General features: G+C 42.9%; 6 protein-coding genes and 2 long non-coding RNA genes across 13 annotated transcripts; 6 read left to right on the top strand and 2 right to left on the bottom strand.

Moving 5' to 3' along the window:
- Positions 1–1,370: 1,370 nt before the first annotated feature.
- Positions 1,371–3,542, bottom strand: vcpkmt (valosin containing protein lysine (K) methyltransferase). Its single transcript, XM_018689960.2, has 5 exons — positions 3,266–3,542; positions 2,967–3,080; positions 2,778–2,850; positions 2,509–2,628; positions 1,371–2,373 (listed from the first exon to the last, which is right to left on the bottom strand). Exons 1-5 carry the CDS (start codon positions 3,520–3,522, stop codon positions 2,269–2,271), a joined length of 669 nt encoding a protein of 222 aa, XP_018545476.1. The 5' UTR covers positions 3,523–3,542; the 3' UTR covers positions 1,371–2,268.
- Positions 3,543–4,339: 797 nt separating this feature from the next.
- msh4 (mutS homolog 4) lies at positions 4,340–10,804 on the top strand. The gene is made up of 20 exons (XM_018689951.2): positions 4,340–4,714; positions 4,989–5,162; positions 5,254–5,417; positions 5,520–5,630; positions 5,854–5,969; positions 6,062–6,235; positions 6,335–6,507; positions 6,614–6,681; positions 6,855–6,929; positions 7,057–7,121; positions 7,209–7,378; positions 7,476–7,612; positions 7,770–7,873; positions 8,146–8,270; positions 9,004–9,204; positions 9,316–9,434; positions 9,539–9,667; positions 9,884–10,058; positions 10,142–10,230; positions 10,481–10,804. The coding sequence occupies exons 1-20, from the start codon at positions 4,504–4,506 to the stop codon at positions 10,676–10,678; spliced, it is 2,778 nt and encodes a 925-aa protein (XP_018545467.1). The 5' UTR covers positions 4,340–4,503; the 3' UTR covers positions 10,679–10,804.
- A 419-nt stretch (positions 10,805–11,223) lies between these two features.
- On the top strand, positions 11,224–30,348 carry ktn1 (kinectin 1). 5 transcript variants are annotated; one of them, XM_018690154.2, is made up of 36 exons: positions 11,224–11,390; positions 16,298–17,028; positions 17,307–17,465; positions 17,594–17,707; positions 17,822–17,952; positions 18,081–18,185; positions 18,322–18,462; positions 18,597–18,703; positions 19,023–19,167; positions 19,953–20,049; positions 20,158–20,342; positions 20,597–20,686; positions 20,770–20,807; positions 20,896–20,986; positions 21,307–21,375; positions 21,496–21,533; positions 21,647–21,737; positions 21,931–21,999; positions 22,097–22,134; positions 22,552–22,642; positions 22,778–22,890; positions 22,977–23,073; positions 23,279–23,319; positions 23,443–23,533; positions 24,341–24,427; positions 25,996–26,085; positions 26,208–26,294; positions 26,374–26,463; positions 26,556–26,648; positions 26,763–26,831; positions 26,957–27,040; positions 27,521–27,604; positions 28,733–28,816; positions 28,911–29,006; positions 29,093–29,203; positions 29,315–30,348. In XM_018690154.2, exons 2-36 carry the CDS (start codon positions 16,299–16,301, stop codon positions 29,342–29,344), a joined length of 3,876 nt encoding a protein of 1,291 aa, XP_018545670.1. In that variant the 5' UTR covers positions 11,224–11,390; position 16,298; the 3' UTR covers positions 29,345–30,348. The 5 variants fall into 5 exon arrangements, with proteins under 5 accessions (XP_018545670.1, XP_018545671.1, XP_018545669.1 ...); XM_018690155.2 differs by having other exon boundaries at positions 17,591–17,707; positions 23,282–23,319; XM_018690153.2 differs by having other exon boundaries at positions 17,591–17,707.
- Positions 30,349–33,683: 3,335 nt separating this feature from the next.
- Positions 33,684–46,444, top strand: peli2 (pellino E3 ubiquitin protein ligase family member 2). Its single transcript, XM_018690249.2, has 6 exons — positions 33,684–34,006; positions 39,201–39,330; positions 41,726–41,827; positions 42,754–42,951; positions 43,119–43,307; positions 43,472–46,444. The coding sequence occupies exons 1-6, from the start codon at positions 33,930–33,932 to the stop codon at positions 44,048–44,050; spliced, it is 1,275 nt and encodes a 424-aa protein (XP_018545765.1). The 5' UTR covers positions 33,684–33,929; the 3' UTR covers positions 44,051–46,444.
- Positions 46,445–53,311: 6,867 nt separating this feature from the next.
- On the top strand, positions 53,312–78,127 carry tmem260 (transmembrane protein 260). The gene is made up of 16 exons (XM_018690253.2): positions 53,312–53,919; positions 57,171–57,202; positions 58,784–58,935; positions 67,480–67,657; positions 67,736–67,849; positions 68,010–68,189; positions 68,285–68,325; positions 69,535–69,621; positions 70,761–70,869; positions 71,194–71,366; positions 72,681–72,852; positions 73,587–73,726; positions 74,351–74,527; positions 75,765–75,818; positions 76,096–76,180; positions 76,347–78,127. Exons 1-16 carry the CDS (start codon positions 53,856–53,858, stop codon positions 76,605–76,607), a joined length of 2,019 nt encoding a protein of 672 aa, XP_018545769.1. The 5' UTR covers positions 53,312–53,855; the 3' UTR covers positions 76,608–78,127.
- A 2,256-nt stretch (positions 78,128–80,383) lies between these two features.
- Positions 80,384–83,994, top strand: LOC108892599 (uncharacterized). The gene is made up of 2 exons (XR_001962491.1): positions 80,384–82,961; positions 83,202–83,994. It is a non-coding gene; the product is annotated as an uncharacterized LOC108892599 (long non-coding RNA).
- A 12,460-nt stretch (positions 83,995–96,454) lies between these two features.
- otx2b (orthodenticle homeobox 2b) lies at positions 96,455–103,219 on the bottom strand. The gene is given in 5 exon segments (XM_018690277.2): positions 96,455–98,638; positions 98,640–98,765; positions 99,511–99,662; positions 100,245–100,452; positions 102,831–103,219. Coding segments are annotated over 4 exon segments (873 nt in total). The 5' UTR covers positions 100,342–100,452; positions 102,831–103,219; the 3' UTR covers positions 96,455–98,140.
- On the top strand, positions 98,306–108,381 carry LOC127143630 (uncharacterized). Of its 2 annotated transcripts, none has more exons than XR_007815203.1 (3): positions 98,306–98,398; positions 104,965–105,093; positions 107,529–108,381. It is a non-coding gene; the product is annotated as an uncharacterized LOC127143630 (long non-coding RNA). The 2 variants fall into 2 exon arrangements; XR_007815202.1 differs by lacking the exon at positions 98,306–98,398 and adding an exon at positions 103,778–104,277.
- The last annotated feature ends 34,180 nt before the right edge of the window (positions 108,382–142,561 follow it).

Genomic DNA, 142,561 nt, shown 5'->3' with positions numbered 1-142,561 from the left:
AACACCAGAGAGACAGGAAAATAGATTCTAAAAGATTTCACTGGGAGAGCTATAGGGCAGGCAGGGGGATAAAATGTTGACATAGAATGGTGGAGCTCCCCTCTAATCTTGCCCATAACCCCTCTGGGTCCTGTCCCCACCACACTGGGGGACATGAACTTAATACCAACTGTGAATCAAATTAACTGGCTGAACATATCCTGGTCAGAGCCAAAGGAGACCTCAATAGACGACTGATTCTGAGTGTAGCTGTCCAGCTGCCCCAGGCAGAAGTAAAAGGGCAAGGGAGGGCCACAGGGAGTGATTATCTTAAATGATCCGCTGTAGCTATTTATAGTATCTGTTTTTAAAAAAAAAAAAAAAAAGGGGGGGGGGGGGGTAATTAATCTCATTCTGTTCCTCTTGTGATAGGCATTATCATCAACCAAGGCCTACAGGGATTTGAGGGTCAGAACTGTGATTCAACCCAGCCACACCTCAGTCTTTCTCCATCCAATGTTTCACAATCACTGTTGGGATATTGGTTAATAATGAATCTATTAGCTGGGGCGGTGTGTGAATGTGCATTTTCAGTGGAGAAAAATATTTGATACAAGATCAGATGTGTTATATGATCAACTATTTAGTGTTAATTAACTCTAAGCACAATACTAAAGCATCTGCTGAAAACTGGATTTTGAAGTGATACTTGTTTCTGTTTAAATAAAAAATCTAACCATTAAATTCAGCAGTATTTATGGGTGTGGCACTATGCCATCACAGATGTTCCTGCCTTACAGCATCAGCAGATTTCATGCATGCAAGTTAGTGTTGCACTCCTGGATCCCTATAGAGAAATACAAGGATGAGCATCTTTGTTAATATTTAAGCATAATTAAACTTGGTTCCCATTGTATTCTTTTATCAAGTGATCTGAATATTTAATGGTATCTTAAGTGCTGGCCCCACCCGGTCAACATCAGCATTAACATTTTTATTTGGCCTGAGCATTGGAGGCCACCCTGCTCATTACACTCCAGCTCCACTGTGTAAACAGAGAGCAGCATGAAAGGCTACGAGGGGCCCCTGCATGCCTGTGGGAGTGTGGGGCGTACTTCATGGTTTATACTTGTAAAAGAGCCATAATCTTCCAGCTAATCTGGGGCTTGGGGTGGAATTCCCCTTGCATGGAGGGCAAAAGCCGGCATATGCAACATTGGCACCAATTTTAAAAAGCGAGTATGCAACATAAACATATAGCATGAGAATGTTAGTCATGATTTATTTTCCAATCTCTCTTAGAATAGTATGTTTTAATAGTTGTAATGATAACACTGACTACACAATTTAAGTCAATATTTGGTTGTAAAATAATCAGTGTGACCCTCAGATTAATAATCTGATTACAGTTTTATTGCACAGACTAAACATTTAGACACAGTAAAATACTTTTTTGGGGGGGATTTTAAGCAACTGTTGCCCCCTAGTGGTCTGAATGGGCAATTTACATATCTTATTCACAATTAGAGGAAATCCTGTAGGTTACAGTGAAAACCACTGACAGCAACTTATGACTGTCAGTAGTTATTGGAGTACGTGGGTCTAAAGGAGAAAATGTGGCCTTATGTTCAAAATTTCTTAATAAACACATAACTGTGCATATCATCTTAATGTAATAACCCACTAAGCAATGCGTGTTGTATCATGCATGGCAGAAAAAATTGCAGTGCTCAAGAACAGAGGCATAGTTTCATGTCTCATATCTGCAGGTCTCTTGCAGAGGTGCAAACTCTAGATGTTCTCATCTCACTGTGTTTTGCATAAATACAAAAAAATCACAAACATTTGCAAGGCTAATCCTCAAGCTCGACACAAAGAACACAAAGAAACTATGGTTCAGTCCCTGTCTGGTCTCTGTTTGTGATGACTGTAGCTTTAACGATTCATTTCTACCAAACATAATCACATTCTATTGTCTGTGCCTGCACATGGGCTACATGGCTGCCATCTACTGCACCTTCACAGTCCTGCAATTACACAGACCAGTCAAACTGCTGATATGATTTACAGTGGATTTAGTACATTAAAAAATACTTCTTACAATGGGTTCATTATTAATTTTTTTTTACTGAAGTTTTTATTGCAAAATAGTTTACTTTAAAAATGTTTAAGAATAATACAGACATGAAGATACACTGAATATTTTACACACTATTTCACAATCTGATTTTCATGTGATATTACCATAGAGGACTAATTTAGTGTATGCATGATTTTCACTAGACAAACTTAGACTTTCCTCCGGATGTGCAGGATGTGGATGTCTGGACTGCTGAACTCTGGGTCCTGTCTGTCTGTAGGGATCTCCTCACAGCTGAAGTGTTCTCTCAGCAACTAGAAGATGACACAAAAGACCACAATGACTCACTAAATGATCATGCTAAATATGTCAACTTCTTGAAATGTATTTATTTGCTAGTATTTACAAATCCCCCAAAAAACTAAGCAAACAAACAGTTGGGCTCTCACCTCAAAAAACTGCCTTTCCACTTTTGGGTTGACGCCCTCAGTTCGCTGTTCATAGCAGCAAATAATGCAGGTTTCTGGTCCAGAGAGCAGCTTCAGGCTCTCCACCAGTGGAACAATTGACTGTGTGGAAATAAGAGATGAGTCACAATGAGAAATACAGCACAGCACTCTTGGTTTGATCTTGTTTTAGAATGATGATAGTGATAGTATAATCTTGCAAAGGGTCATGTTTGACTGAAAAGTTCAAGTAGAGAACTACAGTAAAATACCTGCTCATAATAAATGCAGTCTGCCATAAGGACATAATGTGGGGGAGGCAAGAACTCAGACACATCTTCACCCCTTTGAGGAGAGTAGAAATCAAGCAATTAGCATTTGAATATGTCTCACAATATATTAAACATGCACCTTAGATATATGACTGAAACAGTATTTTAATAGTAAATTTAAGTACAAACCATTTCAGTACCTTGGCAGTTATGGATCCACTACTGATAAGTGCCTGGTTTTCCTGGATGTTCACCCTGAGGAGGGTCTGCAAATCCTCCAGGTCTGTCACAGTGACTTGAGCTCTATGGGAATTAAGACACAACAATGAAAACTATCGTATGGCTTTCTATCTGTCATTAGTTTTAATCAAAGCGTCAAAACTAAGTGCAACAAAGTACAAGCAACTAACTAAGTGTTGAACTGTAACCTGTTGGTGATGCAAGTGTATTAATATGTATTGTTCCACACAAATTGAAAGTCGTCTTACCCCAGTGTTGCTGCCATCAGACCGACTACTCCTGTTCCAGCTCCCAACTCCACCACACTCCTGCCGGCCCACACGTTCACTCCTCTGGACGGATCATAAAATTGTTTCGTCTCTAAATATTTCGCAAGAACGATGGCTGCATCCCAAACCACACAACCAACATCCCCTAAGTAGCACTGTTTCAGTTTCAAGGCACAACCGTTGTTTTTCTCAATTTCTCTCACAAAATATTTACTACCGTCTGCATCCGCCGCCATGTTGGTCGCGACAGGAACAAAAACGCGCTTCCGGTTTGATTTTTCCAGAATAAAAGCGTGACGTCTATCAGGGCACTGATTAAACAGTAATTAAAATGACTAGAAACAAGTTCATATTTACACAAGAAGAAATTCTTAAGCAGCAAAGTGCACCTATTAACTTTGTAGAATACAGTCTGTGGTGTTTAATAATAAAAGTAATTGTGTTTTGAGATATACAGTGATTACATTCATAGAACGTTAATTCAACAGTTCTTCAGGCCTCCACTTTCTCAAGGCCCTTATAGCTATATATAGCTAAGAATAGCTATATCTTGAGAAAAAAAATCTATTGCTTACATCTCTAAAGATATCCCATTTTTCAAAGCACTCATACAAGCATGCTCTCATGTTTTTCCTATCTACTTCCTCTTCCTCATCTTTCCTTTCAGCCTTGTGGTTCCTCCTCACTCTTCTCAGTTCCTCCTCTTGACAAAACGACCTCAGGGTTAAATTTCAGCTTTTTCCTTGACATGAAAGTGAAGGAGCAAAGCAACTAATGAGCCAAGTCATGCCTTGTTTATGCCCTTGGAGAGCTGTTTCATTTAATTTTAAACACCCTACTTTCTAACATTATGGTCAACTGGCAACTGGCCTTTGGTCAATTGTCATTTGTTTAAAAATGTATTTCTGTGTAACATTAAGGAAAGAAAAATAGAAGAGATTTCTAAGACCTGAATAAAGTCAAACAGGGACATTACTCTAAAGAAAGAGAATTGACATGCGCAGATACTCGCTGTTGACGTAATGAAGATATGACCGCGCGCCCATTTGACCATTACATTCATCATATTCGTGTTAGCAGTTTTTGCTAGCTACCTGTGGGACTTCTTTATATCTCACAGAGGCCTCTTTTTTATTGTTTTTTGCATAACCTCCGACAGCCTCTATACAGTTGTATAAATGAGTTGAGTGATATAGATTCATTAACCTGCCTTTAAAATGTACTGTAGCAGCACAGAGGAGGTGAAAACCGGCAGTGACATCTCAAAATGTGGACAAACCTGGCGGGCGTCCCCAGTGGACGGAAGTAGACTGAACGAAACTACCTCGTACGGTCCCTTATCAGCTTCCTCCGGTTCATCCCGCCAGAGTTTAGATGAAGGCAGTACGAGCTCCGGCCATGGCCCAACACAGGCCCGAATGGCCTCAGGTGATCTTATGGATAACTAGAGAAGTTGCAGCTAATATTAGCATATTGTGTTACTGTCTCGTGGAGGCTAACTAATTGAGGTTAGAGGCAGTAAAATGCAATTACAAAAATTTTTTCAAACATTACACTTCTCAAATATCTGAATTTGATTTGATAGTAGATCATAGAATGACACTGGAGAGACATTTGTTATACTACAAACCTTGTGTCTGGGCACGGCACAGTGGTAATAATATCTGACAGAAGACCCTCCTCATATTTTACTTTGACATAGGTCAGTTTCATCGCAGCTTGACGTTAGGGAGGACAAATCCATCACTCCTTGCATCTACTTCAGACAGCTCCTCCTTCCGCAGCCGTGGAGGAACACCCAGACTCGGAAGGACCCCGGGATCTGCTGGGGCCGCAGGTTCACATCCTGCACGGACACCACTGACTGATCACACCGGTACTTTAACCCTAGATGAATAATGTGTCGAGTAAGTTGTCAAAACCGTTTGAGGGAAAGTTTCTCATTCACATTTCTTCTTTTTTTGTAGCAACAAGTTGCTCCTCAGCAACTGCAACCTCGGTTGCCTCTGTGATTGTAGCTGTGGTTGAAGGCCGTGGTTTGGCCAGGGGAGAGATTGGCATGGCCAGTCTCAACTTGAAATGTCCAGAGCTTGTACTCTCTCAGTTTGCAGACACTGGGACATATGCCAAGGTAACCCACCCATGCTATTCGCTAACAAGAATCACTCAGCACTCAGAGGAGACTCTGAAATACAGCAAACTCATGTTACAGTCGTATATTACTCTTCTGAAGGTCATAACCAAGATTCACATCTTGGTGCCACTGGAAATACTGATGCCAGACACAGCTAGTGAGAAGGGGAAAGGGACCAAGCTGTTCAACCTCATCACTGAGAACTTCCCGGTACCAACCCAGAATATGTGTTATGAGTAAAATGCACCATAATTTCAGATACCATCTTAAAGCAGAGAGTAGCTCACTAATGCCCAGTTATTCACTCATTGATTCATTCTTGGTTAGATTTACTGTTAACTGGTTAGGGTGTATCCCAGCTGTTGACATAATGGGCTTTTGTTAAATGTTAGTATGAGGTAATATTTGCTTGTCTTATTCATTTTTTTCTCAGGGTGTAGCTTTCACTGCAATACAAAGGAAGTATTTTAATGAGAGGAAAGGACTGGAGTACATTCAGCAGCTGTGTGCTCCAGAATTTGGCACCGTCCTCATGGAAGTGCAAGCTAAGTATGCCACAGAGGACGATAATGTATAGTAATAGATATACTGTAGCACTATATTGTTTTTTTTTTTATTGTCTTATGTCATGATTTGTCCAGGTATTATTGCCTAGCAGCTGCAGCTGCTTTGCTGAAATACTTAGAGTTCATCCAGAACTCTGTTTATGCTGCCAAGTCTCTTAAAGTCACCTTTAAAGGGAGTGAACAGACAGCCATGATTGACTCAGCATCTGCCACTAACTTGGAGCTGGTGGTCAATAACAGAGACCACAGGTCAGTAATGGCTAAACCATGAGAACACCATCCTTGTATGTAGTGCTCGTGTAATAACAGATATGCTCAGTTTGCCTATCTTTGTTTGTCTGTGTATAGGAGTGAACATACTCTTTTAGGGGTACTTAACCACACAAAAACACCGGGTGGTGCTAGAAGATTGCGCTCCAATATTCTGGAGCCACTGTTTGATGTGGACACCATCAACATACGACTGGATGCCGTCCAAGAGCTGCTACAGGATGAGGAGCTCTTCTTTGGCCTGAAGAATGGTCAGGAACAAGCACAAACAGTTTTCAGTCACACTTTAAATATTGTGCATACTGATGATGAGAGCGTGACGCAGAATTTGAGTATCTGTTCTTTTGCTCCCCTTAGCCATAGGTCATTTCCTTGACATTGACCAGCTGCTCTCTGTTCTTGTCCAAATCCCAAAGCAGGAAACAGTACGTACAGTACTTTCATTACTCATGGTTGTTCATTGCCATGGAATGTCTTGACATTAAGTGAATTCATGTGTGTATTTTAAAATGCTAGACTAAGTAAATGCCAAAACGTGAAATATTGTTCTGCCTTTCTCTTTTTGAGCTATTTCAGTGCTGTTTCTGTATTTCTATAGGTTCAGGTTGCTGAAACAAAGATTACACATGTCATTCAGCTGAAACACACATTGGATATGGTGCCAAGGTTAAGGGTTTGTGTCTTGATATATATGTCATAAGTTCAAAATCATAAAATTACTCCACAAAAATAATTTTACTACTTGTTACTTAGTTATAATGGAGGTGGTCAAGCCTTTAATCATTACACTGTATGGACAGATGGTGTTGAAGAACTGCAACACAGCTCTACTCAAAGCTTACAGCACCTCACTGGAAGACGCCAGGTACTAAGCCTTGTGCCTATGAAGTAAATTGCCTGTTTTTGACTGTCTGCACACTTGTTCTGCTTTGTTTATTTGCATCCACCTCAGGTTTGACTTGATCCTAGAGCAGATCAAGACAGTGATTAATGATGACACAACATACCTGAAGGGGAGTCTGAACATGCGCACCCAGAAGTGTTATGCTGTGCGCCCTAACATCAACGAGTTCCTCGACATTGCCCGGAGAGCTTACACCGAGATAGTGGATGACATTGCAGGTGTTTATTCCGGCTGTTTAGTAAATATCTTTGCCTTGAAGTCTTTGGATAAAGTGCTCATAACTGAAGGCTTATTAGATGACATTGTGTTGCACAGGGCTAGTGAACCAGATGGGGGAGAAGTATGGCTTGCCAATGCGTACCAGCTTCAGCACAGCTCGAGGGTTCTTTATCCAGATGAAGCTTGAAGGAGTGGTTTTGCCTGAAGGAAATCTCCCCTCAGAGTTCATCAAGGTAATGTCTACCAAAGACTTGGATAAACAGAACACTGAGAGTGTTTAAGAATAAAAATGGTAACTCAGCATCAGCTTGAAATGATTGAAGCTAAAATGCCTTCAAGGGGATAATACAGTTTTTATCATCAAATAAACAGTTTCACCTGCTACTTCAGGTGACCAAGCACAAGAACAACTACGGCTTCACCACTGCAGACCTGATGAAGATGAATGACCGCTGCGATGAGGCCCTGAGGGAGATCTTCCACATGTCCTATGTGTGAGATCATGATAGATTACACACATGCACAGTAATCATATGATTAATCACAGTATTTCTTTAACTAATTGATCAGTTGGGTTAGAATGATTAATTAATTGTGTGAGAGAGAAAACCTGCAAAACTGCTTTGTTTAGTAAGTTTTCATCTCAGAAAGTTTATCTAGATTAATTTAGTTTTTGCTCTACTTTTTGTCCACTAGAGGGTGCTGTACCAGCTATAATTTCCCTCAAGTGATTTTCCCCTGCAGCATCTAACCTGTCTCCATACAGGGTGATATGTCAACTGCTGTGCACCATCCACGAGCACATCCACTGCCTTTACAAGCTCTCTGATGCTGTATCCATGCTGGATATGTTGCTTTCACTTGCAAATACATGCACCATCTCAGACTATGGTAAGTACGACACTTCCTCGCGCTCCATCCACAAATCACACTGTCATATTAACCTCAGTGACGCATGCTCTGCTGTCTTGAGGGCGTGCTGCGTGTACATAAGGCAGCACCCAGGCCAACATCACACACGACAGCCAGAGAGGGCTCGACTGAGCTGGCAGCTTTTGCCAGCCTCAGTTCTTTTTTGTGTGGGTTGTGGGCAGCACCAGCCCCGATCAGCCACGTGGGTGGTGAGCGCTGGCCCTCAGCTGTCTGAAAGTGTCTCTTCATAGACACGTGCTGCCTGCCTGCCCCCTTCCATCCCAGCCAGCTTGTACTCAGATTACCCTTGTTACATAAGTGTGCACTGGTGCGCTGCATTTACAGAGACAACTCTCCCTAGCAGTGGAGCTAACTGCCTTTAAACACTGCACACTCATCTCTCAGGAATCAGTTTGTATTATATTGTGACACACCTTTCAGTTAATTATATACTAATTTTATTTTATAGATGAAATCATATACTGTACTTTTGATATGCACTGTTCACAGCAGTGATAATCACTTTGCCACAGTTTACTAGCTATACAGGTTTGTAACAAAATTTGCCAAATGCCAACTCGTACAATGTATCTGTATTTTAATGCTTTTTGATCATCCTGTGGAAATGCATTATATAAACAAAATACCAACAAATACCAACAAATCAAGGTGTTTCTGGTTGTTGTTGCTTTATTTCTGCTGTGTCTGCCAGTGCGTCCAGAGTTCACAGACACGCTGGCGATCAAGCAGGGTCGTCACCCCATTCTGGAGCGAATCGCTGGACAGCAGCCTGTGTCGAACAATAGCTACATCTCCGAGGGCAGCAACTTTGTCATCATCACTGGGCCCAACATGAGTGGCAAATCCACCTATCTCAAACAGGTGGCGATGTGTCAGATCATGGCTCAGATAGGTCAGCAGCCAAACCTGCCAGTGTCATGTGACTTAGAAAATCAGAGCTGCAAAGTGCTGTGAATTGATTTGACTTGATTTTTGAGTAAAGCCCCCTGCGTCATTATTCCAGGCTCTTTTGTCCCTGCTGAGTACGCCTCCTTTCGTGTTGCTGATCAGATTTTCACCAGAATTGGTGTGGATGATGATTTTGAAACTAACTGTTCCACCTTCATGTTGGAAATGAAGGAGGTGTGTGTTTTTGGTTTGTTTTCTTTGTTGCACACATTCTTATTTGCATTTATTAGGGAGAAAAGCATTGAATTGTCATTGACTTGTGCTCTTTATCTGCAAAGATCTCTTACATAATCCACAATGTAAGTGACAGATCCCTGATCATCATAGATGAGCTGGGACGTGGTACCAGTGCTGAGGAGGGCATTGGCATCTGTCACTCAGTGTGTGAGTTCCTCCTTAGCCTCAAGGTAGAGTACAAGCTAGTGCTGTCAGGTGCTGCCACTCCTCTCTCTAAAATGAAAACCAGATAAATCAGATTCCTACAGGGTGTATTAATCAATGTTATTATCTGATGTGGTACACTTCTTAGGTCAACAGTAAAGTAGTAAAATAAATACAGGAATAGCACATGTCGTCCAGTGTTTTAATATTCAAGGTGTGTGCTGTTTCTCTGCCGTTCGCAGGCGTTCACCCTGTTTGCCACGCACTTTCTTGAGCTGTGCCAACTGGAGTCTCTTTATCCCAATGTGGAGAACCAGCACATGGAGGTTCAGCACACACGCAGTGGCGACACTGGTGCTGAGAGCGTGTTGTACACATACTTGCTGTATCGTGGATGCTCTGAGGAAAGACACTATGGTACAGAGTGGGTGAAATACAAATCCAATTCTGTTAAAACTGGTTAGGAAAAATTCATACAGAGCTTGTTTTTGCTCCTCTAGGTCTGCGAGCAGCAGAAATGACTGCCCTTCCCTCAGGATTAATCCAAGAGGCAAAGATAATTGCCTCCAATGTTAGCCAGCAGCTCCTGGTATGGCTCATAAAGATCAGATTTTGCCTCTGTTGTCTTTTGTGCCTCAGTCTGTCCTGTGTACCTTTATATACATACATTGTGTGCAACAGAAAAAACAAGCTTTAATTGACAAGAAACTAATATTAGACCTTAAGAGAGTCAAATGTTGTGCTGTAGCATCTCATGACAGCACAAATATTTGGTTTATGATAGAGAAGTGCTGGATAAATAGACGAGAACCCAGGGTGTGTTTCATTATTACTTTCAGGCCAAACATCACAGTGATCCGGAAACACAGAGGCAGAGAGCTGTGTACCACCTGGCCACCCGCCTCCTGCAGGCTGCCAGGAACTCCAGACTGGACCCTGACAGCCTGCGAATGTATCTGAAAGGCCTGAGGAAGCAGTATGAGGCAGAGCTGCAGGCCGTGTGGCAGCCAGCATCTGTAGATACAGAGGAAGAATGACTGACTCAGCCTTAGGATGGGGAGGGGCAATGAGACACTTAAAAAAATGAAAGATCAGTGTCTGATGACCATTACTGGGCATATTGTGTTCATAGATAGGCTTATTTGACATTAAATAGATTTGTTTGAGAGTCATTGGTCCTGTGGGTTTTTTTTATTATTATTATTGTTTTTGCTATTCATACATATAATACCACATGTTCATTTTAGAAATTAAATGTATATAAATTGTGGCAAGATATACGTTTAATTGATTAAGAAAAACTGTCCTAATACTATGGTCGATAAAAAAGAGAAGTTGTGCGGTTAGGTCACAATACACCCCGGATACACTGGAAGTCCCCATAGAAATATTAAAGTTTCTTGTACTCATGTGTCTACGGACTTTGGGGAAGTGCAATGACCACTCCCCTGACTGCTCTTGTCAATTGTAAGATTTTTTAACCAAGGATGTCTCGAAAGGGCGGGGCTATCTCTTGTCGTGTCTTGTGCAAATACGGCTTCGCTCGGTGCGCCTCGAGTTACAAATCAAGCGTTCCCCAGCAGCCTGCCTATGACCCGCCCCCGCAAACCAGAAACAGCAGATAGTCTGACGGATAGCGCAGAAGAAAGCCAGGCTGGAGCTGCCCTGGGAAGTCAGGAGTCTGCTGGAGTCAACGCAGAACAACGCCATTTCACCACTAGCTAAGGGAACAGCACACTGAAGCTACAGGTATGCTGCGAGAAGCTTTCAACACCGACATTGTGTTTATTTCTTGTCAAAAAGCCGCTCACCCCAGTCTTAGCGTTGCTAAGCTCTTTACCCAGGCCTGGGAGCGGCCCTCAGGACTTTAACGGAAGAATGGAGCAGCAGACCGGGTCAGAGATTTCAGGAGACAGGGAGGCTGGGTCACCAGCGAGACGAGGCCCGCTGGGGCAAACGTCCACGCCTCCAGACGGGCTGAGAGCTTGTGAAAGAGAAACAAACTTGGGCGGCCCTGTTAACATTTTTGCGGGTCACTTTTATCGCTGAAGACTTCCTCTATACTAATAATTGGATTGGCCGGCTCACGTTAGTTGGCTAGCGTTTATGTTAGCTAGCTCATTCATAGTGCTGAGTAGTAGCCACTCAGAGATACGAACTTGAGTGGCAACCAAGCCTTTTACTGTATGAATTGAGCTATTGTAACAATTATATCCATGTCCACGCCGTTGGTTAGCCCCCACTGTTAAACATGTTTTTGTTAGTCATGTTGGTGAAGTGAGCTTCCCGTCGGCGTGTGTGTCGGTTTCATGGTTGCTCTGATCATAACGTGTGACTTCAGAGCTAGCTGGGCTATCTTAGCTAGGAAGATCAGATCAGATCAGCTCTGATTTCTCTGTGGTTACGGTCTGTATCCACAAGCAGCCTTTTCTTGGTGTAAGAACAGCTGCCGTTACGTATCTTGGTTCAGTAGTCTGTACAAGGCCCACGAGTAGACATGACCTAGCATGCTGGGACATTCAGTTCTCAACCTTAGTGGTCTACCCTCGTTGACTGGTGAAGTGACTTGCTGGACAGCACCCTATCTCAAAGACACGTAGAGGTGGTATTTATTTTTTCTGTTACTTGAAATGAGGCGATGACTTAAGATATGACTATATAACTGTCACACTGTGTCCCTATGACTTGTTTAACCGAGCTTATTGCTAAGTTAACTCTGAACGGAAGTACTTTTCTATCTCTCAAAGACTCATCAGCCATTCCTTGAAGAAACTTTGGCTTAGAGTATACAAAGGTATTCCTGAGCTCCTTCTCTCTCGGCATGGTGTCAGATCCGTCTGGCATTGCCCATTTCCTTGAGATCTGTCTATAGATAAGGTCTTATCTAGGGTGTCTTGGTTTTACTTGATGCGCCATGCTCTCCAATTTCCTTGTCACAGTCTCACCAGAAAGACCAGAGCATGTCAGACTACTAATACCCATTTGTTAATGTTCACCACTACAATCAGATGCTCTACTGTGTACTTTGCTACTTTCTGTTTAGTTTATTACCTGAATCCTGATAAAGGTGTAGTGTCAGTTTGTTAGTCTGACAGTTAAACTACTCAGACAGAGCCAACTCCCAGCTGTTCTACCACTTAGGAAGATGAAAGATCAGTGTCTGATGATCATCACTGGGCATATTATATTTATAGATTGGCTTGACTTGACATTAAATTTCTTTGAAACCCAGTGGCTATACGTTTTTATTTTGTCATTCTTCTATTAATTAAAACAATGTAAGACCATGCAATAATTTTAGAAATATAAAGTATGTATTAAGTTGTAGCAAAATATACAATTAATCATTGAGGAAATACTGTCCAGATAGTATAGAAGATAAAAAACTTAAATGAGATGTGTGGTTAGGTCATTAAACACCATAGATATACTCACTCTAAACTAGATTATTTTTAGTAACCTGTGATCGCTGAAACATTTTGGATAAAAGCTGTTGCCTTTAGACAGTAACAGTTGTTCCACATTCTGAAAGTGGTTACAGTATTACTACAAGGGGATAAAGTGACTGCCAGTGTAGCTTTTTATAACCTTTATTTTTCACAATTTGGGTGTTAAACTCTGCCATAAATTCATTTGGTACAGAAGCTATATGCTTAGTTTTAAACAAATGTTATCATCATTTGATATGAAAGTTTGTATCGTGATAACATTTTCAGCCATTTTGCCAAGCACAAGCACCATCTTAGTCTAATTCTGAGCCAGGAAAACGCTGGTGACACATACTGTAGACACTGTGCATTAGAGTAACTCTGTTCTTCCCTGGATAATTAGTGTGCTTTTTAGTGTCCTGTTGCCATCTTCAAGATGTTAAGTGTAGAATGCTGCATGACCTGGTTTTCAAGCACTGTCTACACTGCTTTTTGGGCCTGATAATTATGAGGAGTTCCCTCTGTGTCCATGCCTGCCAAATCAGGAGGCCTGGCCAGCCAAGTGGCTAGATTCCGGGGAGCCAACAGCCCGAGAGGGCTTTGTCCTCCGGGCTCATTTTGATGCTGGGACAAGGCTCAGGCTGCACAAGGAAACTCACACACCTTCCACTCTGAGGCTTGCTACTGAAAGAAAATGAGCAGGCTTTGCATTTTTACACTACCTACTCCACCCATACTTTATATGCCAAGAGGCTATGTTGCTTTAAGAGTGGTTTCGCAGCTTCATTTGACATGGTAGTTTCCTGGAACATACAGTCAATGTAACATAAAAAAGAATTTCCTGATTTGTTAGCCACTGAAAGTTTGCCATCAATCCATATTACCTTACCTCATTCATGGTGTGTCTGTAGTACATTTTGTTCTATAGCTTCTTTATGTCTTTGGTCCTAAATTCTAAAACTTGTGGCCTAGCTTGTTTATGTTCAGGTTTTAAACAATCAAGGACACTGAAAGTTTTTTCAATCTGTGCTTGCTGTTTATTAACCTTAGTGAGTGGTTTCTGTACTGACATTGGGCACTCTGTGCTGAGTTTGCACCATGAAACCAACAGCTAGCACTCTGCTCACAATCAACATATTTTTATGTGTTTGCCCCCAGATGTAGCCTATGGAGTGTATAGGAATGTACAGAAACACCCCAGAAGAATAGGTGTTAAATGTAAAAGGCAAATAGACTGTACATATTCAACTAGTTAAGAACAGCCAATCTGATCTATTTGTCAGAGTCAATACTCTTCAAAAAAATGTTATATAATGAAAATTTGTAAAAGAATAGTTTCAAAAATGTTATATAACAAGGACCTTTTAGTTCATGCTCAGAGGAAAAGGTTGGTGCTTGAAAGGTAGAATCATTTTTCACTATAAGATAATTTAAATATTAAACATATTAACAAGTCTGGTACATTTTTTGTGTGTTGTGGAAGACGTAATGAGAGGTTATCGAGGTGGGAGTGAAACCAAGTCAACATTATACTATAGCCTAAGCCTGTCAGTCCACAGGAAGCCCTGCAGTGGAAAGTTATTCTTAAATGTATTATCATGGGTAATCTCCTTAATCCAAATTACTGAAGAGGTCTGCTCTACGACACTGACTCCTACACTATATTGCTGGCACAGATCTTGGGTATAGGATGGGATTGTGCAGCACTTCACGTCACTTGCTGTTGCTGCCACTCTGTATTGTTGACAGCACAATGCTGCTGTCGTCACCCAGGGCTTAACTTGTCACCGTTTTCAAACACTGGTTTTATTTTCGTAATAAGTGACTAAGTTTGCTCAAGGTAGATACTCTTCAGGTACACCATTATCGATTCTGCCTCACAACCAACTCAGTGCTTGTCATGTAAAACGTGGTGTCTAAGATGTTTAATCAAAAAATAAAGTAAGAAAAAAAGGAAATGCTGCAAGATCCCTGTGTATTCTAACACCTACCATAGAAATTATTTCTATTTTTTTATTGAAATTCTCAGCAGTGTTGGAACATTTCTTTGACTAATCAGATTGGTCAGCTGAGAAAGTGCATTAAGTGATTATACATATGATATACATAGGCTGCAGTTGCTATGACAAATAATCTTTAACAGCCATCATGCAGGCATTTCCTCAGTATTGTTTATGCCACGGCAAAGGCAAATCGTTAGAGATTGATAATGCTTACAGTTGGTTTGGTTTTATAGTTTCTTCTAATGAGATAAAAAAAAACACATTGTGTATTAAATTATTACTGCTTTATCTGCATTGATTCCACCTCAGTTCATTCTTACTCTGTAGCCTTGAGGAGACAACACATAGTTCCTAAGAATATCTTTGGCAGCTGCTAAACTGACAAAATCTCAGGACCTCTTGACTCTGTAAACTTTGCCTGCAGTGGAAGAAGAGCCTCTTCTCCTTTGGCTTGAAGCAGGCAGGGGCCAAACTGCAGCTGCAGCAGACTTCAGCGGGTGACACTTGCATGTGGGTGTATTTTTGCCTCTTGCAAATTCATTCTGATATGAGTCTAGAATACCACCATGTCACCCTTGTGGGGGCTGAAGGAGGGAAGTGACTAAATGAGGCAGTGAGCCATCTTCTTCCTAGCCTAGTTGTCTCTCTGACGTTCTTGACCTATTTTGTACCCTTTTAAGCCAATGTGACTGAAGTATATGGCTTTTATTATTCTTTTGTCTGTCTGGCTCTTACAAGCCATGTTTCACGTAGATGCGCTTTACTATACTATACTATATAAAGGTAAAGAGGATGTTAAGCTGTGTAGCAGGGGTGGTGTTGTCTAATTGGATCATATCACTAAGAGAGGACAGGGTGTCAGCAAGAGTCCTCTCACTCACACCCTCTCAGCGCTATTGATGTACAAACACCTCCACCCCTCATATCTCATACTCTCACCAGTTCACACATCACAGAGTAGCCCTCATGGCCAGTAGCAGTGGTTGACCTGCAACTAATATTCTCTCAGGAGCTCAGGCAAGTGCAGCAGGATTTTACTTTGGATAGACTGTGAGCAGCAAGCTGAATGTACATGACATGTACATTGTGGTCTCTGGATTTGAGTAGCCTTTGCCAGTTACCTTTGCTGGTAGGAATCTATTACCATAATGTCACACACAGTATTGGTATTGATTGTATGGCCTAAACTAATTTTCTTCCTTTCTTTCTCCTTTTTTAAATTCAGAATGGCAGTGGATATCTACGACTCTCAGTACCTGCTCATCCTGGCCCCTTCCCTGGTCATTGCCCTCATGTTCCTCTTCTTCTGGCTCTTCATGAAGGAAACCTCTTATGATGAGGTGCTGGCCAGGCAGAAACGTGACCTCAAGCTACCACCATCCAAGCCAGACACCCGCAAGAAGAATGAAAAGAAGAAGAGCAAGAAAAAGGAGAGTGCCAGTGGGGGAGGCGGTGGAGGTGGCGGAGGTGGAGGAGAGTCAGAAGAGGACCTTCGGGACTTTGATATGGCTGACGGTGCCAACAGTTCAACTCAAGAGGTAGAGGAGGAACCCGTACCTGTGGTTACGCCAGATCCGGCTCCACCAGCACCCACTCCTTATGTGCCTGTTCCATTGTTAGCCGAGGCTCCTGCCGGTCTGAGGGAGAGAAAGAAGAAGGAGAAAAAGGCTGCCAGGGCTGCTGCAGCTGCTGCAGCAGCGGCTACAGCTACAGCTACAGCTACAGCTACAGCTACAGCTCCTCCCCCTGAGGAACCAGAAGTGAACGGCTCCAAGCCGGTCAGCCGCAAGGCAGAGCCACCTCTAGCTGCGAGCAAACAGTCCAGCCCTCCCTCTCCCCAACTTGAGGTTCAGGTCCAGGTCCAGGTCCAAGCTGCCCAGGCTCCTGTTCAGGCTCAGACCCCTCCCCAGATCTCTGGGAAGAAGAAGGAGAAGAAGAAACAAAAAGCAGAGCCTGGTGAGTCACCAAGAGTACAGTTTCTCGTTGATGTGATGCTGTGTTTATTTGGAAAACATGAAAATTGCTAACTGGCTGTTTCATTCAATAAATACTTTAAGTTATAGTGAGTTTTGCTAGAAAAGTGTGAGGAGCTAAATAAGCTGTAGCAGCTGATTCATCAAGTTAATAGCTTTAGCCCAGTCGCTTCAGTGGTGATTGAATATATTCTTTTCACCAGTCTCAAGGCAGACTGCCTGACACTGACAGAACTCTCCCCTTGCTTGACCCTTTTCTAGTGGATGACCAGCAAACAGAGGTTAAAGCAGAGCAGGCTCCAGCACCAGTCAAGAAGGAGGCTCCCATTGTGGCTGAAACCAAAGTTATGGATGGTGCAGCACCAAGTGTTACCTCTGGCAAGAAGAAGAACTCTGCAAAGAAACAAAAGACAGAGCCTGGTAATGATGATGATACAGTGGTCCTACCTGCTAAATTATGTCTGTTTCTTTAACATATCAGGACATGTGCTGAAACTGGTGCGTGACCTTTTGACTTGGTAATCAACTATTTTTCTCACGTCCAGTAGATGAAGCCCACGTTCTGGCTGACTCGGCAGCTTCTGCCAACCACCAGGCAGCTCATAACAACGATGTACCATCCAAAGGGTCTGGCAAGAAACAGAAGAATGAGACTGACAAAGGTAAAAGAAAAAAAAAAAAAAGTCTGTTCCTGTTTTTGGTTCGTCTCGCTATCCTACTGTCCAGCCATATATTAACCTGCTCAACTCCATCTCCTATCTGCTGTGTTTTAACAGAGAACTCAGAGGTGAAGCTGAAGGAGCTCCTGTCTGGTCTGTCCAGCCTGGCTCTGTCAGAGGCCGAGGCTATCAGTGTGATGGCCCTGCTCCGAGAAAAGAGTCCTAATGCCTTGGATGCCTGGCACAAAGTGAGAGATTAATAAGTGAAACATTTGCATTAGGTGTTTTTGACAAGTGACACTATATGGCAGTAGAGCTGGTATTTGTAGTTGGATGTACTATGCCCACTTTTTAAAATTCTATCTCTCACTACCAGACTGCAGCCAGGCCTGACCCAGCTGCCCAGGAACGAGAACGACTCCTGACAACTCTTCAGGAAGAGGCCTCCATTGCCAAGGACAAAGTGAAACAGCTCAGCCAGGTCTAGATTCCTATGTTCTACGTAATGAAGTACACAATATGATTAGTAATTTATTTAAAGCTTATTCTTCATACCTCAGGAATCTCTTCCTTTCTTACAGCAAAATGCTAACATGCCCTGTTTCCTTGTGTTGCAGGAACTTCAGGTGGAGAAGCAAAAGACAGGGCGGGTGGAGGCCATGATGAGGGAGCAACGTGCAGCCATGGAGAAAGACTTAGGTAGCATGCAGGCCAAAGCACAGGGCAGTTACCAGGAGCTCCAGACCATGCAGATAAAGGTGAGGGCTTTGATTTCTAGCATACATACTGAGAGGAATTCGGATGTGTTTAAAAAAAAAATGTGAAGGAACCCATACCTTATGGCGTTCTTTTCAGGACTATACTGAGACTGAGTCCTGTTGTTTATGTGTAGTTCCAGCAGGTGAGGGAGCAGCTGGAAAGCCAGATCACTCGACTGCAGCAGGAGAACGGCATCCTGAGGGATGCAGTCAGCTCTGCCACCAACCAGATGGAGAGCAAGTCAGTGCAACACCACAATAGATAACAATCTACTGGCCATCCTATCTAGAGCTTCATACATGTCTCATATGTTCAGCTTTGTGAAACATTCAGTGATCCAATTCATATTAGAATTTCAGTTCTTTGTCTTTGCCTTTTAGTTCAGATTTCCTATTATAAACATTATTTCCATCTGCATACACAGTATGCAGAATATGAGTATAAAATGCCCTGTACAGACTATTTGTAACTTAATTCATCAACAACCTCTGCTCTGATAAAGCCCTATCAACAGTTCTCACAACACTCATTTGTGTTTGGTGTGTATGTTACTTGATAGGAATTCAGCAGAGCTTAACAAGCTACGTTCTGAGTATGCTGGTCTGATGAAAGAGCTGGCAGACAACAACAGCAAGCTGCAGCAGGAGGAGCACCAGAGGAAGTCACTGGAGGTCAGCTACAAGCAGAATGTGTCCCAGCTGGAGGTACGCTAATCCAGATGCACAATGTGTTTATTTAGCCTCTGCTTCAGTTTCCACAGCCGAGACAAAAAATGAACTGAGCTGGACAAAACCTGAGCATACCGCGCAGCTTCAAATCTGGTTCATGGGTGTGGTAGAGTTACCAGGGAAATGGGAGGAGGTTGTAGTGGAAGTCCTGTGGAGGGTTGTGGGAAATAGAACCTAGGCTGGGAGGATTGTGTTGGCTTTGGAAGCTGGAATGCTTGAGGCTTTGTGCTGTGTATAAACAACACTTTCCTGCTAGACACCCAGGTCAGGCTTTCCTGTCTTTTCATTGACCACGATCAAAGATGGAAATCTAAGTTTCTGGCTCGACACAGACGAGTCTCAGCAAAGAACTTGAGCAGGATGCCAAGAGCTTAGAGTTGCACTGTCTTGAAAAATCAATGAAACAAAGCCCACAAGATGTTTTGCAGTTTAGATTTAGCATTAATTTAGTTAGACAGATATAGAACTCTATTTGAATTCTTAGGGAAAACGCTGACTAGAGGTTCATAGGCTTTTTGTAAGTCTGGAGGCCTTTTTCAAATCAAACTCCATCAGTGACCCAACAGTACTGGTATTGACGTTGAGAGGAAGATGGAAGGATATTATTTATTAACACAGTGGTACAAGTCCAGGGAGAGTCTAACACTACCAGGTTTAGGGTTTAAATTCCCCTTTAAGCCGCCCCGGCTAAAAATGTTGTGTGCTAGTGTAATGTGGGGAAGAAAAGTGTTCATTAATTGAATATATCTCTCGATCCAAAGGCTCAACTGCAGGACGCTAAGCGACGCTGGGAAGAACTGCAGAACTTCCTCCACAATGTCAATGCTGAGAGAGAGAAGCTTCAAGCCTCTAAGCAAGGTGTTAAAACATAACCTTACACTAAAACGTTACATTGTGAATTCTAACAAATTTGAAGAGTAGAGAGTTTTATTCAGCATCTTAATGCCTCTCTGTGTGTGGGTGCAGAGCTCCACAGCCAGCTGCTGGCGGTCGAGACAGAGATGAACAGCAAGAACAAGGAGATCCAGACCCTTCACAGCAGCCTGACCGAGGCCATAGTCTCCAAGGAGCGGCTGGAACAGAGAGTGATCGAGCTCATGGAGATGTCCCAGCACAGTATGCCTGATGACTCACTGCAGGCTCGGGTCCAGGTGAGTCACCATCAACATCACGTACTCAAAATCATCAGCAAAATTTCCATCACTAGTCTGTCTTATTTGTACATCTTATTTGGAATTTTATCAAATAGAGTTGAATTGAGAGTCACATTGCTTTACACTAATGGATTCTTAAAATGCATTTTAGTGCTCTAAGGTGTTTATTCCATATTGGGATGCAGAGTGAATTTCTCTCTTAAGCAGACACTCACTTCTTGTATTTGCTAATACAGTCCTGTTTTTAACAGGAACTTATGAATGAAAACAAAGGTTTTCAGGTCCAGAATGAAACACTGCAAGTCCAGAATGAGAGTCTACAAGCCCAGATCTCTTCACAGGTATATGGGTCAACCTCATAGAATAAGATTTCCACCTGCGTAACTGCGTGTAGGCTAATGAGATCTCTTTCCATCTCATTTAGGCCACCCATGTCTCCCACATTGAGGAGCTACAGAAGCTGTAAGAATAAAATGCTCCCCTTTTAATTTTAGTGATTGTGTTTATTGCATTGTGCTGTTTTTTAATGTGTTCTCCCTGCTTTGTCCAGATTGGCTGAAAAGGAGTTGCAGAGGAAGAGTCTGGAGGATTCTCTCAATGCTGAGAGGAGCAGTGGAGCCAGTAGAGAAACTAACATGCAGGTATAGCCATGAGCGCCTCATCTACAGCTTCTTATACTAACATTGCATTGGTTCATTAGTTGGCAGGAATTTGGTAAACATGTTCTAAGCCTCTCATGCTGAGCAGGAATATGGATTGGAAACCATCTATACCACCCTACCAGAAAGATGGCATGATGGTGCACATTTACGGAGGCCAAAGCAGTATAATCTTTCTCCTGGTTTTATAAACGCAAAAATGAATTATGTCATTGTTGAAACTGTTGCACGGCCTGTCAGATCCTGTCTTGGCAAAATAAATGTTGACTCTCACTCCTGCCTCTGTCTTCTCCCCTGCGCAGGCCTTGCACAATGAGAACATGTCACTGAAGGCAGAGATTCAGAATCTGCAGGCACAGATTTCTGATCAGGTTAGATATATACACTGACTATTTTTTCCCTTTCAAATTTAAAAGGTCTCCCATGTGTTTGTGTGTTTTTCTGTTTGACACACCCTGTCTTTCTACCTGCCTTTGCCTCTCCCCATGCAGACTGCCTCCCAGCTGGCTTTGGACCAGTTCCAGAAGAGGTGTGTGTGGAAACTAGCATATTTTGAATACAGTAGCTGGTTAAGCTTGTTACTCCAATCACGGCTAATTAAAGATAATAATGACCTTTTGTAAAACATTGCTTCCTATGCAGTGTCCGGGAGAAGGAGGAGAACATGAAAACAGTAGAGGACCTGCTGGAGAAGGGGCTGATTGAAGTGGCCAACAAGGAGGAAGAGCTAAAGGTATCTGTTTTCTCTGGGTTAAAAAAAGGGGGGTGGCTAACAGTAGCAAATCCTGAAAACGTGCTGTGTCACACACAGACCTGCATTTGACTGACATCAGCATCCTTAAAGTGACTCTGCATTTCACTGGCTGCCTTGTAATCACAATCCCTAATGGGCCAGAGTCTTTAAGTCATTTATTTCCCTGATGTAGGCTGTAAGAGAAGAGAACGAGGCACTGAAAGAAGAAGTAGAGGGCCTTAAGAGAAAGACGGCAGAACAGGCGAGTTGGTCTAAAACCTGTATAAAAATAGATTTCCTGAGTTTTGCATCTTTTTCTGTATATACTTGTTTTACATTTCCATTTCCCCTGTTCACAGGCGTCATCAGAGTCAATAGTGGAGGAACTACAGAGCAAGTAAGATCAGTCGAGTTGTCTTTGGTATTTAGAGATCATGATAATGTAGTAGTACAAAGTCTTATGTTCACCCACCCTGTCTGCACACAGATAAAAATATCTAAGTTGAGTCTCAGTAAGTCTAATCACTCAGTGGTGGCAGCTTTGCCAACTGATGCAAGTCATGATTACATATTTTGTAACTAAAGGTTACAACGTATTGTACTGTGGGCATATCAAATCTAATTCCTTCAGGACACTCCCTATGCACACTCTGGATAGTAATTCTTTTAACACTAGATTTTGGCTGACACCAGTGGCTGTGCTTTGTTAAATGTGCTCTTGTACTGGGTATCATTATATATGGTGATATCAGCAGATTCTGTGTGACTTTAAAAGGTTCTGTATAATGAATCCTTGTCTCACTGTGTTTTGTAGGATCCAAGAGAAAGAAGTGAAGCTAAAATCAATGGAGAAGAGTCTCCAGGCAGCACAAGACAGCAGCTCCACCAGAGAGAAGACGGTTGAGGTGTGGGCTTTTCTTTATCGATGAAATACTGGTTTTGTGCGTGTTTCAAGAGACCACAAATGCTACTCTTCATGTTGTTTCTGTCATTTTGTCCTAGTTTGAACTCTTGTGTCTGAAGCAGCTTTTGTCTCACAGTCTCTGGAGCAGCAGTTGGCCGCCCTGCAGGCAGAAATGGAGCAGCTGAGACAGAAGGAGATGCCAGAAGAGCTGACCAGCTCTGGTACCCAGCTCCAAGAACTCCAGGCACAGTGAGTTAACCCAACAAAATCACCTTGCAGTCCTCCCAGCGCAGCTCTCACAAATCAGACTTATGATGAGCAAATCTGACCCGCAGGCTAGCAGCGAAGGACCAGGAGATCCAGATGCTGCAGGCTGAGCTGGAGTCACGGACTAAGGAGATGAGTGAGAAGATGGAGCAGGTACACCAACAGGTGAGGAAGGGTTTCCAAAAACTGCTGACACATTTTATGGTTTCAATTGAGAAGATTTGCTGAAGCGTAAAAGAACAAATTTAGTTGGAGGAAATTGACTCTTTTGATGAAGAATATGTGATTTCACAGATATTGATGTTAAATTCTCATTCAGTCCTAGATTTAATTGAGTGTTGTTTTTTTTTAACTTCCTCAAATCAAATAGCAGTCAAACACAGCAGTGCCAAGCCCAGAGCTTCTTATAGCGTGAGTAATGTAGGATGCTATATCATGACACATGATCATTTTTACACACCTTTATTTTCATTTTAAAGGACCCTTAACTACATAATTATGTTCATAACAAGTTGTTATGTTGTTGTTTATCAGGTTGTCAGAGAAGGACAAGCAGGTCTCAGATCTGCAGGCTGAGCTGGCTGAGCTGAGGGACTCACTGGAGCTTCATAGGAAGAAGAACAATGTAGGTTTCCTACAGTGATGACTTGAGCTGTATAACACCAGTAACTGCTCTGGTCTAGCCCTGCGAGACATCACCCCTCTCCCCTTGTGTGGTATCCCAAAACACTCCCGTCACACTCGAGTTATACACTGCATACATCCATACTCCCTGTTGTCCACTGCCACTTAGTCTCACTTGTTTTGCTTTTTGTTCTTTTTAGAAAAATATTTTAAAACAAAACAGAAAGATTTAGCTAAGGTTGTGTTTGCGACATGATTTTACACATCAGTACAGATGTCTATTTTGATTTGGATTGCTTAAGCTGAGTGTTGCATAACAGGGCTTCCAACCTACTCTTGTTATGCTCGCCGTTGGCCATGATGTTTCAGCAAGCTTGTCTGTGCTTGTGGGTGATTCAGAGCATTAGAAACTCGCCTACCTTTTATTTTTGAGAGAGGCTCATTTGATTTGAAAAACATACTTATGTGGACTTTGTTTTTTCATTTTTGCATCTGATATATGTCTGTAGACAGCATTTCCTTAATTTGAATAGAGAGTACTCACAGAACATTGTTACTATACATATCTTGCGTACTGTGCATGTTGATTTTACCAATACGAGGTGTGAGACTGAGACTCTCGAGGCGATTTGCTCATACTTATTTTTAGCGGTTGGAGTATGGGTGAAAAGCAGAGTGTAGTCATTTTGATATAAGAAATGCGTTCGGTTTGTTCTGTTACTCTTCCAGTCTGTATTTGAGGGTCACTGAATGCATTTTCCCTGAGGCTAAACTGAAAGTAGTATCTCTCTGGAACTGACCAAAACAGGAGCTTCGGGAGAAAAACTGGAGTGCAATGGAAGCTCTGTCAGCCACCGAGTCCATGCTTCAAGGGAAACTCAGCAAAGCTGTCAAGGTTCGACACCCCACCTCAGTCTTCACTCTAGTTCCAATCTGATGCATCCTCCCCTCCCAAAAAAATGCTGTTTTTTGCCATAATTGACCCAGTGAGATTTATTTTCCACCATCATCCATAACAAAGCTGCATACTCATTTACCTCACTCTCCCCCCTCCCCTTTGTGTTTTGGCCTCAAGTTCTCAATTGGCTGTGTGCTGAGCTGTTGAACTATGCTACTCCCCTTGGGAATCTCAGACTTTATTAACTTAACAAATATTGTTTTTTTTTCTTTTTTTTTTTCTTTTTTTTTTTAGCAGATATATTTTTGCTTTAAGCTCTGAAATATAAAAGATTTCTCTTTGCCCAAAGCTCAGGCTGATGCTTGGAAATGAGTGTGCAGTGACCTAGAAATGATTTCACTAGATATCATTAGATTGAGATTCATGGTAATCATTTTGCAGCTTCTTGTCTTTCTGTCATGTGACTCATTTCTAGCATGTTTTCCCCCATTCTGCTTTGTGACATCCATACTGTCAATATCACCAGTCAATCAGTCAATGAAAATCTGTTAAATTTACTTCAATTTTAAGGATGTATGATCACTCAAAATTTGTAATGGATATGTAGCAGTGTACTTATGTTTCTCAATGCTCTGTATTCACAACTGAAATGTCTTTGTTCCAAGTGTAAGTAAATGTGAAACAGAATCTACAGTATACTTCATGTACTTGTAGGTCTCTTCCTGTAGACAGAGTGGGCTACCAGATAGTGGTTCTATTAACAGTTGCAGTGACGTGTATATTTTTGCCATCTTCCCCCTCTCCATCAGGGGAAGGGTACATGCTGAACTATTAGCAGCTGCTGTTCTGTCATCTGAGTACAGTAGGAAGCACCTTCTCAGAGCTGAGCCAGGGAGTTCCTTGGCAGCTGTTGTGTACTGTCAGTGCATGCTGGTTGGTTGCATTCAACTCCACACTCATCTCAGAGCTGCCTTGTGACACAGTGTGTTAATGTGAATAGCGGTTAGAGTGCCAGCTGGCTAGTGCCTGGCATGCGTTCTCCCTTCAGGCCCCAGAATGACAGTGCATGATGCTGGCCTATTGTGGGAGGACTGATAGCTACCTTTTTATTTATTGAAGAGTTTCAAGGTACTTTGTACAGTTTCATGAAAAGCAGATTGATGTACTTGTGGTTCAAGAGGGATTGTAGCATGTGATGTGCTCTGAATCTGAGGTTGCAGACATTTGGTGTAGGTGTGGCCTGTTGAAAGATGCTGATTTTTGCTCAGGCTAATTGGATGTGGGAGTGAGACAGCATTTATCCTAGTGCCCTACAGTTGTAATTTAAAATGCTAAATGAATCATTCCTGTGACATTGATTGCAGCAGCATGATGGATGAATTGATGATGACTGGTTTAAAATAGGATTATTTAGATTATAGTGAGGAAAAAGGAAAGGTTGTGGTCATATCTGCTCATATGACCACTGGACCTTGTCTTCGAAGTGACCACATTATTTGAACTGTCATTTGAATAGTCCCATCTTTTTTTCCCCCCCCACTTTACCCCCTCCCATCACCTTGTAGGAGAACCAGACTGCACTGGCAATGTCTCAGGCCGAGTGTCGAGATGTTCTGCACAGACTTCTGCCCCATGTGCCTCTGCCTACTGAACAGGTATGGGTAGTAATGGATTTTTACCTCCGCCAGTTGAATTTGAATACTCCTTTTTTACGCCGTGCCCTTCTCCTCCTGTGTGGTGATGTTTCTCTTTACTTTAAATCTCCTCTTTCTACTAGAATCATCAGGAATGGCTCCACAGATTTGAGAGGGCAGCAGCTGAACACTCAGTTGAACAGTCCACCCCTGCATCAGGGGACTCTGAGGTAAAAAAGATAGAAATATAAATTCAATGGGATTATTTTTTGTAACTGAGGGTATTAATAAATAAGTTTCTCTCACCAGGGACTGGCTGAGAAGCTGAAAGAAGCTGAAGAAACCCAAAGGATCCTACAGAAAGACTGTGAGACGTACAAGAAGGTTTTGGCAGAGACGGTGAGATGATGTGTTTTGTGTTGCGTTCATGGGTGCACAGTGATACTGTCATCTCTTGCCAAACTGAGCTGTCATTCTTGCTGCATCCACAGGAGGGCATCCTGCAGCGTCTTCAGAGCAGTGTGGAGCAGGAGGAGTCTCGCTGGAGGGTGAAGCTGGAAGTATCGCAGGGAGAGCTCAGAGAGGTATGTATTCAAGTTTAGCAAGAAACAACTCCCAGGTCGAATATCAAATCACTGAGGTGATATATTGCAGTGTTTGCTCTTTTTATTGCATCATTCTTATTTCTTGTTCATTAGATGAGCCAGAAAGTCACAGCCCTGGAGCAGGAGATCGAGAGACTAACTGATGGAGCAGAGTTGGAAAATGTTCGTCTCACTCACTCAGATTTCCTCTAAGACTCATTGTTCTTAAAACTCAAAACATTCTGCCATTTTAACTTGTATTTGTCTCAGTTGTTTGTATCTCTGAACCTCTTGTTTTTGCTCTGTAGCTGAGAAGAGAAAAGCAGCATTTGGAGTCCGAGTTGGAGAGGGCAGAGCGTGAGAGTGCCACCTATGTGACGGAGGTCAGAGAGGTGAGCAGAAACTGGCCTTGTTGACCCTTTTTTGTTTGTGATCCTCAGTCTTGTCACAGCATTCATCCTCCTGCAGCAAAAGGACGAGCTTTGTTGTGTGTTAGTTACACTTTTATGTGTGTTTCAGTTTTTATTTTTTTTTGTGACATCTTGTATACTGTTTACTTGAGGTACATTCAATTCACAGAACACACACTTTAAGTATTGTTAAACTAGAAGTACACATGCCTCACTTAATCAGCTCTAGAAATAACACAGTCACACCACCAACCAGACTAACTTAATTTGGTGATTTAGCGTGACGCACAATTGGACTTTATTTCTCACTACATGGCTCTGCTGAATAGTGAGAGGATTCACTTTTTATAGATGCCTCAGACGATCAGCTCATATCACTACGTAGACTGTGTGCTAGTGGTGCTGTCCTGGACTGACTCCTGCAGGCTCCCATTAAACACATCATCTCAAACTTAATTTCAGCTCAAAGATCTGTTGACTGAATTGCAGACCAGACTTGATGGCTCATATACAGAGGCTATCAGACAGAATGAGGAGCTGAATTTGGTAAGAGTTGCTCACCCTCTAGAAATAGAGCTCCTTTTTAAACCTATCCCTATCGCACTCAGCAGTGGCTCTGCACTGACTGCCACAGGACCGGGGTTCTCCATCTTCGGACAAACTGTGGGTCATCGTCCATAACCTCTGTAAATGTGGAGTCATGTGGAGGTGCTGGGAATGTGATGTTGTGAAGTAGCAAATATCAGAGGTTGTGAATGATGACTCATCTTAACACTCGGTGATACTTACAAGACTAACCCTTTCCTCTCTCTGCACTGGCATTCCACTTCATCTCAATGCCATCTAACAAATGGCTTACTAGTCAACTTTTGCTCCTTTTGCAGGGGCCAGAAAATGCTCCATTTGTCCTTTTCAGCTGTAACTTTACTCCACACCTTGAACGTCACACTGTTGTTCCCTCTTCAGCTGTCAAACGAGCCTTGTCTGTCTGTTTTGTCTCATAGTCTTTGTGTTGCCATAATGTCACTGAAGATCTTTCAGGGGTCTTCACTGGCTGCATTCAGACCCACAATAGCACTGTCAAAAAAATGCAACATCCTCATTCAGTCTGGCAAGGGTTCCAAAAAAAACAATCATATGTATTGCTACATTGTTCAGCCATGATGCATTGGCCAATTGGGTACACACACAAGTGTATAATTCCTGGTAGGTTACTTTGAAAGGTGAGTGATGACTCAGTCATATTGTTTATCTTGCCATCATGGAGACACAGGAAAATATGACTGCAGCGGTGATAACTTATGACTGTGCAGCATCATGATGTCTGATAAGCCTCACACATGTATTACTCAAACTGGACTTCCTGTGTCATGATTCATCCTCTCACCAGTACCTGTAGCAACATGCCCACAGTAGCGCAGCCCCTCACACTCTTTTACATGGTGCTATTTTTGGTTTTGATCATGGCCTAAGTAGGACAAGCAAAAACTGTTTTATCTTTGCAAATACTGAGCACTTGAATGTAGGAATTGAGTGTAGATTGTGCTGGCTTGAGGTTTTGAATAAGAGCTCTTTGTGTACATGCAGTGATTAAGTCAAAATGGGATCCACTGGTGTCATTAGGAAGCTATAATGTGCTGTACAAATTGTGCTGAGTGTCTGTTGTGATTCCAGCTGAAAACCCAGCTCACTGAGACTCTGTCCAAGCTGGAGACAGAAGAGAACGAGAGGCAAAAAGTGGCTGGCGATTTGTATAAGGTAATTGAGATTTGTATATTTTGTTCCACTTCTGATATGGGTCTAACTCGAAGCTGTATCAATAACAAGTGGAACTTTCTGGTTCTTCGCACAGGCCCAGCAGTCTCTTGATCTGATTCAGGGGGAGCTCTCAAAAGTGACGGACAACGCTGATGACCTGATAGAGAACAGCAGTCTTTCATCACAGAGAGTGAGTCTGGGGCAGTTTGGGTCTTTGCATGTGTATCTGTTAGGTGCATACATTGAGCTCTAAACCACTCATTGTGTCTCTGGCAGGAGGAGATTGACAGAAAGGAGAAGATGACTGCTGGACTGAACCAAACAGTCAGAGAACTGCAGCAGCTGCTACACGCCGTCAGCCGGCAACTCGCCAAGGGACAGGAAGGGGTAAGGCCCATTAGTATGCTTTTCTTACTGATCAATAAAGCAACATGATAGTAACAAAACAGTGTATTTAAATATGGAGTCTGAACATTTTACATTTGTGATTTCTTCCAGGAGGCTGATAAAGATCTGCCCAAGGTATAGTGAGAGGACGACAGACCACCACGCAGCCACCCTGACTGCACTACAGAGACCGCCTTTGACCTTTGGTCTCATCACTATCACCATTTACACCATATGGTCACACCCAGCCACCTCCTCCCTCCCAACCTCCGTCACCTCACCTGTACTGTAAGCAGCCTCCGACTGACTCTGGCCGAGGCGCTGGCAAACCACTCCCAGACTCACTGTTGGCCACAAAGGAGCAGGCAGAGGTTACTGTTAATTCCAAACACTCCAGCCACTGTACCAAAACAGACACTACTCCACTCCCACCACATTCCTCTTCTTCAGCAACATCACCGGTTAATTTTATTCTAAACTTAAAAATGACATACAGCATAATTTAAACTGCGTGGCAACCATTCCTGTTTAAAACACCTGTATTTTTTCAATGAAATCCTTTTTGAATTCTGCAGTAGTTTTTGTTGTTATTTGTCTCAAGAGGGCAGTGATACAAATTTCCAACTTGACTAAACAAACTTTGGATTTTCAGTCCTTTTTTCTTAACTTAAAGATATGTATTGTTTAAATGTACCAGTTAGTACCTGCTGAAATACACTATGTTGTTGATCTGTTTGCCTCCTGATCAGAAAACTATCACAACCTGTGCATCATTGTGCATTCATGAATTCATAGCTCCATGCATACCTTGGCTCAGTATTGGGTGGGAGAAGGGAGATCAGTAGGGGTCTCAGCATATCAGATGGGTCACTACGTGACTGTAACTATGGAGATGCATGGACAAATTGTAGTCAAGTCTGTGCTGCAGCTCCAGAGAGAAGGGAGTCTATGACCCTGGCTGTGGAAGGAGAAGTCCAGGTCAACAGTGTAGAGGTTTTGAAATCCTACTGCAACTACTCTAGGAATAAGCGTCCCATATCATCTGTAATCAACACTCGCTATATTATTGCTAAGTTCATTAACACTGAAGATTTTGTTCTTTTTGTAACAGGTGATGTTAATAAAAGGGATGCTTGATAAATCTGCCCAGGGTCCTGTGGTGATTCTTTTTCTTCCACTGCACTTCTTTCTCCCTGCCACTGTGGGGCAGCACACAGCCTTAGTTGAAATTTCCTGAATTACATAAATGTGCACAGGGAAATTACAAAGTTTCCGTTCATGTAGCTTTTACCGGCAGGTATATTCTGCTTGGCAAAATATTCACCTGACTTCTCTGTACACTTCTCATAAACTTGTTTGTCTTGCGGTGGTGTTATTTCAGTTAAGTGTTTTGTCCGACAATAGCTGACACCTCTGCGCAGCCTCAGTTATGGAACATTTGGGGTGTGACCAGTTTCCTGTGATGGTAACGTGTTGTATAATCCCTCAGGATTCTGTTAGCTCCTGTATGAGGTTTTACAAAATATTTCCCATCAGTGAAGGAAGTGAAAATGCAACTGGTATCTGAAATAATCCAAAGTTTACCAAGGGCAACTCCTGCCTTGGTGTTGAAAAACATTACTCTGTTGTGGCCACTTGACATTGAGTGGATGAGTATGAAAATACACCGTAAGCCCATAAAGTACATGAGGAGATGTACAAAGATGCATGGATGTGCTAGGAGTAGAGATTTTCTTATGTTATTAAGATTGATCTTTACTATTACTGGCTCATTATACTGAAAGGATAAATACAGGTTCTGTGTCACTGGACTCGACTTTGGGTGTCTGGACAGAAAGCTCTTGCTCTCATCTTTTGCATGTTAAAAGGCCTTTAAAACAACAGGACTGTTGTGCTGGCTGTGTGTCTGTGTGTGTGTGTCGGGCAGGGGGGGGGTCAGGTCAGGGGCGCGAGCAACATGGGATCAGCACATTCCTCGCATTCTACCACACTGTCATGCTGCAGTCAGCTGATTCGAGATCTGGTTTTTACCTTCATGGAAACCTCGCGACGAAACAGGCGGCACTTCATCTTCAACATACTCGTCGTTAACCAGCTCACACAGGGAGCGCCTTTCACAGCCTGCTGCTGGAGGCTGTTGCACCATATGTACACAGTCCCATTTGAGTGGCTGATCCTTCATATACAGTCATGAGTTTAAATGTGATCGCTCTTAATAAAAGTAACAAGCTGTTTGTAAAAAATTTCATTGTATGATCATCTCAAAAACTGACAAATTTATGATGGGGAACATTTTCTTTTTTTATTCCATGTAATTGCCTCAGTTCTTGGAAAAACCTGAAATGTCATCCTATGCCAGTAAATGACAAACTTGTGGGGGAAATCAGAGAGATATTGTAAATCTATATGAGGTTACACTTTGTCAGACACTTACAGTCTCATGACTACCATAGAACGTCTGATGTGTTAAGTCTGCCAAAGAGCAGTGAGGAAATTAATGGGGGCTTTGTCTCCTATGTCACCATTGCTCACGCTATTAGTCTCAATTGCACAACTCAATTTTTTGCAGTAGGCCTCTGCTCTGTATGCTTCTTGCCTGGTAACATTTGACTCCTCCTAAACATAGATTTGTGCTTGCACTAGGCCAGCGCAACTTCAGCAAAGCAGCCCACTCCCTGCATCTGCTCTCCATCAGTGTGGTATGTGCTAGAGAGTCTTTGATCCCCACCCCCCAACTCTACTGTGTGTGTGTGTGTGTGTGTGTGTGTGTCTGCATACAGGAGGGTGAGTCAAACAGACAGAGAAAAGACTGTAGTGCTCTTTTACACAGACAATACCCAGTGGATGAAAGCAAAGCGGAAAGAGACAGTGACACAAAAGAGCAGTAAACATTCATTAAACCCGTGGCTTTAAGGCCAGCCCCTAGGCCTAGTAGTTGAAGGCCTAATGCAGCTTGATCCCCGTGCACAACTGCTGAAGAAGCTGGAGTTCACTCCTCTGTACTATTAATGGACAAGTATGTGCAGCTATGAACAGAACCAACAAATGCCATGGATTAATCTTAGATGTATTGCTTATAAATGGAAAAATACATCAAAGTTGTATCTTATTGTACTGCAGAATTTAAGGTGTGGTACAGAAGAGTGGGGGAGGCAAGTACCTCCCTGGGCCCCCAGTGACACCCTACTACCTTTTGTTTTTATGTCAGGTGTTATTGCACTTTGAAACTGAACACCAGTTCAAACATAATTGCAGAGGCCATAGGACCACTGAGGGGGGCTGAAGCAGTCAGGGCACCTCTAGCCACATAGGTTCTTGTGAAAACAAGACAGAGGCAGTAAAGTGTTGATGAGACGCCTTCCTGATGAAGTGGCACATTCATCAGAAAGGCGTGAGAACAACTGGACATGTGGGATATTGGAGGTTGAGGAGCTCTTGACATCCTCACACAAGGTGTGGACATTTGGTTACATTAGAAAGTCTGTGAGTCATTCTCAGAAGAAGCAATTTAAGCTAGCAGTAACGTAATTACTAGACATTAGTGTTATTATTAGATTGATTTGCATCTTCTCACATGGCCATGCAGCTATGTGACTAATAAGATACACAGAAAAAATAAGCCTATGTCTGTAGGCTTGCAACCAACTTCATCCAAAAGGAAAGATGAAAACAAGAAGCTTGACAACAGCATGAAATTGTCAAAATCAGCAATGGTAATGTGAAAATTTACAACTTCCAGGCATGCAGATAAATGGTGATGTCATTAGGTTGCATAATCAATCACATGCATTAGTCAACTGCAGTGAAGTCATAATCAAATAAAGCCATTGAAAAGGCCTGGGGTGGGGTGGAGGTTGGGGGGCCACCAACAAAGTAAGCAAATTTAATTTCACCACCCTTTTACTCTGCAAATGATCTCAGTCAGGAAATGTACTAGGATGATTATTTTCACCATGTGTTTCTCACTATTACTGCTCCACCTTCAGTGGGCTCACTTAGGCCTGTGAAACTTTATACAGAGTACTCATTTCTCATAAAATTATGTGATCCTTAGAACCGTTTGCTGAAACAGAGGTGTGTCCTGGAATGTGCATATGAGGAGAATGTCGGGACGAAAAAGTGCGTAAAAACTTTTCCTTGTTAGATATAGGAAGCTGGAAACTTTGCAAACATATCAGGAAAAGTATGATCCCTTTAAGAATTCCCAGATTGTACTCTTTGTTTACATAACACAAGGTACGATCCATGGACCATGTGAGGTGGTACAAGATGAGAGTTGTACTCTAAGTTCGATTATTTTGTTGACTGAAGAATAAATTAAACGCAATATATTTTTCCAGTTCTTGTGCTGAATAACTTTAAATAATTCTATACAATATAGTTTGGTCAGAAGCACTCATTTAAATTTAGAGTTGGTAAGGAGTCCCCCTACAGAAAGTAAAGAAGCAGAGAATGGTACGTTCCGGCCCTGCTCCTCGCTGTTTTTGTATCTGCTTCAGAGCGGATTCGACCGCCAAGTAAGTTACATTTTGCTATGTCACGGTAAAGAAGTTTGAGACCAGTTCATTTATAGAAAACTGGATTCGTTGGGGGCACACAGACATATGCCGCTGGATCTACTACCTGAAATGAGAGCGTGTCGTGTTTTTTGAAGGGAATTCCTGGTGGTGTTTGGGCCGCTGTTATTACTGTATAGCTAACGTTACACAGTGAAGCCAGAAGCCTCATGTTTTCGTCAAGCCAAGAGGAGCACTGCGCCCCGTCCAAAGACCCAGTGAAATACGGGGAGCTAGTGGTGCTGGGGTAAGTTTAGCCGTTGTGGTATTTATTTTGGTATAATTTTACTTGGTAGTCACTTTTACGTGACGTGAAAGTGAGTATTTATCTTTAGGAAGTTTCTCAAGGGGGCACTTACATAGCCAACTTAGCTACGCGACTGTAAGTTCTTAAAAATAAAGTGTGAATCTGCAGTCATTTGATTCTATTTTAGCCGAGGATGGATTTTATTAAAACACAAACAAACCTAAAGCTATTCTTGAGAAAATACATCAAGCCCCGATGAGAAATTCACGCAGCTCACGTTACTCCACAAATCAGACACGTGCGCAATCAGAAATGTACATTTTCGTTTTACCGAGTCTGTGGCGACGTTTAATTCCCTCATAACCGGGAATGAGTAAAACAGCAGGCTCGTTACATCTGACTATACCGATGTCCAGGAAATAGATACGTTCAGGGCGACTTTAGTAACTCGGGTGAAATGGATCTCACACTCAGCAACTCTGACCGGGGTGCTCCTGCCTACCTTAAAGCTGGATTCATGGGGTTTAAGGAATTCGGAAGTGGTAATGGTCCCCTCCCCCAGCCCCCAGGGTTCTTCCCTTTTTAAAATACTATCTGTAGCTCAGACCATACAACTGTACATCTGCATAACACTCAACTCCTGTAGTCTGGCTTACATGTACTACCAGGCCATGGTTTGTATTCTTTTCAACAGGCCAGATTTGTCTCACAGATTGTTGCTACATTGAATGGTTTTAAATCACGTACTTTGCTTATCCCAACAAAAAGATGTTTCCTCTACTTTCTCTAATGTCTGCTGGTCAGGTAGGAGGCCTTAACTGTTGCCAGGCCTTTGCAGTATCAGCCCAAGGAGTGGGGGATATAGATAATATCCTCTATAATAGTATATGTATATTGTGATATAATTAGTTGAGAAACTGTTTATGGATAAAATTATCAAAGTTATAAATGTTCTTGGCTAATCCAGCAAACCAAACACTTCCTAAATCAAGTTCTTTATCACATTCAAAATCATATCAAAAATATTGACATAAAACAGTGCTGTGCATTGATTTGCAATATTGCCCTCAATGGCCTGATATAACCCCAGATGATAAAGGGTAGGCTACCCCAGGATAAATGGTATGGTAAAGTCTCTGTGGAGATATTTTCTCATAGTATGTATTGTCACATCAGAGATGTGAGAGCAGTTTTCTTCTTTTTAGTCACGGTACCTGTTCTGCAAGGTAGTGATAACGAGTACTTATGAATAATTTAGTAGTTTTCATCTCTGTATGTTTTTGTTTATATCAGTAAACCTGACAGTACTTTTTGTCTCAGAGTTTAGTACTTTATGTTAACGCCAGAATCTTGGTGCTTAAAGTTTTGCTACTAATCTTATGTAGGACTGGATATCGAACCTCAATACTTTTTTTTTTTCTTCAAATAAAATGAGTCCATAACAGAGTAACATAACAGAGTATGGTAAAATGTCAAATAGGACTACACCTAACAATTGATGTTATTATCAACAAGTCTGTTGATTACTATCTTGATTAGTTGTCTGGTCCCAGATATGTCTGAAACACAACAGTTACAGTTTCCAAACATATTAAGTTTACAGTAAAACTAAGAGAAGTGGAAAACCGTAACAACTAAGAAGCTGGAACCAATTCTTAGCCAGATCTTGTTTACTTTTTCTTTTATTAGATAGATAAAAGGTCCTGGGCAATATTTTGCCAACCACTTTATTAAGGCAAAGGTTTTGCTTTGTGTTTAGACTACATTTGATGTGTGGGTACTTTTGCTTCCTTTGTTAAGTAAAAAAAAGCCTTTTCTAGAAAAATCACTGTTATTGTTTTCAATAAAGTTTCACTAGTTTTGGCACTGGTCCTGAAACTATGTTGGCATTTGTCTTACAAAATTTTAAACAATACACAGCCTTAATCTGTTAAAGTTAAATAAAGAAACAAGGCAGTTATAGTGGTATTAGTATACGTGTCTCATCCTGCCACAGAGTAAATACTGGTGTGGCCTTTCTTTGTTTACGTCAGAATTATTTCAAAACCTCTACTGTGTTCTCTCTGGACTTGTTCAGGAAAAACTGCAGCCAGTTATCATTATAAACAAGCATGTTTATGTTGATAAACTGTCATGGGTAGCAGCTGCAGCAGATGATGGAAAACACCTGCTGTTTCATCAGTGATTGGAGTTTGGCCTTTTAAAGTTATTGAAACTTAAAGTGAACATTGTTTTAGGTGTCTTTTCTGGGGGATATTGCATTTAGATAGTGTTTGTTAAAGCATTTGAAAGGAGATGCTTATGTAGATTATACACAGCCATGCTAGAGTGTGGTTTTGTCCCTTGCCCTCCACCCATACACTCACAGTCATACTGCTTATTACAAGGGACACAAAGTGCTGACTGCTTATTACCCCAGGCTGAACATGTGGCGTGTTTGAAGCTGATGCTTTTGTTCTCTCTCCTGACATAAAGACACATATTTGAATCAGATGTGATGGGTGTATAATCACTGCCATGTCATCACATCCCATTGATAAAACTGATGGTAGACAAGATAGCTGACAGCACGGAACAAAGCTTGTTTGAGCAGCAGTTCCCTCAGTGGTTTGTTGCCATGACCGAGGTGGCTCTTATTACTTGCATGGCTGCCCCCCATCTCTGCCTGGGTGGATTGGCTTGGTGCTGGTCAGTGAAGGGGGGGTGGTGGCTGTGTGGGTATCCTGGAAATGAAAGGATGGATTGATCCAGACCCAGCCTTTGCCTCTCCTCACTCAGCTTCCTCTGTCCATTGTGACTGAGAGACTGGGCCTATTGATTGAACTTTGTATATTTCTCCCTAAAGAAACGCTCGGTAAAGGAAGTGTACAAATCAACTTGGGGACATCTTTGGTACAAACTGGCACTGGGTTTTGAGACGTGGTGAGGCCTCTTTTATTCATCCAAGGAGAGACGTTATCCTTTTGCCCTCCACAACTCAAGGCCAGAGTTTAGGTGGAGCTGGTGTGGTGTCAGTGTCTTATGCAAGGTCATATCAGTCAGATGGATACTTGAGGCCTTGGCAACTTGAATCTGAGTCAGTTGACTGATGCTCTCCTTACTCACTCTGCTAATCTGGCTGCCTCCATGTAATGAGGGTGTACTGGAGATGAATTTGTAAAGTTTAGATTGACCTATATGGAACACTAATGACCTGTAGTCTTACTTTGCAGCATCATCTGACCCCTGTGCCATCTTCTGTGACCCTTTAAGGCAGCCCTGCCTCTGTGTCATGCTAATGAGTATTATAACAACTCAGCATATCTCTTCCTCATTCTGCAAACACTAGCCTTTCATGTCAGCATAAGAGGTAGGAGGTGCTGTTGGCTCCTTAGTGCAGCCCTGGAGGATAGGTGATACGCCAGAGTCTTCTAATCCCTGCTCCTAAGTATTGGAAGGTAAATCCGCTGTCTGTCTGGCACAGGTCAAAAGGGAAAGCGATCACAATTATTTGGAGCACAGCTTTAAAGAGCCTGTCCTAGCTAATGTGACGGTGGCGGTTCCTGGATGACAGAATACTGTTGCTCAGTGTAATGATGAATAATAGAAGGCATGTGTGCCTTTTCTCAGAGAGCCACGGTTATATTCTGCAGTTTGAATTCATCATGGCGAAAATGCTAAGCTGCATATCATCTGATTGTGTGCTGTGTGTGAGACATTCAGGCACAGGTATCCAGCAGATAGGCCCCCTCAACTAAATAGAAATCTGAACAATATGTAGGCCTACTGTGGCTGCTCTTTATTTAGGTGGGGAGTTTCTAGGACAAGCTTAATGACACTGGAGTATCGAGTTGGCACACTGTTAAATTAGATTTAAAGTGTACTTATTAATGAATGATCATCAATATTTCTGTCCTTTATGGCTCTTCTTTACGATCAAGATCATTAATATGTTTACAAGCTTTGGTTAAGAAACAGCACAGGAGCAAATTTAACATTAACAACAACCAACAGTAGACATAAAGCCTGAAGTCTACAGGAGATAATTTAAACATTTTAAACACTAAAACAGTAAATCCATCCACTATTATTTTCTTATTTTCCTCCTTCTGTCAGTGTATTAGATGTAGTTCTGTCCACAGTGTCATCCAGTGCCTCCATATCTCTCTGTGGGTGGCTTGTCCTACAGGCCAGCATTGTGCACTGTGCTGACTGGGACCATGTGTTTCCATGCCTGGCCAGCCGTGTGGAGACATGGGACAGGTGGACAAGCTTGGGAGGGAGGTAGGGGGAGCAGAAGGAGGCTCTTGTTGCTACCGTCGCATTTGTGTTGCGACAAAGAGTAGAAATGTCAGATTATGTGGCGGTTGGTAGAGTTCATTCCCTTGTGAAATGCACTGCTATGCAAACTTGAGGCTTTCAATAGAGATATTTCAGTTGAGTAGAAGTGTCTGTTCAGCACACTGTGGTTACATGTAAACGTGTGACAGAAGGTCTGTGTGTTGGATGGGAGTAGTGCATGGGGTGTCCCAGCTGTAGGAACCAGCTGGTGGATGGGGAGAGAACCAGTCCTACCGGAAGGTGGTTTCTTCATTCACAAGGAGCAGCCGAGGCTAGGTGGCTCCCAGCAGACAGAAGGGCAAAACTAGAATCTAGTATTGAGAGGTGAAAACAGAGAAGGCTCTTAGGTGCTTCACTGGATATGCTGAGGCTTTAAAATCAAGTATTTAAAGCTTTAAGTATCAGTGTATAAAATTCAGCTTTGAGAGAATGTGTTTCAGTCATGTGAGCCAGTTCTCCACCCAGACCGTGTGTGTACCCAAAGTGATAGCAAACCTGACGTGCATCTTAAAACCTGTTCCTGCCTGGGTCACAGAGCAAAAGAACAGCTGCAGTTTACACAGAGCTAGCTCGCTCAAAATCACAAGCACCAGAGTGCATTATGTAATAAGAGACATTATCCAAGGTAGCTTGCTAATAGGGTGCATTAGATTGCCAGTGATGTAATGCGTGGCAAAGCTCCTTTTCAAAATGCACAAATGTTTCTAATTCTCCATGTTTACTTGTTATATGATTACAAGAATTTTTGCCTGTAAATCTCATTGGACACATCGTTTTTACAGCTACAGAAACTGTTTGCATTTTCATAAACAATTTAACAGTGAATTTGCTGTCCTTTCCCTCCATCCCCCCTCCCCCCTTCTTTCTGTGACAGGTACAATGGCTCTCTGCCCAATGGAGATCGGGGTAGACGGAAAAGCAGATTTGCGCTATACAGGAGGACCAAAGCCAATGGTGTTAAGCCGAGCACTGTGCACATCCTCAACACACCACAGGCCAGCAAGGTACAGAACAGATCAGAAGATGAATGAGTGATTTAATGGAGAGACGCTCAGTGGGAATGAACAAATGCCTGCTTGTCTTTTGATGTATATTTTAGACAGAAATTTACACAAGCATGCAAATGAATAATTGAAACTGAAAGTGATGAGTAATTTTGTCACTGCACCCAAGTAGCTCTGAATTCCTATTGCTGTTAAACTCAGCAGGTTTTAGATCTTGAAAAACCAAACAGAGTCTTTCATAGCAGCACTGTGGTGTTTTTAAAAAATAATTTTAGTAGCTTAACGGAACATACAGTAAGCCTCTTTACATTATTGTTGGCAGACCTTAATGTTGACATTTCCAGTACAATAACTGCAGTTCCTAGCGGGGCCTCATAGCTCTTTTACTATTGCAGCAGAGTGTGCCTGCCAGAAACTGCCACATCCAGTATAACATGTTGGCCTTCCTGCATTCCTGCCTTTGGTTCCCATGCAAAACTGCTAAACAAGCTGGAGGACCTGCTTACCTCTGCACCTCTTGGAGGCCAATATTTCAGACATTTGTTGAGAGTTTAGCTCGCTGGCCACAGGCCCTCTGGTTCAGGTTACTCTCACCTTGTGGAACTTGATTCCTGATATCTGCTTAGAGGTTTTTTTTTCTCTGGGACTGAGGCTTTTTCATGGCAGAGATTGTGCATCGTACCATTCATATTTGAGCTGAGTTTTCTTGCTGCTTCACAACTACAAGTTGTTTTTCAGACTGCTCAGAAAACCACGTTGCTCTGGACCTTTTTTTCCTACTGCGCAGCTCAGCTGAGCAGTGCACGCCATTTACACAGTTAGTCACAGACTGTTTCAAGGATGGGAACTGCTGTGACCTCCTTCCCCTTTTACCACTGTTCTTCTCTGCCACTCTGCTACCAGGTCTGAGATTAGGAGGGTAAACTGAGGAGGAAGTTGTTGCTGTAGGCTGGCCCTCCGCTCCCAGCTGTACACACGATCAAAAATAGCCATTCCTCATGAGACAAGCAGGGTGGTGTGCCTGATGTGAGGAGAGCCTCCTTTTAATATTATATTATATTCCATAGCAACCCCCCTCACCTTCTCCAGCCTCACCCCTGCTCCCTTGCAGTGTAGCAGTCTCATACAAATGAACTGCGAATGCTCTGCAGCTGAGAAGCTGATAGGGGAAGCTCACGTGTCTGTGCACACTCTGGTGTTCATGACAGATAATGAAGAGCTCCCATGATGCCACTGCCAGCCTCCTATTCAAATCCTGTCCCTGCTTTCTCATCTCCCCACTTGATCTCAATTACTCCATTTGTGCATGTGATTGTTTGCACTGGCTTCTTCTTTTAGAAGGGGGGGGGGCTGTGTTTTTATTTTTACTCCTTCAAGTCAGGGAGGGTGTGTGTGTGACATTTTGGGGGTTGTGGCATTGCGCTTGCAAAAGTATATCTTTCTGTTTGGAGCGCGTATCAACTTCTTTTAGCTGTTGAACAGGTGGAGCGCCATTTGTTTGTAGCAGTGGAGTCGAGACAAGACTGCATGTGATGATGACATTTGTCCCCGTCTGTCTCTGATGTTACAGCAGAGTGTGGCACTGCTGATGACCCACTTTCCTCTCTCACTCTTTCCCTCCTGCATGTGACAAAGGAGGGGTAGGGGGGTGGGGTGTTTGGAAAATGGAATTCGCAGATTAGAGTGGGATGATAGTGGCATGTGGTAAAGTGTTGATGGGAGCTGGGCCTGAGTGGCTTTAACCCATCCTTCCTCACTACACTGACTGAGGCAGCTCAGCTGGTGGAAGAGCTTGTGTTAACTGAGGCCAGCGGGCAGTTTATGGTCAGTGTCATGGGAGTGTGACTTTGCACGCTCCTCTCTGTTCCTCTTCCAGAAATTCCTGCCATAGCTCTTTGGTTTTAGGTAATATGATGAAGAAATAACGGCAGTAAGTCACAAGAGGCCTTACTTTAGCTTATGTTGTGAAAGCACAGTAACATAATTCATCATCGTAAAAAAGCCTGGGGAATTGTTAGTTCTAAGTAACAGGATTGTTGTCGACTCTTAGGATCTGACTCATCAACTGAGTGCTATGCATTTTAATAGTCAGGTTGGAACCCCCCCCCCCCCAATCTTTGATTTAACCTCAGCAACAATGTAATGATTGCATAAAGCATTTGACAGAGCAGTTCCTGTTTGTGAACCTCCGGCACCCTCACATCCGTTGTTAAAGCCACAAACCGAGACATCAAAGGTTTTCTCCTGGCTTCACCATGACACAGAACAATAGAACGCTCCTTTGTCGGTGGTGTGCTTACACTTCAGTCATTAAGATTACATGTATTTGATGTGTTTAATATGGTATAACAGAAATATACTGTGTGTAATATGTTGTCCATTTGCTATATTTCAGGCTGTGAACTGTAAAGGCCAACACAGCATCTCCTACACATTGTCCAGGAACCAGACGGTAGTGGTGGAGTACAGCCATGATAAAGACACAGACATGTTTCAGGTAACAGCCAGTTCAATTTTACCATTGCATGAAAGGACAGTATGTGTTATTGTTTTCTAATAGCTCACCAGATCCTCTACATTTGATCTATTTTAACTGCTATGTGGTTGTGTGGTCCAAATATATGCACAGTTTGCTATCTGTCCTCTTCTTGAAGCTCATCCTCCACCAGTTATGCAGTTATGGTGTGTGTGTGTGTGGTGTGTGTGTGTGTGTGTGGTGTGTGTGTGTGTGTGTGTGTGTGTGTACACGTACTGTCAGCTGTTCTGTCTGTAGCATTAATCTGAATGTACAGCAAAGAGATGATGACCAGAGGGAAGTTAGCGCTGCAGACACGTGCTTCACGTTGAGGCCTGTTTTGTGTCCGTGTGTCTTTTAAACAACACTGAATAAACAAAGACACAGCACAGAAGGGAAACCATTCAAAAATAGGACTTGAGGGCTGTCTGTGATTTTTATAAAAAATGAGGAAATGAAAGGAGGAAATGTTCATTTTTACCTTTGTTTGTTCAGCTTTAGCAATGTTTGGACATTTTCAGTGTTGAACTCTGTGGTCTGCGTAAAATAGGCCTGAAATATTCTTTTTGAAACAAAAAATGGAACTTGGATTCTCTTCAGAGAATTACTGATACAACAAATGCTGCTGTACAGAACTTTGTGTACCAAAGTGCATCGTGTCTCAGCATTTTTTACCACATGCACACACACACACACACACACAGCAACATCTTGTGCGACATCATTCAAATGTCAAACCGCCACAAGCTGGCAAAAGGCTGAAGTGCCAGGAAGCAGAACAATTCAGAGTGCAAATGTCTGCAGGGGATGAAAAAGAAACCCCTGCCAGTGTTCGTGTCCATGTCAGTGTATTGATGAGACATTGCAAGAAACCATATAACAATATAGCATGATGTTGTGTTTTGTAGATTGGGCGTTCCACAGAGAGTCCCATAGACTTCGTGGTGACTGACACAATAGCGGGAGGCCAGGAGGGAGAAGAGACTCCCATCACACAGAGCACCATCTCCCGTTTTGCCTGCCGAGTTGTCTGTGAGCGCAACCCCCCCTACACCGCTCGCATCTATGCAGCCGGGTTTGACTCCTCCAAAAACATCTTCCTTGGGGTAATCACTAGTTACATGTACAATAGATATACAGTATCTTTATTTACATGTCTGTCTTCGTAACCAGATAAACAGATGCAATGTCTTTGGTAGCATTATGCAAAAATGTGGAATGACATAGAGCACAGCGGTTTGCATCATCATCCATGCTTTGTCTTACCCTACAGGAAAAAGCAGCAAAATGGAAAAACCCTGACGGTCACATGGACGGTCTAACAACCAATGGCGTGCTGGTAATGCACCCCAAGGGTGGATTCACAGAAGAGTCCAAACCCGGCGTATGGAGAGAGATCTCCGTTTGTGGGGATGTTTACACACTGAGAGAAACCCGCTCAGCACAGACCCCAGGCAAACTGGTCAGTATCTAACATTCAGTTTTCATATACAGTGTAAGTGTCACTGTGACACAACTGAAGCATCAGGGTATTAAACAGATGTTTCTGAAGTCACACGTACTGTTATGATGATTACATAAGCACAAGCTGAACTAAATGTGTGTCTGCTACATCACCCTCTGCAGGTGGAGAATGAGAGTAATATACTGCAGGATGGCTCCCTGGTGGATCTATGTGGAGCTACTTTGCTGTGGCGTACAGCAGAAGGCCTCTTTCACACTCCCACCCAAAAACACCTGGAGGCTCTCAGGCAAGAGATCAATGCAGCGCGTCCACAGTGTCCCGTAGGTCTCAATACCCTCGCCTTCCCAAGCATGCAACGCAGCCGCGCCCTCTCCTCTCTGGAGGACAAGCAGCCTTGGGTCTACTTGGCGTGTGGCCACGTGCACGGTTACCACAACTGGGGCCACCGTTCAGAGCAGGAGCCCAACACCCAGCGGGAGTGTCCCATGTGCCGGGTGGTGGGGCCCTACGTACCGCTGTGGCTGGGCTGTGAGCCGGCCTTCTACGTGGACACAGGTGCGCCCACTCATGCCTTCGTGCCATGCGGACACGTGTGTTCAGAGAAGTCGGTCAAGTACTGGGCGGAGATCCCCCTTCCCCACGGCACCCATGCCTTCCATGCCGCCTGCCCCTTCTGTGCCACCCAGCTCAGCCTCACTCAGGGCTGTTCCAAGCTAATCTTCCAGGGCCCGGTGGACTGAGCTGAAGGGTCCTGCTCTGGCAGAGGAGATTTAGACAGGAATGCCAACATGCTGTGAAACTGTTCAGATTATTTTGTGCTTTCTTTTGTTCATGTAAGCCAGCTGCAGAAAGGAGTATGTCTTTTCAAACTTCTGGTCATATACTGTGGATTCTGCACAACAGAGAGCCATTACAGATTGTTCAGGGCCTCTTGTGGCTGTTTGGATAGCCACTGTGGGATACAGAGATGTGGAGCACACTGGACCACAGATCCCTGGCTCTGCAAGACTGAAATACTGTTTCAGCTGTCCTGCCAACCAACCGCTTTAAACAAAGCTCCAGCACCGGGCTGTTTCAACTACAATGCCTGCTGGTTTTCCATCAGAGGGCCGTAGGATTAAGGTTGTAGAAGGAATGAATTGTTTTTACTCATGAATCCGACTGACGCAGAACAGAGAGCAGGTGTCGTTGGGCCTTTTGAGAAAGTAAAAGGGGGAAAGGGTTTATAGTTCCTGGAAGGTGTGAGACGAAGATTTTACAGAGCCAGACAGCTGGACTGTTGGCTGGGAGAAAACCCAGGAGAAACTTGGGGTCTAAGTGCTAACTAGTTAAGTGCTCCCCATTGGCTTTTTGGCCTTAACCCCTGATGGCATCAAGATCATGTAGCTCTCCAGAGGTGGCTTTCATTTGCTGAACAAACTTTAAGGGGTGGGACTTTTTGTGTACAGGGATATAATCCAGTGCCTCAAATCCCATTAAACAGTGGGAATATTTTTCATAAATGAGAAAAGATATTTTGTTGAAGGCAAATGGAGAGGTAGTTTTGCATACAGTAGACATAAGGAAATGACAACCCACATGGATCCTTCTCCACGTTTTTATCTGACAGAAGAGGTATTTTACTACACTGAGGCCCTTGTACTGTTTTGTAATGCAAATGTTAATATATTTTTCTCCTGCATAAATAATGTTTGTGAGAATGTTTGTGAGTGTGTGTGTGTGTGTGCGTGCATGTGTGATTGTGTGTGTGGGTTGGACTGTGTGGGTGCCCTTGGGCTTTTGTTTAAATCGCCCTGCATCATTTCACCCCAATCCCCTCTCTATGATCTCGCCCACCACCCAAAACGCTACCAGAGAGAACACAGGAATTAAACCAAGCTCGCAGGGTTTGACAATGAATGTACTGAAATACATTGACTCTCCCCAGTGGTGGTGCTTCAGTTACACAACTCGCTCTCTCAATGGCTGCGCTGTTAAAGGTATAGGTGAGGCCTATTTGCAGAGAAAGACAACATAGGAACTGTACAACCATATGCATTAACCACACCTGCTTGCTAGCCTGCTAGCTTGCTACGTCCCTACCCCACACACATACTGTATTCAGTCTGCACTGTTGTTAGCTTTATCCCATGCTGGGTCTGATCCAATGATTTATACGCTCTCAAACCTGGGCACAGTCTCAGCAGCATCCAGAGATTATACCAAATATAAGGAAGAGCTGTTTTCTCTCCACATGCAAGATGTAAACCCAAACTGCTGCTATGGTGGAGTGTTGACAGCTCTGGATTACAGTTAGGGCTGTTCAGTTGCATGCACCAGCTCCATGGGAATAATGATATTATCACACACAATGCCAAATTTGGTAAGTTCCATTGTGTGTGGATGAGTCATGTTGTCCAAAACAAAGTAGCAGATGAATTCAAACTAAAGAATCTGGGACAAATCTGTGCATTCTTCTGTGATGTTAGCTTACCAGACTGTGCCCATATGTCAGATGTGGTCAAAGGCATTCATTAAGCCGCTAGTTTATTAAATACATTCGTGAGCATTAAAATTATGAGATGTTGACAGGCAACGTTTCTATTATAGCATTCAGAGTTGCGGTATGATGAATTAAATTCAGAGGTATTGCTGAGAGGCAGAATCCACCCTGATTAAGGGCTCCCAGACTTCACTAAAAAGATAATATCTCAACAGGAGTGGTGGACTGCTGGAATATTTTTCTTTTTGGTTCCTTCCTAAGAGAAACATACTGTACTTGGCAGTCTTTAAAAGTATCAACAGCATTACACGTTTTACGCTCATACCATAGAGCATTTCTGAATCGCTTGATTTTTCCAGTTTTTATGTAACTGCCGTGCAGGGTCAAGTACTAAGCCACATACTGTACAGTAGCATTCCTTTCTAACACTTTCAGCTCAAACACTGTGCCCGTTGCTTAAGACCGTGTTCTGTAACAGCTGCGGAGTAGCTGCCTCAAACATTCCTCCTTGGTAAACATGGGTGGGGCCCTCAGTTCACCCAAGGGCTTGTTCTATGATTTTGTCTCCTACAGGAACTCTGTACACAAGCCATAGAACGCACTGATGCTCCCAATGCCTCCTTTGCAAAGAATAAAATATTTTTTAAAAACATGTTAGAGTGAGTTGGTTGTCTTTCTGATTTTAGGCCTGACAGTCAACATGCAACATTTTCTACTTGTAAATAATGTTCTGGGGACACTGAGGCAATTTTAAAACGATCCACTGATTTTAAAAAGGTATTTGTGGTTGATGAGAATTTACTCCTTTTTATTTATCTACTGCCTTTGAACTCCAGATGTCTCTGCTGTATTCACACAACACAGCAGTAATGTTTAATCACAGTTACATATGTGTTTCATCATTCCTCTGAGTGAGTATTGCCTTGCTATCTTGGTTGTCACAATGGCTCTGAATGTTGATAGCTCTATCAAACGGAGTATATTTTTTAGATAAGGGGAAGAATTTTCTTGAAGTCTATTTTATTCACATTTCATGTTCTATCTTCAGCCCCATCTTAATATTTACCACAGGAAATGATTGCATGAGTAACATTCCCTGGTGTTCTGTTCAGGTTGTAGTTTCCCTCTGAAGCCACAGGAGGGCACTATTTCCTCAACAATAGAGATGTTGGCACCGTGACCACCAAACCACTGAGCCTGCGGCATCCAATAGCCAAAAACACAGAGCAAAGAAATGGAAGTTTGATGTTTTTATGAAAAAGACTAAAGTACAAATACATCTGAAATAAGATAAATTGAATTAACTAAATTGGCATGCCTATATACAGTATGTGCCTGAAAATCCTCTATATGTGCAATTAGGCTGCTGCATAAGATGTATGCAGGCTATAATTTTAAAGTTGGACATTTACTGATTAATCTTCCACATTCCATATGTCTTTGCTTTTCCTTTTTTTCAAATTAATTATACTTTTCTAAGATTTATTTCAGATTTAAATCCAGGCAAGACATGACTGAAAAATACGCACAGTTGTGAGCAATTTTCAGCTTTTATTTTTCTGTGCATGCAAAAATATTATACGACGATGATGATGACATTTTCCATCACTTGCGTGTGACTTCATCTCCTCTATAATAAGGGCACATGAAAGGGATTTAAATACATAACATGTCAGTTAGGCGTTTGGAGAGGAATGGAGCTGTGGGATGCCATGCTTCCTAATTAACATTTCTGCAGTAGATGTGAGATGGGTTCATATGTCTGCACACTTGCCTGTTTTTCTGAATGACAGAAGAGACACTGAAGGTGACAGCATGCTAATTTTGAGATCGCTCGGTGGCTCCCCTGCCTTAAGCGGGGCAGGGTTATGCAAATAAACTGCAATGATACAATTTTTTTTTCTTGAACCAGCTTCCTGGATGAGAAAGTAAGGTTCATGTGCTATACTGATGCTGGGCTTTGTAATAGATTGACATGAACCATAGTCTTCTATTATCACCTTTCTGATCCTAATTAACTTCTCACAGACGACACTTTTCACAGCCACAGAACTTAATTTCATAGGATCACATTTCAGCTGCATTTATATTTGTACTAAAAATTTGTGTTTGGATAAATTACGTGATTTAGTTGAGGCTAACCTATATGTAGTACTTTTAAGGTTATACTACAAAACAGAGGGAAAGAGGGAGATGATGTTCTCAGGCTCCAGCCAGCCTCAGAGTGGCTGCTCAACCCAAGACACATCCTGCAGAATTAAAGCAGTGTAGGGGAAACACAACCACTGTCCATCCCATGAAAACTCTCTTGTTCATTTAATGTAGACAGACCAGGGAAATGGCACCCCAAGACGTGTAGCTACAACATCTTGATACTAAAGGGCTACTCCAGCATGTAGTGCTGCACCTCTATAAAGTTGAGGGATTCACAAGTGACACAAAAAGAATACTCAAAATTGAAGACAGATGCCCTGAAATACCCTGACTTTTATATATATATATATATATATGATAATTATTAATAATTATTTGCACAGCAGCATAATGATGTAGGACCAGTATTTATGTTTTAAGCTCAGTTTGAGGACTCCATTTAAAATTAGAGATATAGTGTAAAATGTAAAAGAGTGATCACGTCATTTCCATAGCTAGACATGTTTTAGATGAGAGTTTTCACCTGACAACAATACACCTAATTTTGGAATATAATGTGCAACAGTTGACTGTCACCCAGTTGCCACATAGCAAAAGTTCAACTTCAACTTCAACTAGCTGCATTTACAAGGTTCATCCTTAGTTATACGTGTGTCTTTGCCTCCTGTCTGCCCTGAGACCTAACATGTGAAATGCCACAGGTGGCTGCGGGCTGTGTGCCAAGCTTTCAGCAGGAAACCTTAGCTGGCAAGTTGAAGGCTGTGATATTTACCTCAATTACCCAGCGTGCAACTGAGGCAAATTATATGCAGATCATCATCTGTAAATGGCAGATAGTGCTCTTCTGCTCGTGTAAATTAAGCGAAGGCACAGTCAACCCTCAGAAGCAAACACAAGACGCATTTGTCTCCCTGGTTTTTAATATAGTAAACTTGGCAGTTGTTTTTTTTTTTTTTTTTTTTTTATCTCCCGGCAAATTGGACTGCCATGGCACGGTGGCACATATTGGACGCAGCTGTTAATTCCTCACTATTTCTGTCTTGCGTGGTTAGTCACTATTTGTTAAGGAGACTGTCTCCATCACTTTACCCACACTGCACTGATATTTTGCTTGAAGTTGGGTATACCTTTCTTTATTCAGGCCCAAGGTCAAACGCCTCACACTTTTTAAGTCATGCGGTTTGATCTCGTCAAACAAAATCATCACACTTCCTTTTGTATTTTTCTGCTTTAGCTCTGAGCAAGGTTTGTAGCAGTAACATTACACAATTCAAAGCTGTATGCAGTGCAGTTTGAAGAGGATTATGATTATATCAGGCCTATTTACTATTTCATGTGGCTCTTGATGATACTTTGTACTCAGCCTACTCAGCTTATTACTTTCTCAATGAATAACAAATGAGTTGTCAAATAAAAGGCAAATAAACACAGGGCTAAAGAGAAACTGATACAAATATTTTTATTAGAACATATGAGGGGAAAATAGGTCTGGAAAATCAAGCATTAAATTCAAACATTAAAGTGGGGCAGAGTCTACCTCTTTGAGCCCCTCATGCCCTCTTTCTCTCATCTGCTCTTACAGAGGCACATGTGGCGTCTTGCCTACTCATCCAAACAAGGGGACAAATTACTTTAATTATGGAGTAATTGCAGTCTTGTGTTAATTAAATCTTTATCAGTTCAAGTAAGTGGATTGCTCCCACATGGAAACCATGCAGCGACGTGCTGTCTTGCCCCCCATCCCACCGCCACCATCACCACCAACCCCACCAATCCCACCACCCCTCTCCTGCTCTGTGTCTAAATTTCCAGCCTGAGACCGTCTTTTATTCACAGCCTCACCCGAATCTCCCTTTCCCTCACCTCTAGGTCTTGTGCCGAAATGATTGGGATTAGCGTCATTCTGGGGGTGGGGGCGGGTGGGGGCGGGGGTTTGTTTTACCCAACTCTGTTGGTAGCCATGCTGTTTCTTAAAAATACCATAACAAACATGATAGCACTGGTGCGAGGGAGTGTCCTCCACTGGAAGATGAGATACAAGATTTATCTGAGGTTCCTGGTGTTTGACAAAATTGAATCCTCTCATTTTAATTGCTCTCGACTAGGTGCGCTGCTCCAGGCGGTGGAAACAGGAGCTCTGTATGTTGTCCCTTGTTCTCCACAGACTATTATGTTCCATTGTGCAAAATGCCGATTATGATTTGCTTTATCCTTGTCATCTATCTTATTTAGGATCATTTAGGTAGCCACATGTTACAAAGGAACAGCAGTCAACCTTGTTATTACGTGTGTTTGAGTCCCCTGCTTCTTGTAATGAGAACAGGATCACAGAGGAGAATTAATCTCTCTGAAGACTTATTCACTGGTTCAAGGCCTCACTACATGTACATTTTATAGAAAATGCAAGAAAATTGGCTTGTTTTGTTGAATTGTGTTGGCCTAGCATTTGATCAAAGGTTTGGAATATTAATGCAAACACTTGTCATGTGTCTTGCGGCTTTCGCTTGACAGTTTTTGTCCTGTATACTGCTCCATGGTTTTCTAAGTAAGAGGAAAGGGTGGCTTTTTTCATGATAGAAAGCATTGGATCCCCAGAGTGACTTGTCTGTGAACAGGATGATAATACATTAAACGTTATGTCACTTGTACATTTGTCATTACTTCCAATAGGACAAAATTTGCAAGTCGAAATGATTATTTTCACCGTCTACCATATCATAATGTGCATATTTTCACACTGCTTACTATTTTAACTTTAATTAATCCACTGAAAGTCAGCCAAGCAGTGACTGCTTTGCATTTGCACAAATCCAAATACCACAGTTTCTCATCTTTTAGCATCTACAGTTTGTGAATTTTGGCTTGTGGACACTGTCAGAGAGCAACTGTTTAGTAGTGAGAAATGTTTATGGGACGAAGAAGAAAACGGGTGTAATGTAGCTGTGAAGCAGATTCAAAAGGGCTTAACTGGATTACACCTCATTTCAAGGATGCTTAAGGTAAGATTAAAACAGATATGTGGTAAGTGAGAAAAATACAAAATCAAATAGATTGAATTTGCCTCAGTGGTCTCGTAAGCCACTTGCTCACGCATGGATGTCCTGTTTGTATTTGCAAGTTTAAAAAAAAATCAGCAAAAAAACATTAGACAATGTGTAGATTGTTACTGTAAAAAAAAAAGCACTGAGCACAGGAACCATACACACATTTCAAACAACAGTTTTGCTCTGTTGGACCGTCACAATTCACCATTAATGCCCTTTCTTATCTCATGGTACAAATCCCCAGAGCTGGAACATTAGAACTCTCTAATCACACACATGCTGGCACATACTGAGTGTGTGTGTGTGTGTGTGTGTGTACATGCACTGCATCACCACTCACACACAAACATACATACACAAAATCACACACCTCACATATAATCTGAAAAGATAATGAATTTAATACCACTGCTGTTACAGTCAACTAATGTTTGTTAATAGCCTGGTGCCATATGGAACCAGGGCCTCAACCATGTGGGTAATTCCTCTTTTTGGACAAGCTGTCAATAAAAGGGCCTTGCATTTTGTGGATGCATGGGGTGGGGTGGGGGGTTAGGAAGATGCGCTTAATCCAGCAGACTCTCTAATGATCCCTCTGCCTCGAATGGGAGCCACAGGCCCCTCTGAATACGCTCGCAGCTGTGTTTTATCTTTCTTATCAGAGCTGGAATATGTGCTCATATTAACACTCCATTGAGCATTTGTGTGAGTGTGTGTGCCGTACAGTTTGGCTGGGCGCAAGACTTTGGTTTATTTCTGTGTGGCGGGGTGGAAATGGAAGTGGTAGTTTTAGAGAAGAAGACTTTATGACGTGCCTGATTACCCCCCACCTCCCTCCATCTTCCCAAATTCACTGCATCTCCTCCCCATATCCCTCTGCCAGCACTGCAGCCCAGCGGATAACCAAGCGTGGATTAGCAGTGACATCACACTGAAGAGATGGCTGAGCCCGAGTGTGAGGAAGGGTGAGTACTTGGGTGTGTGTCTGTGTGTGTGTGTGTGTCAGATGGGTGTGAGCGTTATGTGTGTGTTCAAGACTGATTAGACGGTGAGGGTGGTGGTGAGAGGGAAGCGAGGATTAGAGAGCCATCTGAGAGTTGGCTAGGTGCTGACACCACTCCACCTCACCAAGGGCTCAATTTACTGAGGGATCAGACTCATTTATGGTGGGCTGGGATTATTATCAGTTCAATAGGCCAATTTCTTTATTACAGTCACCCTTCAACCTGTGAAATATGGACACTTGTGAAACATTTATGAGTGCATGTATCTTGTTTCAGTTATAATCTAGTGCTTTTTCTGCCACAATTAATTGCGTATTAGCAGCAGGTATAATGTTTAAATGAAGTAGTATTACTGTTACTACAGGATCAAGTATTTTTTCAGAGGGATCTTTAAGTGTTTCTTTAAACAGGCAGAGTACAAGACAACTATTCTGTCTTTGTTTTTAAGAAAAGCTGCAATAAAACATCGTTTCAGACAAATCCATCCATCATACTTCAATTCCCAAGAGTTTTATGGTGACTACAGCATTTTTTTAAAATGCTCCAAATCGGATAAAGCAGGCAGCTATGTTTGAGTTTGGGTTTACCTGGAATGTCAACACGCTAAAGCTGGCCCTCTGTATTGAACCCCTTGTAATGCATTGAGCATCTCACCCGATTCTTCGACAACGACACTGTGCACTGGGAGAACAGGTTTCGGCTGCATCTGCAACAACAGGACAATAGTGAATGAATGAAACACACATTTATGACCAAGCCTTAAACCAATACTGAAGGACGTAGAGGCTGTGCCAGTGAGTGAGGCTTTTCTAACTTGAGAGAGACCTACTGTGCACAGAGGTCAGACTACTACATTCTTTTCTTTTGTGGTTGATGGTTTTTAAGTGAAATGACACTTATTGAAATGAGGTTTGTACATATACATGATTCATAATCAACACTGTTAAATTCACTCTTGACCTTGGAAACAGCAGCTGACTACAAAAATCTCACAAGGTCCATTTAGTTGTTCTAGAGCTTTTTATCACATCTTCCTCAGCAGATGTTGTTTCCCTACTGTCACAATAAGAGCTATAATAAGAAACATGATGTTTTCATTCCTCTTAAGATTGAAAGTTCATGTTATATCTTGGACACAGCAGCTGATAAAATGTATTAGTATTTAATTTAAACTCTAGTGCTCATCCATATTACGCTGGAAAAACAAACCTGACAAATACGCGTATGCGTATAAAAATAACGATAAGAAAGCACAAAAACCGAACAGGTGAACAGGCTTAAGTCTTTATTATTTTCAGGTGCAGACCCGCCCACAGCCTGTCACGTGAACAAAAGAGACGAAAGAGAAATCTCAACTTTTCATTCCTGAGTCACCGTGGCGGAACACGGAAGTCATTACGTTTGCACAGATGGCACGTCCGAGGAAAGACGCTCGTCGTTTGCACCGTCGCAACTCGCGTAAATCCTAAATAAATCACGACTACTTCGGTGTAACTTTGAAAAATGGCGCGCTGGGAAGTATCGCGAGTTTAGCTCGTCGGCGCGAATCAGTTGTTGCTCGTTCCCCGGGAACAGTAACGTGCTAACTTAGGTAACTGTCAAGTCTAAACAAATGAAACCACAAACCTAAGTGTTTACGTGGTGTCACATTAATTTCATTTAAGGTGTAGTCTTGACATCGGTTTTGAAGCTGCTTCGGAGACCTGTTTACAGTCGCCAGTCCGAAGTGTATGGATGCTAGTAACGTTAGCTCGCTAGTCAGCCGACGTTAGCTATCAGTTGTTCGAAAACTGCCGGTGCTTAGCCAGAAATAAAATGTCCGCGGAGAAAAGGACAAGCTGGATACTGACTGGCGCTACGGATGGCTTGTGTCACCGCTCTGTATGTACCCTGTGTGCAGCGGACTGTCCCCGGTGGAGACTCAGGTTGGTGCTAGCCAGCTAGCTAAACGCTTCTCTGGTCATGTGGCTTTGTTGTGTTCCTGGGTAGCCAATCCTGTGGCGCCTTGTTGGTGTGGCTGCTGCAGCTTCACTGGTGCTGTCCGTGGTGCTGCTGGTACAGGCACATCAGCTGAAAAACCCAAACTTCTGCCAACATCGCAAACAAGAACTTCTCAGGAATCAACGTACTGAAACCCACAAACATCATAGAACAAATTCTTAGTGACTACATAAATGAAAGCTTATTTGTCTGATAAAGTCATAGATAATGTCTATAGTTCACACACCAGCACTGTTTATCAAAGTTTGCATCATGCTGAGAATTTCATGCTGAAGGCAGAATATAAAGTAAACAGCATTGCATTTGATCTCTAAACTTATGTCAGAAAATGTTTTATTAATAGACTTCTTAATAAAGAATAAGGCATGAAATTTTGTATCATGCCCCATCATTTTAATGAACAAACAACAATAAAATGTGTCATATTTTTCACAGTTATTGTTATATTGTTCACAATTTGAGAAGTATGTTGTGTTTACTGTGCTTATTGTGTTATATTTATTGATTTTTACCATATTTATTGCCTTCATTAGTGTGACAGTCTTTATGTTGGCTGCACTGCACTTTGTAGATATTTCTATTTTCTAGAGGGAATTCATTATTTTAAAGACTTAATTGTATATGGTATATCAGTGTAGAGATTATGCAAAACATTTGTTGTTCATAAGATTATTAGAAAGTTTACTTTGTCAAAACCCTTTTACTGATCTAGAATGTTCCCTTTGCTTTTTTTCTTTAGAAGCCACAAGTAGAAAAATAGTACGGTGTTATTTCTTTTACAGACTGCACAGCTATGGCAGGTAATATAGACACCATTTGTAATGACAAAGTGGTGTTGACAGCCCTTGACTCACAAGATAATTTAGCTTGTTTGTTTAAATTCAAAAATATGTATGTATGCATAAATTTAATTTATGCTCTTCTATAACAAGGTTTAACAGTGGCCCCAAATGTATTTCACTCAGTACCTTCCTATGTGGTTGGCCAATGTGTTTCCCAACATTCTTGTAATGCAGTTTATGAAGGAATGCCTTGCACAATTACAAACAGTGTTTAGAAGTGATAGCAAGGTTACAAACTTGTAAATGTGGACTTGAGGCCATGAAGGCTCTGCTTGTTAAGTTTGCACTGCTCTGGCATACAAGCTGCTGCAGAGGGGAATGCACATTTTGCAGAATGAAAGCATATGAAAAGCTCGGCCAGATACGGGCAAACAGAGATGAGAAGAGAGCAGGCAATTGGAGCGCTGAGTAGCCCTGCTGGTTGTGCTGCTGTCTAGCGAACGGGGCCTTTGAAAAAATGGCCAGCCCCTTCTCCACAGTGTTTAGGGACGGTGCAGGATGCCCGCTCTGATAGTGCCAGCTGAACACCCTTCCGAATTCTCCAGGTCTCCGTCTCTGTGTCCTAATCTCTTTAGGTGTGATGTGCCCTGGAGAGGCTTGAGCGCAGCCCCGCGGGTACGCTGTTGTCTAGGAATGTGGAGTGTGGAAATGATGGGGATTATGGGAAGACTGGTGTGGGTGCCCATGCTCTACTATCACAAAGACTCTTGGCACCCGTGCTGCTACCCCGTTGAGTCAATATTTTCCCTTTTTAGTATTGGGGCTGCAGAACTCCATCTCAGTGGCACTGAGATGGATGTTTTTGGCTCAGTATTAGTTTGAGTTTCAGTGTTGAATGGTGGTAAAAGTGTGCCACTACTGAGGGAAAATGAGTGAAATTGAGAAACCGATGAAGGATGAGAAAGTGTGATGTAAAATGATGGCAGGTAGCTGGCGGCTCATGCCAGGTGAAATGGAGCTGTGAAAACATTTAAGCTGTGCAGGTGGAGGAGTTCTGACTTCATGGTCCATTAGACTGATAAGAGTTAGGGCTCCTCGTGTGGCAGAAATTTAGGCATCATAATTCACTGTATCGGCAAGGTTGCAAAACACGCGAAGCAGCCAATGCTGAAATTCAGCTTCTGTGTTCTATAACAGTTGGTACTGCATCATGGCCCATGTCCTTGCCCTTCAAATATAAGTTTTTATTTGTTTATTTTGAATGTGGAAAAAAACACATTTACAGTTGCTTGGATTAAAATAACAAGAAATATTCTGTTGCTGATGTTAATGCTGTTTGATTTGCTGTAAACCAGTGTGATTTGTAACAGTAGAGATCAATTCATTTTAACCATTATTTTTTTAATTCATTAAAAAAGCTAAAAGAGCTGTAACCCTTTTAATGTAATTTATTTTCTAGACTATATTTACTAGGCATCCTATTAGCTTGTATGCTTGTGAAATAATAGACTGATTAACCTGTCAATATTGATGTAGGGAAGGAAGGCCACAGTTTCGCTGGCTGCTCAGGGTGTAGAGATGATTATCCATTTAGTACCAGTAGAGGGAGCTGTCTCGAACCCAAACATTTATCAATGTCATTTAATCTGAACCAAATTTCAATTTTCATGAGTGGGAGATGCAAACATTGGGTGAGAAATCAGTATAATTTGAAACGCTCTGGTTATATTCTGGCACAAATGGGTTTGTGCCCAGATACATTAAAGCTTCCTGAAATAGCTTTTAGGGGTTTTCTTTTCACTTTGTGCTGCGCCTCACACAGAGCTTGTCAAAAAATTGTGCAACCGGCTCTTATTTTTACAGCTTACCTCATTCTGTGACTGTCACCGGTGTTGCCTTTCTGTTTGTGCCCAACGGACTAAACGAGACATTGAGACATTGGGAGTGTGGGAGCACGAGAGAGGCACGTAGAGCGGCAGAAGAAAGAGGAAGGGAAAGGACCCTGATGCACGGGGAGGATGGGACTGGAAGCATTATTCTCAGATCAGCATATGTGTGTCTTTGTGTGACAGAGCATTGGAGAGGGAGTCTAATGGTTTGTGTGTGTGTGTGTGTGTGTGTGTGTGTGTGTGTGTGTGTGTGTGTGTGTGTTTATATCTGTGTGTATGTGCTGGAGAAGGGGAGGGAGGCATCAGGGGAGAAGCGAGAGATGAAGAGAATGAGCGTGCCGCTTAGGAAATGTCACACTGGGAAGATTTGCAGGTTTTGATCCTGGCAAATTAATGCAAAACCCCAGTGCAAGTATTTGATTTGGGAAAACTTTGGGAGCAGACTTGTCTCTTAATAATAATTATTGGGTTTACATTAATTTCCTCCCCTATTCTCTTCCACAGGAGAGCTGATCACCACTGCTTGTGAGCTGGGGGTAAGTATTAGCTGTATTGTTTAATCAATTCACTCATTAACTTTTATAAGCATTAAGGAAGTTTAATTAAGCATGGGCAGAAAGCAGATTAATTTACTTTCAGTCCACAGGTTTTTTCCCCTTCTTTTCTATACACTTATTTTACTAAGTTGCAAATAGAGAATGCTATAATTTGCAACCCGTTTTTCAAATCCAATTAAAGTCAATGGTAAGGCGATGGCTTTTGTAGGCTTTGCCTTATGTACGGTATAAGGCTTATTATATCCACCCCTCTTTTTTGTGTGTGTGTGTAAGCCGCGAAGAATGAACTAAATCGGGTTAACAGTTATAATAAGTTTTATTATTTAATAAAGTTTATTACGCCGCTGTGATCCTTTTAGGGAGGCTGTGTCGGTGTCACTATGCCAGTAATCCTGCCGTTAGTGCTGCAGTCCGTGTGGCCTGCCTGTCTGCCTTTCAGGCCTCCCCAGGGCCTTGCAGGCCGTCCCCGGGCCCCAGGCTGCTGGCCCCCCCTTCTTATTCCCAGAGCTCTGGAGTTCTGCTTCCCCTTGCTCCCTGTGGCCTGTGTCCCTCAGCTCTTCCTATAGCTGCGTATCTGTCCATTAAATGTGCTTGTGTTCCTATAGTGGAGTTACCTACCTGTGTGACAATACCAGTTAGTTCACCAAACTGTCTGCTGAGTCACTCTCCTTTTTCTTTCTCTTGTTCTGTACCTCACTTCTTCTTTTTTGCCTCTTGACTTTTCCTGACCCACATATTCCATCCCCAACCTCCCCCTCAGATTTAGGCGAAGTTGTTTGCATTGTCTAAACGTAACCAAAGAGCCTTTGCTGTGTTTGAGGTGACCGGTGAGGTAGTTACACTCTCACCTTTCAGCTCTGTGTTCATTTGAAGAGCTGCCCCTTCTCCCTGCCCGCATGGCTCGTGTTATCAGTGCCAGGGAATGAGTCTGTGTTTAATGACTGAGCCCTTATCTGGGTGGAGGAGACTTAGCGGCTAATTGCTGTGATTGCCGAGATCCCCCAGGCGAGAATGACTGTGGCTTGGAGGTGGTTTGGGGGCTGGGGCTGGCGAGCACCACGTGCTCTATTATGGGCTCTAGGGAGCTGCACTGTCCTTGGGAAGAGGCCAGAGGAAAAGAAGTGAGAAGAGGGAGAGAGAGAGGGAGAGGAGGACTGTGGTATCATAGCAGAGTCAGTTTGCGGTCAGACCAGGCATGAAGTGTCTCACTTTTACTGTGACTCTACAGCGGGGCAGAAGAACAACTAGATATGCAACTGAAGGGCAACTGTTAAACACATTTTTATCACCATCTCCTTCAATCTTGCTCAATAGTCACCTTTTATATTCTTTCCCTAGCTTTGTATTTGTCTGTCTTTAGTGCTTTTCAGTTCTACCATATCTGTTCAGAACAAAGTGCAACATGTGCACTTTCACCATATCAGCCTGCTGCCCACATTATACACATCCTCAATGAAACATTACCTGCTTTATGTGCTGTTCTCTTGAGGCTTTGAATTTATCTTTGATTGCATGTCTGGATTTGGGTCTCTGAATGTCTCTCTGTCATTGTGTGTTTAGGTGGCTCATCCTCCTGGATACCCTCTCTTCACCCTAATAGCTCGCCTGGCAATGTGTCTCCTGCCATCACTTTCTCCAGCCCACAGCGTCAACCTGGTGGCCAGCCTGCTTGGGGCTGCAGCTTGTGGTGCCCTTTGCATTACTCTCTGCAGGTGGGAACATGAAAATATAAAATTCCTGACATTTTTTTTCGTCATGTTGATGTATTTGTGTTCTTCTGTCCTGCCATTACTGCACTTTGATTTTAGTGAATATATAAGGAGTAAAACTAATCCCCAAAGAGAGCATTTTGTGGATTAGTTCTTTCATGATTATCTTCTGCACTAGATTTATTGTCAAAAAGTTGTGCTTGTGCATGTCTCAAACTCAAAGAAGCCTTCCCCCTTCAGCAGAGGAGTCTTCTAGTGACTAACACACACATCAGTCTGTACAGTAAAACTGTAAACTATTAAATGGAAGTAACAATAAGAACTTTTGAAGAGGAGGGGGTCTTTAAACTTTACCCTACTGACTTTTTGTATCTTGATGCTGTCTGGAACGGAGAGTGGTATTTTTGGGTCCTGACGGACTGGCAGTAGCATCCCTGATCCCCTGTTCAGTATTCAGGAGCAGGGCCCAGCCGCCCTCCTCTCTCCCACCACCCTGCCCTGCCTGTTTACCCATCAGCCACCCGTTGTGAGTGTGCGTGTATGTGTATGTATATCACAATTATCGTACCCTCCAGCCCCCACCCCGACATCCCAGTTCTCCTGCTCCCCCACTGCCCAGCATGCTCCCAATCCTGACATGGCACGATTTCTAATCTCCCCCTTCTTGCCTCCTGGGCCTGAGAGGAACAGGATCACTAACTCTGCTCCTCCCTCTCCCCCTCTCTTTCACCAACTCTCCCCTCGCTCAGTCATGAGCACAGTTTACGGTCTCTGCATTGCCATCTACCACCCTGCAGTTTCGCCTGCTGCTGACCCCATCATGTAAGGAGTATTTTACCCTTTCCCTCTTTGTGTGTGTGTTTATCTCGCATGGTTGGCCGGACTACCTTACATCACCCTTCTGCTGATCTTAGTAATTTTCCACATTGCATTGTTGGTGGCAGCTTAGTGTCAACATTTTTCCTTTTTGTCAATGTTTATGCATACCAGGGCATTTCCAAGCATGCCATATACTTCTACTTTACTCTTCCAGAATAGGAATTGTTGAATATGATGTAATTTCTACCTACTATACACCATGGCAGGCTCTGATAGTGGGGTGAAAGTGGGTGAAAATGGAGCTGTGTGTGTTCCCAGGTGCTCAGTACCAGGCCTACTTCCTGTGTGCTTGGCCAATGTGTGCTAGATGGCAGGTGGTCCATAATAGGTCAGGGTACAGGGTCAGCCCTGCTGGAGCAGGGCAGGGGCTGAGGAGGAAGTGCTCCCCAGGGGACTGGCCTTAAGCCCAGACTGCATCAGCCTCAGACCCTGTCCTGCCTTTCTGCAACTCAGAGGTGAATCAAAACCTGCCAGCTTTGACCACTCTGCCTAGGACAGGAGAGAAAAGAAAGGGATAAGAGAGGACAAAAAGAAAGAGGAGGAACACTGTGCATCTTTGGGGCTTTTTGGTTATGTATTCCTTCTGCCCCCCTGGTCGTAATGTATTTGATGAGGGGGGGATTGGACTCAGCTCTTGGCCAGTCATTTACAGACAGTTATTTTGAGGCCAGAAAATATCCATGCAGTCTGGGTGATATTTGGCTCCCAGTGTGCATGTTAACTGTAGCCCTTTTTGTAATCTCTAGGGATTTAGATCCAATTTTGGATTATGTTCAAGTAAAAAGTCATTATGAGGACCTCCAACACCACCCAACCCCCAACAAGGGTTGATGGGTAGTGAGGACTTCAGCCAGACCACAGTCTCACCATATAAGCTCTTAAGTATGAACATACTGTATAATCTACGCTTTCAATTTGAAAAATAAGCATAAAAGGTTTTAGTCATTATCTGTTCAGGGCATAGTTTGGGATGAGCTTTGTGGCTGTGGATCAGCTGGCAGACTCTGCCTGGTGAGGGGTTACTGGAGAGGGCAGAATATGGGGGGGTGAGGGGGTTTCCGGATGGTCAAGACCTCCCTCCCCGTTCTGGCACGGAGGGCATTGGGTGCTTTGACCATACCGAGAAGATTGGCATAGATGTCATGCCACAGCCCTGCGGGGACTCTCTGGCCAGGCCTTTCCCTCAGATGAAATGCCAAAACTGACCAGTTGACACCCGTTCATATACCTGCTCTGTCCTTGCAGTGACACCAGTTTGCCATGAATTTTCCCAACAAAATTAAGTTCTGAAATGTCTTTTGTTGTTATTGTCCCTTTGAGGCCCTCATAAACTTTTTCTCTGCTTCTTATTTTTAGGTTTGCATCAGCTGAGAAGTAGACTTTTTCCCTCCAAACAAATCATTGCTTTGTGTGATTATTTTCAGATGGCAAAATGTAGTGAAGTTAATACGGGTACTTGAAGTCAGTTTCTCTCAAATAGTAAATTGTAGACCTTGAAATTCATCTGGAATATACCCAACATGGCAAGCCTTTGATGTATCAATTTAAATTAGTCGGCCAGATTGCCGTGTTTAATGTGGGGGAATGTAAGTTGATAGGCTTGGAAGCCACTTCTCTCTCTTGCGCAAGTTTAAATGTAGCACTTAGCCTCCCTTTGATTTGTCAATTACAGTTCTCTTGGCTTGATCATATGGTTTGATGGCCAAATTGCATGTCTTGTTATGTTTTCACACCATGGCCTGACAAGCCTTTGAGGATGGTGGACGTAATGATAATTACTATCGATTGCACTTGGAGGTTCACAGAAAGAAACATTTGGCCCATGGAATGCTCTAGAGGAATGTACCCTTCATAGCGGGATAATCCAGACAGCTCGGTATTCTGTGCTCTCTCGTTTCACAGTTTATCTGCTAAAGCTGCTCTGAATCTCTGCTACCTGAGAGGAATCTCTCTCCATTCCAGGGCTTATCCTGAGAAACCAGGAGCAGACACGTTAGCGTGCTGACAGCCATCCGAGCAGAAAAACAACCTCGCAACGCTCAGTCATCAGCACTTTTGGTTTGATCACATGATTACATAACAGCACTGTTGAAGCACACCAAACGCGTCTGGCCTCTCACTTCCCTGGCGGCCCTCAAAAGAAAACGCACACCTGCGAGAGGCTCCTCCACCAAGAGCTGGCCCATGTGGCACAGCTGATACCTCAGTGGACCGGAGGGTGGGCGTGGTGCCATCCCCTGCCTTGTGCCGCGTCCCCATCTCCTTATAAGGACCTCCACCATATGGTCCTGATGGCGCTCTCTCTCCTCGCTCAGGTGGGTTGTTTTTCCACAGGGGTGGAGTTGCGTGTATCTTATTGGGGTCATGTCAGGAGCAATGTGTATGAGGGAGTTGTTTTTTGGAACCATTTGCGTAGTTTTGTTTTCTTTTCTAGACATCTTGAGTGTAAGTTGTGATATCTTGGAAACAACTGAACAGAGTTGTTTTTTTGGATAATGTTCTCACCTCTCCCTGTAGGTGGCAAGACTGCCCCTCCCTCTCACATCTGCTATGGTTGGATAAAATCTTCAACCCAAGTGGCAGTAAAGAATACACCCATTTCTGTTTTCTTTTGAAAATACTGAGGACAATTTTAGGTTTGTCTGTTTAAAAGGCCCCAATCTCTGGACCTTTTGTTCCATTTTTGCAGTATCTCATCCTTCATATTGTAGTCCAACAGACCTCCTTTACCCCCCCCCCCCATCCTCAGCATGACCAATGGTTCCCCCAGGACTCATCCTCTAATACAGTTAAACAGATGTCTAATGAAGATGTTATTTCCTCATTACTGGCTACAGGATAGGGATAGAGAGGAGGAGGGAGGAGGGAGGAGGGCTAGATAGACAGCAGAATACAGTACCAGTTTAATATTCCTTTCGCCCGTGGGCCCGAGATTGTGTCTGCCTCGGACGTCAATATTACATTCTTCACCCACCACAGGCAGTCTTAATAAGGCACCAGGCACGGAGACGGATCAGACTCGGCAATTACAATTCACCCAGAATTAGTTAATGGAATCTATACAGCAACATTTATGTATCAGTGGTGTGTGCCTAATGACTTTGTTGGAAAAAGGAGCAATAAAAATGGCATTCAGTGAATTGCATAAACACAGGATTTTTGTAAATTGTTTTTTTTCCCCTCTTCCTGTAATTTTTGTGTGTTGGGTGGAGATTAAGATGGCATTCTGGGAGAAATTGTCATGTCAGTGGCTGCATTGTTTGAGCAGAATTGTGGTGATTAATTTTACACGCACTTGGAGCACTGGAGCGCTCTCCTGGAGGAGGGGTGTCTAAGCGGCAGAGCTGGGACACTTATTTACCCTCTGTGCAGGCAGGCAGCCTCCTCAACACTTCCCGGATGAGGCAGGAAAGAGAGAGAAGTGCCTGGTTTGGCGATTGGCTGGAAATTAGGCTGTGGCAACTAATATTCAAATATACTGTTTTTTTAAAGTCAGTTTGACAAAAGGATTAGGGCTAGACAATACTGCAAAAATCCAAAAAATATTTTTGATTTTTTTTTTATGTCTTACTGCTACTTACTGATAATGTCACGCTAATCTGGCAATGACATTTTTTCTTTCACAAGATAATTTCATAAATGAAAAAGATATGGTGACCAGACAAGTTGATATTCACTGGGTTATGTCAGACAGAAGGAACAGCAGAACATGTTGAGAATATGATGTATATAATGATATCAATAATATACATAAAGTGGCTCGGTAATATAGGTGAAATCAATATCATTATATTAATAACATTTTTTCCTGATATCTTTATGCATCAAAATATGGCAAATTTATGCCAAATTATATATAAACTAATCAGAGCAAATAATTATGCTCCACCATTATGACTCATCACACATATGAAATAAAACCCTTAATATGATTTTATTACAATTTAGGTCTTTGAATACAATTTGCTTAAAATTATTCATTTAAAGGGGCACACAAGTAACTTGGTACTGCACTTCCATAAAATTGGGAGACCTACAAGAGATAAATTTTAAAAAAAAAGAATAGACAAAATCAAAGCAGCAGAGGCCGTGACATCTTGACTTTAAGTCTCAAATATAGATCAATTCCTCAAAACTCTGGATCCTACAATTCCCATAATACAACTCAATAGCATGTCCCTCCCTGGTAAATGTCCATGTCTTTCCAACTCTGTGCCCCTAAGTTTGTAACACAGGCTTTCTGCTAAAAATGTGTTGTCTCCAAACCCAAGGCCAAAATGATGGGTCAGTTTTTCAAACTATGAAGAGATGTTAGTTCTCACAGGCTGAACATAATCGTGAATAAACTGAACTTGATGTGTAAAATTGTTTCCCCTTTAAAACCACAGAATTTCATAAATTAAAACGTGATATGATCATATCATCGTGACACTGAAAGACAATCAACAGTTTGACAGTTTGATTTCCTGACACCTATACATACTGTATCATTTAAAAGCTTAGATTTATGTATCAGTTTTTTTACTTGGCTTTGAAATTTCAAAGGAATGCATCAGACACTTACCACTGTCATATAATAGCTACTAAGTACCCTGCCTGGTGTCCTGGCCAGAGGAGAGCCCTGGGGTGTCAGTGAGGGCCAGCTGGAAAACCTAAGCCTCAGCCCGAGCAGGCCACCTCCCCTCTCGGGCTCTCTACCCTCTTCAGGAATGTGTGATTCTTTTCCAGCGCTGCATCCCCAAACCACCACTCGGTTAGAGAACAGTGCAGTGCTGATCCGCGATGGCACAGCTGTGGTATTGTCTGTTCCCCGGGGTGGTGTGTGACAGTGGCTCCCTTGGCCAGCTCCATTGTGAAGCCTCATTCAGTGCAGAGTGCTGGTGTAGGCTTTTTGTGTGCTGTTATTTAGCACAGACGACTGGTGCTGGCACATCTCTGGCCTGTACTGTAGAACTGAGGGGTTAAATGAGGCAGGTCCCATTCTGACACTTCAAAGTGATTGTACGCAGCTTTTGTTGTGTCCTTGAAGGGGACACTGCTCACCAGAGCCTGTTGTATCTTTGTCATTTATAATTTTTTTATTTACCTTTGATATTTCCCTTTGAACCTGTGCTGGGAATTGTTCTGTGTTTTTACTATTTCACCATTTTCATTCCCTAAGTATAATTTTTAGCTTAAAAAAGAGAATTAGTGGTGATTTTGTTTTCTAACCTCCCCCATTACTTCCAAGTTTGTGCTTCATTCCAGACTTAATACATAATATTTGTCATTCAGTTAATTACCCAAGTGATGACATAGACATTTTGGCAGAGAGGATCAGTTCAGGGTAGAATAGTCTCGTTGTCAGCCGTGTTATTCTCCTGCCATGTCTCAACCAGGCCATTGTCATTGAGCCACAACATTTCAGCACAGCAGCATCCTGCACCGCATTGAGTGGTGATAACAGGGAACACGGCCACACTGGTGTCAGAATGTGTCCTGCTTTATCTGAGCGCCCTGGGAGCAGCCAGCCTGGAGAATGAGCTGTGGAGAGGCTGAGAGGCTGACTGGGACCCAGGTGGTCCCACGCAGACAGACAGGTCATTTACAGCCTGCACTGTACACACATCACTGGGCTCTTACGGACTGACAAGCTCTAACAGAGAGATTTGTCAGGCACTCAGGGAGAATAAAGAAGTCGAAGAACAGGAATGTGTGTGTGTGTCTGAATATGTGACGAGTGCTGCCTGGCTATCAGACGGGGCTCTCAGAAGGAGGAACAGACTTGGTGTAATAACCCGTCTGTGGACCCCCATGACTGCTCTGAACCCTGTGCTACCCCCAAAACAGCCCCCCTGCTAGGTGTATGAGCTATGGGTTAATTGTCATGCAGGGAGGTAAAATTATGGGTGCGGAGGGTCTCTGCACCTCAACAAAAGTCCCCATCTGCCCCCCCCCCCCCCCCCACTCTGCACCCTCCTTCATCCTTCCTTCAAGTTACAACTAATTCCTGGAGCGGTGCAGTGAGAAAGGCGCTGCTATCTCTTATTAAGACCCACTCCTAGACGCCCCATCAACACAGTTACCCCCCACCCCCCCTTTAAGTGTGCACACACACACACACACATACTCATCCACCAAGCTCGCCTTACAGTGAACACAGAGGAAAAATAGTGGAGAGTAGGAGAGAGAAAACCCAAGAAAAAAAGGGGGAAGTAGTCAGCAAGCAAGAGTTTTTTTTCTACCCTTCTCTCGCTCTCCCTCTCCTTTTTTTCCTGATTTACCGCGCTTTCCTCAGAAAGCTCCATTGTTCCCCTAGCCTAAGTCTCATCAGGCCTTTTGTGGCTGACTATCACAGCGGCAGGCAGAGAGCTGGAAATGTATAAATGGTATCATGCCTTGTGATTAATGGCGGTGCTTATGAGTCAGGTCTGATAACGGGCCTGCTCTCTACTCAATTTCAGATACCGTTAATGGAATCTGTCTTCTGCGATTGTAATGTGAGAGCGCCTAATTTGCTATGGAGCTTGAAGCTGTCACCGGCAAGGGATTGTGGGGTCATAAGGGACCTGGCAGCCGTTTGGCCTGCAGCTTGTATCTGCGGTGCTGAATAGAGCAGCTCTCTGCCTGTCAGTTAGCTGATAGGCTGATGAGGACTCTAAGCCACTCCACACAATGGCGGAAAGGGCCATACTGCCTGACTTCCCTAATTGTCGAGCCTGCTCATATTTCAGAGCCAGCATGCCGGGGACTGGGCTGCTTTTTTTTTTCTTTTCTCTTTTTTCCCCTCTCTCTTCTTGAACTTTTTTCTTCCTTTTCTATATTTCATCCTTCATCCCGCACACTGTCTCGCCCCTTTAACGCACACTTCTCTGCACTATTTTCCCTTTCTTTCCCTTCTCGGCATCATTTGTCGTCTCTCTCTCTCTCTCTCTCTCTCCCCCTCTGTCTCTCATTTTAGTAAGTGGTGGGTCTTAGCGTATGACAGATTATCCCAAGTTTGCTTCAATTACCGCAAAGGAGATGGAGACAGTACAGGAGAGGAGGAAGGGGAAAACTTTTGTGCACACATTATATTTAAGAAGCTGAGGATAAAGTGCTATCTCTACCACGGTGGTTTCTGTGCCAGTCTGCTTGAGATCAACCGGCTGCTAGGGAGGGAGTTCTCATGATATGTGAATTGCCCCAATTCACTGAGACTGTTTTTCAAGGTCTTGTCCAAGAAGCAAACTAGGGTCATAGAGAGATTATAATGGGTCCCCAAATTAGTCTGAGGGAAGTGGTGGCTTTTTTAACTGCAGAATTTTAATTGTGTGTATAGCTGCTGACTTTGTTGTTTTGCCTTTTTTGTGTCAGTGTAGTATAAGTCATGCAAAATAAAGTACTGAAAAAACACTAGGAGTTCTGTAGCTGTTCAAACTGTGCAAGAAAATAAAAAGTAATGCCAGCATTGATAGATCTAAGTATTTTTAGATATGTTTTTCAGATTCATTTTAGTTCAAATAACTTTTGATGGTTGCAGCAAACCTGTAGTGTCCTATAGTGCCCTTCCTGTCCTGTCTGATACCTCATTTTGGTTCAAACCAGGTATGTGATTTCCTAGATATTCCTGGGTTTGCATGGAAAGCCAAGCTTAGGTCTTTCTTAAGTTGTGTATAATAATGTAAGCCTTTTCTCCCTCACTGTCAGGTTGGCAGGTCCTGGCCCTGGAGCAGTACTGGCTGGAGGGCTGTTTGCTGTGTCCAGGCTGAGCTGGCAGTGGTCCATGGTGGCAGAAGTCTTCACCCTGAACAACCTTTTTGTTAGTCTGCTCTTCTTCTTGATCATCAGCTTCCAATGTGCTGAAAATGCCACGCAAAGGATGAAGGTAACCCAGTACAACAACTTGTTAAGATAGTTTCACACTGAACTCACTGTGCTGTACTGAAATACTTGTCCTTGTCAGATTGCACATTGGGGAGCGCTATGCTGTGGCTTGGGGCTCTGTAACCAACACACCCTGGTTTTGTATATACTGGTCGTCATTCCCTGGGTCTTTCACCGACTTTACTCTCATAAGGTAAGCCCTCATGAATCAAGCCTCACGCAGAGGACAATTTAAATAGCAAGACAGGCAAAAAAAATTGTTTCTCAGTGGGACACCCAGCTGTGTTCAGCTGTTGACATGACATCCATTTTGGGAAACATTAGAAAGTTTGTGCCCCCTTTGATTTCTACAGGAGCTGTCTTTACGTGTCCTTGTGTCTCTGGGAGTGTGTTTCATCGCTGGATTTCTGCCGTACATCTACCTGCCCATCTCGTCCTACCTCAACACAGCCCGCTGGAGCTGGGGGGATCAGACCACTCTGTCTGGCCTGCTGACCCACCTGCTGAGGGCTGAATACGGCACCTTCAGTCTGGTATGTGCTGCCTATTCTGCTATTTTTAAACGTAATCTGTTTATGTGCTCCTTGCATCCAAATGTTATTTGTTTGACTTGTTTTTGTGTGTGCAGGCAAAGACGGAGAACTCTGTGAATTTGACCACCATGCTACAGTAAGTTTATGTGGCTGTTTTTTTACCCTTCCTTTTGACTAAATTATTTACAAAAAATAGTTAAAACTGCCTTACAATTAATTACTTACATCACCAAACTGCTTGTCCAGTGGGCCCTCCATTCATCTCTGGTGTTTTGCTTTTACTTAGAAACTAGATTCTAAGATGGAGTTGAAAGGAAACTGGATGGATTTGATTTGAGATATCCAGAGGGCCCATATGGTTCTAGAGATGGAGGACCCAATCACACTTTGCACTGGTACTGGTGTTTTACACAGATTCAACCACAGACACATTGGCCTCTTCTGAGAGCCCAGAGTCATTTCTGCAGCCCATCTCTTTTTCTCTCTCTCTCCTCTCTCCAGCAGCTTTTGTTCTTCCCATTCCACTCTCTCTCTCTCCCATCAAAGCAGAACTGAACCTGCTTAGAGGGCCAAATCGCTGTGTTCTGTTTCTCCAGCAGTTTGAAATGATCACTCAGCTCTGGTGTTTAAGCGTGACAAGCTGTGATGACAGACACTGCAATAGAGCTGGAGAAATTGTATTTTTCCACTCCAGTGCGCCGCGCCCCCCCCCATTCCCTCCCCTGTTCCCTACTTCCACCACCACTACCACCACCACCGCAGTCATCCCACACTTGGTATCTCTCTCCAGTTGACGGGATGGGGGTGCATGTGAGTCTTAAGACCCCCCACTACTCGCCCCCCCTCTGCCAGGCACCCACCCCTTCCCATCACTCCCGCTGCTTGATGGACAAGCACACCTTCAAGATGGGGAAGAGAGGCGAACATGACAGGCATATCGCACTGGAGACGTAAACCCGCTGGAGAAGCTGACACACACACTCACAAACACACGCTCATGAGCACATTCACACATAGTGTACATTGGGAGATATAGAGACTCAATAAGCTGTCAAATAGAGATGGGTATTAAGGAAGAGGCAGGAAACTATCTCCCTGCTCTGAGCAAGCGCTCTGTGACTGACAGGCGCTGTGAGGAGAGGATGGGGCAGCAGGGGGTGGATGACACAGTCATTCGTATCTGTCAATCCGATTGAAAGGAGGAATGCACAGTCCAAGGAGTTTGTTTTGATAGGGGATGGAGGGCATTTAATAATTGGTGTCCTTGGCTTTAGTAGCAGCGAGGGTAATTGAGCTCGTCTTTGGTGTCCATCATATATGTTTATATGTGTGTTTGTGTGTGCAGGGCTCAGATGGACCACTGCCTTGCAGACCTTTCCCTTCCTGTTTTAGTATTGGCGGGAATAGGCCTGCTCCTCTCCGCATGGGACAGGTAGGATGAACGAGACGCCGGAATGCAAAGCACCAAATTCTGACACACACATCTCAGCAGCCACTTCAACCAAAAATCTAATCCCCTGGAGTAAAAGAAGGGAACAAAACCACTGACAAAACGCTGATCTTAGAAAAAAAGAATACAAAAAAACAGTGCGGCACCTAACTGTCAAGCTGTCGTGACGCTCCACATTCAATTCAGGAGGGGTTGATGCGTATTTCGGATTTTCAAAAACACGTTGGGGTGTGCAAGTTAATCGCTGCCTGTATGTATCTGTATGTGGCAGAGTGGCCGTGTGATCCAGTAATTTATTAGAGTAGCGCCTTTGCTGGGGTCTGTCGGGCTAGAGCTGATAAAGCCTAGTGAAGCCTTGGGGCTCTGTAGGGCACTGGCCACCCCCTGTTTCCCCCTCTCCTGGGGTGCACTTTGATAATCTTGGCTACATTCACACAGAGATGAAAAAGAGAAAGGTCATTTTATAGGATGCCAAAAGGAAAACACGCAAATGCTGATTTACCTAATGTTAAATTGTTGAGTGGAACTGGTTATAAGTTAAAAAAAGGTACATTTTATTACTCAAAAGTCTGGATTTATTTTTTAACCATTGTGCATAATGTGACAATAATTAGAATGTGAAGCATGATAATGTGTGTCAGTGGCCAGTTGGTTAAAACCATCAAATCAGTCTGTTGGCAGGAAAACCAGAAGTCATTTTCTCTGGCTTGAAAGTGTTCTTCAGGTTCAGATGATGATTTGTTATTGCCATAAGGGTAACGTGTTTTCTTTTTAGTGTATAAGTACATTTTACAGCTGTACTGTAATGAGTTTATGATTCAGCAGTTGGCAGCAGCTCATTATGACTCAGTCTGCATTAGAAAATCAATCATGCACCTCTTAGCTGGCTGGCATATATATTTGCTCTCGGGCTTGTGATCTCCATCCCTGCATTAATATTTTCACGCACTTATTCAAAACAAGTATATTTTTACACAGTAAACAGACAAAATACTACTTTAGACTAGATATATGGAAATATATCTAGAGTTTATACTACAATATTCATTAACTGATAATGAAAATGAGAACAATATTTGTACACTAAATAATTAGTGGTTTCATGGCCTTTCCTGTCCTAGGACGTGTCGCTCAATGTCCTGGCTGTTGACTGTCATGCTAGTGGTCTACTCACTGTTTTTTGCTTGGAGAGCCAACCTGGACATCAGCAGACCCTTACTTCTCGGAGTGGTGAGCTATAGCACTTCAACTCATTCTGCTATCCTTTTTCTTAGCAAACTTTTTGCTAATATTATCATTTACCTGCAGTGGTCTAAAAGTCTGCTAAAGACTAAGTTATCCTTGACATTACATCACAGAGAGGGAATAGATGGAAGGTACATACAGTATCCTGAAACAAGAGGACTTAAGCAGTAGTACGTAAGCAGATCCTGGAACAGCTCCATGAGTGAACCTAGGACAGGCCTGAGAATCCAAAAAAAAAAAAAAAAAACACTACAGGAAACACTGGTGTGTGTGTTTGTTTGTGTACATGCGTACGCTCACTTCCTGCAGGTTGAGCGTTTCTGGCTCCAGAGCGATGCTGCAGTGTGTGTGCTGGCAGGCCTCGGCTTGAGCCGGGCTCACGCTGAGCTGGAGAGGAGGCTAGGCTGTGGGGGGGTGTGGAAGACCACAGGCTGGGTCCTCACTACGGCTCTGCTGGCACATATGGTGCACACCAATCACAGGTGAGCACTGCAGTCAGTTACAGTAACAAACATATGTGGGATGTGATGAAAACTTACAATGCTGTCCATGTGTATGAGAACAATATTGTATGATTGTTTGGCTAAACAACACGCTGGGTTTCAAATGAAACAATGACCTTAAGATTAAGATTCTTTAAGGTTTTTGCATTAACATGTATTTGGGTTAACAATGTATAGGAATTGTTGTCCTTTGTGCCCTTGGGTGAGCATTTCATCGTGTGTGAATGAAACACCCTCAAAATAAAGCCAAGAGTCTGCATTTTAAATGTATTCTCATTGTTTCATTTCAAATCCAATGTTCTGGCATATAGAGCCAAAAAAACCAACTGTACAAATACATACAGTTCCACTTCCACAGTTGCAGTTACAGGGCTAAGACAGAAAGTCAGTTTTGTAACATACACTTTGTAGGCAATCACAAAAACTAATTCTGCTACAAGTATTGGGATCACAGTAAACCAGTGAACCTTGCAAAAATTATGGTATGTATTCAATGCTTGTTATCATGAGTGAAGCTTTTCTTCCATAGTTGTAGCTGCATTGTATTGTGCTTCCACAAGCAATAGTGTTTTTGTGTCAAGCTGCTCTTGTTTTAGATGAGTCCAATCCTGTACAATCTGTATGTATTTATCTGTGGATTCAGTTTTATTTCACAGTATTGCTGTTGCCAATATGTCCAAAGTGACTTTTGCGTATTTTTGTATAGTAAAGTTAAAGTGGAATATAAACTCTCCTCTCATTCTAGTTCCTTCTAAAATCCCCCTGCATAAGTTTTCCCTGAGTCAACCCGATTTGTTTCTCTCTGTGCTTCATACCGAAGGTCTGAACTCCGCATGTCAGGTTTTTCTCTGCTCACCCCATGGTAGGGGCTAAAGAGAGGCACGGTTAGCACATAGATTCCACTCACAGAGCTCAGTCTGAGATGTTAGCTGTCCGAGAAGGCAGATTACACCAGCGTAGTGCTGGGGAGTGCCAGACAGCCATCACTGAGTGGCTTTGATCAAGGGGAGAGCATGGCCTGTGCTGTCAGAGCCATCACACCTGTCTCCCCATGATTAGATAGGCAGCCAGAGCGAACTGCAGAGGGGAAGGGGCGGGGGCACTGACAACTTACCCTCAGAGCACCTTGAAAGCGTACCTACAAACACTCACATACACACAGCTGTACACATCATACACATGGGTAAGGATGCACTCAACCCCTTTTTAAATGCAAGTAAACAACTTGTAACAACTTGTGTTTTGGTAATACAGTATTATACAGTATGACTGCATATGTGCTGATGATCTTAGGGAGTGCGATCAGAGCACTAACAGTGTGGTGGAGAGGTTCGGCAGGGAGCTTCTGGCCTCCATCCCAAAAGACTCAATCATCCTGACCAGAGGAGATCTACCTGGAAACTCCCTGCGCTACTTATACTACTGCGAGGGTGTACGGCCTGATGTACGCCTGGTTGACCAGGAGGTCAGAGTTTTGATTTCTCAACTGTCTATGTTGAGTCTAGAGCATTTCTCATTGAAGTTTTTATATTTCATACACATCAAATGTAAAAATTTTGTCTGTTTAAGAACAGCTTAATTTAATAAGTTAAGGAAAAGTTCCCTCTTAACAAAGTTACGTTCATGCAGTATTATATATAGGTGTAAAAATAGGAATATGTGACCAAACAAGAGAACACAGATTTAAATTGACATTATCATATTGTGTGCATTGTACTGAAATTTTATGTGCTTTGTCCTTCATGTAAAATGCTGAGAAATTGTATCTATGTAAGACAAATTTGCTTCTTTTGATTGTCACATAAGAAAGACAAGGTGGATTTCTTAATTTTCAAAAAGTAAGAAAAAGAAAAGAAGATTTTGTGAAGAAAAGAAAGGTTGCCTGGCAAATGATATTTTCGGGCGAAACTGGCATTGTGCCTTTTGGTGTCTGATTACAGACTGAATTCATGCAAAGTACGTAAATTACAGACGTCTGCAAGGTCTCTTGTAGTCTCTTATTTGGGTATGTAGGCATGATGTACGTCATAGGTTTACACATCTCTTATCAACATCAGTCATAAAGGGCTTTAAACCAGCAATGTAATAAAAATAAGGGGTGAGAACAAGAGCAATACACCGTGTGGTAAGTCTTTAACTGCTAACCACAGTGGATACAAAGATTTGAACAGTGTTGGTGGTACTCTTTCTGCCTTCTAGATGATGACATACACTTGGTACGTGGCCAAGCTGGCACAGCACCACCCTGGGGTCCACTTCCCCGGCCGCTGGTGGGACCCGGTCCACCCTGAGGGGCAAGACACCTTCAGTCTGGAGCAGTTTCTGTCCCACAACACACAGTGAGTCACCGGAGGGAGTAGAGAGAGAGAGCAGAGAGGGAATAAAAGGATGGTATGAACAGATAAATAGGATGTTAAATGGAAAGAGAGTGAATTGGGAGGGCAACAATGGTTCAGATGAACAAGTGGGTGATCTAATGAGGCAGAGATCAGTGGGATGGTCGACACAGCGGTGAGTGTAGGGAGAAGATAAGCCCATAGAACTGTAGAGGCCATAAAAGGAGTTTGATGAACTACAGAAGTCGACTAATCTACTTGATTTGGTTAAACAGTCTCTGGCGGACTTATTGCTTCTCCCTGCTTTCACATTCACTCCTCTAGGAGGAACAGAGACCCAGAAACTAGCAGGAGACCTGTTAATACCAAGCCCACCAGGGGGCAGTGTTTGCCAGGACAACATGTCTGTCTCTCAAAGGGGCAACACTGACCTGTGGGATTAACCCTCAGGGCTTGAGCCCTTGGTGAGCAGCACAGGGCTGGAGGGAAGGTAGAAGGTGTTGAGATGTGAGGAAATGTCTGTCTACATTGCGTTCCTGTGTGTCTCATCATCAGTAGTCACCCGGGCATAATAACTGAGGATGTGAACAAGCCTCTGCCTGATTCTTGTTTTTGTGTTTTTTGCAGGAGGGATGTTTTTGCCTGCATTGGGCTGCCTGAAGGAGACCCGAGCTGGGAACGTAGCTTCTCTCGCTGGCCCCTGGGTGTGTGTGATTACTTAGTGCCAATTCAGAGGCAGTTTCACCCTGAAGAATGGGCTCATCACACTCGCAACATCTACAACTGGAGCGAGCCACACAACAGGTGCAAACACAGACAAAAACAATTAATGCTGCTGAACAGGTATATTGTTAACCCAGCTAATTGTTTTCCTCTTCTCTTTTCAAGTAGCTTGAAGGTTAAAAAAAAAAATGCAATCTTATTCCATAGTGTATGGCAGTATCCTGTATATTCTGTCTCAGCTTGTTGCAGCTTCCCATTGATGTTACAATATGCTTACACCAACCTATTAGATGAAAAACTCATAGACGTCTTGTACTGTATTTTCTACACATATCCTGAAAGTTCAGCCTGACATATCTGATATCTTTAGAAACCTTACATAAAATTTAAAATCAAGTTCTGTGGGTTTGATATATGTTTGGCTCCATAGTATGAGTTAAAAAATACTGTCCCTCTGGTGAGTTAGTGAGGTTTAAAGGGGTTTGATTAGCAGGATGTAATTTTATGGCGGCCTACTGTTGGCCAAGAAAATAAACAAATCCTTTGGCACATTTAAAACAGCCCGTGATCTTCACAAGAAACTAGAGAGATTAATTTAGAAAATGCAATAAACCCCAGCAAATTAGTCATCACCACGTATTTTATCACCAACAACAGAAAAGATCTACTTGCCCCGTCATCTCTCTGTGGTCTTCGGTTATCCTTCCACAGACTCCACAAAGCTTCCCTCAGTGAGGTTGTCCTCTGTTCTCCATGCTGTGATCCAGCTCTTTGTGAATTCAACCAGAGCAAGACATTAGGCCCTCAGCCATTTGAAATGAGACTGAAGATGAAAAATAATGAGTTTCTTATTGCGTTTTGTCAATAACTGTGTCAAAAGTGGAATTAGTCAAAGCTCCATATTCTGTTGCTCTTGCCAGCAGCCCTTCATTCACTCAGATATCCACGGCTGAATACTGTGACATTATTTCCCGCACCCTCACGACAAGCGTGTCCGTCGATGCCCACAAGCCAAATATTAGCTCGGGAACCCTGCTAAAATATTCTTTTGAAGAAGAGGTCAAGTGTTTACAGTCAACAAAGTGAAAAAAAGGGAGATGTGATTTTACTCCATGTCTAATGTGCTAGCTGGTATTGTTGCTCAGTCATTTAATGTTTATGCAGCAAACATTGATGTTTAGTGTATCAAAACCTGCACAGTTGAATGGAACAATATATTCACATAAATAATCATTTATAGTTAGTGGAACTGTGCACAAGCGAACACCTGAAGGTGTTTAGATAAAAAAAATGGTTTTTTTTCTCCATGTGTGAACAGTTTCCATCCTGCGTCCTGGGAGCGTGTCGCTAATGAGGAGATGTGGCAAGCCAGGTGCAGTAAACTTCTTGGATTCTTACAGGATGCGCTGGTTTCCTCTTTGGAGAGGTTGTATACTGTAGCGTGCAAATAAAATGCTGCGTCATAATGCATACTAGCCCACTAGAACATCTCCATAAACCAGTCTTGTGTGGTAGAGCATCTACATGTACATTCTATTTGGTGGAAGCATCTACATAAATCACTCCATTGGAGTGGTGCGTCTGAGAGTGTGGATCTGCATGGCTCATCCATCCAGCACTTAGCCCTGAGCCTGCGTGCTTTGTTTCAGGATGAAGACGGCTTTCTTTCTGTTTGACCTGGCAGAAAGGATGCAGGGAGAAGGGAAAGCTCGTCTCTTTGAGCTGTCTTACACTGTGAGTCTGACCTCAGCAGCAGTGCTGTCATTTACCATAAAGGTGCAGATTTAAGTGCTACACGTAACAAAGTGTGACACATTGAGTGGCTTCTCTTTTGTTATTTTTGGTAACATTGGTTTCTTTTTTTTTTATGTGTGTCTGGTTGTGTGTGTTTTCTGGACAGCTGTATAAGGAGATTGTGGAGGCCCACTCAGACTACCCTCCAAACTGGGACAAGAACTTGGCACTAGCCTGTGAGAGGCTGCTCCGCTCAGGTCACCGGGGCTACAGTCCAGACAGCCTGCTGACCTGCAGCACCCAGCACTTTAGTCTGTACTTAGAGAAGGAACCCACGGATCCCCAGGCTCCCGCCATACGTTCAGCCATTACTCACCTGCTCAAAGAGAGAGACAGGTTCCGCCAGAGCCGGAGGCAAACCCCATGACAAGATCCAGGGGAGACCTACATGGAGCTGGCACGCTGAGAGTGTGCTGTGAGCCCAGGCGAAGTGTGAGACAGTCAGGACGAACTCTGAGCCAATGTGCCTCCCATGGATGTAAGGTGGTGCTCCAGAAGGACAAAGAATGATGTAGTGGTGTTTAGCTTAATGTTTTGGCTTAATGGACTTGGCTAAATTGGACTTACAAGTTTGGAATTGGACTTGGGAGCACTGATGCAGAAGCACTGGTCTCTAGTTATCTAGTTTGTGCGGCGTTCTAGTCAAAGAGCTCTGCACAAAGGATGGAGTGAAAAGTACTGGGCCATGCTTCATTTAATGAATGTTTACAGTTGACCAGAGACAGAGCTTGACTTCAGGAGGCCTTGACTGACCCCAATCAAGCTGCGTGCGTGTTCCCCTTAAACTCACCATTCGATTACTTTATCGTTACATCTCGTTCTATTTTTTCCTCTCTCCTCTTCTGCTGATTATTTTGCCTCAGCCACTGCTCTACTTCTCTTTTTCTCACATTAGGATGGCAAGGCCGAGATTGAGGGAAACCCAATTTGGGGGCAGAAATGGGGGATTAGAGCAGCTGTTTAATCTAGGACAGACTTGTGCTGTGCCACAGAGTCCTCACTACACACTACCAACACTACCCACCCACCCCTCTATCCATCCATCAGTCCATCTTAGATGGTCCTTTACATGTTTAAAACTAATGGATTCGATGAGTGTTTTTTGCCCTCTCTTTTCTCTCCTAACCAGAGGGCTGTAATCCCCCATGGATTTAAATGAAATGTGAAATGTCACAATGCCAGGGACCCTTTTAGAGGTGCGTTTGTGTGTGTGCTTACTTGCATGCGTGTTGATTTGTGTTCGCATGTCTACGTGTGTGTGCGTGTGTATGAACATACTTAAATCTCCACCCAAGCCCTTTTCCCTGCTGCAACCACATATAAACATAGTCGATAAACAGATCGGCACACTGAAAAGCAGCAAAGTACTTTGATCATCATAGAAGGACAAAGTCATGCAAACTCCAGGGACACACATAGACACACAAGCATGTTAGCTCCCAGGAAAATTGACTTGTAGCCCCGTGGTTGCTGGGAAGGCAGTGTGTCATGCAAACACAGCAAATGGACCAGAATCACTTGATGTGTTCTCAGGCTCAGACACCTGAGTAACACAGTTTTTGTGAATTTTGGTGCTGATGTTAATAAGCCTCATGGCATGAAATTTGTTAAGCAGAGGTCAAACCAGTGTATTGCCATAAGCTTTATAAAACACTGCTGAAGAAGCCTGCCGTTTGAGATACCACTAGAAAGTGCATGTGTAGTTTTCTCAGAATGTAATCTGCCCTCTCTGTTTGCAGGCCTGGTTAGCGGCTGTCAGCTGGCTGGATGATGAGATTCAACCTGCTGTAGCACAGATGGTTTGGTTTCTCATAAAACAGAGAAAACTGTCACTCTGCTTTCTACAGATTAAAATATTCCAATAAAGACTTTGTTTATTTTAGTACATTTTTGGACCCTTTTTTTCCACAATAGACTAGGCCTTTTGGGTAACAATTATTGATCATATTTGTTGTTTTGACTTTAAAAAAACAATTAAAAATTTAGGATTAAACCATGTTTTTACTTCACTTACATATTCATGTGTTTTCATGTTTACATCACAGTCATTTGCTGCCTGTTGTCTCATTCCCTCATGTTATTTTTACTTAACTTTCTTCCTGTCCTCCCCTTTGTCATCCCTGTCTTGTCTCCCACCCTCTCTGCCTCTCATCCCCTCTCACCCTGTCTTTTCCTAACCCCTCTGTTTCTCTCCTCTCCCCTGTCTCTGAGAGTCAGTTGCCCACCCTAAATCAGCAAGCTGCCGAGGATTGTGGGAACCCATGGAATCGCCGTGACCAGGGATGCAGGCAGGGAGCCACGGCAACGCTGGAATGTGGGGCGTCTGAGGAGATAAGAGCTGTGAGCCCAGCCAGGGAGAGGGGAGGGATGCAGCGAGGAGAGAGGAGCAAGCGAAGGGGGGGAAGGAGGACGAGGCAGAGTGAGGAGAGTGAGACGGAAACAGGGAGAGCAGCAAGTCTGTGAATGGGGAGACAGAAACACAACACCATAAACAGCCCAGAGAGCAAGACAGAGTGAGGCAGAGAAAGAGGGGCGGGAGACTTAGGGGGGCACACACTAGAGATGGGAAGCCAGCCTTATTCCTCTTTGCATTTCATTTACATCCCTGGCCGTATCGACCAATCGGATTGGGAGCAAAGCCCAGGGCTTAGGAGGGGAATAAAAAGACAAAATGCCTTTGCTGCTCTCATCCCTCCCTGATAATACCCCTTCTGTTTTTCTTTTCTCTTTTTCTCCCGTCTATAAGTAGATACTGTCCGAAATGCCAGTGGAAAAGCGACACCTCCGCTTGCTGTGTATCTCAGATAGACCGAGCGGGAGCAGGGGCTGAAAAGACAGCTTTAGCAACTGGGCCTATCTCCTCTCCTCTCTCTGGCTGGATGGAAGCTTGGAGTGGAGAGAGGCGGAGGGCTGGGGTGTGTTGGTTAGTGTTTGGGAAGAGAATAGAGGGTGTGAGAGGCATGATATACTGAGCTGGCCACAGATTTTGCAGAATCTTACACTCTGAAAAACTTTGCCCGCAGATCCCTTTCCTAAGCATGAGAAACCTGTTTCAAGGATGTTTACGAGGTGCCACCCATCTTTGTGTAACAAAATATGTGTGGAGTTTGCAGAAGGTATGGCAACCTTCTGCCAAACTCCACACATATTTTTAGCTTTGAATTGTTGTTGTTATTCTAGCACACAAAGTTGCAGATTTATCTTAAACGGCAACTCTCGTCAGCTGATTGGCTGTAACCTCTTAATTAAGAGTGCAACCTCAACTGTAACAATCTCTTAGCATATTTGAAACTATTGTTATTTTGGCTAAAGTAAATGTTTTCCTATAAACTCATCAATGTGTATTGGGTAGGATTAGGCCCGTTAGCACAGTCTGTGTTGACATGATGACATGACTGACTTGTCTTAAGTTTTTGTTTGCTATCACTCTTGATGTATGTTTCTTAGTGTAGTGTAGCCGCTGTTTGTATGTCTCCACAGCAGGTACAGTATGTTTACACTGGTTGACTGACTTTATTTGTACAGGTGTTTGTAGTGACCTTCATTATGTTCATGTTTGTATTTGGGATGCTTTGCCTCTCTTGTGTCAAAATAGACGGCATGTTTTCACTGTTTGTCTTCCCTGTATTTAACAGACTATACCATTGTCTTGGAGCTCACGTCTTTGTGTAGGCGCACCAAGACTATTGTCTTGCCACTGGACCCAGCGCTGGCATCACTGCTGATATAAAGCTTATTGAAAGTGATGTTGCACAGCTGAGCATTCATTTCCGTTGGGGTCTGCAGCAAAGCATTCAGACGTAGAGAGGGCTCTTTACCTGCTTCCACCAGATGCCTGTGAAAGATAAGGTCACCTTTGGATCCTGTGTGGACCTCCTTCACCCTCACAGCATCCTCATCCTCCTCCGCCTGCCTGGCCTCACCCCTGTAAAACAAACCAAACAATAGAGGCAGATATGTGAGGGATTAGAGGTCAGGGAGTTGGGGAATGCGACATCTCCATTTCCAGGATCAATCTTCAACCACTTAGTAATCTCTGGCCCCAGGCCCCACATACCTCCAGTGGTCTCTCTGGTTGAGAGCTGGCATTGCCAGGCAGTGGGAGCTGGTACTCTCTCTGGGTGTGGGGCACTGATGGGAAATTGGGGGGGTGGGGGGTGGGGGGCTGTTGTAACCTGATAGTGTGGATGGATGGAAGAGCAGAGGGATGAGTAACAATAGGTCCTTATTCTGTATCCAAACCTCACCTTAATCCTCACTGATAAACATGTAAATTCATGTTTATGTGTGTGTGCACATGTGTAACATCCATATATGAAAATGCTTCATCCTGTGTCTGCGTGCTTTGTGTGTGCACATATTTCAAAAGTTAGTTTTAATCTGTGAATTTGTAAATGTGAAATAACTTTGAGTTCTTCAGAGCAAACTGAATATTATCCCCAAGTTCCCGTTGTTATCTTGTGTACACACATTTGTTTATTTGATACAGCCCCTCTCCACTATGGCACTTCTGTATATCAAAGACAGCAGTGCAGAGCGTAATTGAAAATGGCTACCGTGGAGAAAGGTCTCTCTCTGCTTTGACTACGAAGAGGCAGAAAAAGCCCCATTCTCCGCTCCCTTCTTAGATCTATTTAAATAATTGAGGAGTAAACTGACAAATTAGGCACCTTTATGGACGCCCCTGGGCTCTCTCTGGGGTCCTTCAGTTTCCCCAATACAAGAGAGTGCCACCAGGCACAGGATAAATATCTCTGTATGCTTTGAGAGGGTGGGGTGGGGTGGAAGGAGGGTAGTGGGCCAGGAGGGGTTTCGCCAATCAAGCGGGCCACACTTCCTCCCCCAGGTTCTAATTTTGTGCCACATTAAAGAGCTCGGCCTCCATTTAGGACACAGAGAGGCATTTTCATAATTTGCCGGGTCTGTCGACTAGCTTGGGGTGCCTTTTTTCCTCTCTCTCCTCCCTCTCTCTCTCACTCCGTGTCTGAATGGAAGGCCTGGGGAGGAAGAGGGGTAATTCATTCGCCTCCTTTCAACCAACCGGCTTCAGTTCTGCATAATGTTGCTGCTAGGTGTGTATAGCAGCTAATATTTATCTCTTTAATAATTCTCTATTAGACCTGAATATTATATGCTGTATAAAAGCTAACAACGCTTAGTGTCAGCTATAAGGAAATGGTGTCATTCATGTTTTTTTTGACTCATTAGGGCTAATTCACATGCTTTTATTTAGCATTCTGAACACAGTTCAAGACTGGTGCATCTTATCTGTGACCATGCAGCCATACAGCTGTGATGCCTACATTGATAAAATCTTTGATCCAGTATATATACAGTATGTAATCTAGGTTAAAGTTGTTTCGTTTCTTCTTCCTGACACCATCCATTCATGCAGTACAGCATGTGTAAGCATTGATTCATATGTGATTGGTCACATAATTCACAGTCTCAGGGGGCATTTCATCGCTGACAGACAAGCTAATCTAAAATCCCCCAATTTACAAATGAAAATCCCACCATCCAATTGAGCTAATAGAGGGACTTGAATGGGATAATAAGATGTGGTGTAATACTGTGTAAAAAGCCTGTAATGTTGTGTTGGTGTAAGAGCCTGTGTGACTGGATGTTTGACTGTTTGCAGTGATTACAGGGGCCTGCGGGCCTGGCGGCGGCTCTGTGGCTGGGACAGGGAGCTTCTCCCTGGGCAAGGAGATACGCCTGTCTGCCCCTTCTGCTGGAGCTACAGGGACCGGGATGTCAGGAGGGAGAGTGCTCCCTGTGAGCTCCCTCTCTCCCTTTCTCTCTCTCTTTTTCCCTCTCTGTCTTTCACTCTCTGTCTCTTTCTGTCTGTCTCTCTCTCCCTCTCCCTCTCATCTCGCTGCGTCTGTACTATTGCAGTGCTTGCAGATGTGCACAAACAAGGGAGGATTAAAGCAAAACGAATCTAAACAGACAAATGGAATTAGAGTGATGGGTGTCGGTGGGCTGGTTCACAGTGATAAACATAATGATGCTCTGTGAGTGTGTGTGTGTGTGTGTGAGTGTGTGTGTTCCTGTGTCTAGGGGATTATCGGTGGTTAGGTGTGTGGTGTGTATGGCTGGGTGACTGCTTCTGGGTGTCTTTGTGTGTTTGCCTATCTGTCTATGTTTTTGTAATTATGTGTGTGTATATTTACTCGGTCTCTACTTGTGTGTGTGATAAATGTGTTATTCCATATTGCCTCACAAAAACAAGTCTCTGCGCCCTCTGCATGCGTGTGGATATGTTTCGTGTTTTCCTGTTGTTTGGGGTCATTCTTCCTTCTTGTCTTTCATAGTCTGTTTGTATTTGTGCACTGGAGCTAACTAAGCCTGTGTGACTCTTCTGCACATAAAAACTCTTCATTCCGATATTGACAAAGGTTTGTGGAATATGAAGGTTTCATACACTGAATTTGCATACCACTCTGCGGTTTATGTGCAGATGTTGTGTTTTCTTGTGGCAGGGGTCTGTGTGTTTGTGTGCTGAGGAGGTCAGGAGTTTGGAGGAGCCAGCAGGGGGGCGGTGATCAACAGTCTGGGGCTCCCCTGCCGAGGGGCTCTGGGATTAGGGTTAAACCCTGCCCTGCCAGATGGGCACAACACATCCTCAACATCGCGCACCAGCACCTTTAGGACTGCACTCACCCTGCCCCCTTCTTCTGTTGAAGCTAGTGGACTGGAATCAGGGTGATGCTCACTGGTAGGCTTCTCCACTTACTCAGAAGTCAATAAAACTGCACTGACATGATCATAATATATTCTATAAGAGATGTACCCATCTTTATGTATTAGGAAAAAAACCTTTAAATTTTGTATTTGAAGAATATCCATCCCCTGTTGATTAAATTGGTATTTCTTATATTAATATTGATATGAATTGGTTAACTAAATGAGACACGTAACATGCCATGTTAGTGAATCCTCTATCATCTCTTCTCAGGTCTATACAGAGTGGCGGCAGGAGAGACGACTGAGATGAGGTACTCTTCAAAGTGTCAGCTAGTGGACAATATGGCCAGTCAGCAGGTTCAAGGGTATCGGAAATGAAACTTGCAGGTTGTTTTGATGTGCTGTATTTCAGAGCCACAGGCAACACTGAAATGATAAAGTGTGTGTAGGTGTGTGCAGGTATGTGTGTGTGCGGGTAGATTGGTGGTTCAGGCATCAGCAGTGTGTTGATTGCTTCCTGCTTGACTTTCATTGCACACAGCTGGCACTAAATAGTCTCACATGTGGTTCATGAATCACTACAGTAATTTCTCTTGTTCAGTGACCCTTCACTTGCTGTTATAGGCACATAAACTGGGATTTTACTGTCAATAGGAGGTAAAACATTTACTATGTTAACCTGTTGTTGCTTGATTCTATTTTAGCTTAGCTCTACTATTACTATTAATTCAGTAAAAAAGTGAAAAGAATTTAAAAGCACTACTATTAGTTCACAGAAGCTACGCTACTTCTTGTATGTAAAAAAGCACTTAAAGCAACCAAGCAAGGGACAAGTTTACATTTCCATGCTTTCAATCCCACACCTTAAACAATGAACAAAAATGTCTACACGATAAAATTCAGCAGTATGCAGTGTCAACCTGTCGTAAGTCTTTGTGATAGTACCCCACCTGGATCTATTATCCATTCGTTCCCAGCATGACTTAGGAAATTGTCTCTGTATTACTAGAAAGCAGATTACATGAGACAAGTGTACAAACAAATAAAAGATTACAGGCTGTGAACATGTTTCAGTCTAATGCCCTTTCAACAAGCAGTGCTCAACACAATGATGTTCTCTCCCCAAGCTAAATTTGGATTTCCCCTCTGATGTGAAGGCCTGCTGGCCAGCAATGTCTTCCACCAAGTGCACAACCTCTGTAATGACAGTGTTCCACACGACTGGCCTGTCTCCTCTGCTGGTATTAGTTAGGCTTTGGAGTTCAAGTGACTACGGGGTTTAAACACGGATTTTTTAAAAAAAGGGGGGAAGAAAGACTCGCTGTTGTTCTTGAAAAGCTGTGTTTATCCAGGATTAGAGACACCAACATGTTAATAATTGTTTCTCACAGAACTGCAAAGAAGCACTTTCCTGTAATCCCCTAATCAGGCATTACACCTCTGAGCGAAGCCACAACGCAGGCGCGTGGTGTGTGTGACGCAGCACGCCCACACTGTGTAATACACCCGCGTCTTCCTCAACACCACACCCACTATGTACAAAAGCACCTGCTCTATTCATTTCCTTCTAAATCTGCTTTCCTGCACCTACCACATCCATCCACTACCCAAGATCAGTTGTGACAAATGTATATTTTTCCTTCTAGTGCTGTTTTTTGATAAAGCATCTTTTGTGAATACTAAAACTCAGATGTATAAAACTTGTTTGTTGATATCCTCTTGGACCTCAGAATTAGTGTTAAGGGTTACAGCCTTTGCCTTGGATGAGTATTTTATGGCCAGGTCGTAGTCTCTGTCAGAATAAAAGCCCTTTTAAAAAGTGAGACATTTATCACAGACCAGTTTGAAAGCAATTTCTGCACACTGCACATGTGGCATGGTGAGGAGGTGGAATGTATCACTTCTTGTGATGCTGCCAAGGTCACATAGTTTGCTAGTCGTCGGTCAGCATGTCAGCTGTCCTCTGTAGTACAGTGGCACGGGGTCAGACATAAGGTCACTGTACATGCTGAGATGATGATAGGTCTGAGGCTGGTGTTGACGAGCACTTGGTCACCACACAGTCCTCGGAATGTGAGGGCTCATGATAGGGTGTCAACATGGGAGTTGTTGGTTAGCTTAAATATTGAATGTTTCAGAAATGCTGCAACAGTTGCTAGAGCTTTCTATTTTTTCTAAAAATATTTTTTTCTTTAAGGAAGGCCTAGGGTGAGGATGATACACCATGAGTATCTTTGATTGGGAAGCTTGGGATGTTAGTGTGTACTGCCTCACACATGCTTGTTTGTCTACCTATTTGCCTGTTTAAAACACCCCCACATCCAGCCTCCTTTTTTTTGTTTTGAAATTTTTTTTGTGGCCATTGTTATTGCTGAGTGTTTGTTTGTTGTTCCCCCGGTCTCTGCCCCCTATCTCCTTGTAGGGCCTGGTTGGAGAGTGCGATGAGGGGATCGGCAGGGATTAACCTGGGGAATTTAATTAGTGGAGCTGTTGTCCCTGCCCTTAACATTTCAATCTCACTGGGCTGGCTGGTGGTGCTGGAGCTGGACCCGTGATGGCCTGCAGCTGGGGAGGGAGGGAAGGGGGGTTGCAGTGGGTATGTAGGGTGCAGAGGCAAGACACGCGTTTGACAAACAGATTAGTCTAGCACCCTGGTGGAGTGTTCCAGCCTGAGAGAGGTGATGGATAAGGGAGAAAGATGGAGCATAGAGAGGCTGAAAAAGCTCAAAGGCTGCCTTTTGGCCTAAACACACCTAGAAGAAGGATAATCATTCTAACAACTATATTTGTTAATTTTCAAAAATCACAATAATCACTCATGTCCATGAGAGGGCGCACATCAGCAAATCTTATGATAACGTATGATAGCTAAAATGGAGATTGAAGGATGGCACTGTTCAGTTTTTCAAAAAGCACATGTACACCAAAAAAACTACATCTTGTTGTATATATTTGTTTTTTAGGTCAAGTTTGGCTTATTGTCAAGATAATATTGTATTTTGTGATAATATCTTGTTTATTTGTACATACAACCACACCCAGTCTTCTCGGCCCAGCGGTGGAGTTGGTAAGCAGTAGAAGGGGGTAGCCACTGTGAGCTTGTGGTAATCACTACTCAATCCATAGCCACACTGTTGCATTGTAATCCTGATGCTAAACTCCCCATTAACCCATCTGGGACCCTACAACAGCTCCACCCCACCCCACCCACCCCACCTGCCCTGCAAACACACACTCAAAGCTACTGTGGCTGTATATTAGAAGTGGTGTCTGTCGCGTTATCGCCTGCTCGAGGGGTGAGGGAGGGAGGGAGAAAGGGGTGGGGGGGTGGGGGGTGGGGGTCATGTCCAGCAAATTAAAAAACCTGCTGTAGGAATGTGGCCAAGTCCCACAGGAGCAACCAGCACCCGTCCCTCTTCCAGCACTGACCCCACTGGTCACTGGTGAATCCCCTGTTTGTATTCCACACACACACCCGGCTCTGGGGAGCGGTCCCAGAAGCCTCCTGTGGGACTCCTGATAATTTAAGTCAAACATTATGTCCCTGCTTGTTTGACACCCATTTAAAGCTTTTCAATCACATGTGTTTGCTACAGTCCATTGCCTAGCCTCGGAGCACTATCCATGTCACACCCTTTCAAAGACCTAATCAATTTTGTTTGATCAAGATCTTCATGTCAAAATGATTGATTTTCTTCTGAATTGCAATGGCAGACTGATAATTCAGAATAAGTTAGATGTCCTTTTTTGATTTTCTGAAAATTTTAATTTTTATAAAAGTGGGCTTGAGAACATGACTCCCCTCCCCCAGCATGCATCCCCTTCTTCCCAGCATGTCCCTCCCAGTCCGCGACCTGCCAGTGTCAGTGTGCCACTAATTAAGGACTCTTAAAGAGCTATGGAGCAGACTCATTAACGAACTGTAGCATCCTTACTGTCCATGGAGTGAGAGGAGAGGGGCGGGAGGGGCTGATTCAGTCTGAGGGTCTGCTGGCCTCATGACTCACAGTTCAGTTAGAGTCCAGAAGGTCAGGGAAGAAATATTCAGATGAGAATTAATGTTAAATTAATTGTTTTTTCTTGTGGATTATATTTAAGTGTCAATAGATATTTTTATTTAATAAGTCAGATCTTTATTTTATTCTCTATGAGCCAACTTTTAGCTCTTTATACTTTACTTTTAGGCAACATGGTGTCACCTGTTGTTGGCTTATTCTTGTATGTGCTTACAAATTTTTGCTATTGTTTGTGTTTTTATAGCTTTCTTGAATTACTATTTATTAAGTGCATAGAGAGGTTGTTCTGCCCAACCATACCCCACCCCATATAGAAAAAACAACAACAACAAAAACCCTGCTCCAACTGTCCCCCTCGCTGCCATTTGTTTATTCCATTTTCATGGAAATGCAAAACAAAACAAATGGCTGTGTTTGTCTTAATGAAAGTAGGCCAAACAACCGCTGACAAACAAGAGGGGGAGTTGTAGGTCAGGGCGCCACAAGCCATGTGTAACCGTGCCTGTCGAGAGAGCATGACATGCTGTAGTAAGCCACAATAGACACAATAACATACAAACACCCCTGCCAGAATGATGTAACATTGTCTAGACTAAACAAACCATACACATGCATAAATGATTTTTTTTTTTAAGTTCAGGCATACAAGGAGAGGACAAAATAATAGGAACACCACATTATTATATAACTAAAACATTATAACACTTACAAAGATGTTTTTCAACTTTATTTTGTATGCTTGTCAAAATTAAATTGGTCTAATAATAATTACAGGTGGCCCATAAAGTTTCAACATTATATAGTGCAGTTGTATTGGAACACTATCTTTATTCAAGACCTACACACACAGACAGACATAACTTAATGTAAGGAACATAGAATTGGGACCTCTAGGCAGTGGAACAGTCATTCACAGTAAACATTCAGACATGATGACATTTGCAGAAATCCACCGATTGTCCCTCTGTAAAACACTGAACAAGGTGGTGGTGGACATGTGATAATGCTCTCCTGCAAACTACATACATAAATATGAAAAAGTGGTTTAATGAACACACATTAAGAATGAAGTTAAACCCCTGACAAAAGATTTACACATCATCTGTCTTTATAGGAGGTTATGGAGTTCAAGCCATTATAGCTTATTATGTACAGTTCAGGACTGTGTGGCAGCATTATAAGGAGGATTAAAGCTGTTATGAAGAGGTCTTAGGTTTTTGATGTTCACATTTTGATCTAGGAGTGTGTTTTTGTTTATATTTGTCACATTAATAATCATAGGTGGTGTCAGCGTAGAGATTTTCTTGACTCTGTGGAAGAAGTTGTCAGTTCAGATCTTGTGTCTGGCTTTAAACATCTCATGCATTTTAAGCTGAAGATAGCAGGGTTGTTATAGGGTCCCCCAGCCACCATCCTTGTTGACTGTCACAGTTTGAATCGTGTGTTATGTTACTTCATTTTCCGCGCTGACCCGGGGGTCAAGATCCACACAGCCTGGACAAGCTCGACTTGACCTGACCTTGGTAACCTTGATGAACTGACCCCAATACCCCTGCTGTGTCAATGCCTTGCTCTCCACTGGAGTTCATAAATTACACAGCAGCACAGTCACCAGGGAACTCAGAATCTGATGGGAGGAGCAGCTAATCATTGCTTATTTGAACCGGTCAATGTTATTGATCTGTAAAGCGATATTTGTGAGCTAGGACACTGATAAGTGCTAACTGTCAAAATGTGCTCAAAAGTTTTTGCCCAGCTTTGGAAGAAGCTCCAGACCAGGACCAGCTTGTAGAATGTTACATTTTTTCTATGGAGTTCTGAATGGACTTTTTAATGGAATTTTTTAATGGTCTTGATTAAGCCTCACAGTGCCCTGCTGTTCACTGTAGTGCGCTTTAATAATTTGTCTTACCTGTTAAAATCAGTAAAATGCATCCATTATGGAATAAAAGTGTGTAAGTAGTCCAGTATGAATTTCAATTAACGGCAGAAGTTGACCTGTTATTGGTTGGACCACAATGTATTCAAGTGTGGACCTCATTTAAATATAATAGATGCAATTGTTTTTAAATACCCCCCTCTGCCTCTCTCTCTCTCACACACAAACATGCATATACACACACAAACACACGTCATTTTCTTTGTGTCCTGCCCCTTCGTCTGGCATAATATCTCAGGTTAGACACATGCGCGCACACACACACACACACACACACACACACACACACACACAACAGATGCCCCCTGACGCTCATTCACATAAAGCGGGCACGTGATCCACGGCTCCGAGTCCACAGGCCTGCCAGCCTCGTGGCATTGTGTTCCCCTTGGGCAGGCAGCCGGCCTCCCTAAATACCCTTTTGTCTTGGGTGGGATAACAAAGCAGTGGCCAAGCCGCTGGTGTGGCACGCGCACAGCCACTCATCCCCCTGGTCTGTGACCCAAACAGGTGGATAGGAGGGAAGGGCTGGTGGTGGCGAGTGGAGGAGGGGGAGGACAGGGACGAGGACGGGAAGGGGAAGGGGGAGTTGGAGGGGGAGGGGGAGAGAAGAGGCTGCATCTGTCCCCACACTCAACGACTCCCTGGGTCAGCCACTGCTCCATATGCTCTCAGGAGAGAGGGAGACACGCATGCAAACCCAGACTGACAGGTGGAGGGGGTAAAGGGGGATTAGGAGAGGTAAAACTGATCAGATGATGGAGGATAGAGGGATTTTGAAACTGTCAAATTAGCTGTATGAGAAGAAAGAGAGAGATTTGACTGTCCCTGGAAGATTTCACTTAGAGGAGATTCTTAACACTTAAGCCATATTAAATGTTTAGCCAGGAGAAGCATCTTTTTTGTCTCTGCCCAGCAGCTGTCGTGGTTCTCAGGCCTCGGGCATCATCTCCTTAACAGGCAACTCTTGCTATGTTTGTGTGTTCATGCAGGTGGCTCTTGTTTTCAAACCAGAAACTCATCTGTGCTATAAAATATGAGACTCTCTTAAGGGCCTTTTCAGGCGCTGTTTCATTGTGTGTGTCAATTTAAGCAAAAAGTTATTTCCTGATCAGATGTTTGTGGGCATGGATTAATGGTAGACCAACATGGTGCTTTTCATCCATCAGCTGGGCTGACATCTGCCGATCGACAGTGTTTATAATCTTTTCATACTTTTCTGAATCAGCAATATTGTACTATAATTCAGTTACTTATTATTTTGTTCTACATTAAGACGAATGTCGATCAGGAAAGGAGATCATTACCTGTGGCTGCATAAAAATGTGGAGCAGAAACATAACTGAGTCTGATGCTGAGTATAGAGGTAGTGTATAATGGCAGGAGTTAGCTATGCCAGCTCTGTGATCAGGATCCTTAAGTTGTGATAGTAAAGACATAAGGAAATACAGTGTGCATACTGAAAAGTGACAGTAGACGGCACACATTAGCACAGTATAATACGAAGATTAGTAGATAATGTATACTTTATAGTGTGTGAATTTAGTGTCTGTCCATCAGTACTTAGCTTCCTGTCAGTGCCTTATCATTTTATTGTAGTAATTGGCTTCTCCTGTAGTTTAACCCTTAACAAAGCGAGCCATCCTTATAACCAAAAAGATAAAAAATCACCTCCCCTCCTTCCTCCAGACATTTAATTTAGTGAATGTACACTATTTAACCAAACCAACCAAATCTAAAGTTTCTGTGGTTGAGAAGTGGCTCAGTTTTGTGGATGTGCTGTTTCTAGAAGTTGATATATGTTTTTGAACTTGTGTGATGGAGAGACGCCTGCTTTCATGTATTCAAGGCACGTTGGATGAAGGCATACACTCGCGGGCCGTGAATTCAAAAGGCTTAGCTTTTTTGCGCGATGACACCCTGAAACAGTTCATTGATGTATAACACTCAATGAAATATTGAAATAAGCAAAGAGGAGATTCAGCAGATCTCTGGGGCTGATTTGCCTTTCCTCCCTGTCTGCACTGCTGTCTAACTAACTGCTGTCCATCCAGGGGTGGGGTAGGGGAGTGAGGGGGTGGCGTGGGGTGGCGGGTGGGTCTCCAAGCACTAATCTGTTGGATGCAGCTAATTAATTTTTGGTTCTTCCTATAGGCCCACTGTCTCACAAGAGAACAGTGTTTGCAGGAGATTAAAAGATAGTGCTTGTTAGAAAGGTGTAAATCATCAGTGAGGCCTCATCACATGCACCTGTTTTAATTGTTATAATGAGGCGTCTCGTGGGCTCAGCGGCCTAGTGAGGAGGAGAGAAGTGGGTCTTTCACAGGTAACTACTGTTGTGGCTTAGTGGAAACAGGGGAACCAAATGTCTTAAATATAATCTAGACAAATGTTAAAGAAAAATCAGACATTACTGGGGTATTATGTTGCCTGTAATGGTGAATTACTGTTAGAAGACGGCTTGACTTTTATGAATTAATTCATTGACATTGCAGAATTCATGGGGCCAGGGATTAATGTGAAATTAGTAAATTATACTGTTGAACTACTTTTTCTTTTTGAGATATACTGTCGCTGTTTTTGATATACAATGTAGCCTGTGGTGAGAATACTGGGAAAAATGGAGAGAAATTGGCTCTATTCACCATGAAGTCATTAAATTTGTAAGCTATTTGTGATCAAAAGGTGTGTTTGAGGCCATTAACTACGGAGTTTGATCATGGCTTACATGTGATGTCAAATGTCACTTGTTCCTGCTATTTCCCCCAGTTTCAGTTGAAAACAAGTATTAAAGCCAGAAGAGAATATCAAAGGCTTCCTGTGTAAATGTTGTTAAATACCACTACTGAAGTTTATTTTATACTGTATTGTTTCTGACTCACACTTGATGCCCAAAATCCTCACTTTGCTTAGACCCTGTGGGACTTCAAATGGGTGCTACAGCAGGTTTTTATCCATCAGTTCTTTGGCTCAGACCACATGCTCTGATGTAGTGCATTTTATGGACTAAACCATGCAGAAATGTTTTGAGCTCTAAGGTTCACTCTTGACCTTAGAAACAGCAGTTTGACAAAAAAATGTTATACATTTAAATATTTCTCTTTTAGCACCAGGGAAAGTTTCTTTTCCCACATATTTTCATAGCAAAAATAATATTTTACTGGGTCTAGGGAATGACCATACTTTGGACCAGATTTTTGTTTTCTTAATTCATGGCTCTTCAGGCTGTGTATGTGTAAAAGAAACCAATATAACAGTATGATAACTAAGTTAGATGGGGCTCCTTTTAATATTTAGCAGCCAAACTGTTTTTAACTTGTACACTTCAGCATCATTAATGACCATTAGTCATCTGTTAGGGGTGACTGTATATATAATCTTCTATAACTATAATCTTTACCATGCTGCTGTGTTGGGGACATCACCATTAGGACGACATATAATCCACCATGAAAATATTTCCATTTGTCTCAAAAAGAGGTTTTATTAATGGCCGGGGAATATTTTATCCAAGGAGTTTGAAAGACCTGCGGGCTTAAAGTACTTCACCACTAAATGTCACCATTTTTATGTTTTTACTATCTCTGAGAACATTTTGCTCTGTATTAATGATCATGATCATTTATTGTGATGTCATTCCCCAAGCCATCACAGTAAAACATAAATTCTTGAGCAAAAAATGTCCTTTTAAGTGGACAGCCTCTTTAGCCCTAACTAGGTGAGCTTTAAGTAACTAGGTATTAACTCGACCCATAAGCATAGTAATAATGTGTTTTTTAACATATGCTGAGATCTGGTAATCTTCTTATGGGTTTGAGGGTTTTTTTCCTGCCCCTCTGAATAGCTTAACAAAATATGCCTCAGTAATGGATGGTTGTATCCTCATCCATCACCCTCCTCCCACCTACTATAACTTGAAATAGGCCATCAAGTGGCTAATGAACTGATAAGCCCTCTGTGTCCTGTGGGGCTTATGAACATCATAAGCCAAATGTTTAGGCATATTTGGTGAGACAGTTTTTTTAAGAGCACTTATGTAGGCAAAAGACCCTGCTGAAAAAATAAAAGTCCCCACAGTTGCCTCAGTGTGAAAATGTCCCCTTCATGAGCATGTGTTTTCCTGCAGGAAAAAGTCGTCATGGGACAGACGTAACAAATCACTGCAGGTTATTTATTAAATGATTTTTTAGGTTATCTTGTTGGTTCTGCGACGCTTGCCTCTGTGGAAAGAATGTGTGGCCCTTTGCTGTATCAGACCTCCAGCTAGTCAAGCTGCTAGTATCATTATCAGTTTTGGATCTCTGTAAATCCATGGATTTGTGTGAGCAGTCTGAGAAATTAAAATAACATGCTTTTTACTGCGCTTACTTCAAATCTCTTTAGACTTCATTTTTTAAAACATCTAAATCTGTTATTATGTAGGCTATACAAAACCCTTTTAATTTAATCTTTGACAAGATTATCAAATTCATTGATGATGTCACAAACTTAAATAATTTCAGAAAATGTCGACTAAGCCTGGATAAGCACTTTCAAGGGGATACTGCTGGATTAGCTTAAAAAATATTATTTATTTTTGTTTTTTTATTAGTTGTTGGCACATTTTTCCACATCATTATGTTATTGCTTTTATTTTTATTCCCATCACAATGTTTAGCAATAAATACACATGCATATACTGTATATATAAAGCAGCCTACCATGCAGACCAGTTTGTAAGATCTAAAAGCGATTGGCTATGGTAATTTTTTTATCCAAATGACAGAACTGAGACACATCAATTAATTTTTTTAATGTTTTTATTTTACTAACTGTCCCACATTCCTGGGCAGTTGTTATAATTGCTCTCTATCTGTCTGTCTTTTTGCAATAATAAACTAGCTTTCTTTGACTTTTCATAGCTTATATGTTAATTTAAAGTCCCACTGAACAGGAAAAGTAGATTGTAGTTTGGTTCGGATTGCTGGGTTTAGGGTGAAAACACCTGCAGACTTTTTTCAGGGAAAACCAGAAGATTTCGCTTTGCTCTCATTAATCACCACATCCACATCCAATAATAGTCTGTTGTTTTCTTTGTGCTATTTTGTACATAAGATGGCTTCTTCAAACTAGTCGCATATCATTCTCATAACTGCTGATCAGACCAGAGGCTCAGTGTATAATCACCCATCCCTCCTGCAGCGCGTCGCGGCCTTATAACCACCAATTCTGCGCGTGCAGGCCGATGCTCGTTGCAAGCAGAGGATGAACCCGTTGTTTGTGACCGACCCGGGACAGCAACCAGGCCAGGGGACGAGGGGCGCTGGGCAGCCCGCTGTTAGACAAAAAACCAAGAGGGATTAATGCAGCGTCTGTTGGTCCCATATGCTCCTTAGCACTGCTTTGGTCTTGATTAAAAACTCATTGTATGTATGAAGTATTGTGGAGGCCGGATGTCTAATCCTCCTTATGACTTGTGCACTCTGAAGACACGAGGCTCCAAGGTTACAATAACAAGGCAAGACGAGGCTATTGTGTTTCAGTTGATAGTGGATGTATCAGTGAGCGCTGATTAGGGACATGTAAGTGCATTGTTTAGACTGGAAATTCAAAGTGACAAGTTTATTGTATTACATCTTTATATCATTCGGCTGTAATGGGCCACATCTCCCACATTAATACTTGACATTATAGTATAAGTTATGAGATTTGTATCACTATAACTACACTAGTTGTTTTTCATGGAAGTCTTATAATCATTGATGAAACTTTCAAGAATAACTGCCGTCTTTTGTTCAATCAGCCGAATTTATTCAGATAAAGACGATAAAAGTCTTTTATTGGAGTTAAGATGATGCCCGTCCCACTCTTATCTTCTCCTCTTCAAACTTCAGTCGTGACTCTTCCTCGTTTCAGTCATTCATTGCTGCATGCTGCATCTCTCTCTCTCTCTCTCTCTCTCTCTCTCTCTCTCTCTCTCTCTCTCTCTCTCTCTCTCTCAGTCGTTAGGAATAGGAGTTTTTCTACAGCTGACATTTCAAAGTGACCCTGCAGTCTGAGACACTTTTCTTTCACCCCCCTTTTACTTCAGCAGTCTGGATGGTGGAGTTGTTGACACTGAGAGGAGACGCACCTCATGAATATTCAGGCTCCTGCACAGCCCATTGTTTCCAAGTTCAATTGTTTCATTGTTTATCACCATAACGATGCATGTGTGTATGTTGCTAAACTTGGCGTTTCACTGGCACGATATTAGAATTAATTATTGAATATTAGAAAATTCTAAGTGATAAATTAAAAGAACATATGCACCAGTCAGAACCTGGATAGAAACGGCTATTTCTACTTCACCCTTGAATAAGTTATGGATACGGGCTATTGTATAATTAAGTCTTTGAAAAAAATAAATAAATAAATAAAAAATCACAATCCAATCCACTAAAACAGTCAGACAGACACACACACACACACACACACACACACACACCTATTTTTCTGCCCAGGCAGGAGTGGAATCAAAGTCGCTCTTCTCTTTAAGGCTTCGATTATTTCAAGCAACGCTTTTAATTAGTGCGCTCCTTTAGCGGAGACTCCAATGAAAGAGAGATTATTGGCAATGTCAAGGATGCTAATTGAATGTTGGACTTCTAACAATTAGCCCACTGCAGAGCCCTGTCGACTCATTACAGATCCCATAGCCGCTCGGACTTTTTTTTGTCTCCTGTCCTCAATTTGACGGTGTAAACGCTGGACCTTAGAGTTGGAGCAACAAAAGTAAATGAAAACAAACCTTCTTTTAAAAGCAACCTCAACCTTTTGACTCCTTGAATATATTTTGTGGAAGCTGTAACATTCAACATTTAATTACCCTTACGAGAAATAAATAATTTTAGTTGGATGCGACCCATTCTTTTACAATATTTAACATCATCTATGCACTTGATGCCAATATAATAATTTAACATGGATATGGAGTTCTGGTCCAAAAATACAGCACACAACGCTGCTTTAACCAGTAACTGTCACCCTCATGATGGCACTTTTTATTTAGTACCCAGACTCCTATTTACAGAAATAATGCGCTACACTGCCAACTCCAGAAATTATCAGCAAACATAACACTCAGCAGTGTTTTTATGGCATTTTCTATTTCTTCACTCAGACTTAAAGCTCTGCTGCATTTTCTCTCCTTCATTTACATTACACCCCATGTAATTAAAACAAATCACAGCAGTCCCTTGATAGATCAATCAAATATTGCTGCGTATTTACTGTTTTTTTTCCTTCTTAGATGAAATATTACGCTTCATGTTAGAGCGCACATTTGGAGATCAGGCATGTAAAGCCCATGCGGTGTGGGCTTTGAATGGGACCACTGCTGCCCTGCGGCCCAGAGAAACCCCCGCCGGTAAAATATTGGGATTAACATCTCTTGGAGGCCTCGGGATTAAACACACTGCTTTCTCAAACCGCTCTCTCTCTTTGTTGAGACTATCTGAATTGAACTACCGGAAACCAAGGGAAAAAAACAATTTAATTCTACCACCTGAGCAGAACCAGTGGAAAATCTATAACCCTACCATTCTAAAATATGAATTCGTCTTTTTTGTATTTAAAAGACATCAGCCTCATATTTTGAAGTCGTTTGAGTTCATGTATCCACGAATTACGAGCATGAATATTGGATGGATCTAATACTACAATTACAAGACAACAGATAGAAGAAGATGTGGTTGGAATCCATGTTAGAACAGTTAATAATCTTAGATATGAGTTGGAATAACTGCTGATGCATGAGGAAACATATAGACTATATGTATACATGATTACTACTCACTAAGACGGTATTGACCTACAGTAACACACATGTTAAACAACTGCACTCCACTGGAAATATGTTCGCATTAAATCTGTGAATGTATTTCTTAATAATCTTGCTAAATGTCAACATGAGTCAAATATTTAAAAATGTATAATATCCTAAAAAAAATACTGAGGCACATCATTGTGTTATCGCCTGTTTGTTTCGAAAATGACACCTAATTATTTCAAAACAAAATTCTATAATGCAATTAAATGGTTCGTCTGGAAATTTACCTGTAACCCAAACAAATCAAGTTTTTTTTAAGCGAAAAAAAAAAAACCCACAGTTAGTTTTGCACACGTTGCCTGACTGTCACTTTGTTCATTCCCCATTTTTCTCTCTCCAACACACACAGACACACACACACACACACAGAGATCGCTTCTTGATGAAAAGAGTAAGCTCACAGGACCTTTATTCATGTCTTTTCAGCGGTGAGGTCACACCATCTTTGGAGCCAATAAAGGATCCACAATCACCGTGTGTTGAGATCAATGGAAGGGGGGAGGGAGGAGGGGAGGTCTGGGGGTGGGGGGGTATGGAGCTCTCAGCAGCCGAGAGTCTTTTCCAGTATGGCTAACCCTTGATTTATTATACTACCAACCACGTGCTTGGAAAGTCTCGTCTCTCTTTGTTTGTGATGCCAGTGATTTAACCATTAGCATCTTTTCGTTGTTCCAAAAAAAAAAAAAAAAGAAAAAAAAAGTTAGAAATCTATTAAAATCACAGCAGAGAGTCTGATGCGAGGGGGGCTCACAAATTGCATACAATACAACAGATCACAGTTTCGAAGGCTAGCACAGATAAAAAAAAAAAAAAACACATATGTACCATTTATATAAGACACACACTGATTGTCTCTTAGAAACTACATATTGATTCCTTATAAACACTTTTTTTCTTAAATAAAGTAGTGCATCCATGTCCACACACCATCCTCATGTCTCTGCCAGCACGTCGGCAAAGTTGTGTAAGAAGCTTAAAGGAGGGTCTGTCCATCCCGAGCACTTCACCAGAAGAGTGAACTTGAGTTTTGTTCTTGGATAAACATTAGTTCCGTGGCTGTGGTGTTCTTTTCTTTCAGAGTTCGCTCTGCGTTGTCCTCAACAGGTGTTTTTTACGCATAGAGGCACACACTGACAGACATGGATGAGGGGCTACAACCTGTGAATGAACGGAACAGAAAAATCTCTTTGCCAGTGCTAAAATAAATTAAACCTCTCCTCTAACTCTAGGAGGACCAAAGGACCATCATGCCAAAATCTCGAGGCCCCCTGAGAGCCCCTGCCTCGCCGAGCCCGGCTCACATTTTAACCAGTCTGATGTGTTTTATTGAGGGATGGCAGAGCCGTGTCTGATGTGATCGTCACTGTTTGTGTGCACTTTTATTTTTGACAGCTGATTTGCTCTGTTCACAGGACCTGGAATTTCCACGAGGAAGTTTGATCCTTATAATCCAAGCAATCGGCATTGAAGTTCAGCTTCCACGACGCCGCTTGGTCCTTATAATCCAAGCAGTCTGCTGTGGAGTTGAAGCCCAGGCTGGACGTCCCGTAGCCCTGGGTGGAGAGGGACGCCGGGGACTGGTTCAGATGGCTTGTGACCGCGTTCGTGCTCATTGGACTGAGCGTCGAGCCCGGGCCTGACAACTGGTGGTGCATGGGAGTGAGGTAAGAGCCGCAGTCCATGCCGCCGAAATAGGACGTCGAGCCGGCGTAGCCCTGGCTGTAGCCTGAGGCCTGGGTGTAGGTCATGGGGTAAGACCTCTGCATGCAGGAGGAGGAGGTAGACAGGGGGTCTGAGAGCGGAGAGATGGACGCCGGGCTCCATATGGACACCGGGGCGGTGCTGGTGGAGATGGCGGGGACCGTGGTGGTGCTGGTGGGGGGCGTGAACTGGCCGCTGGTCCCCGCTCTCTGAGCTCACTTCTCGGGTTGGGGAACTTTTCTTTTTGGCAGGTCGCACCTTATTCTGGCCTCCGTTCTGCTGCTGCTGCTGCTGCTGGCGACACTTTGCCCGCCGGTTCTTAAACCAGACCTGTAGGAAACACATTAAGTACATGTTAATAAAAAAATACATGAATTATAGCTTAAATACAACCACTGCTCCCCGCTTCTGGAGTATAATACAAAGCACCAACAGTCCAATAGTCCGTCCACTGCAAGTAATGTCCCATTTGATTTAAAAATAATAATAATAATAATGATCAAACCAGGTAGAAGAAGGCTAATTAATTTCATTTGTTTTCAATCAGGATCAATATCAATCAATATGTTTCCAGACTTTTTCTCAAATGAAGTTATAGTAATTTGGAACCAGTGGACTGACGGTCTCTTTTCATTGCCCAGATTCTCAAATAATAATCCATCGCTAACCTGAATTATCTCACCCCACTGGCACAAGTTTTCCACTTGATTTAATGAAGACAAAATGCTAAGCTTCAGTCACGGTTAAGATGAGTGTTTCCTGCAGTGTACATATAAAGTGTGACAAGTTGTTGACAAGTGTTTAAAAGTTTCATTCGGGCTATTTTGCTTAATATTTATCTCTCCGTAAATGAGCTCGAGCCACATCTTTATTTTCCATATTTTAAAATTTACACTGTACTTTGTTTAATCAAACTAAATTAGTTTTAAAACGAGGTAAAGATCCACTTTTGCTGTGATGGTTCTCAAATAAATAAATAATGGCACCACCCAGTTTTTTTTTTTTTATTAATTCCCCCAAATATGTTACGACATTTTTCCGTTTTCAAATATGGCAGATCATCTGGTTAACTCACCTGTACGCGGGACTCAGGTAGATTGATTTTCAGCGCCACCTCCTCGCGCATGAATATGTCCGGATACCGAGTTTTGGCGAACAACGCCTCCAAAACGTCGAGCTGTGCGCGCGTAAAAGTAGTCCTTTCTCGCCTCTGCTTCCGTGGCGTTGCTGCGAGCAAAAGAAAAATATCAAATAAAATAGGTTACTTATGCATCCATAAAAAATAAGTGTAAAAGCACCTAAAAAGATTAAAAGTCATCAAAGGCAGATACTCAATATATTTTTTTGTTGTTTGCGTAATTGCGCACGAGTCCTTTGAGACCTAAACGCCCATGGCAAATTGTAGCACTTGACGTACTTTGTAGTCTAATGGGCCTAAAATTTGATGCACTTTGAACAAAAATCAAAGCAATTTGCCAATAACTCATTCGGAGGGAACATCTAAAAATAAAATCACTCAAGAAGATCTTGTTCACTTCAAGTTAGGTTCATTTGCGCAAAACGTTTGGTAAAATAGCCTGTGTACTCTTATGTGTTTGACTGATATATACAAAACAAAATAACATATTGACGTTCATGACTTGTCTTCACTGTATCCCCCACATTTCAGAAGTCATTATTAGATTTCAAATACTTGAAATAGGTGCTGGTAACACTCTATAACACATCCACGCCATTAGTGCTTTTAGCCTCAAGCCGTTAATATTCTGTCATTACGCCTCATTTATTCTTCAAAAAGTTTAAACCCACCTGGATAGCCCACTGATGGATGCAAAAGGTCCATTCCGGAAGTAGTTAAGCTGAGGCCATTCACTGTGTAAGGTGGTTGCTTTAGATACGACATCATGCTAATGTTCGTTTGAGGGCTGAAGTTGGAGAAAATTTTGAAAATTGGTGGAGCTCCCGAGGTGCACTTGGTGTCCTCTGTTCGCCGTGTGGTCCGTGTTATAGCGGACACCTGTTCCAAAAATGAAGAAGAAGAAAACGACATCGGTCAACGAAAAAAAAGAGGCACCTTCCCAAAGAGATACAGTACTGGGTCTGTTTACATGGCGCTGTCGCCTAAATAAGCCCTCTCCAAAATGCACGGCGCTCCTCAAAAAGCACTAACCACATCTCCAGCTGTCCCCATCTCTAACACCCCCCCCCCCCCCCCAACCACCACCACCACCACCACTGCCACAAACAAAAAGCAGCACACGGGCACTGTAATTTCAGCAAGTCACTTCAAGGTTCAATTAAACTCACTGTTTCCTGTTTACAGAAAAATTAAACACACGAACCTTTAACTGTCACGTGCTGAAACAAAGACTGTTTAAAATATGACTGAAAAACAAACACACTCATTAAACTTCCCTTGCCAGAGTGAGCACGAGCCACTTCACCTCATTATCACTTTGTTTCTGATTATTCGGCACTATTTTTATATTTAAATCAATTTGCTCTTTAATGTTACGTTTAGTCTATAAATGTAAACAGAAAGTAGCTGGGATGAGAAAGAAGCAGCTGAATTAATGTTATGGAAACCTGTCATAAATTACAATTAACATAAATAATCATTTGTCAGACCTCATTTATTATTTAAGAAGATCAGCCTCATTTCATTAGGAAATCCTGAATAGAAACAGTTTGTAGTGCCCATTTTTTAAAACAAGACTTGCACTGAACTTCAGGGAAATTTAAAGTAAAAAATATGTGATTTTTTTAAATTTAAAACGGATTATTTGATCCATTTGATTCCATAAAAAATAACACACGCTTGTCCATTAAACACGCTCTTTATTCACTTCTTTAAAGAGAAATAAACGTGCTCTGTGATGTTGTGATTGCTGTCACTTCAACCTCAGTGACACTCACCCGTTATCCCCACTGTGCGTCTTGATTAGTTGCATGCTTTTTTTCCCCTTCAATATCCAACGGTTTTAACCCCCTCATCCCAATCTGTCACACTTAAAAACACACACCCGTCTACCAGTTGCACATACACACACACACACACACACACACCCGCTCAATAATAATTACCCTGTCCAAGAATTGATTATGATAAATGTTTTTTTTTTTTTCTGTTGATGAATTAACGAGATAATCCGAGTGGCATCTAAGAGGAGCTGTCGATACAGTCCAAAGTGCCTCAGGCTCCTCAAAACGATGCTGCGATTGTCTCTTTAATAATTCCTACTACACGTTTACCAGAGTAAATTGCCACCAAATTATATATTTTTCTAAGTCTGACGTGAATAATCATCAGCACTTTGCAGAATGAAATATTTTAAACTACAGGGTAGAAATTAAATTCTTACACGTGTTCGTTTAATCGAGCTAAACCCCCCAATTTAGACGCACAAACACAATCTGTCACCAGACCCTGGAAACCACGGGTAAATACATATTGAATATGACGTGTTGGTTTATTGTGCTGTAAATTATTCCTCTGTGGAAGCAGAAGGGAGCCAGCAGAGAGAAAAGGCCCCGAAACATTTTTCGACAGTAGGCCCCTAAATGTTCTCTCTTTACTCCAGCGCAGCTTTCAGCTTTACGCCTCCACAGTTATCCCCCTGTGTGCTCCACTGGCTCTTATTTCGTTTTGTAAATTCACATCGACGGGAAAGTGTGTGGAGTGAAAAAAAAGCGAAGGCTTCGTTTTAGACTGAAACTTCGCTGACTGAACAGGGACTCGGTGTCCTCGGCTGCGGCACTTCATGGCTTCAGTCAGTCAGAGTGTGGAATTGCTCAGATATGATCTCCAGGATTCTTGTAATTATAAAAAAGGCGATAATAATAATAATATCAGGAATTCTTTAATTTAGCCTTGAGTCAGTCTTCGTTTCCATTGGCATAGACTAGAATAATGTAACTTCTTCAGTTTGCCACCATAATTATCGGATGCTCTGTGTGCGCTATGCATTTACATTATTTATCTCTTTCAGATTCATGTCAGTCTAAGAAGGTTTGATGAGGAGACACACACGTATTGTCTCCGTACTCTGCTTAAATAAAATAAGCTTTCTAGTTTAAGACGGTTTACCCTCCGTCTGCAGTCCACTTAACAGCCTAAAGCCCTCTCACTGCTATTTCTTTGAGTGTTTTTGTGGGTTTTATTTTATCACCAGTAACATAGTTAAACGCCTTCCTCACTCTTTTTAACAGAATAATGTAAGTTTTTGCAAAATGATTTCCTGTAGGCTTCTCATTTTTAGGACTCTACCGCGACCGCTCATTTCGATAATGTATAATAATAATAATAATAATAATTATATAACAATAATAATAACTACTACTAATAATAATGAGAGGCTGAAGAAGAAAAAGAAGACGAAGGGAGGCAAAACTTACCCCGGTATCGACGAGTGTAAAGTTCTTTGTCTACTTGGTTTCCTCCAGGAGAAATAATAAAAGTCAGAACAGATCAACAACGTCCTGGCGGATAAAAACACACAAAACCAACCAAAAGCAGGAGCAGGAGCACGAGCCGCCGTTTTCAGAGGCAGAACAACAGCGCGGATAAAAGTTAAACGTTGAGCGCCTGCATCAGGTTTTGAAGCGGTGCGGCAGCGGCGGAGTGATGGAGGAGGCTGCATGTACGCCTTTAGGATTTGTTGGTGTGTTGTGAGTGAAGTGGTTTGAGTTGGATTTTGTACAAACTGCCAGCCAATAGGAGCCGCAGGACCGAGCTGAGGTCTGTCTCTGTCTCCGTCTCTCACACTGGTGGGGAGGATTTTTTTTCTTTTTTTTTTTCCTTTTTTTTTTTCTCTGGGAAACAAATGTCTCCAGCTACTTTTTTGACGCACAGTCCTCAGCCAATGGCAGCGAGAGGGCGACTGACAACATCCCCATCCCACCGCAGAGAGGGTACATTGATAATAAATAAACGGTATATGCCGCTGGATGACGAGAAGTGGAGTTTAAAGTCAGTTTACTCATCTTTTATGTTACATTTTATATGAAACATCGCTGTTATCTAACGGAATATGTTGTTATATAAAGGTTGGGCGGGTGAGGAGGGGGGAATAAATGCGTAAATAATGAGTTTTTTGAAAATGTTATGTGTATTAGTGGCACATACATTCTAAAAAAATTACATCTTGGCTACATCACTTATCTCTATTGAGTTTGTTAAAAAAATAATAACCAAAATGTTTTTTTCTTGTTATTTAAAATGAGATTTAATAGTCTAATATTTAAAAAAGTTAGAAATGAAGAATCAATGCATCTTAACATATATTTACTTTTTTAAGGCATCTCAACAAGAATTTAACTGTTATAAAGATGAGTTAATGGAAGTTAACCCAAAAAAAAAAAAAAAAAAAAAAAGAATAAATCTGTGACAAAAAGACAGGGTAAAAACCGCCGGGGTTAAAGCAGGGCTCTCTATGTGAAGGCTGCACCGTCCTCTCACATTCCAGCGCGTCGCAAAAAAGGGGGATTTAGAGCGACTTATTTCCTTAAAACTGTCCTACCATCCACAGAGCCAGCCACTCTGCTCCCATCAGCTTGATATAGGCCCGCACCGACGTAAAAAAAAAACTACACAGAATATTTTACGGCGGAATTCCCACCGAGAGAGACACCGAGCAGCAGCCGAGGACTTGTACAGGCACCGGACCTGCAGTGTGCATATACACTCAGGGAGGAGGATAAATGCAAGAAAAGAAAGAGGGGAAAAGACAGATATAGGCCTGGTGTGCAGCTGACGGCAAGGCGTTCAACTTTCACTTATTTCAATTGAAACGGTTTCCAGGAGGAAGATGTGAAAGAAGATAAAAGACTTCTAGATATGAAGGTAGGCCTGTTTAATTTTACTTTTCATTTAGAGGGAAGTGGCATTCTTATAGCTTTGTGTTGAATCAGTGTAACATGTAATAATAATAATAATAATAATAATGATAATGATAATAATAATTATAATAATAATGGTTAGTATTATTATAAAAGCCATTTGGGGCAGTATTGATCTTAGATGATATTTTCTGGAGGACCTTCAAGCTGCAAGGGACAAATAAGCCTCCTCTACGTCACTTGAATTTTGAACCTGCGTGCCCATCTCAAAATAATATGCAGAGGGTTTTTGTCACGGCTTGGTAAATGTATCATCTTAAGAGGCTTTGTGGAACACCTACACACTCACTCACTCACACACTCACACACACACACACACAGTCACACACACACACACGGTCTCTCTCACGCACACACTGCGCGCTTGCACGGACACACCCGCTCACTTCAAACAGATTTGAATATTGATTTAGATTTATAAACACAGGCAGACCGTGGGTTTTATGAATCGTCATTTGCCTCTCTCTGTGGCTCGTGTTGGAAGGCCAGAGTCAAAGGTGCGGTGACAGCTGCTGCTGGGGGGGGAGACTGGTTTTCACTCAGAGCTGCAGCCTGCTCAGGCTGATACGCCAAACTGATACACTGCACACTGTATCAACTTCACAAAACTCAGTGACATCTCTCCTGACAGATTTGGGATCAGAGGAAGCGGCTGTGTGGATCATAAACCTGGATTTCTTTTAACAACCGACCTGAGATCTGACAGAGCAAAAGTTTTGCAGCGAGTCTGTTTGGAGGAAAGGAGCTGCAACACATTCAGGTATCCCTGTTTGTTCTGTTTTTCTTCTCTTAAAAAAATCATGTTTATTTCTCTTTATAGCTTCATAACACTCTAAAGAATGATCTCATCTAATATAGTGTAAAAAGTGGTGTAGATTCACATTTTTATGTGAAGTCAAATCATGTATCAGAGGGCATCTTCAGACGGTAGAGTATCCTGTCTTGTGTTAAGGATTTTTAATTATGTTGCTGTTTGCTCTGTGTCCATCGCAGAGGTCACAGTTTAGTCCTCTTGCATGTTACTGCACCAGACTCGTGCAAAAATCACCACATTTAAGGCAGAACGTAAAAGATAAATTAACAGGGCTACAGCTCCTTAAAAATCTTGTATATTGTTCCACATGCTCCTCCTTAAACGGTCAGGCCTATGACACGGACTTTTATTGTATCTGAAGGTAACACAAAAATAATCAGCTTGCTGCCAAAATGTAATTAAAGAAGAAAAATTGGTGAACATTTCCTCATATTTAGCAGCTGCATGGTAATGTACCCTAACGCGAGACTTTGAAAATGCTGCGTGGAAAATCATGACGTCTGATGCTGTTATCTGCTGGATCTCACCGTTTAAATTGCTAAATAATTTATTAAATTGTAAAGCCAGGCCCTCCGCAGGGACTTTGTATCTTAAAAGGACGTTTAAAGGGAGAAGGAGTTAAACGCCTCTGGCGAGCTGCGCTCCCACTGACTCCCGGCTAATTGACGACGACGGCTTTTATCTCCGCCTCTGCTACACTCAACCTGAGGGTGAGGATTTCACCAGGCCTGCTCCAACCTGTGATTTCCACCCAGTTAATACGTAGTCTTATACATCTTTTTAAAAAAGTGCACAGGTCTGGACGTTTAACCCCTGTTTGATAGCCTTGAAAAGAAAAATGTTATGTATCAAGATTGGATAATTAATAGGAAGACTGCCCCTTCTCCCCCCGGTCTGCGCCTTATCCACACATAAAAAGAAATAATCAACAAATTAAAGAATGAATAAATGTTTCTTTTAAAAATTAAAATCGAGCAAATAAAAACACAGCAGCCTGAGAATTTAAATGTTGGCTCTTTTGCAAAACAAATCACAGATGCTGTTTGTGCAGTTATCTGAATTTAAAGCTGCATATTTACATATTTATTTATATACATCTTCTAACTATCCAGAAGATCTAACAGTTTTTCCTCTCCTCCTCTCTGCCTCTTTCCCTCCTTGTTTGATATTCGCATGGCTGAATATGGGGAATGTGTTGGTGGAATTCATTCTGAGCTTTAAAAAGGGAGATAGAAAAAAAGGAATAAAATCCAATAAAGCCAATTCATAAAGAAATGCAGATAATCTTTAATGTCAAGAAAAGTCTTTCCTTTTGCATCTGAGATTTTAAATTTACCTCACTACTTATTGCCTTTTTGCAGTAAACAACCAGAAGTCACTTTAACCAGATTTTTTTATTATCCAGCTTTACTTTTGGTAACGTTGTTTATTTTCTGTCTTTTTAATCTTTCTATTAAACACAAAGTTATCATCAATATTAGCTGGAAAATGAGTTTATTCCACTCTTTCCTTACTCTTTTTAAGATAATCACATATTTCCAAAATATGTGCAAAATTTCAAATGTAGTACATATTTAGAAACTGTTTTAGAAATTCTTTATTATTTGATTTAAGAACATGTGTACAGCTCTAAGTGAAGTTGATAAAAATGACCGGGGTTACATCCACAGTAATTACTGTGCTTTATTTAACACAGTAATTATTGTGGAGAGGCACACAGAGTGTGTGTTTTGTTGTGTGTGTGAGCGAGAGAAAGAGAGATGAGCTGAAGTAGGATAATCACAAGCTGTATTTTAATTAGCCTGGCAGGTTTGATGGATACGTCGCCACTCTGCTGCTGTTTTGCAAAAAAAAAAAGGTGCACTGCGTAGTGAGCAAGATGTCTAAACTGAGGGCTTTCCCCACGCTGCTCCCTTATTACAAAGGAGCTAAACCTTTGTGTAATGTAACATGTAACTGACCCCAGAGGTCATCAAAACACATTCAGAGCCCTCCCCAGGGATTAAAGGGGGAGAAACCCTATTCAGTGTCAGTTTGGGGAAGAGTTTACTGACACAGAGGCACCCAGGCAGCACTCCGCATCTGGGATTTTATCTCTACAATTATTCACAGTGTTACAAATTTAGTTTTGGTTCAAAGCTCTCTTTTAAATGATTATAGAAAAGCCTGCATGAGCCTGTATTCTAGTTTTTATCTTATACTTTTATAATGAAAAGGTGTGCTGATCATGAAATTGAAACAGAACTCTCCATAAATTTAAATGCAGCGCCTCCATAATGCCGTGGCTGTGTGTGTGTGTGTGTTTGCCAAGTTTTGCTCTTGCCATTAATATGACATGCCTTTTAATTAGTGCTATAATTGTTTGTGTTGTGTTTGCGCAGGAGTTCGCCAACAAACAAACGGATGCAATTAAGCACACTCGCCTTCAGATCATCAATGAGGAGGCAAAGTCAAGACTGGCAGAAAACCGACAAGGACAAATACAAGGCGGGAGAAGACTCTGCTGCCTCAAGGTTAACTTGACTGAATGAACTGTGTGAAGAGCTCGTCTCCACACAATCTGGGTAGTTCTTGCTTCTTCTGCAAGGACACATCACTAGCTGTTTTTCATAGTAAATGGGCTCATTTTAGAACTTGATTTAACTCTTAACTAATGTTATATTTAAGTATAATTGCTGAAGAATTAAACCAAGTGTATTTATTGTCACAGTTTTGTTTCTTTTCTTTCTCAGAATTAATTAAAGATTAATTTGCGAATAAAGACATCTATGTTAATATCATTGTCAAACCTCCCCTTTGCTCTTCTTCTCCCTCTCTCCCCTCACCTAGCCATCAGTAGCCTTTTCCTCTGAGTGTTGAGGTGTCTGCATGGAGTGGTAAAACCTGCCCTGCAGACCGGACCTCTCAAGTCTTCAAAGGAGGAAGAACTCAATGTGGGGGATTTGTTCAGGCTTATTTGGTAACCTAGGATTTGAATTGGATTCTGGGAGGCATTCATAACACATTTGAAAATGTTACATTGTGTGATTTTGTGTGTAATCCCCATAATAAATTTTAGAAATGGTCACAGCACTTGCACAACTGTGACTATTCATGATTTATCAAATGGTTTTCTTGTCTTGCCTCTTGGGGGTGAGGTGTGTGTTGCCGACAGGGAGCAGGACGATCTCAGCCGTTGGTTGGGAGAGACAGTGGAGAGACGATTCTACCATTTTAACCTTTCTCTCAACACTGTTTTGTTTATTTGACCTGAATATGTGATAGGGTCAGCCACTGTGCTTCCAGAGGGATTCTCTCAGACCCCCCCCCCCCCAGCAGCACTGGAGCATTACAACCTCTACTGGATTATACCTCCCCGGGAGGAGGGTTAGTGTACATGCACACACACTCACACACACATTGTAGTTACAGTTTATTATTAAGTGTGTATTTTATCAAAGCCACAGTCATAGATTAATAAGATGTTTTCATTTCTCCATCATTCCTTGTAAAGTGCTTCATGTTTTTCATTAATACAGTTAAACTAGTAGAAAACTGTGGTTATATAATTTTACTTTTACTGACAAAGTATTGTAAGTAATATTCAAATCTAATGAGTCTTTTAAAGACCCCCTCCAGACAGGTTTTATGACATATAAAAATACTCAGCTTGTGTCTAGTATGGTTTTTCCACCGAAAAGTTCAATTACCTCCTTAAAAATTCTTAAAAATACATCTCTTCTTTTTCCCTCAATGAAAATCCAGAATTAAACAAACATGCATATATTGTGAATTTCAAAAGTTTAACCTCTTCATAAATTAATACAGTATGTCTCCTGCTTCAGTGAAAAGGTCCATTCTGATTGTTTCTGATTCAGGACGTTTCACATGTTTTCACATCACACTTACTTGTCTAAGTTGCGTATTGGACCATGACTGACTTCAAGACTCGGTTGTGATGTCACAGTGATTGTAGACTCAGATAATTGGTGAGCACAGAGAGATATTTCTCCTTAAGAAAATGAATTTAAAAACAGCCTTCTGGTGTCAAATTCTGCACAGTGAAGGCAGTGAAGTTAAAATAATCAAAATGAAGGAACAATAAGCAAAACATATTTTTGAGTGGAGGGGTGCTTTAAATATCATGTCACCTTTGCCACCAAAACGAACAGTGTTTGTTTACAAAACCAATAACTGATGACCAGATGTAAAAAGATAAGTCACAACACAGCATGTTCACATTAGGCAGTTAGAAAGACACTGGATAGTCCAGAAGGAGTGAGTAATGTTAAACAGTGGACTAACTTTCTTTGCAAACATGGTCTATCACATGGCTCCACTGGTTGGATTTCTTGTCTGGTATATGTAACTCTCCCGCCTTAGCTCGATAAGAGCGAGAGCAGTGTCTTGTGTGTGTGTGTGTGTATGTGTGTGTAAATCAGTGTTTGTGCCCTGTCCAAACCCCACTTTGCTTTGAATGACACTTTGGCGATGCCCCCAGCTCCCCACTTCGACTTCTCAAGCGTACCCCCTGTTAGTGCCAACTCTGCCAATTCCTCTCATGTCTTTAATATCTCTCTTTGGGCCCTTGGGTTTTGCCAGTGAAGGCTCCCCCATGACAGTTGGACATTGCCGTCACATTTGGGAGACAGCGGCGGGTGTTTGTAGCGTTCCCAGCCCCGGGCCTGTGGGGAATCTGTGATGGCTCGCCTGTCAGCCGGCCCCTCCCCTGTAATTAGGAGAGTAAACACAGCGCCTGGCTCAGCTTGGGGGAAAAGTAGGAGGGAGCAGAGGAGGGGACCGTCCGGCTCCTGTCCTACCGCTACTTGAGCTGTCCAGGAGCAGCTTTTGACTGACAGACTGTGATATGCACCCCATTAAACCTCTGTGAAGGACTGGAGGAGAGTCTGTTAACGTGCTGGAACAGTTTCTATTTGTTCCTTGTTCAGCATCAAGGAGCCACTTTTCATTGAACTGAACCTTTGTAGAGAAGATACAAAGATCTGATCACTCAGGATGATCTGAGGGCTGTTCACAAAAGTGATCAATACATGTACAGTGAAGACCGTGTAGATGAGTAAAAGCTGTTTCCTCCAAGGTATTTCATGTACATTTTTAGCCGTATTACACTCTTGTAGAACTCCAGCAGATGATATAAAACACTCCACCACTAAGCCCCCATCCCTCCTCTCTTCACCTCTCTCCTGGTTGCTGGGGGGACTGGTCAGTGGCTGGAGGAATGTGTTATGGGCTAGAGTTGTAGCCGTAGCTTGGGACCGGCTCAGGGGGAGCACCGTCCCACCCAGCCCCAGCCACTCCGCTCTGCCCAGGCAGGGAGGCTGGCTGCGGGAATGCTGAGACCAGGAGAGGAGGAATTTCACTGGAGGACCTGCCAGAGAAATGCCATGCGGGGAGCGATGAAGAGAGAAACCTAGACAGAGAGAGCGAGAGAGAGAGAAAAGGAGATCTCAGCCAATTGAAACGCAGCCTGTCAGTATCATTTTGGTTTTGTAGGATGCTCACTGATGATGGGCCAGTTGCTGAATGAGCTGGTTGCCACACAGACACAGTGGCACCGCATCTGACTCAGATCTTGTTCGGATAGCTTGGAGTTCATAGGGTGTAACAGAGGTAGCTTGAGCTATTATTAAGTCAGTGCATTTAAAAATTATATTATTTTCCCAGTTTCAGTCTAAATCATCCATCTGTATTAACCACCATCTGTCTCTCCAATACATGAGCATGATCACATGCACTTGTTTTTTGTGTAAGTACATTTTAAATCAGATGGTGTGCATCAATGTGTGCATGTGGCGGACAGGGAGCATACAAAGGGAGGGGGGCCTGAAGGCCTAGTGCACTTGCCAAAGTCTTTACGGCGCCCAGAGAGACATGCTGCAGCATCATGGTCCACAGCATGGAAAGACATGGGGCAGATGGGTGCAGTGTAGCAGCACAACCTCCCCCTTCTCCTCCCAAATGTGAGGCAGCAGTGGTGGGAATGGCACAGTGTGAGAGGGAGCCTGGGTTCATGGCTGAAACAGAAAAGCTGTTGGAGGGGCATTTGGGGGCTGGGAGAGAGTGGGGGCTGAAAGCTGTTTGAGGGGGGGCTTTGGAGAAGCTGTTGGTGGGGCAGGGATCCTGCAATGGAGAGGGAAAGCCAGTCCCCCTGTCACATCCCTTTGAAATCCAAGTGCAGGGGCACGAGCCCAGGGAGGAGTGGCAGCGTGGCCCAGCGCCTGGGCAGACAGGCAGTCACCGCACTGGGCCACAGTCCAGCTCGCCTCGCCTGGCCCCTTCCCACCTCAGCCCACCCCGTCTGGCCCAGGCTTACGGGAGTCAGGCAGCCGACCCCCAGTGGACAGGCTGGAGCCCTGTGCTACTGAGTCCCATCTCGGTTCGAAACAGCGGCAGCATCCACCGGGGAGAGAGGCCCTGCAGAGAGTGGGTTGCAGGGGGGTGGGTACTTCCGCTGCCTCGCAGCTCCTTCTGCACCCAGGCCTCTGGATGGGGGCCCAGCAGAGTCTGCTGCTGATGATAACCCCCACCTCACCACCAGGCCATTCTGCCTTCAGGGCCTGCGCAGGTCCACACATCCCCATGGCAACAGTGGCAGGGCCGTCCACACAATGTGAGTGGGCAACAAGCCAAGTGCTGCCAAATTGGGATGAGGGAGAGACATTTTGGGAGAATGCTCAATCCTGAATCTTTTCACCTTTATTTTGTCTCTGGGTAATCGTGTTTTTGGCTCCAGTGATCTAATATCACAGACTTGGACAGCATTTGTTATTTGAACAGTGGTCAGCAGCACCACAGACTCTTTTGTGAAGTTCTCCATCAATGCTCCATGTTTTCTTAAATTCTTCCACCTCTCTATAGGCTGTAAAATTTGAATTGTCAATTTATGAATAGAATAGAATAGAATAGTCTTTATTGTCACTGTTCCAAAACAATGAAATACTATACAGCAGCACCAGACATTTATAAAACGAGACCTTCGGGTAAAATTGACCTGATACATTCAGAGGCATTTGCTGTGTGTTTAAAGAGACCTTGTTACGGCAATATTAAGCCTGCGTAAACACAAGTAGTTCAATGACATTCACAGCAGCCACCTAAAGTTGATTCCCCACCCACTCTAAGCCACTGGGAAGATACTGTATAAGTGGTTGGGTGGTGTTTACTGAAAGTGGATATCTGCTGTTTGTTTTGTTGTTCTGCTTTCCGACCGTAAACACTGCATAGATTTCCTTGAGTGGTGTTTGAAACGTGTGTGTGTGCCATGTGTTATATTTGCTGATAACAGGATTTACTCAAATTGCGAATCACCAGTTGAGAAAGGTTAATTGTCAGTGCAACTGGTAGAATGGGTACATGCAATAATTATTAGTCTAAGTTGCTTTATTATTTAGGGACGCTAATTAGGCATTAACTATGGTACCCTTTTTGGATCACCACTTCAAATGCATGTCAAATTGCATTAAGTTCACTTTGACATTTATCAAACTAAAGGAATGCTGTTTTGTAGATGTCCTTAGTGTGTTTATTATTATGAAACCGATCTGTTCTTGAGGTATTGATCAGAAAATTAGCAGAGGGATTTTCAGAAATTGCTCAATGGAGCGCATCCTCATTTTATTCGCTGTGAGGACAATACAGTTCATGATTGGTGTGCTTTTTTGTTTTTTGGGGGGGTGCTGGCAGTTTTAGCGGTTTGGTAATTTAAGCTTACATTAAGAAGGATACTTGATACACACACAAAAGCAGAGATTTGAAGTGTTTTCTCAGAGTGCAGCAGTTATTACTCCTCTAAGAAACACAAGTCTTGGCTTATGTGCCACCCATGTGGATGAGGCTGGCATGAATCTGGCATTAAGGTGAGGTGGAAAGTGACAAGGAAAGAAAGCAAGAGATCAAGGCATGACTGCCAGTGCATGTCATTGCCCTACACTCTCATCAAATAGCCCCGTGCTGCTTATGTTGCTGCCCAGACGCAAATTAATTTGGATGCCTGGAAAGACTGCAGAGCCCAGGACTCATCTCTGCCCTTTAAAAAAGAAAAGACACCAGCGGAGAGCACTCTTCCAACAAGGGGGGGAACAGGGGCCAAGAGAGGGGTTTTGATGGATTTCGGCAGAGGGCAATACAGTGTCTGGAATAAGATGGGAGGGTACAGAGGACACGGTTGAATGTGCTTGTCCTGCTATGATGACAAGATGGCTCAGCCACCACTGTGCCACTGGCCTCCCCTTGCTTTCTTCCTCCCCTCCCTCCCCCTGGTACTCCCCCTCAGGACACCAGTGAAATAGTGGGGAGTGTTGAGGGAGGAGGGAGACGGGGGGGGGGGGGGGGGAGTACTGACGGTTAGCTGCCGTTTAATCTTCTCCTTGGCTCACTGCAGATTCTTTCACTACATGCCCCACTCCCTCTTCTCCCCAAATCTGTACCTGCTCATCCCTGGGCCCGCTTTACAGGGGGGCTCTTGATCAGTGAGGTGATGGAGAATGGCCCTCGTCACACACTCCAAATAGGATCGGATTGCCTGGGAGTAAAAGGTGAGAGCTTCATGGAGCTTGGTAAAAAATAGAGAAGGTAGCAGTGGTGGTGTGGGGGTGGGGAGGGGTGCTTCAGCAACCAGACACTACCAAGAAATGAGCTCTGTTTGAGATGGAGTTTCCAGGGCTTGAAGGTTTTAGAGGGGTTTGTGCTGGTGCAGAACAACCACAAAACCCCAGTGCGTGTGTGCTGGTAAGACGGTTGGCCAAGAGAGGAGGGGAGTGAGGACGGAGGTCTTGTTCTCCGCTGGTATGTCGTTGGCATGTCGTTAACCTCCCAGGGCTCAGGGGAAAAGAATCAGGCCTCTGTGTGTGCTTAAAACTCGGGGTTCGTTTGTAAGGTGCCTGGGGAGAGCTGGACCCCTGCTGGAGGACAAGGTAACAAAACAGCAGCATGCTGGCTGAAGGAGGCATGGACAGTGGAGCAAAGGGTTAAATAAAAACACATGCTGGGCCACAGACCAGCCCCCTGGATTCAGTATTATACAGTTAAGTGGCTCAAATGAAGTGTTTCAGTATTCTGAGATGCTTCACTTTAACCCAATAATCCTCACCACAAGTGATCTTGTCTTATTTTTATCAGTGGTGACAGATGTATTCTTTCACAGTAAAAGTAGCAATACCAGAAATATATAGATAAACATTTTCTATTACAAGTAAAAGTCCTGTATTCAGAATTTTACTGACATAGAAGTACATAGAATAGTCAGAAAAATGTAGCTTCAGACTGCAGCCCTTTAGCTAGCACAAAGACTGGAAACAGGAACCAGAAAGAAAGCAAATAAAGCAAAGAAGTGTTTGCTTTTACCAAAATGTCAAACTATTCCTTTTAGTTACCTAAAATTTTAGGACCTCAAATTTGTACTGAAGTATAAAACTTCAGTAATATGTGTATGGCATGATGAAATTAATAATATGCTAGTTGCTTTTATTACACTTAAGTGCTACAGTTAGTTGTCCTTTCTGTCAACTCTGTATTTTTTAAGGTAACTAACAGGATAATTTACTGACTCATGTTTAATTATACTACATCATCATGTGCAATACAAATTTGGAGCAGAAATGAGAGAGTTGTGGACTTCCTGCAGCTTGACAGCTAAAGCATGTTGACTACCATCACACAATAACAGTTAGTGAAAAGGAAAAATAACATGACTGTTTTGTCTTTGTTTTGAGGTTCAAAGTGTGCGAGTTAATGAGATCGAGGCTGGAGCTGGAGTGCAGAGGGGAAAAAATGGGCAGTGAGAGTCAGAACAAGAGGTTGGTAACTCTTGCTTAGTCTTGTGATCAAACACCAGTGGTGACACTACAAACTTCTATCCCCTCTTTTCAGCATTTCTCCTTTCCACCCCCTTCTTTTCTACAGTAGTAATGCCCCTCACTATTTTTCTACATCTTATCCCTTTTAATTAGAAAGCAAATTCTGCAGCCTGGAGAGACCTAATCCCTTACTACCCAACAATGCACAGAGTGGCTTTGAACAGCCGACCTGCAACCCTCAACCCCCAGTGCCTCAAATTCCCCCCACACTGCTGGACCTTCAAGGAGGGAGGGGGCGGGTAGGAAACCTTTTTCTTCCCAGAACATTATTACTTAAGGATACATGTGCTGCAGCATTTGCAGAAGCACATATTTGCATTTTAGGAATGTTAACAGTAATTAACAACTAAGTGACACATGTGACAGCAATGATACAAGCGTATGCCAACTCGGTCTATCTCCCCCTGCGAGAGATGTAGCCTTGGCTGATTTGCATATATATTAATGTCTCTTATTGTATAGATTAGATCCCATTAGTTGTGGTGATTCTGGTAGAAGGTGCAGTGACTAGGATGCTAAAAGTCCTGTTATTATGTTAAAATCATGTTTAAATTGTTGGGAGGGCAAGGAAATAGAAGGGGTTATGGCACTGATGCAAGGTTAAGGATGATTAGACACCCTGACCATCCTGACAATAGACTAGATTAGATTCTAAAAGCCCAAAAAGGAAAAGGCCCTCTGTAAAATGGAACTCCATTAGCAGCCTGTGCATTTACACTGCTTGTATCTAAAATTACCAGCTTTCATTTCTTAATAAAAGTATATCTAGATGGAGCACACAGTCAGCTGAAATTAAATTCTGGCTTCATTCCTGGGTCTGAGTGTGTTACAACCAGTCTGGCAGTTAACACAGGGGCAAAGTGATCATTTACTGAGCTGTTTGTCAGGAGAATTATGAAGCTGTCAGTGTCTGCTCTTGTGCCATCCGTGGAAGAGAGGTCATCTGATAGCAGCGATGATGAGAGAGAGAGGAAGAGGAAATCAGGCACGGAGACGCTGACAATGGCACCAGTTTAATCTACTGATTGCTGCTTTTGATTTACAACACAGAGGAGCTAAAGCACTGGAAAGTTTAGATTTAGAGTCTTTGTGCTGCACTGCCTCCAGTGGCCAAAGTTTTGATCCACCCGTAATATACTTTATTCATTACTTATAGAGGCAGAGGGCATTGACACTGAGTCATCCTCAGCAGGTTTAATGCAAAATGTTATTGTAACTGCACCATTACTGCTGAGTTTTCTTGTTGGCAATCACACCATTACGTAGAAAGAGTCATTATGGTTAGAAAGCAAAGCTTATTAGACCTTCCTGAGATGTCTGATGTGCTTTTAGTGGACATTATTTCTATCCTTAAAGCTGCTCTAATCAATATTTTATTTGACCAAACTGGATCAAAAGACTATGTGTAAAAAAGGGGAGTTGCCCCAACCAAACTCACCAGTTCTCCTCAGCTCTGGAACGTTTTAGCATCTTTCAGCTCATTGTTTCGGTTTTACAGTTTTGCTCTTTTCTACCATATTAACTAGATAAGGTGATAATATGCCAGTGTTGTGTTTACAGCTTGTTTCGCTTTCCTTTAACTGGCATACATCTATTAATGCTGCTTCAAAACAAGCTTAGTCACAGCCCGCATTCACTGTACATTAAGATAACATAATTCTGTCTCATATGTTGCAGCCAATTTACTGCCAATACTTCTGCTACTTCACCGCTGACCATCTTTCAAAGACTGCTCCACAGTTCTAGGCTTCTGAGAGTGATTTCTTTCCTTTCCAGACAGTCACAATTACAGTGTGTCAGGGTTACGTTATCATTATGTACTTAATGTAGTTACAAATGCAGAACGATTGTGTCATCATGCAACAATAACTGTAACACTGACAAATAAAAATAAATGTGATGAATGCAATGGATTGCTTAACTAATGCAAGTGTCATGTCTCTACTCATGCTTACAGAAATACCAAACAACATCCTCCAGGAAATAAGGTAAAATGCCTGAAACATTTGCATTATACATGATTTGTGTTACATGGGCTAAAATATGCAAAAATGCTGGTATAATCTGTTGTTGTTAATAAAAATGAATTAAAAATGAGCTTGACATGTTGAGCTTTAGCATATGCTGGAACAGTGATTTTGCAGTAGGTGTTTGTGTGTGAATCTAAATGTATACCTTGGTGACCACCTGCAGCAGGAAATGTCAAACACATGGGTGTAATGGAGCTACAAGTACTTTATTTGTGTGAACATTTATGAATCAGCGTTAGAAAGGGAAACTGAAGAAGGGCATTTTAGTTCAAATGAAAAGAGATGAAAGAAAATCTCTGTCATGAAAGAATAAACTGAGCCTGTGTGGGGAGCTCGATAATTTGCTGCCTGCATTTTACATAGCTGTGCTTCTTCTTCATTTTCAGTCTTTCAGCTCCGTCACCTCTCTGCTCTCGTGTAACAATGTTGTCTTAAAGGAATTCAAACAGAGTTTTATTGACATAATGAATGATCTTTCAAAGGAAACACTGATTACATGAAATAACTTCATTTAGTCTTCCATATTAATCATTGCTCGGCTAATTAACATTGATAGAGATGCCCTAAGCAGGGATAGTGCTCTGTGTGTGTGGAGGGGTGCTGGGAGACGAGGGCATTCTCCCACTTCCATTTACTGAAGGCTCAGAGGATCTTTTTTGCATCCCGTCTCAATTAGTTACTCACGCTGTCACTCTGTCTGTCACTTCCTAGTGTGTCACACTGAAACAACTGTGGAGTGGGCTGCCTGGATGAACAAACAACAAGTCTTAGCACGAGCGTTCAGCAGGAGAGCGTGGGTCACACTCTTTGCCTGAGGCCACCATATTCCTTTCCTACTTGAGGGTTCAATTTTCAGAAAGCTACTTAGGTATTATTCTAATCCCTCCCCAGCTTTTATTTTCCCTAGGCCAAAAACTCAGGTTACCATTTTGGACACTTGATCAGGCATAGTGCTGAAGTTTGAAGCTGCACTTTGTGGTTTAGTTTGTTACAACACTGTGTGTGGCATAAGAAGCCAACAATGGCTGCTCATTCTCCTCTACTGAATCTGTCAAAATGAGTGACTGTATCATAGCTACAGTGTTAAGGAGCTGTCAATTAATATGTGACTGTTTAGGAGACGACTCTGCTGCCAATCTTTATCTGATGGAGCAGGCACCAACTTATTAATAAAACATCATCTCTTAATTTGCTATAACAACACATTAGCATGACAAAATCAATGGCTTTGATTTGATATTCATGTATTTCTCTGAGCATATTTGCCGTTCCCTGTTGCCTGTCTATGCTCTAAGGTGGTGTTTTTCCTGAGGCTGCTGCAGATGGAGGGGGGCCAGTGGAGGTCATGGTGAGGACTGTTGGGAGTTGCGGGGACGACCGCCTCTATGGGATGTTTTTTCTCTTGTACAGTTTTGTTGTCTAAATGTTTTACAAACTTAATTGGCATTCCCGGGGGAAGGCTGCCAGCTGTCTGCCTGATGGCGAGGGTTTCTAATTTGGTGCATGGCGAAGGCTAGCTGCCGGGGTAGCTAGCGGAGCGGAGCAGGGCGCGCAAAACACGCCGCACGCTGCACATGGCCTGATCAAGCCCAGGGTTTGTTTGTTTTTCCCTCGTTTGTTCAGCAACAGACATTGCTTCACCGGGAAAGAGTTGCAGCAGCTGCTATCTAACAAGCAGAGTGCAGAGAGTGCTGGGCTGTGATGCCGGGGTGAGGTTTTTGGAGTGAGCTGGCTGGCCACTGGTGAAGCTGGCAACAGACTGCGTCAATACAGGCGATCATGGCCTGGTACATTATCAATGCTAACTTGTAGATACTTCTTTATTCCCACCTGGGAGTTTTTTTTTTCTTTTCAGTCACAGTTAAAGTAGGATTTAAAAGTTACTGACAGTGATTCATCAAGGTGTCTGAGCTCTCACTCTCTCTCCACAGCATCTGCTATATATCTAAACTGCTTTTACCTTTTACTCAGTGACTTTCCTCTCTTCCTTTCAGGTGGAGCTCTGACTAGGTAAGTCCTCTCCTTAACTCCAGCCACCCTTTTGAATTTGACAATCTGATGCCACTGAGGGATTTCAAAGGTCAAGATACCAATTTAAAAAGTCCAACTAAGCTTGATTTCTGCTTTAAGCACTAATTCATATAACAGAGTGGAATAAAGAGCTTGGAGCATTAAAGGTTTAGTTAAGGAATGATGGTGGATAAGAAACTGCTGACACTAGAGTGCACTTTAAACAAAGACTTCTATTTACAGAAATGTAAATACAAAGAAACATACAATAGAACTGTATTCTTTAAAGTCTTGCCATATTCTGGAATTGTTATGAATCTTTACATTTTTTTCCCAAACTATTGTGTTGTTTTTGTTGTAATATATACTGACATTATGGTGATAACTGCATATCAAACTTCATGGCTGATAAGTAGCTTCCACTGTGTGTGTAGGGGGGAAAAAGTGTTTGGGTTGACAGTGATCTGATCAGATTTCTACACCTAACAGCCTAAACACACACTCTTTCACACAGATCTGTCCACAGACCCCCATCCAGCTTGGCTAACAGAGGTGAGCCCTGCTGTAGTGACCTGTGCGACAGGGCGGGCCGGTGTCTCGCTGGGGCCAGCCCCTGCCGCCGAGCTCAGTCTGTAGGACATGTTGACTCTGCGCACATTATCACCAATGCATGGCGCTGCATAGTCACACAGGATAATTGGCCTGCGGTGGCAGCACAGCAGCGGGAAATGTAAAAGTTGCTGGTTTTTCAAGGGTAAACAGGACTTGTCTCCCTGACAAGGTGGTGATGAGAGTGATTTATAAACACGCTCGGGTGAAGAAGGGTCTATATTCATGACTGGGCTGTTCTGCACCAGTCTCTTGTTGGTTTTGCATTAATTTCTTCTAGATATTTGGTATCCGTTTTGCAATCTTGTGATTCTGAGAGGTATAAACCATGTGAAGAGCAGCTTATGTGCAGCAGGAGTAGCATTAGTAAATGTGCTCCTGTGGTGCTTGGAGGTGGTAAAGTGCTGAGGTTCTTGGAGTAATATGCATCTTCTGGCAAAATATTCCATCTGATTTATTTTTGCTATGCTACTCCCTCTCTGTGTCTCCAAGTCTTTTCTGTGTTATAAATCCAACAGATATAGCTTGAGTACCTTATCAGGAGATGACAAACAGCTGTGACCTCTCCACTATAGATGGGCTACTCTGCAAAGATCTTGGCTCTAGGCCCATCAGTTTTTTTTATCCACTCTTTTTTTTTTTTTTTCTCAAACAAGAGGCCGGATGTGGAGGATGTAGAGGATCAAGGGATCTAAAGCTTAGTAAGAGCGCTGCATTCATGATGCATGTGGCTAGTGGCCGGGACTGGAGCGAACATATGCTGAGGTCTTTATTGGCATTCTAGAGGAGATTGGAGGGACAATCAATTAGCCATGAAGCTGTGTGTCACCAGGGGCTCTTGGGATATCCAAATGACTTAGTGGCCATACACACACCGAGATGCCAATTGACTGGGCTTGACTTCATCAGCAAATGCCATTGGTTGAACACTACCCATACGCTGACTTTCGTGATGCTACTGAAGGATGATTCATGTATCAGCAGATACAGGTGAACATGCAGAAGGTTTGTATCTGAACCTGGGTGGTACAGGCAGACCTGGTGTTAGTGTTGCTGCTCTTGACTTTAATTGGCCCTGTAATAGTCTAATTGATAAGTGTTGTGAGCAGGACCAGGAGGGGGCAAAGGGTTGCACTGCACCCCCAGCTGCGGTGCAGACTTGAGAGGAGCATGCGGGGGCACTGCTGATTATTCAACATGTTTCTCTAATCCCAGCCCTTGTGGTAGGAACCTGTGAAAGAGCCTGGTCTTTGTGCTGGGGGGCTAATCGTGTTTTGGAAACGCCGATCGAGGCTAATCTTCTGGCCTGCCTCTAATGTGGAGCCGCTGATATCCTCTGCTGCTGATAAATTAAGCTACTTATTAATCTAATTATGGTACATTCATCCCCACAAACTTTCATGTGACTTGGAAAGCCCCCTTCACCATTAACTCCCACACCCCTCTATGCTCCCCCTCTCCAAACCCAGATCTTGAGACTGACTCCCCTCTCTCTCTCTTCCTCTCTCTCTCTCTCTCTCTCTCTCTCTCTCTCAGACTGCCTGGCCCTGGTCGGCCCAATTAGGAGCCCTCAGGATCTTGCCTCTAACGAGCCTCCAGACTCCAGTCGGCCTTTCCTGAGGGCCAGTCTTACGCACTCTCCCCCTCCCCCACATCAAATCTCCACCTGCTTTATTCTGTCTTTCTTTATTCATTTTTGGTTTCCCCCATTATGGAGGGCAGTCGTCTCAAGAGTTTTCTTTTGTATTTTAACTTATTAACATTGTTGCGTTCATTTATTCCTTATATGTGCTTTTCCACCAGCTAGCCATTCTTCTTGTGTCTTCCTTTTTTTTCCATGTGCTCCATGCAGTCATCTCTTTTGGCCCATCTGTGGCCCTCTTTTACATTTTTTACTCATCCTAAAGGAAACTTCGTAATGACTTCCCTTCCTTCCTGTGAGAGTGAATGCAGCCTCTTTCTGGTCTGCTTCAGACCATGTGATTCCTTAACTCTCAGCTGCTTGTAGTGCTGCTCGCGGCTTTGCCCTGATGTTGCTCCTGCTGTGTTTGTCCGGGCTTTCACGGGGTGCCGTGGCTCCGTTAGGTGGGAATCTTGAGGAGCTGGGAAGAAGCTCGGTGTGGGGAAGTGAGAGCAGGATGACAGGACCCTTCCCTACATGGACAGTGACCCTGAAGGGAGATGAAAGAAGTTCACGTCTGCACTTTAGCAGCTCAAACTGGGCTGCAGTCATCCGTGAAGGCCCTCTTACCCGTCCACCCCTGCTGTCTCTCCTCTGTACCTCTCCCCTACCCTGATTTCTTTGATTTTTGGTGAGGTGGAGGAGAGTGCCTGTACCCTGGTGTTTGGACCCCTCTTTTTCCTTGCCCCCTCCTCATGTCTTTCTCATGCTTTTGCTCTCTTTCCTTGTCCCTGAGGCCAGTGGGATTTTTTTCTCCTCAGTATTTCACTCGCAGTAGCAAAACTGACTTTGTTGTTGCCAAGAGCTGTGTGAACTTCCTTCCATTTTTGTAATACTAAGGAGCAGGAAGACCGATATGTTCATGTTCTTACTATTTCAAACATAAGTCTACCAGGTTTATTCTTTTCTCACTTCCTTTTATTGCTGCTACGACATGACCGTACCTACTGTAGCACACCTTCCACAGGTATAATTTGCATGGCATTAACCTTCCAGTGCTCTCTTTCTCAAGTGATGATGTGGATGTGTTCTTTCCTCAAAGCCAAGTGGAGGGGCGAGACAACAGGGAGCCGTTCGCTGTCATTTTGTTCTTCGAAAACAAAGGTTCTGTGCTGCTATCAAACTCCCATTAGATATGGAGAATTGAGTGTGCGGTCTGCACCACGTACCAAACAGCGAGGTGATAACACAACGCAGAGGCAGGCCAGGACGCTAATTGCATGCCGAATATTTATAGTCCAGACAATTAGCTGTTGCCTTTTATATGCAAAATAACAACAGCAGCAGTGGCAACAGAGAAAGAGGATGGGGGTGTGGGGGGGTAAGTAATTAAGATGCTCAAAACAGGACAGGGACATGCAGTCTGTTGTGCTCTGATTTGTTGCTAACAAACACAATAATTAGCCTGTTATTGTGGGATAATGAAGTTGCCAGTGTCCTTTTCCCTCTGCCAAGTGCCATCCTGAACAAGGACGTTCCCACCACCGCTGCTGTTAGTGTGGACAGGGCCCTGAGGATGAGGGTGTTTAGAAGTTCAAAGGTCGCAGAGGATGTCATGGATCTTGTAGTGCTCTTTTGTCAGGGAATAGTATGAGGTATAGAAATAGTATAAGGTTAGGACAGTGGGATCATGAGAAAATATGAATTCTAATTGGAACAATATGTGGTCTTATTGTGAGCTTTAGGCAGTATTGAGGCAAAATCATAACCATTTGAGTCAAGGCAGGACATTACAACATGAGGCATACTGTAGCTCTCACCTAATGAAGAGTAAACTGCCACCATCTGTGTGGACGATCATGCTTGTGTGTGTGAGTCAGTGTGTTTGTGTCTCTTTTGCACATATGGCTGTGTATGTCTCTGACCACAGGTTCATTGAATCAACAGTGCTGTCTGGCAGGATTAGGTGCAGCTAGAGCTGATTTGATATTTGTGGCTGATAGTGCTTGTAAGTACGCCTTTGTTCCCTTCCATTGTGGCCCGAGATTAAGGCGAACCTCCTCTTCATCATCCTGCTTCAGTGTAGTAATAACCTAGATAAAGCTACTCTTTGATTGAATCATTTCTGCGCCGCATTCAGGACCTGCTCTCTCTCACTCCCTGTCAGCTGTCGCTCAGACATCAGACGCTTCTTTTCTACTCTTTCTTTCCCTTCCTTACTCTGTCACTCTGTCATTCATCTCTGTTTTTATTTTCCTCACTTTTTTATCTATAATACCTGTCAGTCACAGTGCTAGACGCTAATGAGAATGTTTGTGCATTTTGATTTCAACTAATGATGGCTTGAATATGTTTGAATATTGCTTTTTTTGTTTGTAAATGTCTGAACCGAATCTGACACAAAGGAAAGAACTTTTGCGACAACTTTTAATCTGATCTTGAGTCTCGAAACTGCATCAAGTCTCAAGCAGGTTTGTTTGGGCACAATTTGGATCCACTGACACTGCAAGACACACCAACTAATTTGAACAGTTATGCTCAGGAATCTATAAATGCAGGTTTACTGTGTAATGTTGGGGGCTGAGTGTAGGTACAGTGTTGTGTAGGAGTCTTTAGCTGTGTTTGTTGTCGTGTGGGAGTCGACAGGGACTCACTGATGATCCCTCTGGAGGTTCCTGTGGGTTCACAGCAACGTTTGTATTGATAGGTGCCAGCTTCATAAATGACATACCCACACTCACACACTCATATTCAAATTAGGCAGCCAGGAAATGGTACTGTATGTCTAACAGTCTTTTAGATTTGGGGAAGGGTGGTTGACATCTGCATTGGACTTCTGCATGAATACTAACTCAGAATTATAGCACTGGATTACATCATCTCATGTGAATGTGATGTATAATGTGAAATTCCAGTCAAGTTATTTGAGCAGCTGATAGTAACAAGTCTCCCATATGGAAAGGAGGCTCTCATAATCTTGCATAACTGAAATGTTTCATAACAAATTCCTGAGACATTTGTTGCAAGTCAACAGAAACACAACACACTGCACTGCATATGAAGAGTTGGGGAGATATCAATTCGACACAATTGCAAAATGCATCAAAGTGGGGCTCTGAAAAAGGGTGATAGAAGTTTATTGGAAGTGGATTTCTAAGCTTAAAAACATTTCCTCATATTTTCCTCAGGTCATATTTAGAGACATTACGTTTCAGGTTAACCGTCGAGTCATGATGAGGATTATGATAAACCTCAGCTTTATTACTACAGGTTGTTTTAGACTGACACAACCATTTCTCAGGACATGTACAGGATGTTTGATGGGAGTTCAAACAGATCGGTTTGTCCAAGCTTTGAAAATGATAGAAACAAATTAGTTTTATATTGCTATGGGACTAATCCAGACACTGTTTTTAAAAAGATAAAGCACTCACCTAGTCTGTTGTGTTGTTAATAATAATGGCTACTTTTAAGATGCTATCGAATACTTACCAGGGTGTCAGGGGTCATGAGGGGGTCAGTGTGGAATAAGAAAAACTCAGAAAAGTCCATAGGCTCAGTTGCAACCAGTCAACACCTTTCATGAAGTGATGGCTGTGCAAACCAGAGAATTAAATCTCAACTGACCAGGCAGAGGTATGGTACTATGGATTAGCTCAAAAGCAGCACATTTATGCATTCATTGTGTTTGTGCAGTTATGACCTGCTGGCACCGTTTCTCTCACACACTCACTTCGTAGTAGGGTTACATTCTTGATCACAAACACACCTTTCCTGTTTGCGTCCCTGCTGAGGGTTGTCACATGCCAAAAAGGCGTCCAAAGTCATTTATATGATTGTATATCCTTCCTCTCTCTCTCTCTCTCTCTCTCTCTCTCTCTCTCTCTCACACACACACACACACACACACTAATCTCTACAGGTATTTCTCCTCGGCTGCTGTTATTAGAATGCAGCAAATGCTCTCTATTGATGCATGTCAGAGCCTCATTCTTTCATCTCCAACATTTAATTTACCGTCCTGTTGTGCCACTAATCCTGTGTCGTGCCATTTCCTCCGCTCCTCAGATTGCTCTCTCAAAGCCCCCTCTCCGCCAGATAAAGAGGAAGGTAATCGCCATTGTCTGGCTACAGATACACCAGTGCTGCCCCCCCTTCTCTCCGCAGCCCCAAATTAAAGGGCCGTCCTGCCCTCGCGCCCCCTTAATCACTGGCCTCGTCTCTCTGTGCGAGTGGACCCCAGGGCTGCTGCACTTTCATCCACAAATAGGCTTTCAGTGAGAACCACCCAGGGCTGGCCTCCTCGCAGGAGATCCCCACACACTCCTCTGCTCCGTCTCTCCTGCAGCACTCTCACTTCCAGCCTTATACACTTGCTCTTCCTCTGGCCCCCCTCCAGTGATTGGACATGAGGAGTATTCTACTTTTTCTTCTGTTGCACCCTGATGAATTGAGTCTTTCTCTCTCCTCAGGAGGTCTGACCCACAAGTCTGTTGAGAAACTTCAAAGTGGGAGTGCAGAGAGTCATTTCAGCTGTTTCAACTGTGAGTGGAGCCAATAACGCCTTCCACTGTGTTCCCTTAGATACCACGGCTATAAATACTGCCATATTTAAATGGTTTGCCTTGAAGTTAAATGTTTAGTTTTACTTAATATCATATAGAATTTCTAATGTGTCTCATACAGTGACATTCATGTAATTATGAGGCCAAAGTGTGCATCATTCATGCATATACAGACGTTTCTGTAAAAGTCTGTACTTACATCTGTTCATGGTGAACTGATGATGAGGCAAAAAGCATCCAAACTCCAGAGATTATCGCTAACAGCTACTTGGATAATTGACTGTATGATTCTGCCTGATTGGCCTGCAGCAGTGAAAATATAATTGATTGGCAATGCAGTGTGGGGTTGTTAGGGTCAGCACCCTGCCCTCAAATACGCAGAACCACTCAACAGCATTTAGCTAATTTCTGTTAATTGTGGCTCTTACTCTCCTCGGCTGAATTGACATAACGCTGGAGGGCTCAGCCAAATCATCACCATTATGACATTAGCAAGGGCTTATCCAGCGCTAAGAGCTTGAGCTGATACTAACACTAAGGAGTTTAGGATGCTAAGATGAGACCAAGCAATCGCACTAGCTGCCGTAAGACTGATGGACAACAATGAAAGTTTACAATACGGATCAAAGATCCTTGCAGGGTTAAGGGAACTATCCAATTAAGAAAGCATGGTTTTCAGTGCATTTGCACAAGCAAGGCAAGAGACACTGCTCAAGCTAATGCAGAAAAGCTACACCCCCATCTACTAATAACAAGCCGTTTAGCTTGAGCGACTACTGCCATGTACAAAGGAAGGACTGCTCTTTGCTACACGGTTAGCCTCTCTGCCCTGGACTTATTAAGACTCCTGTAAGAGGGATTCTCCTCTTTGACTTGGGTGAAGAGGCTGTTTAATACACACACAGCAAATTAGTGGGGAAATAGTATTGTGCTTTTCATGAAACAAGGACGAGGGAGGGGGGACAAGCGACCAAGGGTTTTGGGGCTGTGGGGGAAGATGATTGCTTGTGATGTATCCCAGGTCGTAATCCTTGGACAAGAGATTGTGGGTTCCCTTTTAGCCAGCAGAGGGGCTCTGGCTGGGGAAAGGCGCTGGGCTTAATTAGACTTGTCTGGGGAAGAGATGGGCTTTAGGTGTAGCTAATTAAGATCATAGCTGTGGCTGAAATGGCTTAAACTGCACTGCAATACCAGTCAGGTCCCAGAGGAACAGAACAATGCCAGTGAGACACCATCTTTCTGCAGCCCATGAATGCATATATTGGCGATTAGGGTGAAGTCAGAGGGTGTTAGAGAGGCAGTGTGCATGATTACATACATTTTTCTTTACACATTAATGTATGCTGGTGTGATCACAGTTCATGTAAAGTCACTGTCATGATGAAGTGACCTACAAATTAATAAGAATTTGAGCACATAGTCGCTTAGCTAATTCAAACATTTCTATTTTAAAATGACAAAAATAACAGTCTGAGTCATTGCAATTCAGTCTACAGTAGGTCAATGGCCAAATCTCTGTCAGTCTGTCTGCTAGTGCCTGGGCCTGTTAGTGCCAGAGACACTTGACAATAAGAGTGGAACTGAATCAAACTGGAGCCCTCTTGTGTCTTCTGGCGGGCAAAATGGTTGGAGGCCAAACAGCCGTTCCCATAATCCTCACTATTGACAGGGCCTGCTCTGTTCTCCGCCTGATCTGTTTGGTCTGTCAAGTTAAGGGAGCCCCTCTAGTGCTTGTGGGAACCGAATCTATAAACAAACCCTCAACTGATCTGCAAGCCTTTCCTATGTATTGTCCTTGGCCTACCATCATCCCTGCTCCTTCAATGGGAATCATTATTTAATTGGCCGCTACAACAAAATGTTCAGTTTTTTTGTTCCATATTGGAGCAGGGAGATTATATTTCAGCACACACACATTTGAGGTTTTGGCGGTAGCTCTGTAATAAAGTTTGAGGCTCACTTCGTATTGTCAGAATGTGCCTCAGACCAGAATAAATGTGTGAATGAATAGAGCAGTGGAGAAATACATTAGATATTTCCCTGGAGCTTTTCGGCGCTTTCATCGTCTCATTCATCTTTGTTAGGACCAGACCTTTCTCGCTGTGACTTTGTTAAATTTCAGCATTTCCTCTCTTGTTCATTTCAGCTAAGGGTGAAAAGGGGAGGGAGCTTTCTAAATGTAGTCGCATAGCTGTGATAACCAGGCTCTCTCTCTCTTTCCCCTCTGACCAGCCGTCACCTTTAAATCTGCCTTTTCATATTCCTCTCAAAGCGTCTTGTCCATAGAAAAGGCGCCTGCCAAACCGGATCTCTGGACAAACAAGAGATGTGGAGAAAGAGAGAGATGGGAGACCTATTGGAGGCAAATTATTTAACCGCTGGTGAAGAATAAAAATGCTTCATCTTATTTCTGCTTCAGTCCCCCACTTTTCTTGCTGCTTCTGGTTTTAATAGGAGAAAAAAACATCATCATCAAGGGAAAATTGACTAATTTTAACACTGTAAAGGTGGTATTAAAATGGCTTCCCTGAATCAATAACTATTTTTAGTCAAAGATTCTTCAGATTGTAAAGCATCCTTCACACCTGAAAGCATTTTCCAAAAGACTACTGATGCATGTTTAACAGTTTCTCTTGATGCTTCAAGCTTCTATAGGGTGTGAAGTGACGAATCCAGACAGCAGTGAGAGCAAAGAGTGCAGCCTATATCTACCTGGGTGGTTGTCCAGTGATGGACTGTGAGAGAGCAACCGGCCCGGCTTGACCGACAGGTCTGCGATGGGTGTCGACAGCCCGGCACTCCTCACCCGTGAATAGCTGGAGGCCCAGCGGCCACCTAAAACTACATCTGCCAGTGCTTTCGGAAAAAGGAAATATTCAAATGGTAATCGGAAGGCCGTGAATCATAAGCCCAAGGTAAGCTATGTAATGCTGGTAAGACAGTGAGTAGTGCTTTATTGGTGGAGAGGGAAAATCCTTTTTGCCATTCAGGAGAAGAATTGCAACAGTAATACCATTAACTTGCACCCTGAATCGCCAAATGCCATTTAATTGCCAATAGCAGCCCATTGTTTGGAGTGGGTGAATTTAGGCTTCAGTGTGGCTGTGTTTATACGTGTGAGGGTGAGAGGGGGTAGAGATGGAAGGGTTTATGTTGCAGGGGGGTTGTAGGGTGTCATAGTGTAAGATGTCTGAAGAATGATGGCCCCTCACACATGCACAATCACACACAAGCATCCGACGCCTAACTAAAGCTCCGCAGTAACTAGCTTAACTAAAGTCTTTAAGGAAAGTAAATTCGGACAAACTCCTCTCTCCTTAATACCTGATTTGTTCAACAACATGATTTGGGGCGCGTCTATTCAAGGCCCTTTTGGGCCAAGCTGAGGTCTTAAGGCTCAAGGCTTGTACCTCGTGGTTATTGTGGGCTGTTTAGGGTTTGTCTCAAATCTCCTTGTGCGGGTGCGTGGACGCTCCTAATGCTGGCTAATGGGCTTCGGCAGAGTAACAGTCTCCCAGCTCCCATTGAGGACCCCATGGAAAGCAGCATAAGCTCCATCGAATAAAGGCTCTGGCCAGACCTTTCTTTTGGAGTTTTTTATTATTGGGAAGAGGCCACCCTCCATCACCCCCATTTTCACCCCAAATCTCCTGTCCATTCTCCTTGGATCTTCTGTCTCTGCCAACCTCCCTCCAACCTGACCAACACCAGCGCCCCTTCTCTGGACTATGAACCCAAACCCATCAGCATTGTCATTACACCCCTCCTCCCCTTGAAACCTGCCACAGTCCAAGACATTGGCCTCCACCCCCAGTCTTGTCTCATACCGCCGATGCTGACCCTGACAGCCATGTCCCGGGGAGGGCTAAATTGAATGTGAAATGCATGGTGGGTCCTCGCAGACTCCATTGTGCAGAGGGGGAGTCTGGGAGGCGAGCAGCGTCACTGCTCCTCAGTGCTGATCGAGTTTGACAGCACGACGGGAGGAGGCAAGAAAAACGTTCTCTTGCTCTCATTCAAAACTGAAAGAGGGCCTTTTTCAGTCCCCACCCGCTGCCCCCCACCTCCCACCCCCCATCCACCAGCTCTGCCTTCCCTCCTTTCCCTCCATCATCTCGCTTCTCTTCTTCTTCTTTTCACCCTGCGATGAAACAGACCTTAGTTTTCTTTGGACCACTAGCTCCCCTGAGATCACACTCTGTTTCATTGAGCTCATCCTTGGAATGACAACAGAGGAGTTACAATTCAAGATGCTATGATCATGTCCATGCTTTCTACTGTTCTTCAACTGCAAACCTTGGGCAAACCCCACCCGCCTCCACCAATTTCTAAAGCACAATCTGTGGATCGTAAAAAACACTTGTCCTCTTCAAAGTCAGCTCAGAACTGGCTGATTTTATTGAGTTTAACTCCACACAACAACTCATACAACATAACCAGCTGTGTTTGCATATATATGTACGTATGGGGTTGATATATGTATGTGCATCGAAGCCAGTGTGTATGCTTGTGCTTGTGTGTGCACTTGTGCATGCAGGTGTGTGTGTGGGAGTGTGTGTCGCTCTCAGTGCATTATGGAAAGTGCTATTCAGTGTGTTCCGCTTGGTGTCAGGCAGCCCTTCTCCCCTGGATGCGGCAAACCCCTCATTTAATGCAAATGACAGTCATCTAGAATCCAATGCATCTCTCATCGCTGCACATTGCCTAATCAATGTGAAGTGCTGTGTAAAAAAATACATTGCCTCCCTGTAATAGTTGTTTTTGACCGAGTCAAGTGCAGCTCCTAGAATTAATCCCAACCTGAGATTCAATTATGGGTGCCTGGCTAAGCAGAAGAGGGATAGCACTCTGAGCAAGGGGTGAGGGGACTGTGATTGGTATGGCAGAGCTCTGTCTGTATGTTCCTGTATTTGTGTGGAGTGTATGTATGCGTGAACATTCCTGGTCTTGGACCTCTGGGTTAGTGGCATGCGAGGGCTTAGAACGTGGTGTTGGTCTTGGCCCTTGCAGACTTTAGGGGCAAAAGGCCCTCCGATCTCTTCTTCCGCGAGTCTCGCTGTCATTCAAAGGCAGCCCACGTCAGTCTCCCTAGCCATGCTCTGGGTTGCAGAGGGAGACGTGCAAAATTGGCTGGTGGAAATTCAGAGTTGTGAAACCTCATTGTCGCCTTTTTCTAATGAGTTCCCTGATCGTCAAATGCGTTCTCAGTTCTGACATTGCTTGAGGAGGAGGAAGAGGGGGCAGAGGAGGTGTAAGACTTGCAGGCTGGTTGTGGGAAGCGAAGGGGAGCTACACTGTGGCTTCATCAATGTGCATGAAAGTCAGGCTTCCGGAAATTCATTTCTGCCGCCTGTGCCAGATAAGCATGTTTCAGGTCAGTGTTTGTGCAGTGTGTTTTTGAGGAGACGCGTTGTTCATTACAAGGTGTCAGAGTGGTTCTTGTAATTTTCATTCACATTTACATACTGTTGTTGTTGGGATCCATCAACACCTCAATTGTGTATAACGACCAATTTGAAGATATTAGATTAGCCCACCCAGCATGCACCTCATTGCAGAAGACAGGTGGGAATTTAATTCAGAGGTAAGATTTGAATTTTTTTTTTGTACATCTTAGCATTAAAGTGAGCCTGCAACATCGGATCACAGCAGATGTTCATCTCTGAATGTACATATACTCAGAAATACACATGATTTGCCTGCCATACACACACAACACACTCACATATTTGTAGTATATATGCTATTTACCATACACTAAAAGTTGATCTTCTATCCAGCCCAAGGACATTGCTGCTGTCTCCCTTCCTCCCCCTCCTCTACCCTTCCCGACAGTGGGCCAATGACAACGTAAACACAGAAAAGGCAATTTAGCTCCCTCTTTTAGAACTACTTTGAAAATAAAGGAATTTTAATTATGGACACAATGAAAAAGAAAAAAGGACTAAAAAGGGAGAAAACATTCACGCACAGTAAACAAAGCTGAAACAATTATCTTCTGGTGACCAGTCGGTGTTTTTAGAACAGTCATTTTAATCTTTTATTTACTGCAAAGAGAGCGAGGGGGAACGAGAGAGCAAGAGACAGAGAGAGGAGAAGAGGGTGTAAGAGAGAGAAGGGTGGGGAGGGAGGGGGGGTGAGAGAGGCTAGGGTGAAAGAGAGAAAGATAATATGCATATATTTAAAATATCCCCACCCTCACAATCAAAAGATGCATTTTTTTTATTTATTAGAGAAACAATTTTGCCACACACCCGGGCAGAGGAGGGGGAAGTTTGTCATTTGTTGTTGGAAATTGCTCGCTGTCAACCCCCAAAGACAACATTACATTTTCTCCATTCATCAGTGAAAGAGAACGGAGTGACATTGTGAGTTTCCTCTGGTGGGATAAAGCCAACACAACAACACAACAACAATACAATGTGATGATGGCGGGGTGATTTTAGAGCCAAGCATAATTGAACCTAGAAGTAGCCTTTTGTTGACTTGTGGCAGCGTTACAGAGCAGCAGGCAGGTTATAATAGTCAGGTGATTGACATTCAGACGATTTGTGTGATGACCTGGGATTCACAATACGTAACGTTACATTTAATGGTCAATTTCAGATGAGAAGCACCTTCACTCCCCTGTGCAGAGAATAACAGCCCTGCACTGCTAAGTGAAATGATGAGGAAGAAATTGAGGCCTGTTCAGTGTCTTGGACATGGTGACTGTTGCCTGGGTCTTGTGATTTGCAAAGGAGCTGTGCTGTGGGACGCCCCGTGTAAGTGAAATATAATTAATCTATCACATCTATTCCAAATGAGCCATTGACACCTTGCCTTTGAAGCCGTGCCGCTGCGTGGATGTAGATGCGTATCGGCTGTGTCTGGCCCCTGGGTGCCTCAGATATAAACATTCACTCCACCGGATGCTGTTATCCTCTATTGAGTGACACTGATGCGTTATGTGGGATTGGCCAAGATAGCAAGGCAAAAGCTACAAATCTCCATTTGCAATGAGGAGAAAATTCCATAGGATTAATTTTCTGTATAAGACCCCTGCCCAGGCCCCCAACCCCCGCCCTGTCCACAACTTCAGCTGTGCAGCCCGGTGTTAAAAGACCCAGAGGAATACTGTCTTTGTCATCCTGCCGTTTGGGACTGAAGAATAAGAGAAGTTTTAATCCCCATTGTCCACGAGTCTGGGGGGGGTCGGCGGCTGTAAGATGATCCAACCGGCCACACTAATCCCTCCATACCACTTTCGCCTTCACATCAAAAACACCCCCCACCCTTCCACAAAGCAGTGGTCTTGTGCGTTGGACCCCAATGTGCAAATTCTAAAGAGGAAAATGGAGCAAAGAAAAAGTTGCAACAACAGAGCAGAATAGACTTAAAGACAGTCGCACAGAAGATAGGGCAAGCTCTGGGGGTGAGGGTGGGGGCATGGTAGGCTCCTTCGCCGAGAGAACACACGCTCCCTCTGCTGCCACTCTCCCCCTCAGGTCGGGCCCTGATGCTGCTGCAGTTGCTCTTTTATAGGGTCTCCCTGGTAACCGAAATATTTCCCGAATCCTCCCGTATTTTCCATTTTCTAGAAAGACTACAAGCCAGGGGGAAGGGGACAGGTGCCACTCAGCCGAATGCACATGGGCTTACCGTTGTACACAAATACCGGCTGTGATACACCATATTGTTTCTTTCTAAATCCTGCTGGATTAGCCAGTAAAACAAAAAGGCAGCCAAATGTGAACAACTCAAAAAAGTGGGGATTGTAGCTTCCAAGGACTCTTTTTGCTGGTGGATCAAAAGTGATTTTTAAGAAATGTAAAATGTAAATCTCACTTCAGAGCCCTTAAATAAGATTCACCTACTTGGGTATTTCCATATGAGACAGACTGGTTATACGCTTTGTAATCAGGCTGCGGTTTTGTCCAAATTTGACGTCTTTTGAGTCATCTCTAGAAACCAAATCGCATTAGAAATCTCCAGAAAAGGAACTTGAAAGATGTATTGCACAGGCATCTGATAAGAGTCACCATGACGATTTTGATGGTGATGATGGTGATGAGACTTGAATATGAATTGAGACATCTCACTGAAGTAGGCTTCCCTTTCTTATGATGGCTGGGGCCACCAAAGCAAGAGGAGTGCGAAAGTAGATGAGAGATGAGGGCCGAGGGCCGAAGCTCAAGGCCACTGAAGTCATCGAGACGATCCACCATGTGGCCTCTGGGGGCACACACACACACGCCAGAGCTGATGAAGTTCACTGTAATAGAGTGTGTGTGAGGAGTCAGGGTGGGGGCAGGGAGAGAAGACACAGGGGGGTGCTGTGTGTGTGTGTCTGTGTGAGGGAGCCAGGAGACAGCCGTTTAAAATTCTGTTTCCTGCAAGTGAGGAGGCTAATCCTGCCCCCATAATTCCCTGCAGCCACAGCACCCCTCCTTCCTCAACATCACCACTCCCTTTTTCTCTATCTCGCTCTCCCTCTATCTCGCTCATTCTCTCTCTCTCTTAGTGCACACTCCATGAGTGACAGCACAATGCCCAGGCCCTCGCACGCTTATCTAACTCTAGCAGATGGTCGACTTGGATCAATGCACACACGCCACGATCAATGGCTGCGATAAAGAGCGGCGGGGATGGTACCCTCTCCCTAGCTCCCTCTCTCCTTCTATCTGCCTCCCCTCATGCCCAGCCCGCTGCCCCCTGCCCAATTGTTTCTCTCCGATGCTCGTTCATCTGCATCTGCACTGGCACCTACCCGGCGGCGGGCCCTCTGCCGGCGGCGGGGTCCTGCTGATGGCAGGGGTGCTCGATGCGCTTTCTGCTACATCCATCCACCTCCCTCGACCTGCTCCCTCAGAGAACTCTGAGCCCTCTTTCTATCAGGCTTATCATGAGATCACTGCTTCATCTCCTCCTCGCCCACCCTCCTCAACTTATCTCCCTCTCTCTTTCTCTCCTACACTGGCTCTGGCTGTATCTCACATGTTAATCTCCCACGGTTGTACTCATTCTCTTCAGCCGTACAGGGAGCTTTCTGCTCCTGACCTTCTGTGCTCTCCTTGAATGCACCGCTTACCATGTAGTTGCCATCCTCTGATGACGCAACCTCTTACTCATCTCTTCATTCCCCCATGAGATATCTCGACAGAATATTTCCACTTATATATCCATAATTCCTTCAGTCTTGTTTCATCCAGTGTTGCCATGTTCAGAGGTGGTTCTAATGGGACGCTGAGGAGACTGAAGCGAATCAAAGTGGGTCAAAGACAGAACTGTGAGGAGAAAGTGGAGCAGAAGTCTGACTGAGTGAATCCCCAACAGGAACTATGGGTGGAAGTGGGCCAGGGTGCATGCTGCTAAACAAATTTAAACACCATAAGCAAAGATTGTATTCAGATTGTATTCAGAAGCGCATTCAAAAGCTAGTAACAACAAAACACTTTCTTTCTGTCTTTTTTTCTTATTTCATCTTTTTTTGTCACTGAAACTTTAGTTTTACTCAAAGCCCAGACTTTGACATGCAATGTATAGTATATACATAAATACAAATGTAATTCCAAGTCACAGTTCTTCTGTTTTTTAGATGTATCCCATTGATTTAATATTGTGCCTCCATTAAGATGTAGGGTAGTTATGTTATGTTTGGAGGCTGAGATATTGTGTCTTTCATTCTCTAGTATGGGTTAATGGGCTCCAAAAACACAACTTCCTACATTTCCCACAATTCAACTGGACCGTTTCTTTTATTAGATCTTTCCTGTTGTAAATGGCCATGACTTTCAAACTCCATAATGCTACTCTGTCACTTCCTGATAAAAATGTGACTTCTCATGCCGGAATAACCCTCATGACATTATTGGGGTTATTTTCACCAACTGTTCTCACAGCCATAGAAGACATTACACAGATGTTGTCATAGTTAGAGTAGTAGTAGTGTGTTGCTGTGGTAGTTACTGTGGTTTGTGTGGTAGTTACTGTATGGTTAAGGTGGTCTCTTTTTTTCAGTTTTGTCACTCAAGTTACAACACAACATATACTTTGTAACTTAACTCTAATGGTATCTAGTCCAGCAGATAGTTTTGGTTTTGTTTGCAAATCTTTTATGATATCCTTCTGTCCATCCATCCCTCTGTTGCCACCTCAGTATAATGGAGGTCAGTGGAATTTCATTTGTGGAGCATGTAGCACTGAAAAATCTTGTTTGAGTCAATGTCCCAGTTATTCTGGGTAATCCAGAGAACACACTGTCAAGTGTTTTTTGAGAGGTGCTGTAACTCCACTGAAAACTGTTCACAGTGAGGTCTGTGGGTAAAATGAACATTATCCCAGGACAGAGGTGGTGCTGTAAAAAATCACGAATGAAAATCTACTCATTTCCATGGTATTGGGATGCTGGCCATAGATATCATAAATGCTTTCAAGAGTTGGCAATAGGAGTGTTATATTAATGCATGAGGTGTTTATGTTTTTGGAAATAATCTTATGATGAACCTGTACCAAGCTTTCACACCAAAAGCTAATTAAACAAACTTTTCTCCTTAAAGGAAACAATAGAGCAGGATGGTATTACATTACAGCTATTACATGGTACCTACAGGACAAATGCATCCACTTTAACCAAAACATGGGCCATTTGACTTGTCAGCTGCACAAACTTTGCCCAAGAGTAAGCTCTCTCTTTCCTTCTCCCTTAAGGAATTTGTAATTGGCCGTTGGTGATGTAATGCGGTTCATAATAAGCCCATTAAAGCCTTTCTCTGTGCTGATGGAAAACGCAGTGGCAATATGGACACCTCCGCTATTTATACCTCTCAAATCCTCATGCATATTCACACAGTGCAGAGACGGGGAAAGAGCAGGCAGACACCCTGACAAATAAGTGCCTGGATCTCATTTCTTTTGGAGCCTAAGCTATTTCAGCACACTGGGGCCTCCTCCCCTCCTCACACTATGGCCGCAGCCTCATCCATTCTCTAGGTCTGCCTGCTTTCATTTGCTCTCGGTCAACATGAGCAAGGGATGTGTGTTTGTGTGTGTGTGTGTGTGTGTGTGTGTGTGTGTGTGTGCGCGTGTGTGATAGAAAGAGAAAGAAAGACGGAAAAAGAGGGAGAAAGAAAGTAATAACGAGGCTTGGCTGAAGAGTTTAATCTGTTTTGGTTGAGGCACAACTGCCCCAAGTTGTGTTAAATTATTCTATACTCCACCATCTTTAAAGCATACCAACCTATAGGTGTCCTCAAGCGACTGTTTGGTCACACTGAACATTGCTGACTTTTATATAAAGCTGTTGCCTTGCACCAACTATTCTTCCAGCTGACTTTTACCTATATTTCTTTATATACTCTCAGGATTAGGTTAGCTTCAGAAAATATAGGTAAAGATAGCTTTTATAAATGGCTAATAATCACTGTAATAACCTTATGATATTCCTCTAGGGATCTACACTGTGTATGTGTTCCTCATGGTGATGAAATCTCCCTAATAATGGTGAATTATTCCTAAAGGGAATTGAAGGAGCAACAGTGAAATATCTTACAAAAAAGACCACAGCCTGGAATTTCAAAAAAAAAAAAAAAGAAAGAAAGAAAGAAAGAAAACAGAAAAAAGTTTGATCAACATCATCTAAACACTGAATGATGGAATACCTATTAGATGAAAAGTGTCCCATCTCACTGATAGGATTTCAGTTAGCCTGGTTCAGACCTCTTGATCTCTGCCCACAACTCAGATTTGTTGTGTCCAGTGATGTCTGTTGCCACCAGTTGATTGGAGAAATAGTCAGCCAATCACAGCTTTGCAGGTGAGGTTGAGAATAGGGATGTTATCTTCCTACAAAGTTAGATACTACTTGAGTGAAAAAAGGCTACATTTCACTGTGCACCTAGCTATTGTTAACATAGTTTCCGTGTTGACTGAAACTGCAGTGGGATGGATATGTCACTTGCTACCGATTGGTTTGGGAAAAACTCATTAAGACGCCACCTTAAAATAAGAAACTAGCATGAACACGACATCAGAGTGAATGAATGAATTGGAGCGAAATGGCAGGTTTCAGAATCTTTGCCAAAGAGCAATGAAGCTGCTCATAGTGGCCCCACACTGTACTAAGACACTTTACGTCTGTTTTTCCCTTTAATTTGTCACCCATCTGTTGTGTCGCTGCTGTGAGATGCTCCCTGTGTGCAAACTTACAACTTTTATGTCTGCCTACTGCTGGACCGTCTGGCTGACCACACTCAGCTATTGTCACATGAGCCGTGGTCTGAAGAAGCCGGTGCCCCCCCATCCCTCTCTGTTCCTCTCCGTCCCCCTCCCCACACCCCTTAATCCTGCTTAATTTGAGTGCAAAGAAATTCACATGTGCCAGTAAGAACATTTACAGAGTACACTGCCTCCATTTTCCTCCCTAAAATAAAACTAGAGCTTAAGCACTAAGCTTTATTGATCTTACAACTTGATAGTGTGATTAAGGGGGAAGATGGTGCCTCTAAAAAAAAAGTGCACACTTTTAGATTACAGGCTACGCTACACCGCTTTTAATTGGCAATTCATTAGCATTGCAGCAGAACCTTGGCAGGGTATTTCAGCATGGACACCTCCCTGTCTTGATGCTTGTGTGTAAATGTGTGTATGAAGTGTTACGCCTTTTAGTGCAGGGAAGAAGAAAAGAAAGGTACAGAATTGCATGCCACTTTGTTTACCCCTCCAAAACAGTTTGAAGCTTCTTAAAAGGATAATCTGTAGAGGTGGCTCTAACTCTGGCTGCCATCACCGCCACTTACCAGCCATCACAGGGGAGGAGTGGATCTTTTTTGTGTGTTTTTATGTATGAGTGAGAGAAAGAAACAGAGAGGGAGAGAGAGGAGGGAGTAAGGGAGCCTGTGGGCCAGAGAGATGCAGATTTGTCCCAATGGAGATTTGAACACCTCCATACTGTGGGTGGGCAGACACATAGAGAGACACAGAGCTAAGGGGCTGCACGGCCACCCGGTAGGAGAAACTCTACACCCCAGCAATGGTAGGCATTAGTTCAGCACCAGCTCTTTGGCTCACACACACACACACAGACACACACACACACACACACAGACAAACCCAAAGGCTGCAGAAGTAGCAGCTTTGATCACAGAATCACTGGCAGTGATGACATGAACATATCTACCAGTTCCATTTAACCTACTTCCTCTAAATCACAAAAACTCAAAATCTTTTTTTTTTTTCCTTTCAAAATCAAATCAGTTCAAGTTTCAAGTTTCGTCCAGTGAGGTTCCATTTCTATTTAAAAAGACAAAATACCATTCAGCATTTGTCTATAAATGTCATTTTGGAACTAAAACTTCATATATTAGATGCACTGACACATCAAACAAAAGCAAAACCCTCACCAAGAAACAAGCAAAAACTGTTCCATATTTTCCTAAGATTTTGTACACATTAAGCCAAAAGGTAAGAAACACGAGACGAAAAATCCTCAGCTGACAATGGCACTACCTCATTGTTTGTGATACTGAATGTAATGTCTCAGATCTCACTGGCATCTTCCTCTGGCAGCCTCACTCGCTTTTCCTTTTTGTATTTTCATTGTGGATTGTTGTTTACTGGCTTCAGTGTTTGTTATATCAGTTGCCTCTCTTTCCTCAAAACACCTACTCATTTGAGGACTGATTCATTCCGGGCTAATTCATATTCCCAAGGGATTAGAGACATCTAATTTGGTGATATTTCTGTCATGCACACTTTGGATGTAGTATTCAAACAGTCTTCCCCTCCCCCTTTGCCACGAGCACAAAAACACAAAAAAACAAATACAGTGCAACACACAGTGCAGTTATCTTGCTTGCCAAGCTAAGTATCTTCTCATGTGCTTGAAAGACTCTCGGTTCATGTCTTTATTGGACATCTACGTTGTTGGTGTGTGCGGCAGATAAGGGTTCAAAACAGGGACGGGAATAAGAAAAAAAAAGTCTCAGAAACATAGAGATAAGTATTTCTAAAATGAAATCAGGGTGTAGAGGCACATTGGAGCACACATGTGCTAATGGATCCAGATAATGGGGACAAACAGAGAGGCTGAAAGATTTGGACAAGGCCCCAAACTATGCAATAAACAGATTAGATCAGATTAAATATATAATTCAGTGTTCCCACCACAAACCTACTGTACACACAGTTAATTCAGTGTATTTGGATGCTCACTAATGCCTCCTACATGCAGAAACCTCCCATTGCCATTAAAGGAACGATAAGAAGATCAGACAGGTGTATGAAAGTGAAAAAAATTAAAAATGGACAGGGTGAGTTTCACACACTGAAGATTTGAAATCAGTGTCTTTCACAGACAGTGTTGTTCACAAAATTTAATTTGTTAATTCAAAGGATATCTACACATCAAACATTTGGATATTATGTGACCTATTATTATTATCATTAAAATCCTTTAAAATCCAAATACCCTTCAGGTGTAGCTGAGCTGAGTCAAAACAGCTGGACTAGTTTTGATCGTTGTACATCATTTGACAGAATTAGACAAAATTTGGACATGAAAGTTTCATAGACTATTGACTGCTGAACTGCTAGACTGAGGAGTAAATATATATTTAAGACTTGTTTTTAGGTGTAAAGGAGAAAGAAGTGTGTCCCTTTTCCTTCTCATCTGTAGCAGCACCCCTGAAGATTTTATTGGGGGTATGAGTACGTTTATCTAGTTCAACCTCCACAGCCCTTAGGGTGTAAAACTAAAACAAACATTTGATGTATCAACATATTCACTTCCCGTTCTGTCAATGGAGCAGCTCCAGGCTATGCATCAAAGTAACATCACAAATCAGAGTTGTATTTTTCAGAGAATTGTTTATTTTCACAAATTCACAGCAAACTGTCCGCAGGCGCAGGAAGCGGTTTGTGTTGAGCTTTCAGGTTTAAAGCTCCCACCCTGCAGACAGTGACTTCCAGATTCCTCGAGCCACAAGTGTTGATGCAGTTTCTCCCCAGTGTGTCCTGTTTTTTTGGTTTTTTTTTCAGAGGGTGGCATGACAGTGATGGATAGCTGTAAGCTCGGTACCAATAAGAGCCTCCAGAGTGGTCGATTTGGGGCCCACGGCTCCAGTGGATGGGCCCTCCAGGAGACCCACTCTAAATTAAATCCTCTGAGGCTGCCAGGCTACTATGACGCTTTCCCTGTGCCCCACGCCCATTCTCGACTGCTGCCTCCAGCCAGCCTCACTTTTGTTCCCCCAAGAACAAGTTTTTCCTCCTTAATTAATTCAACAAAAAGTAATTAAACCTTTGCATTTTGCCGACATGCCTTGTCTGCCCCCACCCTCAGGAGACACAAAGAAAAGGTAGGATGGAGAGAGGGGGCGCAAGAAATTAAGAACACTCAGTGCCAAATGACCGTCGGAAGCAAAACAATATTAGCCCCCTGAGTTAGTGGCCAGGACTCATAATAAAGGAATAACAAGACCGGGCATAGAGCTGAGATGAATGCTCTGCGGTGGTAGTGCAGGTTGTATTGTTCGGCGGGGAGGTGGAGGCTGCTGAGGTGGACGGCCCCAGCCACAGAGCCCGCTCTTAATTTGCTGAGTGATGTAAGTCCTCAGGGGTGCGTGTTGTTTGGCCCTGAGGGGTAATAATGTACTTGGCAACTTCTCCTCATCTCCCCTTGCATTCAGCACTTTATGTGGAAATTTAGGAAGAAAAAAAAAGATGTTTCTGCTTTAGCTGCTTTAGCACAGAGTGTCTCCAATGGTTCAATTTGAGGCTTAGTTACCTGAGACAGAATAGAGGTTTTTTTCAGCTTAAGTACATGAAAACACACAGTTCTAACTTTCTCCTCTGGCAATTATGAATATATATATAATTTCAACATCAGTGGCACAGTCTTCCTCATTATGATCTATGATCTAATGCTAAATGTCATTTTTATTGTTGAAAACACACATCATTTGTCCTACACATACAGTTGTCATACAGTATAAAGATATATTAAGGGAGGACTGGAGTTAATGTTGCTACAAAACCCAGTTTTTAACAGTGATTGACAAGTATTTTGTCTAATTTTGAGACATTTAATATTGTTTGTCATAGTAATGACACCACAACCACTACAGCTGTTAACTATTATAGTGTCAATAATACTCACAAAGAAGAATCTCAAAAAGAAGTACTAGTAGCAGTAAGAAGCTCTTTGGATAAATAACAATAATACTCAACTTGACATTATGTCAGAAAATAAATAGTGGAAATTAGCTCCATTTTGACCAGCTTACTCATTAATACATCCATAAGAATAATCCTATAAGATGGTATATAATTATACAACACTCACAGGACCATTTTTTTGCTTAATGTTCTTTTACTTTAAATACTTCAAGTAAATTTAGCTAATGGTACTTTTGTACTTAAGGGACATTATAATGCAGTAATTGTGTACCACTACAAAGGTTTGTGTTTTCCAGCTGCAACTGAGAGTTTGTTTGTAGTAATCCACAGTATACATGTTCACGTTTAGACCCTTGTAGTAATTACCTCAGTTTCAGTGGGACGCATGATCCACATCAGTACTTAACATGCATTCTCAGCATTTCAGCTCCATATGGCAAACACTCATCAAGTATATTTGCTGTCTAAATACAAAGCTTTACAATTAAACGAGAATAGTGATGGTCATTCTGAACTGAACTCTGGAGGTTATAAATGATTCATGGCCTGTGTACTGGGTGTGGTCCGGAG

The sequence above is a fragment of the Lates calcarifer genome, linkage group LG19 (assembly GCF_001640805.2).
Source record: "Lates calcarifer isolate ASB-BC8 linkage group LG19, TLL_Latcal_v3, whole genome shotgun sequence".
NCBI lineage: Eukaryota > Metazoa > Chordata > Actinopteri > Centropomidae > Lates > Lates calcarifer.
Note: the sequence above shows the minus strand (reverse complement) of the source record. Positions and strands in the feature narration are given on the sequence as shown.

What these genes read in the sequence shown, in the direction of transcription:
- vcpkmt (XM_018689960.2), bottom strand. Translation starts at nt 3,522, where the DNA reads ATGGCGGCGGATGCAGACGGTAGTAAATATTTTGTGAGAGAAATTGAG. An exon ending in ACTGCCAAGGTACTGAAATG is followed by an intron (nt 2,851 to 2,966) that starts GTTTGTACTTAA and finishes CTCTCCTCAAAG; the next exon opens with GGGTGAAGATGTGTCTGAGT. An exon ending in TGGAAAGGCAGTTTTTTGAG is followed by an intron (nt 2,374 to 2,508) that starts GTGAGAGCCCAA and finishes GTCATCTTCTAG; the next exon opens with TTGCTGAGAGAACACTTCAG.
- msh4 (XM_018689951.2), top strand. Translation starts at nt 4,504, where the DNA reads ATGTACTGTAGCAGCACAGAGGAGGTGAAAACCGGCAGTGACATCTCA. An exon ending in TCATCACTGAGAACTTCCCG is followed by an intron (nt 5,631 to 5,853) that starts GTACCAACCCAG and finishes TTTTTTTCTCAG; the next exon opens with GGTGTAGCTTTCACTGCAAT. An exon ending in ACCTCACTGGAAGACGCCAG is followed by an intron (nt 7,122 to 7,208) that starts GTACTAAGCCTT and finishes CATCCACCTCAG; the next exon opens with GTTTGACTTGATCCTAGAGC.
- ktn1 (XM_018690153.2), top strand. Translation starts at nt 16,299, where the DNA reads ATGGCAGTGGATATCTACGACTCTCAGTACCTGCTCATCCTGGCCCCT. An exon ending in TGCCTCTGCCTACTGAACAG is followed by an intron (nt 26,086 to 26,207) that starts GTATGGGTAGTA and finishes TCTTTCTACTAG; the next exon opens with AATCATCAGGAATGGCTCCA. An exon ending in CGCAGGGAGAGCTCAGAGAG is followed by an intron (nt 26,649 to 26,762) that starts GTATGTATTCAA and finishes CTTGTTCATTAG; the next exon opens with ATGAGCCAGAAAGTCACAGC.
- peli2 (XM_018690249.2), top strand. Translation starts at nt 33,930, where the DNA reads ATGTTTTCGTCAAGCCAAGAGGAGCACTGCGCCCCGTCCAAAGACCCA. An exon ending in GGGGAGCTAGTGGTGCTGGG is followed by an intron (nt 34,007 to 39,200) that starts GTAAGTTTAGCC and finishes TTTCTGTGACAG; the next exon opens with GTACAATGGCTCTCTGCCCA. An exon ending in ACACACCACAGGCCAGCAAG is followed by an intron (nt 39,331 to 41,725) that starts GTACAGAACAGA and finishes GCTATATTTCAG; the next exon opens with GCTGTGAACTGTAAAGGCCA.
- tmem260 (XM_018690253.2), top strand. Translation starts at nt 53,856, where the DNA reads ATGGCTTGTGTCACCGCTCTGTATGTACCCTGTGTGCAGCGGACTGTC. An exon ending in GACCCTTACTTCTCGGAGTG is followed by an intron (nt 70,870 to 71,193) that starts GTGAGCTATAGC and finishes CACTTCCTGCAG; the next exon opens with GTTGAGCGTTTCTGGCTCCA. An exon ending in TACGCCTGGTTGACCAGGAG is followed by an intron (nt 72,853 to 73,586) that starts GTCAGAGTTTTG and finishes TCTGCCTTCTAG; the next exon opens with ATGATGACATACACTTGGTA.